The following is a 144,179-nucleotide window of genomic DNA, read 5'->3' on the forward strand; positions in this document are numbered from 1 at the left end:
TTTATTTACTTCCACAATGCATGAAGCAGTGGAGGTTATTGGGCATAATTTTATAAAACACAAAAACCTGAAACTACTGAATTCATTGATTTGCTTTAAATGGTGCTAAAGTAAAACTATTTCACTTTCAATGATAAAGTATACAAACAGCCAATGACTAAGATAGCGGCAAGTACAGCTGTACATGATGTTACTGCTAAACTAAATTACAGTGATATAGTTAAAAAGATCGCTTGTGTGAAAAGCAAAGATGAACTTAAAATGTATAGTGAATGTATTTCAAGTTTACAATCAGTAATCTTAGGATTAAGAAGAGAAAATGACAGCCTAAGGCATGCAAATATGGAGCTTAGGTCGAAAAAAAGCACGAGTGTACTGCCGAAAGTTAGTAAGTATAAGTCGATGGAATGGAAGACAGTGAACAGCAAATGCAAAGCATAAGGCGAAAAAATGTCACCTACAGTGAGTAAACCAAGTTTCGAGTGTGAATACAATTTTAATATCCTTTATTCCGAAAACTGTAGAATCTGTTACTGATGCCAACCTGCAGGGAAACAAGAAAGAAGAGAATGTAGTGTGTATAGCTGGTGCCAATGACACCGCAAGAACAGAATTGCCTAGCAAGCCTGGAAAACTTCCTAGAAGCAAGTAAATCACGAAACACCATCATTACAACGCTGCCTCACAGGTATGATCTCATGTACAATTTGTGTGTAAATTAGTTTATTCGAAAAACAAATATTAAAATGAAACAAATGTGTGCTCTTTTTGGCACATGTAAAATATTAGATATAGGAAAACTGAAAAGAAGCCTACATATCAGACATGGTATGCACCTAAATTTTGAAGGCAAAAAATTCTTGTGAGACAAAATATGGGAAATTATCAAAGAAAAAGACGATTTAAACAGAATTCTCAGTCACAAAGTAGACAATGATGTTTTTTTTTAGAGGAAAGCATAATAATTTAACCCTTGCATATCAGAATGTCCAGTACGTAACTAATAAAACAGAGCAGCTGAGTGTTTACCTAAATGAAACTAAGCCACACGTCTTCCTAGCGAGTGAATTGGGATGCAAGAAAGAGGAAGCATATGGTTACAGGCTAAAAAATTACAAACTTATAAACTTGTACTGCAGAAAGACATACAAAAGTGGTGGTGTAGGCATTTATAGTAGAAATGATGTAAAATGTGAAAAAGTTAAATGGATAGATGATCTGAGTACTGAAATGGTGTTTGAGGTTGCACCAGTAAACCTAAAGTATGGAAACAACAGCCTTATTATAGCAGCACTGAGTTTCTAAATTGCCTACAGGACTTGCTGGAGCAGACAGCAATGTATAAAAAAACACTTGCTGCTTGTTGGAGACATCAACAGACTCATTAAATAATAGTGTTAACTATTTGCGCTATATGGATGTATTACAGTGTTATAACTTTATTACAGTGTTATAACTTTAAACAAATGAACTCAGAACCTACAAGAGTCACTGCAAATACAAATACATGTATTGACCATGTTCTCACAAATGTAGGAAGAGAGAAAGTAAATGTAAACACCTTAGAAAACTACATTTCTGATCACAGAGCTCTTACTATGGAAATTGATGCAGGGAACATAGATGTAACTGAAAGTGATACAGTTATATATAAAAGAAAATTTAATTATTCTAAACTTAAGATGGCACTAGGGAATGAAAAATGGGAATATTTCTAAAAGTTATTCAGTAACACTTTAAATGAAACCTGTCCTTTAGTTAAAAAAGTAAATAAAGCTATAAACCATAAAGCCGAGAATCTCCCTTCTGAAATTATTGAACTGAGGGAGAAAATGAAAGATTGCTATATACTTTTTAGTGATACTAAACTACAATATTTCTCAACAAAATATAAACTGCTCAGAAAAATGTACAGAGTCCTTGACTAACCTAAAAGCATAGAAATATACCTTTGAAATAAGAAACTCTAGCTGTATCAGTAAAACTTCCTGGAAAATAATGCATAAAGAGAGTGGGAAACAGAATTCCTATGAACATAGCAACATTACATTAAAAGAAAATGGTGAAGAAATAAATGACCCAAAAGAAGCGTGAGAAATTTATACAAAAGTTCAATGCAGTTGGTACAAATGAAGTTCATGTCAAGCCACAGAATTTTAGTCTTGGAAAATCTAGACAGACCTTTCATATCCATGGCATTACTGAGAGGGACGTCCTAGCAATCATATCAGCACTTCGACCAAAAATGTCTTGTGGCTGGGATGACATTTCACCTAAACTGCTAAAGGAATTCAGGGATGAATAAGTGAAACCCCTGACTCACTTGATAAATACCTCCCTCAGAAATGGAAAATTCCCTGACCATTTGAAAATTACTGAAATTATACCAGTGCATAAAAAGGGATTAAAAATTGGCACTAAAAACTACAGGCCAATATCATTAACCTCAGAACTAGGCAAACTGTTAGAGAGAGTAATACTAAATCAAGTTGAATCATATTTCACCAAACACAATCTGTTAAACAACCTACAGCATGGATTTAGAAAAGGGAGATCTACTACAACAGCAGTAGCATCTTTTATACATGAAATATTAAATAAGCTGGACAAAAGTAACAAGGTAATAGGCACTTTTCTAGATATGAGTAAAGCCATTGATACTGTGAACCAGAATAATATTCTGTGTAAGCTAGATGAGTATGGGTTGAGAGGACTAGCCTTGAAACTACTTATCTCGTATTTGAAAGACAGGAAACAGTGTGTAAAGCTAACTTATCAAAATAATGAGCAGCTCCTAACAACCAAATCAAACTTCAGGACACTTCAATGTGGTGTGGCTCCTTGTATATGTAAATAACTTATTTGAAACCCAAAATTGCATGGTTGTAAACTATGCCAATGACATATCCTTCATCAGCTGTGGCAGTGATATGCAGTCTGCAGCTAACAATACCGAGATCAGTTTCAATACTCTGTCTGCATACCTTACAGCAAACAAGCTTCTTGTTAATAAAGACAAAACGGTAATAATGAAGTTCATCCACAGTTATAATGCTGCCATAACTGATACTGCACTTACATCCCCATTGGGTCTTGCATATGCAAATTCACATAAATTTTTGGGCATCGTTGTTGATGAACACTTATGTGGATAATGTAGATAATATTTGCAAGAAAAGCAGTAGAAATGTGTATCTACTGAAACGAGTCTCAGCCTTCTTGGACCATGATACTTCAAGGCAAATATATTTTGGGTTAATTCATCCACACCTTCAGTATGGTACTGAGATATGGGGTGGGGCATCAGTAGTTCATATAGATAGACATTTTAGATAACAAAAAAAGGCAGTAAGAATGGTAGCAAAGGTAAATAAGAGAGAGCCTTGTAGAGACATCTTTATAAAATATAAAATTCTTACTGTGTACTCCATGTATACAGTGCAGTCAGTCATGTTCGTGAAAAAAAATCCTGAATTTAATATGAGAAACAGTAATGTACAAAACTATGACACGGGGAAGGGAAAATTTTCGTAGAATTGTGACCAATAAAAAGGCAAAGGACCACAGCCCACACAGAATGGGAGCAATTTTCTACCATGCACTATCCTGCGAACTCAAGAAAGTAAATCTAAATATGCTAAAGAGTAGACTGAAGCAATTATTAATAGAGAAGTGTTGTTACTCTATAGAGGACTTCAAGTTGTAGTGCCATCTTGGAACACAGTGTATATAGACAATGTCTCGGATCTATCAGTGGTATAAAAGAATATAATTATACACTGTATTATGTGTACTGCACTATTATAAATATAAGCTAAATTGTGTTACACTATAAAGGAATCTACTTGTAGTGCCCTTTTCGAAAATAATGTGTACAGACATGTGTCTGATCCATATGTTGTTATGAAAGAATGTAAATATTTTACTGTATATCTGTAATGTAATCTAAATTTTCCTGGCAGTGTCCAAAAACTTTTTGTTATATGGACAGAAAATAAATAAATAGCAATGGGCTGCAGCATATCTGGGACTATAGCTAATATCTTCCTAAATTGAGCAAAAATTATTGACTCACAACATCAGGGTAGCGAAGTGGAACCAACGTTTATTGTGACTATAATCTTGGCTCTGCTGCACAAAATATACATTGTAAGAAACAATGGCTTACCACTTCACCCATTTGTATTTTGTTAAATGAGAATAATAAGTGATGCATTATTATAATACAAATTCATGACAATAATGATAATCTATAAACAAATGCTTAAAACATAATATTTTCTTAGAACGTGCACATAAAATGAACAAAATTTCTCCATGAAATGTACACAGTGGATAACACAATATAAAACACAATTCAGCAGAATTTCAAATTGTTGCGAGTGACCCTCTAAATATGCTGATTTGTATCGGGCATCTTTCAGTATGTAGCTAATCCTTGGTGAAGGGAATTGATTATGTACTAGTGATTACAGCTTGATTATATTGTTTCTCAAGTGGAGACTGACATCATATTCATTCAACAGAACTAAATCTGAAAATCTCTCAAAATCCTTCCAAAATCGAAAGCAGATGAACAGGTTCCTGGTCCTCGCATGTGATGGTTGAAAGGGTTTTTCCAAAATGACTATCCACCATTTTATAGTTTTAAAATATACTAATGGTGAGTTTGGACTAGGAATTCGAAAATCTCTTTGACTGCTACGTACCTTAAAGAAGACATGTCAAGTTGCAAGCAGGTACGAAAAAAACGACACTCACATGTAGCTTTTGGCCCTGTATTATTGTGAGATTCTTGGGGTTGTCAACGTGAAACAGCCATAGAGAGCATCATAACTGAGGACAAGGGACTTGTCCATCTGGTGATCCCAAAGGGCCTGACAGCATCTAGTGAACAAATGTCTGACCAGCTTAAAAGATATTTGAAAGATGTTTTCTTTCCCAGTGAGGCACAAAAACTTACATTATTGTTAGAGTCCTGGGGCTATCAATGTGAAAGAACCATAGAGTGCATCCATCTGGTGATCCCGAAGGGCTTGACGGCAATTGGTACAGTCGTGAGGTGTATACAACTTTTGATGTTGGAAGAACTTTCTAAGAAGATCTTCAGATCTAGTTCTGCTGACCGATTATGATGTCAATTTCCACTTAAGTCACAATATAATCTAGCTGCAGTCGCTAGTAAGTAAATAATCAATTCTCTTTGCCAAGACTTAGCAATGCACTGAAATATGCCTGATATAAATCAGGATATTTCAAGGGTCATCCACGACAATTTGAAATCCTGCTGAATTATATTTTATATTGTGTTCTCCATCATGCATAGAGAAATTGCATTCTGCATTTTATGTGCATCGTGAAGAAAACATTATATTGTAAGCATTTATTTCTAGATTATTATTACTGTCCTGATTTTGCATAATAATAATAATAATAATAATAATAATAATAATAATAATAATAATAATAATAATAATAATAATACAGTACTTATTATTTTCAGTTAACAGGATACACAAGGGTGAAATGGTAAACTAAAAGCAAAAGAAAATAATTAACTGGACTAATAACGAATGTTTCGATATTTTAATAATGTATGTTGAAAATACTCTGACAGGACACTATGTACAGCTTATTTTTCAGAGATGATATTTCAGAAATCAGCTTTATCACACATGGATGCATGTACCTTGAAAGCTTCTTTAATTTATGTTGTAACAAAAGTTTTCATTTTTCAAAATTAATTACAGGTTGTGGGATATTATGAAAAATTTCACACAATTACAAAATTCGATTACACAGTTTTCATAAATGTTAATTACATATGAACTTTTATAAGAGAAACATTTTTTATGTATCATTCTTTTAAAGACATTCCCTCCTACTCTAATATGTCACGTTAGCTTTTGAGGTGTGTTTTACCTCTTAAAAAGTGAAATTGGGCACAAACAAAACCAAATATGTATTGCATTGTTTCGCCTCATGTCCGTATCCGCTAAGTTTCATCAACATCATTTATTGATGCCTGGGAATGTTCCCTTGTCAGAAGTGTCGATCAGCATTAAAAAGACTGTACCCAGTAGCAGTCTCTGAAAAACAGACTTGGTCAAGAGAAAATCAATAAGGTTTAAATTGTTCATGGTTCTTATTCGCCCAGAACAATGTATTGCACATTCTACTATTGACTACAACCATTCTTTGATTGTACATTCCATTATATTTAGAGCCTAAGATGAACCCGATATATCATGCAATATAACTCTACTGCACACCAGGAGTTAGATACGTATAACAGCCACTTCAAGGATATGCGAACTGGGCATATTTTAATGTCTATAAAGACAATGAAAGAATGAGAAAGCAGAAATCCCAAGAAAATATTCCAGAAGTATATTGAAATTTCAGAACTGCAGTTCTTAAGGAGTGATATAAAGCTAAAGCATTATAAAAATGTAACATCATAAAATTTTGTGGTTCTGAGACTATGTTTACAAACTGTGCAAACTATGTCATAATGATAACAATGGAGACAATCTAATCAGTGAGCTAAAAATTACAATTAATTTAATCAATTGTGGATTTATACTGTCTGCATCAACACATGTTCAGCCATTCAAAGGTGCAGGGTTAGCCACAAAATTAGTTGTGGTATTAAATAATGCAGTAGAAGGAATATTATGTTAATGTACATTTCTGTATGCAGATGTAATACCTGAATACAAACAGCAGAAGCTAAGAGTCATCGACAAACACACACGACAGAGAAAATCTGCTAGTTTTTTAAATAAATGCTTTGTTGAATTAGAGTATATGCACACACATGTGCATACAACATGCCAGCTGGACACGAAAAGTCTTGCTTTCTGCCAGAACTTTCCTTGCTATTTTTATACCTGAATATGAGCACTCCATGCTTGCAACATATGGAAAATGAACTGACATAAATTATCGTGGGAAATGCTTCATAACATGAATGTAATATTGTGTAATGGTCATAGTATACTACTCTCAAAGTTCATTGAGGAATACTCTGCTAATGACTAACGGTAGCACAACTGGGAAACCATGCTGAATGTCAATATCTCTGAATTAACAAACTCTTCAAGAATCACAATATGAATTACAGTTTCCAAAATCCTGATGTTCAACATATTTTCAAATTCATGTTTATGTCAGCCTTTTAAAATTCCATTAGCTTATGTTACACATGTTAATAAGTATATAATCTTCTTCTGTCTCACATACAGGTAATTATCATTTCATTAGGTATAGTCTTGAGGCACCACAAATACTAAAATACTGACAGTAATTAACTTTGAGAAGTTTCATTTTAAAACTACAGCTGATGGAAATAAATCAAATGATGGCAAGTATCTCTGCAGCATAGTGACAATATATTGCTGGGATCTTGGAAAATTTGTATACATCTCAGACCTCGAGTAGTGCTCTTGACGCAGCCTCTTCTTTCAGTACACTCAAGAATCAGTTCTGACTGAACTCATACAATGCTTTTTTTAATGTAAAATATATTTACATCAAACTAAAGCTCTTGACTGTTAATAGTTTAATTATGTGGAATTTACGTGATACTTGAAAAATCCATGATTTTAGATGTAGCTTAATTACTTCCATCTGTAATATATGCTTGAATGGGTTTTTTCACTTACATAATCTTGTTCAAAAGTGAACCATTTTGTGACTTCTGAGGCCGCCTCTTCTTCCTGGTGACACTATACAACATAGCTTGCTTCAAGAAGAAATATCTGAAACAAATGTAAAGCAACTGGTGAACTTCCAAAAATGGAATAAAGTATTAAAAACGAAGCCAGGCAATCAATAAGATATGGAATAAATATAGACAGAAGATAGGCACACATGGAGACATCATACAGTCTCAAGAATTTGAACTTTCATTCTTTTTCCTGCAATAATGAACGTGCACACATCCAAAATTTCAGAAACTTGACAGGAAATGTGTAACTGCATACTGTCACCACACTGCTGAGACATAATACTTTTTGGGTGTTGAAGGAAGCAACTGGTACAAATAAATGATGACACTATAAACTCAGCAGTCTCTAAGTTTTCTCACACTTATGAAGAAGTTGTGGTTCAGCACACATTAACACTGTAAACGGTGCAGGGGTCACTGTCAAACAGCCCAAACACTGAACTTTTAGCTTTATTGCTTGTATTTCTTGGGTGAATAAACTGTACTGCACAGCTGTATCATTTGTCTATTCATGATGTCTCTTTTCACACATCACATTATCCCTCTCACAGCAGCTGCCATGACAAATTGAGCTGTAGGTTGAGGAACAATGCACTTGATGAACAGCTTCAGTGACAATATTCCCAAACTCTATTGACTTCATGGTGGGAGGCAGGAGGGTACAGATGGAAGAGAATTTTATCATCTTGGGTGAAGTGAATGAGATTCATATGAAAAAGGAGAGAGGAGGAAAAGTAATTTTTATTGAATGTACTTATTCACATACGTCACAAGACATATTAGCTTAACAGCTGACTATAGGATAACCATCTATGCTATCAGCACCATCAACTGTATTTCAGAGACTGCACGTTATGCACTCTCTCTTTCAGTACATCGAGATGCTCTACTTTCATATTTGTTTCCTTTGTAAGGGCTTTACCTTGACTTGGCAGTAAATAAAATTGCACAGAATAAGATTAGGAGAAACAGCTGATAAGTATCTGGAACAACTTTTTTTCCTCTATCATTATCACTTCTCTTTTCTGTCTTCTCTTCCCTGTCACCAATGAGCCTTTAAAATTTTATTTTGAATACCCCAACATTAAATTTCTGATTCAACATCCATTTGAAGCATACCTCCCCTCAATTCACAATACTAATTACGCTAATGTCATTTTCTTATGAACATTAAGTTTTTCATGAAAATATTCATTTCAGAGGGAAATACAAAAGTCAAAGAAGATTTTCTCCAAGCCACATCCACACAACATCTCTTTTCTCAAGTACAAGCAAGTATGGACAGGTGAACAGCGAAATAGGCATCAAAACTAGCCACACGCATAGAATAAACATCTTCACTATTGTCTGCACATACTGCCCAAGTGTATTTGCCATGTGCATTTGCACTTCAGTACGTGCTGTGTTTATTGTTGTAAAAAAAAAAGAGAGACAAGAAGAAGTCGTGAACATGTCATGGGGTAAAACACAGACACCAGTCTTTCTCAGTGAATTTCTTCAATTAAATCTTATTGACAGGCAAGTGACATCATCATCTTGAAGCAATGTTTAGCACACTTCCTACTTGCTTCTACAGGGAAAGGTGAACTGCAGGAAAATTGGCTACACAGCATCCAGGCAACATTTTAACACTCAGCTGATAAACTACAAGATTTCATTGAGTTACAGTGGCATAAAATCAAATCAAATTTTTTATATTACATAATGTGCCTCATACAATCAAAGACTGTGACATAGGTGTCTTGTCAATTTTAAGACAAACATAGAGACTAATCAAATAATCTAAGGTGACAACACATTGTATTACTTTACATAGTTGTCATTTTTTAAAATAAATCTACGGTTGAAATACACAGGGTGCTTTTTTACACAATGTACGAACTCTAGGGACTGATCGATGGGAGGAAACAGAACAAAAAAGGTATAATGAACTTGTGTCTGGAAGTGCAAGATTTACACACTAGAAACCATTTATTCAATCATACTTTATTACAGAGACTGCAGTCTAATATGCACTGTACTGTGCAGCCATAGTTACACTATGCATGGTTTCCTCCTAGAGGGTGGTACTGTTCCTCACACTTCATGCCCTACTGCCCTCTCCTGCCATAGTAATAGGTAATATTGTGTTTGATTCATTTCTCTTGCTGACTCGCCTTGTAGTGAATGTGATACAGCGTTGTGCACAATGGCTCCGTATTTGAATCGAGAGCTTGCCAACATGGCGTTTACCTGCGGAAAGACAAATTGCAATGGGCGGCGGGCAGCAAGGTTCTATCAGGAGACCAATCCCCGCTAACAACAACCACAGTATTCAATGTTTGCAACAGTGTTTCTCCGACTGTCTGAGATACAGTCGTTTCAAGAAGCAGGGAGTCATGGAGGATGTACCGGAATCATTTAAAAGCCAGACTTGAAGATAAATGTGATTAACACTGTGGAAGGTGACCGCCATGTCAGTACCAGGTAGTCGCCATGTCAGTACCAGGTAGTCGGCCCACCAGTACAGGGTAAGCCAGATGACCCTGTGGGACATTCTGCAGAACAATCATTACTACCCTCTCTACTTACAGCATTTGTAGCACTTACTAGTGACAGTCTTTAAACACTGGAAGCAGTTCTGTCACTGGTTTCTTCACCAAGCAACCACAATTGTGGGATTTGTGTCATCCATCCTACTCACACGAGGACACCTTCACGCAGAGTGGTATCTCCCAACTTTCATAACAACCATCTGAGGGACAGTGGGTAGAACCCCCATGATACAATGATAGTGAATCAGAAAATCATCAGCATCGGTGCAGTCGGAATGTGTGGGACAGGATAACTGGGATCAGTCGTGCTCCAACCCAATTCACCGTTAACGTCTAGACTCATCTCAATCATGTCTTCCCTTGTCGATGGATCGAACATGTGAGACAGAACACGCTATGGTGCGTACAAGCTTGCTTTGAGGCACATGGAAACCATTTTCAACACAAACTGTAATTGTGGCTGCATGGTACAGTATGTATTACATCACAGTCTCTGTAACGCTGTATGACTGAATGAATGGTCTCTAGCATGCGAACCATGCATTTCCGGGCATAAGTTCACTAGATCTTTTTGTTCTGTATCCTCTCTTTGACCAATTCCTTACATTCTGCTCATCATTCTGGTTGCCAACCTTTAAAAAACAAACAGTAAACATTGTGTTTCATCAACTCTAAATCTCAACATCTGCCCTTAAAATACGCCTGTTTTCAATAAATGTATGTCTTAAGTTTCAACTTTTTGGTGGATCTCATAGCTAACACTTACTATTTTGCAAATAAGAAGTTATGGTAATTGTTTCACAATAGCATTTCTAAATTTCTCAAAATCCGACCTTTGCAGAGCTTTGGTAAGTATGTCTACCAGTTGTTGTTCTGTACTACATATTATATCTCAAACAAGCCTTCCCCACTTCGCTTCTCTGTATTACTCATTAGTGGAGTTTCACAGTTACATGTTTTCTTCGTCTAACTAAATGTCCTTATTCGATCATTTTTATAACACTTTGATTGTCCACATGTAGAACGGTCTTCACTCCTCTTTTGATTAGCTCTTGTAGTACATTTTTGATGCATTTTATTTCCTTGGTTCTGCAATAGAAATGTATTCTGCTTCCATTGATGATGTAGTTATTATACTCCTTTTTTTAACTAACTACTGGGAACACAGTTCATGTCTCTCTGTGCACTGTTTATAGCCATCATCTCAATACAGATTTAGATTACTAGAATAATCTTCTTCTTCTTCTACTTCTACTTCTACTTCTACTTCTACTACTACTACTACTACTACTTCCTTTTTACAGGAGAGTCCATAATTCTTGGAATCTTGTAGGTATGTCAAGAGTTCTCTTGAAATTTTGGTAGTCAATTTTCTTTGGGTCTTCAGCGAGGTTGCTCTCTCAACAAACAATGAATCCTGGATCTGGTTTGCTTTTACATGACAAATACAAAAGACTTCCTATGGCTTCATGATATGGATCCTCCGGATTTTCTTTACTTTTCTTCTCCCTGAGGCGAAAGACATATTCATGGCCTTGCTGTCAGCCACAATGAAGTTTTCCAGTACAATCTTCACATACTATCCTTAATGAACAAATATCCCATTCTCTGTCCTCATTGTCTCCATACATGAACATATCTGGATTTTCTTTTCAAAATATTTCTTAAGGCTGTTCAGTATGTTTTAAGTTTCCTCGAATTCTTTTCCTATTATGATGTAATCAACATGAATAGCCATGTACATTTCTTCAGTTACATAAATCAAACAACGGAAAATCCAGGACGGAATATACGAAGGTGGTTTGGAAAGTTCTCTGTATGGAATAAAAAAAAAAAAAAAAAAAAAAAAAAAAAAAAAAAAAAAAAATACTTACATCACTGATTTTTTTTTTTCTATGTAGTCTCCTTGTAGATTAATGCACTTGGTCCAACAATGTTCCTATGCCTTGATCCCATCTCGAAAATGAGCTTCCTCCAGGCCTGCAAAATAGCTGTCTAATCCTGCTATCAATTCTTCGTTTGAGTGAATCTTCATCCACCAAGAAAAATGTTCAGTTTTGGGAAGAGATGTAAGTCTCATGGAGCCATATCAGATGAATAAGGCGGGTGTGGCAACAATTCAACCTTAGTTAATGTAATTTTGCCATGGCAACAGCACATTTAAGCAGGCGCACATGATCCAGAGTCAAGAGTCGTGACACCCATCTTCCAGATAATTTTTTCATTTTTAATTCTTCAGTTAAAATGTGGTATACCCTTCCACATGTCATGTGGCAAGCGTAAGCAATTTCACACACTTTCAATCGGCGATTCTTCATGAGCATTTTGTGCACTTTTGCAATGATTTCTGGAGTAGCGACACATCTAGGTCGACCACTGCGTGGATCATCATGTAAGCTCTCCTGACCAAATTTAAATTCATTTGTCCACTTGGCAACAGTTGAATATGAAGAAGCAGAGACCTCAGTGTATTCTGGAAAACGGCATGAATGTCCTTTGCTTTCATATCTTTCTTTCCTTAGTACTTAATTACTGAAACACCCTGAAGAAGGTCGCCTGCAATAGGGACCAAAACACTGGTAGTTTCATATATATTGACAACATTCTGTGAACTTTTCACACAATCCTCATAAAAATATTACGAGAAGGAAAGTTGCTACTCACCATACAGTGGAGATGCTGAGTCGCAAATAGGCACGACAAAAAGACACTCATAATTATAGCTTTCGGCCATTAAGAGGTGTGTGTGTGTGTGTGTGTGTGTGTGTGTGTGTGTGTGTGTGTGTTTTGACGAAGGCATTAACGGCCGAAAGCTATAATTGAGAGAGACTTTTTGTTGAGCCTATCTGTGACTCACCATCTCCACTATATCTTCAGTTACACATTTGAATATGCACCAATCTGAATAGGTTATTTTCGTATGTTTAGCATATGGTTCGGATTTTTGTTATTCTGATTTATTATAACATTTAAATAGCATTTTCAGTCAACATTCTCACAAAACTCTGTTAATTTTATTTATTTATTTATTTAAAGCTTTAAACTGATTAAATTTCAAGATTTGGTCATGTGATCAAAAACACTCCTGCTGGCTAAAGCTCTAATAACGTCACAGGCTAGGAGTAAGATGAAGATATATGTGTGTTATAAGTGTATTAGCCGAAGTTTCTAGTGTTTTTCTGTACTTTGGCTGTGAATAGTTTAGGTATTTAGCGGTGGCAAGTGCATTTATAACTTTTAAGTAACAATGGAAAGGAATTTTTGATAGCTTATAGTGGAAACTTTCTGAAGGTCGATGTTTCTATGGTCACCCAGTTTTTTTTAAACTCACAATTTCCATGTTACTTAAATAAGAAATGTGAAATTTTCATCATGGCAAATGGAACAGAAGTATTGTGACACAGCAATAAGTCACAGAATTGCCCTAAAACAGGGATTCTGCAACAGGTTTATTTGAGCGGACCAGGCTGAAAAGGTTTTCCAGGGTAACTTGTGGAAGCCTGCACAATAAAAACACAGTGGAAACTTATTCATTCTGAAGATACTTCCGATTGTTAATTGCCGTGGAAGTTGCCAGAAATACTACTGTTTTCGAGGTATCTCTTTTTGCAATTTTTAATAACACTTATGGGGAACTGTGGAGCACCATCATATTAGCCTTAAGCAACGTTACATATTGCATGCAGTTTTTCAATTTCTCCAGGTCATTAATTTAAACACCTGGAAAATTATGTCTTATAAAATATTCAGTTTGCGTGGCAGAATTTTAAATCTGTTGCTCTACTGCACACTTCACTGCTGCTGAAGCACTGTGATTTGAAAGTGCTCAAGCAATTTCCATTTCAGCATAATGCTGTGTCTTATTACATTTTCTTGTAGGTTCCTAACAGTGTTCAAATTTTCTCTTCGTCAAAATCATACAGCTTTAGAACTGGCTCAATAGAGACCGTTGGAAGTAGCAAATTGTTGTCTTCAGTGACTTATTTGGGAAGAATAATGTAGTCAGAAATTGTTAAGAGGTTTCTCAGAGTCTTCAGAATAAGAGCTACACCAGACATGAAATACGATTTCTTAACACTATCCTTGTAATTCACTCAAATTGATTAGAGGTTAAAGAAAGATAAAGTAAACTTAAGAAGGCAGCAGTATAAAAAAGGAACTTCGTCCAAATAAGGATCAAGTTTGCAAACATTGCAGTAGAAGTCCAGCATGCCACCTATTCGCTACAAGCAACAGCACGTTCATTTGGAGTGTTTACTCACATCAAGCTGATCCTCGCACAAATAAACACACATAGTGATCATCATCTCATTTGGATTTCTACAAGCGAGTTGCAACCATGCTTTATGCATATTTTTTGGAACCTGCAAAAACAACTTTTTCAGGAGCCTTTATAGATGTGTTTATATAACCTGGTACTGCACACCATTTGTAACCCATTTTCCGAAACGTAAATTGCAAAACAAGAGATCACTGTGAATGAGCTTTATGACAGTAAGAGCAGCGTCCTAGCCAGTGACATCACAGGAATCAAAAGGTGAAAACTGAGCTCAATAAGCATTTGTATATAGAAATCACAGAAAAAATTGTTTGAAATACCAGATGGTCACAAAGTGCAGGTATTCACAGACGGCCAGCGAGTCTGTAATTATCACACGGGATAAAAACTAAGTAGAGATACTAGTGTGTTAATGTAGAACCAATTTTGCTGGGAAAAAATTAGTTCCAATTTTGGCCACCAAGTGCAAATATGGCACTGTACAATGTTTGTATGATATATGGCAGCAGTCATCTGACAAGCCATAACGTGTGTGAACACTATGGCTATCGAGAAAAGATACCACTCACTGTTAGTGAGACTGTTTTATACGAATGGCAGAGTGAGTGAGTCAGAGAGTGTTGGTGACTGACTGGTGTGGGGAGACGTCCAAAGTCGTTAAATGGTTAAAAGAAAGTGATAAATTCTGAATTTGGATGGATGGATTGATGGGGTTAAAGGGACCAAACTATGAGGGCATTGGTCCCTTAATCCTTTGTGTGTCAAGCCGGGAAAAATCTCCAGAGAAGGACACAGAACACAATGTCCAATGACTCGACTGTATCCAAGAATCAAGAAAGCTAAGAGATAGAAACAAGAAAAATTGAGCAAGAGGTAGAAAAGTGGAGGTGGGAAATTTCTCCCACCCAGAAAACAAATTGAGACTTCTGGGACATGCTACACGACTGGAGACACACACACTACATTTGACAAGAGCCTCCACACCCTCCATTTCACAAGAAAACTACCAATATGGACAAAATAAAATCTCAGGAAAAAGAATATTGATGAGTCTATCAACCGATGAGTCTGTCAACAAACAACAGGTGTAAAACAATAAGAAGATTAGAAAAGGTGGGAAGGGCGCGAGCCAGGTCAGACAACTGACCAAAAGCAGCCATTGGCCTCTTGAGTTGGAGCAGGTGACGAGGCACTCCTCCAATCTCTCAAGCAGCCAATGAGGTTAATGTGCTCAACATCACAGAGAGGAGTAAAAACCACATTCACAGGTAAAACATAAAATCAAATCAGCTCTCTTTATCCAAAGGAGAAATCAAGGGAGATCCAATGACAGAGTATACACTATGGGTGCATACACAATTTCTCCCTGGGAAGAGGTGGCAGTTGGGAAAAATGCCAGTTCAGAGCTCAGACTCTGTGGCAAACTGCTATCATGATTCAAGACCTTGGCCTCTGTTGTGGGAAGTAGATCTCCTTACCAGGAAAAAGGACATGGATAGTTCAAACGCAGCAGAGCAGTGACTGCGTATTGAATAGTTGAGCAACAGTTGTCGGCATCTGATCGGTAGAGGAGGGATGCCAGCCTCCTCAAGTGGGATGTTCATAGGGTTGGTCCGACAGGCACCTGTCACAAGTCAGACCCCACACTGGTTTATCAGGTAAAGCATCCACAATATTTAAGGCTCCCATAATCAAGATGCGACAGAATCAGAGCTTTGTAGTCACAAAAGTGTAGAGTGGTCTGCACCCTAGTTGTGTTACTGAGATAATAAACATCATTACAATGTGACCAGCACTTCTGCTAAAGTTGGTGAAGATGGGGAAGTCCTGTCAACTGTGCACCGAAGACCAGTCCCAATAAACGAGGAGACTCCACCACATTGAGCACTTAGACCTTGAGGGAGAGTTCTGGCTGGGGATGAACAGTATGACAGGGACAGAAGTGCACAACACTTCTTGGCGGCAGAAAATCCGAAGCAAAGGGTGAGAGCCCAGGACTGTGCCTTTCATATGGCACCTTGCAAAAGACGTTCAGCAACACCCACTGTAAAAGAGGAGTTTGCCCCGGAAATCCCACTGACGGAGAGTACCTAGGATTTGGTGATGCCATGTGATGTCATAAGCCCTAAATCAAAGAAAACACCGGTAATATGCTGACATTCAGGAAAATCTGACTGAACAGCCGACTCCAGGCAGACTAGATTTTCAGCAGTAGAACAGAACCAAATGACCCCAAGAGTCAATGTACCAACACAGCTGTAGACTCACCATACATTCAAACAACCTACAGAGAACATTAGTGAGGCTAATTGGGTGACAGCTGTCCACATCAAGGGGTTGTTTACCCTTTCAGTACCGGGACAAACACACTTTCTTGCCACCAAGATGAGAACTCAACCTCACTCCAGATGCAGTTGGCACTGGTAAGGATGTGATGTTAGCAGGCCACTGATAAGTGTCTGCTCATTTAGCTGTGGATTCGGGATGACCATGAAGCTTTGGCGGGATGAGAGACCATGAAGCTTTGGCGGGATGAGAGTCTACAGGCTAGGGCACTGACAAATTCCCTCTCATGGAACGGGGCATTGTAAGGTTCCCGGTGACAAGTAGTAAATCGTAAATGAAGTCACTCTATTTACTGTTTGAGGACACAAAATACAGGCTGATAATTCTCAGACACAGAAGCCCGAGCGTAATAAAAAGCAAAATGAGTGTCCAGATCAGTGTAGACATCACCATTCACAGCGATACCAGATACACTCACAGTGTACTGACGTCCTCCATAGAGGCATCGTATCTCTATCTAAACCTGCAAAGGAGATGTACATGGTCCAATGGTAGCAACATACCGCACCCAGCAGTCTTGTTTCTGTCATTTTATGAGAAGTCGGACTTGGGCACACAGCCACCTAAAAGAAATGAAATGCCCTACTGACAGATGCTTCTTTGGTGTAGGAGAGTCCACCTGACGACTCTAATGGCCACACCAATTTCGGGGAGCCATTAAGGTACTGTCTTCTGACAGGGGGACCCCAAGGGAGAGGGATCACTGAGTCAGCTGCCAATAGAATAGCTGTAGTTGTGCTCTGGACAACTGATAGCAGTTGTGGAAGTATCCCAATAAGCTTTGGAGAGAGGCCATCTGGGTGGACACCCAGGCAAATGATGCCAAGGGAGGGTCAAAATGATTGGAAAATGATCAGTGTCACAGAGGTCATCATTGACTTACCAATGGTTGGATGGGAGGAGACCTGGGCTGCAAACGGAACAGTCAATGTCTGAATAAGGCCTATATGCCACACTGAAGTGTGTGGGAACAGCAGTATTTAAGAGGCAAAGATCAAGTCTGCAAGCAAGTTTTTGACAGCTTTACTGTGTGGCCAGTGGTCATAGTTCGACCCTACAAACAGCTGCAATGACTGAAACCACCCAATATTAGGAAGGATGGGGAGCTGAGAAAACAGTGGAGACAACATGTTCTGGGACATTTCATAGGTAGCGAGATACATGTTACAGATAGTAAATTCCAGACATGACTTCACACCAACAGCCACAGTCTCCAAAGTCATGCTGAGTGAACCGTGTTTGCTGTAGACAGAGTACAGAATGTATGTGCAACCACCACCCAATGCTCATTCACAATCAGTGCAATTTTTAAAATAGCCCCAATAGCTGTCAACGTGTAGGAGTTGGCATTGCTAGAAACAATTTTCCAGGAGGGCAATGCAAAAAACAGGAAACCGCACAAAATATATCTTAGCTCAAACAAGTGGCAGAAAAAACTGCTACTGTTTCACTGGAGGATCATGCTATCAGTATCCTATACAGGCATGACGGGACCAAGGAGGCAGGTCATGCCTCAGTGCCACCTGCTGGCACTGGTTGTGAAGATACACCAACGATACACATTTATTCCGAACCAGGGTTAAAAAAAGGTTCATTGATGTAAGCAGTTTTTTCTATTTAATTCCAAGAACTTTACAAACTACCCTAATAAAAGAAAGTTATATAAGGCACTGATGCAAATTTTATTACTTAGTGGATGAATTCTTGCACGATGAAGTGAAAATTTGAACTGGATAAAATGTGTTACATATCTCAACAAAATCATTTTAGTGTTACATCAGTATTTACTAGTACATAGTACACACACTGACAGAAAAAAAAAAAAAAAAAATCGCAACACCAAGCAGGAGTTGTGCGTCAAACAGAAGATGGTACGCATGTTTTTATATCTGAAAGATAAAATCTATTTTGCACCAGTCACACCATGACGATGAGGATGCAAATCAGGTTTGCTTTAAATACGTGTATGCAGCAGTTTTGAGTGTTAGTGCCTTTGAGACTGGATGTGGTGAGTTGATGTTTGTCATGAATGCCTTTAAGGCGACAAAGACGCCATTACCAACACCTCAAAGAGCCAGAAATTTTAAAAATAGCTGACAGCAGCAACCGTAAATAAATTTTCAATATATAAAGTTTACAGCCAACTAGTTGTATAATTTAAATGTTATAATCTTAACCAGGATTCGATACCACTAGGAGTGTCTCCTTCAGGACGTCATCTATAATGTATTATTGGTGAATTTCTTCTGAAGAAGATGCCCTTGGTGGCATAATACATTACCCTTAGTGATATAATACATTACTGGTGACTTCCTACTAAAGAGGATGCCCTTAGTCGTATCAAAATCTTGTTAAGGCTTTTACATTAAACTTATGCAACTGGCTGGCTGGTCACCAAGTTCGAACGAGATCATCTAACATGGTTATGAGAAGCTATATCTTCCTTCTGCAATATTGCAGAAACACTTGTGAGAAATGTAGCCATTGTAAACAATTGCTGGCAGCGGTGGTCACGAGAATGTGTGCTTGCAAGAAGATTGGAATCTGGACTGCCACGTGGCACTACCAAGAGAGGAAACCATCATGTTTCACTTATGGATCTGGTGCATCATACTGCATCTGCAGCCACAGTTTGGGCAGCAGTTGGCACCACAGTGACCACAACAAAATGTTACAAAGCAGTTACCTCAAGGACAGCTCCGAGAAGACACCCAAATCAACGTCATTTGCGACATCAGAGATGTCGAGCAAGAGCTCATTGCAGGGAAGGGTGGAGGTCTGTTGTGTTGTTTGATATAAGCTAGTTCTGCCTCAAATGCCAGTGATGACCATGTGTTGGTTAGGAGGAGGCCAGTTGAAGACCTGTTATAAACCTGTCTGTGTGATCAACACACTGGACTATACCTGGAGTTATGGTGTGGGTGCAATTTTGTATTACAGTAGGAGCACTCTTGTGGTTATTCCACACCCCCTGACTGCAAATCTGTACATCAATCTGGTGATTCAATGTGTTGTGATGCCATTCATCAACAGCACTGATAATGTTTTCCCACACACTGTTGTTGTAACCAGACATGCTTTACTGACTGTCAACATGTTGCCTCAGCCTGCTCAATTACCAGGATATGAGTCATCTTTGGACAACAACTCCAGCAGCAATCACAGATAGCATCAATCCTATCTGTATTGACTGACCTATCTGTATTGACTGACCAAGTGCAACACGCATGGAACCCCATGCCACAAACTAACATCCATAAACTGTACAACACTATGCATGCATGTTTGACTGCTTGCATTCAACTTTCTTGCAGTTACAATGGTTATTAGAGTACCAGCATTTCACATTTGCAATGGCTTATGTCACACTTACATTAACCTGTAATCTTGCAATATTAATCACTTCACTTCAGTAAGTTACCTAGACAAATGTATTCCCAAAACTTCATTACCCTACATTAATTATTTTTTGGCAAAAATCAAACCTAGGAAACTCCAGGCAGGAACATTAACAATGTAGGAAAAGGTAGATTGCTACTTACCATAAAAAAGACACACAAAGTTGCAGATAGGCACGATTAAAAGACACTCACATGAAGCTTTTGGTCACAGCTTTTGTCGGTAAGGGGGACACGACACACACACACACACACACACACACACACACACACACACACACACACACACACACACAATTCCACCCCAAGAGCTAGCTGTCATGTGTTCATGAGGTTTCCACCCCAAGAGCTAGCTGTTATGTGTTCATGAGGTGTGCTTGCTTCTGTGTGTGTGTGTGTGTGTGTGTGTGTGTGTGTGTGTGTGTGTGTGTGTGTGTGAGAGAGAGTGTCGCGTCCCAAGCGTGGGTTTTGCGAGGGATTGAGCGACACGGTTCGTAAACGGGAATTAGCCGGTTGACCTAATTGAGAGGGAGACTTTTGATCTGGCTAAGATGTTAAATTCCCTGGTGTGAGGGTACAAGGCTAGGATGTTGGTAGAAGTAAACTCGTATGGACGTTATAAAAGTTCTAATTTATTCATAAAGAATACAGATCACCCTAACTGCGTAGTGATTGTACCTACAGAATAGCCAAGCCCATTACAGAGACGGTGACTGACTTCCACCGTTCTGGCTGCCTGATAGAACTTTCCAGCACTTTGCTGCCCACACTAGCACCCTACGTCAGAGTCCCGCGGTCGCTGCCTAAACGCTCATCGGCGACTATCTCCAACTGTCTGCCTGCAGCCCGCCCTCAGCCCAAGTCGGCTGCTACTCACGCTGACTACCGTCGCTGCCTAAACCCGAGAGAGAGAGCTCCCCGGAGCGGCGTGCCTCCGAGTTTTGTTAGCTCTTCCCCTTCGACCCTGCCAGCGCTTGGCATGACGTAGCGTCGAGTGCAACTTTTCCTTATTAGGGATTGTTTTAGTATTAACTTCAGTACTTTTCTTCAGAAGCTGGGTGGAGGGGTAGAGGGGCCTCTCCCTATATGGTCACGCACTGCGTCCTGAGCCCTTCATTGGCTCCTCATGACGTAGTGCGGTCCCCACCTAGGGCCCTCTTTCTTTCTCTCTCCGCTCCCAGACTTCTCCCTCTAGCCAAGAGTGTTGATACTGCAAGTTATTGTTTATTAAGGGACCTGCCCAGAGCGCCCTGTTTATCTTAATAGCTGAGTCTGCTTCCTTGCTTATCACGCACAGCTGCCTGGCCGCTTGGACCGCCGCCTCAGCTATCTGGCTGCGTCGTTATCTTTTGTGATCCCTCTGACACGCCTGGCGTCCCCTGTTAACTCTATCTCCCCGTATGATTTCTGGTGTATCGTCTGAGAACAACTGCATTTAGACTTGGCTTTTCTGCGGTTACAACAAGAGAGAGAGAGAGAGAGAGAGAGAGAGAGAGAGAGAGAGAGAGAGAGAGAGAGAGAGAGACACTCTTTATTGACGAAGGCTGTGGCCGAAAGCCACAACAGAGTATCTTCATGAGAGAGAGAGAGAGAGAGAGAGAGAGAGAGAGAGAGAGAGAGAGAGAGAGAGAGAGAGACTCTTTATTGATGAAGGCTGTGGCCGAAAGCCACAACAGAGTATCTTCATGCGACTGTCTTTTAATCATGCCTGTCTGCAACTTGACGTGTGTTCTTTACGGTACGTAGCAATCTATCATTTCCTACAATGTTAATTATTTTTGGTGTCACAATTTTTTTCCTTTAGCAGAGATCATTGTAACTGTATTGTAAAAGTCTCACATTTCTGCTACTGGCCAATGAAACGGATTGCAAATATATGTCATAAGATGAATAAATCCCAATTCCACAATAATTTATCATTTTAGACAGCTTCCAGAAAACAGTTAAATACCCTATTAGTAGTTCTGTTTTTAGAAAAACCATCACAGTTTTATTTCATCTCAATGGGGCTTGTTTAAGTCCATACAGAGCTCTCTTCAAAACAAATTTTTCCACCTTTTTTTTGTATCCTTTGGTAATCTCCATGAAAATCTCTTCATCCAATATCCCATGAAGAAGGGCTGTTTTAGTATCAAAACATTGCCATATGGAAATTTTTCTCTACTGCCAAAGCAAACAGTCTTAGTGAAGAGGTATCTAAAACTGGGCTGAATAATTTCTTGACACCCGCACTCTTTTCTTCTTGACTACCTGGCAGCCAGTGTGGCCTTGTATCAACAATTATCCTTGACTTTAAAGATCCATTTGTTTGTCAAGAATTCTTTTCCTATTGCTATTTTGCATTCTTCTTCTGTTGCTTTTATCGGATTTTCTTTACCTGGACCAGCAATATATTCTCCATATGAAAGTAATGCTGTTTCATAATCTTCTATTTTAAATGTTTCTTCAAACTGGTTCTGTGCCTAAAATTGTAGTTTCCTCCTTCTTCATTGCAACCTCACCCTTCTTAATTTGCTTCCCCTCCTCTTTTTTTTCTGAGTATCGTTTACTTGATTGTTAGTGTCATTTGATACTTCACCAATAACAAGATTTTTCTATACAAATTCTTTTGTCACTGTTCAAGTTCTGCTTCTCCTGACAATGATATTTCTTCTTTCTGCATCAAACAGTCTGTAGATATTTGGAGCATAAACAACAAAAACTGTACACATTACTTCTTTCATCTAGTTTCTTCAAGTGACCTATATTTTTTTGTACAAGCTCTTGATTCAAAAGTTTGAAGTCTTGATGGACGTGATCTCCAAAACCACTTTTTCGCAGACACAGCATATTCACTGGTAGTCGGGCTCCTATTAATGAAATACGCAAGTGTGAGTATTGTGTCTCTCCATAACTGTTTCTTCAGTTTGCTATTGAAAAATCATAGCTCCTGCCTGAGATCCAGTCTTTCCACTTTTTCATTGACTTGAGGACTATAAGGACTAATATAATCTGACACAATTCCTTCACACCAATTCTTAAACTCTCAACACGTATACTCACTACCTTCATCACATCTTGTTCTTGACACTTTCACCTGAACTGAGTTTCATTTTCTTAACACACGTTCTTGTGGACATTGCAGCCTCTGACATCTAATGTATTCAACAGGTTACACAAAATTCAGCGAATCAAATAATACTCTAATGTAGTATGTGTATACATTCAATGTTAGGGCACTGTCCCTCCACAGTTAGTACGTATTATTTCAGGTGGTCTTCTTGCCTTTTCTCTCACATCAGAAAATTGCTTCCATATTACCTTACCTTTTGCACAAGCTTCACATAATTTTCTGATGAGCAAAAACTGTCAGTAATTCCATCAAACATTCTCTTGATCTTCTTCTTCTTCTTCTTGTCAATAGTGACTGCATTCCTGGTTTAACACCCACCTCAGAAATTCAATTCTTGGGTCTTCTTCTTCTTCCTTTTTTTATACGAGTATTTGATCTTTAGCAGTAAGCATGCACTTTTAATATTTCCAAAAACTCTGCGCATAAAAATGGAAATTTTCAGAGCTCATTCCTTGGGATCTACTGGTGGTGATTCGAAGGTAGGGTTACATTTCTGGAAAGCCCTGTGATGTTATTGTCAACAGGACATTTTATGATCAATCAATCATCGGCTGCAATCAGGAGTGGCACGTCTGCAAATTTTTTATAATGATAAACCTATTTGTGTTCGTATGCGACATTTGTGTAACTTGTCAAAATACGATATCCTGTCTATTTTGATTCATGGTCATGGAATTGAGGTGCAATTTGAATTTTTTGGTGATATGACTGTGTATCACATTGTACAGTGAGTGTACCTCATGAATCCAGTAGTGTTCAACAGCAGTAAGGCCACTGACTTAAGGGATGTTGGTATAAATGGAGATGGCATCAATTTCACCAATCCTTAAACTTCAGCAATATAGTCCTGCAAAGCCACACCAATCAGGCCCAAACCTCCCTGCAATAACTCCTCACCATTCACAAAATTCTCCTGCTAAGCCATCTCAAATTCCTCTATTCCCATATCATACATTGAAACTCTTTCTCTCCAGGAACTAGAGCAACATACACAAAGCCACCTCAAAAATCTCCCACCTTGGACTAACACTATCCACCACTGCTACGACAACCTCCAAACCTCCCCCATATCCCCTCATAGCTAACAAACCCTGTCTCACAGATTTTCTACATTTACCATGTCCTCAAAGAGTTCCTGCCACCACTGTACAGAATCCAGAACCTAAACAGACCCAAAACACATTAATGAACCTTTCCTCCAAAAGCCATAGCCTTGCAGAGGTCAAAAGCCATAGCCTTGCAGAGGTATCAGTCCTTTCCAAAGGCCTCACATTTTGCCCCACTCCCAAATTCAATTATGCCAGAATTCCATCACACTTAATTTGTTAAAGACCTTCTCTCCTCCTGGCCCCTACAGTGGAAATACTTATTCGCTACCAATCCTACCGATCAGACACAACCAACAACCAATGTTGAACCCTGCCTGACTCAGTTCACTCCTCCATCCAGCCATGATCCACCCCCACTGCCTCCAAATCACCCCTGTTAACTTTCCAGAGTTTCTTAACCTTGAACTTTGCCTCACCATCATTCCCAAAATCTCTCAACATGCACCACCACCTAAAAACGGATTCCGACCTTATAACACTACCTGCCACCACTGTTGTTTTCAACCGGAAAGAGTACCTGGCATAAGCACTTGTCCAGCTGTCAGATACATCCACCTACAAACCTTGCACAGTGACCCCATTCCAGAAATCCAACAGGATCTCTGATCCCTCCTTAAATCCTTAGGACCTCCGCAGAACCTCTTCCCGGAGTCCACCTCTCTCCTCACCCCTACCACTCCCCACACTCCTACCTTCTACATGCTTCCTAAAGTCCATAAACACAACCACTCGGGACGCCCCATTGTGGCTGGTTACTGTGCCCCCACTGTAAGAATCTCTGCTCTCGTAGACCAACACCTTCAACCTATTACCCAGAACCTATCCTCCTACATAAAAGATACCAACCATTTCCTCGACCGACTCTCCACACAGTTCCTGTCCCTTTACCACACGGTGCCCTGCTCGTCACTATTGATGCCACCTCCCTGTACACTAACATTCCTAATACCCATGGCCTTACTGCTATCTAACACGACATTTCCCAATGCCCAACAGGTTCCAAATTTTACAACCTTTCTCCTAGTCCCCATTACCAACTACATCCTCACCCACAATTGTTTCTCCTTTGAAGGCATTACCTCGAACAAATCTGGGGTACGACTAACGACACCCACATGGCACCATTCTATGTCAATCTTTTCATGGGCCATCTAGAGGATCCTTTCTAAACACCCAGAATCCCAAACCCCTCACCTGGTTCAGATTCACTAATGCAACTTCATGATCTGGATCAAAGGTGAGGAGACCCTATCAACATTCCTCCAAAACCTCAACAGGTTCTCCCCCATTCACTTCACCTGGTTCTACTCAATCCAACAAGCCACCTTCCTCAATGTTGACCACCACTTCGAAGATGGCTACAACAGTACCTCCATCCATATCAAACCTACAAACCATCAGCAATATCTCCACTTCAACAGCTGCCACACATTCCATTCCACGAAATCTCTCCCACACAGCCTAGCCACCCACGGCTGTTACATCTGTAGTAACGAGCGGTCCCTCTCGAAATATACCTCCCCCCCCCCCCCCCCCCCCTCCGGTTAGGTTAGTGCTGTTTAACATCCCATCGACAACGAGGTCATTAGAGACGCAGCGCAAGCTCGGGTTAGGGAAGGATGGGGAAGGAAATCGGCCGTGCCCTTTCAAAGGAACCATCCCGGCATTTGCCTGAAAAGATCGAAATATACCAAGAGCCTCACAGAGACCTTCACAGACTGTAATTATCCGCCTAACCTTATACTAAAACCGATCTCCCATGCCTTATCTTTCCAGTCACCCACCAACTCCCAAAGCCCCACCATCCAGCCTCAGAGGAGCATTACCTTTGTGACTCAGTAGCCCCTAGGAGTGGAGCAACTGAATTACATTCTCTGCCAGGATTCCTACTACCTCTTGTCGTGCCCTGAAACGAGAAATGTCCCACCCACTATCCTTCTCACCTTTCCACAATGTTATTCCGCTGCCCATCGAACCTACACAATATCCTCACCCATCCCTACACAAGCCCTGCTCCCAATCCCTTGCCTCATGGCTCATATCCCTGTAATGGAATCAGTACAAGACCTGTACCATACATTCTCCCACCACCACCACCACCACCACCACCACCACCACCACCACCACCAAAGACAGCTCAATCACAAGATTCACCTATCCCATCAAAGGCAGCGCTATCTGTGAAACCAATAACACTATCTATATGCTAAGCTGCAAACATTGTACTGCATTCTACTTGGGCAAGACTATCAACAAGCTGTCTGTCCGCATGAATGGCCACTGACAAACTGTGGCCAAGAAACAGATGGACCACCTCATTGCTGAACACACCACCCTACATGACGTTCTTTGTTCCAATGACTGTTTCACAGCCTGTGCCATCTGGATCCATCCAGCCAGCACCAGCTTTTCTCAACAGTGCAGGTGGGAATTCTCCCTGCAATGTATCCTACGTTCCTGTAACCTTCCTGGTCTCAACCACAGCTAGTCTTGTCCTTACCTATGTAGCCCCCACCTCGTTCCCATTCCAGCACTGTATGGCCCCTTTCCACAGTCTTATACTTCTCTCCTTTTCCACTGCCTTCCATCTGACCTCCCAACTGCACCTAGCTGCACTAGCCTCTCTTCACTTCGTCCCTGTACACTCCTACAAGCAGTACTTTACCACCCACCACCCCTACCATGCTACCACCCCCCTTGCCCCAGCCTTCTCGTTACCCCCACAACCTGGTTGCTTCTCCCATCATTGTGTGTGTGTGTGTGTGTGTGTGTGTGTGTGTGTGTATTTCCATTCACTTTCTGACAGTCTTTTTGTTGTGCCTATCTGCGACTAGCATCTCCGGTATAACAGAGTAGCAACTATCATTTTCATAATATTGTTAGATTCCATAGGCTATTTGCCTATGCCCATCCACATGTTTGTTACACTATCTTGTAAAAATTTGAAGTAAATTGGTCACAAACCTTTTGAAATTTTCGATAACAACGTTTCCTTTTTATATATTACATATGTATTTATATGTCGTCTTCTTCTTCTTCAGTCTGAGGATTGGTTTGATGCAGCTCTCCATGATATAACACAGCTCTTGAAGCTACTCTCTATCCTGTGTGAGCCTCAACATCTCTGAATAACTACTGTAACCTTCATCCTACTGAATCTGCTTTGCTTATAGTATTGATCTCTTGGTCTCCCTCTATGATATTTATCCACCGCCCTTCCCTCCAATACCAAGCTGGTGATCCCTTGATGACTCCGAATGTACCCTATCTACTGGTCCCTTGTTTTGATCAAGTTGTGCCATATACTTCTTGTCTCCCCAATTCTATCAGTACTTACGCATTAGTAACGCGACTGACCCATCTCATCTTCAGCATTCTTCTATAGCACCACATTTCAAAAGCTTCTATTCTCTTTTTATCTGAACTGGTTATCATCCATGTTTCACTTCTGTACGTGGCTACACTCCAGGCAAATGCTTTCAGAGAAGACTTGATAAAGCTTAAATTTATATTTGATGTTAAAAAATTTATCTTCTTCTGAAATGCTTTTCCTGTCAGTGCCAGTCTACATTTTACATCCTCTCCACGTCGGCCATCATCAGTTATTTTGGTGCCCCAATAGCAAAACTCATTTACTACTTTAAGTGTCTCGTTTCCTAACCTGATTCGCTCAGCATCACTTGATGTAATTCGACTACATTCCATTACCCCTGTTTTGCTTTTGTTGAAGTTCATCTTCTTTCCTCCTTTCAAGCCACTGTCTATTCCATTCACCTGCTCTCTGAAGTCCTTTGCTGTCTCTAACAGAATTAGATCATCGGCAAACCTCTAAGTTTTTATTTCTTCTCCGTGAACTTCAATTCCTACTCAAATTTTTCTTTGGTTTCCTTTCCTGCTTGTTCAATATTAAATAACACTGAAGATAGGTTACAGCCCTGTATCACTCCCTTTTCAACCACTGCCTGCCTTTCATCCCCCCAATACGTATAACTGCTGTCTGGTTTCTGTACAAATTGTAAATAGTTTTTCACTCCCTGCTACCTTCTGATGTAGAAAGAGAGCACAGTCAACACTCCAAAGAGCATTAAATGTATTCGAAATTGCAAATGTGGAAAACCATCAGCTGCAAAAATGAATGGCAATAATGAAAATTTGTGCAGGACAAGGACTCGAACCTGGATTTCCCATTCACCACAAGCAGTCTCCTTATCATTAAGTTATCTGTGCACTGCTCACGGCCTGACCGAAACTTCCATATGTCTGTCAATCCTGTGTCCACAAACTGTATACTTTTGTATCCATTAGGTATGTTCTTGTACAGGCAAAACATTTTATTTGAAAGTTGCTTGCCCGGTGTCAGCATGTGAGTACAATATTGCAGTACCTGTGTTATTTCGAATTATGAAGCAATGTTCCTTTGGACATGCTAACATGTACAAAGGAATAGGCACTGCAGCAACCACCGCCGTTATGAAACACATTAAATGTATTCACAACCATGAGTATGGACAATCATCAATTGTATAATGGAATGACGACAATGAAAATTTGTGCCAAACCGGGAATAACACAGGCACTGCAGTATAGTCTTTATCTGCTGACAATGGGCAACTGACTTTCAAGTTAAATGTCTTGTCTGTACCTCTACGGGAATATACATAATCAATGTATGAGTACAGAATGTGGACACATGGTTAACGACAGATGGAAGTTTAGGTCTGGCCGTGAGTTGTGCACGGATAGCCAAATGGTAAGAGGACTGCTCACAATAAGCAGCTGGATTCAAGTTCTGGTCCAGCACAAATTTTGTCGTCATTCTATTCTACAGCTGATCACCATTCCCATTTGTTATTTAATGGGAAAATTGCTTCGTTATTCAGAATTACACAGGCACTGCACTGTCAAAAGTTTTCTTTAAGTCTAGAAATGCTATAAATGTCACTTTGCCCATCTTCTAAGATAAACCGTAGGATCAGTATTTCCTCATGTATCCGTACATTTCTCAAGAATCCGAACTGATCTTCACTGAGGTCTGCTTCTACCAGTATTTCTATTCTTCTGTAAAGAATTCGTGTTAGTATCTTGCAACCATGAGTAAACTTATAGTTTGAAAATTTTCACACCTGTCAGCAACTACTCTCTTTGAAATTGGAATCATTAAACCCTTCTTGTAGTCTGAGGGTATTTCACCTATCTCATATATCTAGCACACCGGATGGAAGAGTTTTGACATGGCTGGCTCTCCCAAGGCTACCAGTAAGTCTGACAGAATGTTGCCTTCTCCCGGGTCCTTGTTCCGACTCGGGTTCTGCCAAATTCTTCTCACAGTATCTTATCTCCTATCTTATATTCATCTACATTCACTTCCCTTTCTAAAATATTGCTTTCAAGTTCATCTCCCATGTACAGATCCTCTATACATTCCTTCCATCTTTCAGCTTTCCCTTCTTAACTTGGGACTGCTTTACCATCTGAGCTCTTGATATTCACACAACTGCATCTGTTTTCCCCAGAGGCCTCTTTAATTTTCCTGTCAGCGACTTCTATCTTTCTATCTTTCCCCTAGTGAAATATGCTTCTAAATCCTTTCATCTGGTCTCTATCCATCCCTGTTTCACAATTTTACACTTTCAGTCAGTCTCATTTTTTAAATCTTTGTGTTCCCTTTTGCCTGCTTTCTTTGCTGAACTTTAAAATTTTCTCCTTTCATCAATTAGATTCAATATCTCTTGTGTTATCCTGTGTTTTTACCTGTTTGATTCTCTGCTACCTTCACTATTTCATCTCTTAAAGCTACCCAGTTGTCTTCTACTGGATTGCTTTCAGCTGTTCTCGTCAACCATTGCCTAATGCTCCACCTGAAGCTCTCAACTTCTGGTTCTTTAACTTATCCAAGTCCCATCTCCTTAATTTCCAACATTTTTCCAATTTCTCCAGCTTTAATGTACAGTACATAACTGTGAAATTATGGTCAGAGCCCACATCTACCACTGGATGTGTCTTGTAATTTAAAATCTGGTTCTGAAGTTTCTGTCTGTCCATTATATAATCAGTCTGAAACCTTCCAGTGTGTCCAAGTCTCGTCCACATCTGCAACCTTCTTGTGTTAACCACCTTCTTCGTGTTAACGTTGAGTAAATTACGGTCTGTGCAAAATTCTACCAGGGGGCTTACTCTCTCATTCCTTCCCCCCCCCCCCCCCCCAGTTCATATTCATCTTCTATTTTTCCTCTTATTATTGAATTCCAGTCCCTCACCAAAATTAAATTTTTATCTCTTAACTATTTGAATAATTTCTTTTATCTCATAACGTATTTCTTCAATCTCTTCTCTGCAGAGCTAACAGACATGTGAACTTGTACCACTGTGGTAGGTGTACACTTTGTGACTATCTTGGTTGCCATAATGTGTTCACTGTGCTGTCCATAGTAGCTCACCTGCATTCATATTTTCTTATTCTTTATTAAACCCACTCCTGCATAACCCTTCTTTGACTTTGTATGTGTAACCTGTATTCAGACAATGTAAAATCCAGGCTGGATTGTAACAATATACTGAAGAGTATAGTTAGTACTCACCACACAGCTGAGATGCTAAGTCACAGAAAGACATAACAAAAAGATAGTCACACAATTAGCTTTCGGCCAACAAGGCCTTTGTCAAAACTGGGCAACACACACACACACACACACACACACACACACACACACACACACACACACAAATATAACTCTCACACAGATGATCACAGTCTCTGGCAGCTGGAGCCAGAGTGAGATCAGCAGGGCATTATGGGAGAGGTAACTGGGTGGGGGTAAGGAGGAGGTTGCGGCAAGGAGGAGGAGCGATAACATGGTAGGTGTGGGGGACGGCAAAGTGCTGCTGGGGATGTGCATATACAAGGTGGAGAATGAGGCAGCTAGGTGCAGTTGGGAGATTAGATGAAAGAGAGGGGAGGGGGATAGCAGAGAAGGAGAGAAGAAAAAGGATGGGTGCACTGTTGGAATAGAGGGCTCCGTAGTGCTGGAATGGGAACAGGGAATGGCCTGGATGGACAGGGACAATGACTAAAAAATGTCGACAATAGGAGGGTTACAGGAAAGTAGGGTGTATTGCAGAAAGAGTTCCAACTTACACAATTCAGTAAACCTCCCTGGTATTGCGGGAGGGGGGGGGGGGGGGCGGAAGAACCAAATAGCACAGACTGAAGCCCTCACGAAAATGAAGGATGTTATGCTGGGTGGCGTGCTCGACAACAGGGTGATCCAGTTGTTTCTTGATCACAAATTCCTGGTTGTCATGCCAACATAGAATTCAGCACAGTGGCTGGAGCTTAGCTTGTAGATCACATGACTGGTTTCACAGGTAGCCCTGCCTTTGATGGGATAGGTGATGTTTGTGATTGGACTGCAGTAGGTGGTAGTGGGAGGATGTATGGAACAGGTCTTGCATCTAGGACAGTTACAGGGATATGAGCCATGAGGCAAGGGGTTGGGAACAATGCTTGTGTATGGAGGGACTAGGCTACTGTGTAGCTTCGGTGTATTGGAATACCACCTTGGGAGAAATAGAAAGGATAGTGCGCAGGTCATTTCTCATTTCAGGGCATGACAAACGGTAGTCGAAAAAAAAAAAAAAAAAAAATGGTTCAAATGGCTCTGAGCACTATGGGACTTAACATCTATGGTCATCAGTCCCCTAGAACTTAGACCTACTTAAACCTAACTAACCTTAAGGACATCACACAACACCCAGTCATCACGAGGCGGTAGTCGAAACCCTGGCATAAATTGTTAATTCAGTTTCTACAGTCCTGCGTACTGAGTCACGAGGTGGGGCTTTGAGAGGTGTTGGGTGACTGGAAAGTTAAGGCGTGGGAGATTTGTTTTTGTACAAGGTTGGGTGGGTAACTACAAACTATAAAGACCTCAGTGAGACCCTCAGCATATTTCGAGAGACCGCTCGTCACTACAGATGCTATGACCATGGGTGGCTAGGCTGTATGGAAGGGATTTGCCAATTAAGCTATAAATGTAACTTTGACATAATTTTATAAACAACATGCAGTGCATCAAGTCACTAATAAGTATCTCAACTATGAACAAATGATTTATAATAGCTTACAACAATTATTCATTCACAACTGGAAATATTATGTACCAAAATTTCCATCAAATGTTAATATACAACAGTAATTTTACAGTTAGAAAATAAAAAATAACCCACTGAAGATAGTACAAAAAGTGATGAAACACGTCTGGGTGGAACAAAACAGAAAAAAGGTGTCTTGCATAAGGCACAATTCCTAGCCCAATAATATTTTCTCTTCATAATCTTACAGAATTTTCTGAGATATTTTGGTTATTGTTTGAATGTTATGTCCATGATGCTTCATAAACCTGTAGCACCAACAAACTCCACTCTTAAAATCCATCAAGTTTCAATGTGGCGCAAACTTGCCATTTTAATTGTGTCCTTGAATCCATTTCAATCTGTCATCTTCTAGTTTTGGCTATTTTACATTCAGTCCTCTATTTGCATATTTATGTAGTCCTCATGTTTTTTGTTCTTCTTTACTAGCCCACCAATTGCAAAATGTTGTTTTTTTCTGTTGGTGTAGGGTCGATATGCCATTCAGCTGCTCTGTTTCCACATTGTTCTGCATACACTGTTACTTTCATTTTACAGGCCGCATCATGTGAATACCTTTTTTGTTTCCATTAACAAACTAGCTACTAATAAAAATACTGCACTGTTACCAAAAATACACATCACTTTCAATTCAAGTTCACTGGCATCACAGACTGCAATGACGTATCATAGGCTAGACAGTGTTATGGATCTGTGATGTCGGGGTGGGAGGAAGACAGTGTTAGCAAGCTTTTGAATCCCCGTAACTTACTTTCGCCACATCGGTGCACTGCTGCTACGAGTCAAATCCAGTGTTGACAGATAGAGACAGGTTTCCAGTGACATCGAATACATGGTCATTTTTAAGACTGGTGGGAATGTTAAATCAAACAATGGACTTTTTTATATTCATTTCAAGTATAAGACATACTAGAATTTTAGAGGCAATTTTTCGAAGGAAAAAAGTGTGTCTTATAGTCCGTAAAATACAGTATATGCCAACATACACGACCTGATTTTTCTTATCTTCGCAGATCCTTACATGAAATGTGCATCGTGTGCAATAGCATCATTCTGCAGTCAGCTTCAAATACCTGTTCTCTAAATTTTCTCAATAGTTTTCCTCGAAAAGAACATCGCCTTTCCTCCAGAGACTCCCATTCGAGTTCCCACAGCATCCCCGTAATACTTCCACATTGTTCGAAACCACCGATTACAAATCTAGCAGCCCGTCTCTGAATTGATTCGAGGGTCTTCCTTTAATCAACCTTGTGCAGATCCCAAATGCTCTAGCAGTACTAAACTATGGGTTGCATCGGTTCCTATATGGGGTCTCCTTTGCAGATGACCCATATTTCTCTAAAATTATCCCAAGAAAATGAAGTAATCCATTCACTTTGCCTACAACAGCCCTCACATACTGTTCCACTAGATATCACAATGCCATGTTACACCTAGATATTTAATCAATGTTATTCTGTTAAGCACTACTTAACTAATGCTGAACTCTAACATTATGGGTTTGCTTTTCCTACTACTTTGCTTTGACTTACTCCCCCAATTCAAAGCTAGTTGCTACTCACCACACAAATTAGAAATGTTGTCAAGTCATCTAGTATCCTCCTAAAGTCACTTAACAATGACACCTTATCACACACCGCAGTATCATCAAACAGCCACAGATTGCTGCTCACCCTGTCTGCCAGATCATTTAGGTACACAGAAAATAGCAGTAATACTATCACACTTTCCTGGAGCATTGCACACGATACCCTTGCTTCTGATGAACACTCAATGTCAAAGACAACATAATGGCTTCTGTTACTGTCTTTGAGTCACTCACATATCTGGGAATCTATGTCATCTGCTCGTACTTTTGTAAATTGTTTGCAGAGGTTGGCAGTAACATATTTTACTGTCCTGCCAATCTGCAACCATATACACACCATCTGGTGTATGCGCGAATAGTGCCACCACCGAGCCAGCCCAGGAAGATATTGCATTGACACCAGCTAGTCTAATTGTGGAATTGAATTGGTGTCAAATGCTTTTTAGAAGTCTATGAAATCTGCCTGTTGCCCATCATCCACAGTTCACAGGATATCAGAGACTGACGATTATGATAGTGCTACCATCCAGGATGAAAACATAAGATATCCTGGAAATGCTGAGGCATTAGCTTCTTTTCAAAATAACATCTGTAGTTGTGTACATTATTCACACTACATCAGGTATCCTTTGTCCCGAGGTTGGCAGTAACATATTTTACTGTCCTGCCAATCTGCAACCATATACACACCATCTGGTGTATGCGCGAACAGTGCCACCACCGAGCCAGCCCAGGAAGATATCGCATTGACACCAGCTAGACTAATTGTGGAACTGAATTGGAGCGTTTGCAGCATTACTACATTCCCACTCTGTTATTGTGATTGTTTATGTTCAAGATACTTGAGTAACAGTCTAGTCTGGAATATTATTTGGACTTGCAGAAGAAAGTTAAGTAGATGATGTTACATAAATACTATGTGTGCTTCTATTTATTTTTCTCTCTACCTCAGCAGCTACCTATTCTTCCATACCCAACAAAATTTACTTACATAGGAATGAGAGCATCTTCTAGGCATGGCCACAAAAGTGTGTGCCAAAAGGCAGAGTATTGGGACCTGCCCCCTCCCTTTTTTTCCAGGCTCCTGTGCTGTGTCTTTTTGTACATTTACAAGAAATTGCTTTCAGTAACAAGTCTGGAGCTCCATTTTTCGAAACTGTTATGAGGATCACCTTTCCTTTTGTTAGTGTCCAGCTCCAAACTGATGGAATGTTTTTGTAAATAGTGCTGACTTTCTTCTTCCTTTGCCCAAAGGGGGACTGAAATAGTGCTGCATAAAGGGAGTTGCCAGGGAAAGCCTAACCGATCACATTATCATTGATAACAAAGAAGTTAATGGCTGCTTTGGTCTATCAAACAGACTAAATTGGTCAAGCTATTGATTTTTTTTTGTGATTCCGCATTCTGTTACTTTTTTTCATTCAGAGTAATTTTAATTTTTTAGCTACACACTTGGCTGGTAAGAAATGAGGTTGTATTAGGAGCTGTGTTCATGGAGTTGTTAAGCTTTGACAATTAGAAGCACACCTTTTCAAAAAGTTTTATGATTAAAATTATAATGCTAACACCTGAACTTCTTACAGTTTCTTTGGCAATATGAGAATTCTGCCATTCGTTTCATGTTCTGTAGCTTGGTAAGCTATGTTGCGAACATACACTTTTCCAGTATATGGGAAAAATTCATAGAATAAACCGAAAAAAGTACCAAAACTTCATTGTTTTTCTGTTCCCTCCAAGTTAGCTCAGGGTTGTCGAGATCGAAAACTTGGATTCTACACAACGGACCACTTACATAAATTGTACTGAAAGTTCATAAAATTCAGAACCTTTGAAAGTTCAATGTACCTGCCGGCTGAACTAGCTGTGGGAACGTTCACTGTTATGTGGTAGACTATTTACCAGATTGTTGCATTTCGGGTCTGAAGAATGCTTGCAAGCAGGCACTCGAGGACTTCCATGTAGAATACCCTTGTCCCAGCATACCCAGGGGGGATGAATTCCGTCAGTGGGTCCCTGATTATCAGAAAGTTCCTTGAGCTTTGTCTTTCTCTTTGATTCCAATACATTGGCTTCTGTCAGGTGCCCCTCTTTAAGTTACTACCATCCTACCAATAGGCTCTTTATCAATAGCCCATATTCAAAATACCATGTTTCAACCCCCCCCCCCCCCCCAAGTGATGTTAAAAAATTGTACCCACATCTAAGCTGCCTCAACAAAGTTCTGGGATGCATTGCATGTGCAGCTCCCTTTGCAGACATTGAGTGCAGGAAAAAATTTTGTTTCACACATCTTAAGCAAGCGTAAATTGTAATAGGTGGTACCGGAGTTAAGTGCAATGCTTTGATCCTAGTTGATCATGTAGTGTGAAGCAGGTCCTGAACACCACTCACATTTCAATCAGTTCAGCTGGTTGCACATCCATCAGCAAGAGACTCGTCTTATGGGAGGGAGTCACAACCATTCTTACAACACAAAAGGCATCCAACACCTTGCTTTGACTCAATCATCTCTTTATAGTTGTGTTTCAGTACCAATTTAACAATTTCTACAGCATAATTGAGTTTAGGCATGTTGCTCCATATTGAAAACAATGCAAAATAATAAACACGTTCCATCATAGCAGTAGTGTACTCACAACAGACACATGCCAGTAGTGGAAGGAAAACACCATACAGCAAACCTCAATATACATAGTTCCATATTCGTTCAAGTAATAGCTCCACATATTTCTAGCCGAAACATTCAGTCCCTGAACTGACTACAAGCCCACCCCGATTTAGGTTCTCCATGATTTCCTGAAACTGCTCCAGGATGCTTCTTTTAAAAAGAACATGGCTGATTACCTTCCCTTCCTTGGCCATTCAGAGTGTACTTCTGTCTTTAAATGATTGATCCAATTTACATAGCTGTGAGTGAGAAACTGATTTTGATCAGGGAGCAACTATTTTTAACTGAAAGTACATTTCACATGCCATATGCCTCAACAGAATTACAGTACCACTATTTGTAAATTGAAACAATAAGCTAATTACTTCAATGGTTTTAGCCATTTTTATTTAATGACACTCAATATGCTTCCTTCATTATGCCAGTAAACACTTTTTTTATATGCATGTCTTATTTAACAGAGGCCCTCTTACGACCATGAGAACATTGAAATAAGTTGTTCCATATAAATATTCTATTAACTGTGAAAGAGAATTATATATATATATAATCTCTGGGGTAGGGGCCATGCACGCTTACTTAAATGCTGACATTACTTCTCCACCCAAATTACTTTGATACCCAAATTGTCCACATAAATTACTTCGTTACCCAGATTCAAACATCTGCCATACTCTCACAGCAGCTTCTTTATCCCTTCATCAAATAACAGTGCCACCTACCACTTCAGTCATTTATTGACAGCATCCTTGGGCTCGTCACTGGTTGTGATGAGGCCGGTATTACACTGTCAAATATCTTTGTCCAATATCTTTGTCAAAGATATTTGATGGTGTAATAGGGAACTTTTTCAAATGTCGTCCAATATTTGATCAAATCTAGGGCCTCACGGTAGATTTGATCGAAGAAGTCGCTTGTCTTCTGTTCACTGCAATGTGACATGTTACCACATGGAGCGCTAACATCGCTGCATTCTGTCGTCTGCAGTGTTTTTATAAACATTGCGGGTAAATACAATTGGTGTGTGCCGACAACTACAAAATTAATAGAGATGTATGAAGCTGATGAAGTGCCTTACAACGTGAGGCATGCTGAATACATAAATACATTACGAAGATTGGAGACCTGACCTAACCTAGTCTAGCCTAACCTAACACAACCCTCTCCTGTAGCAAGGAATCAAGAGTGTTACAGTGAGCCTGTCTTCTGCAGATGTAGCAGTTCTTAAGTGAATATTGTGCTTTGTGATACGAGGATACACTTCATTGAGCACATACAGGAATGTATGCTTATCCATTCTTCAGTAATTGATGTACGACTTGACGTCCTTCACTATAAGCTCAAGTAACAAGTTTTCTTGAATGCTTTTATCGTGTCATCGTAAAACCCACGGCTTCAGCCAGCTGTTTCCTTTTTTTTTTCTCTTCTGCATATGCACACAGTGCATTTGTGGTACATGCAACTGCTGTGGTTTATAACAAGTTGTTGTTGTCAGCCATCTTGAACTTTGGCGAAAAATATGACGACAGTGTAATACCCCTTCTAGCGCTATGTCAAAGATCTTTGTCAAATATATTTGACAGAATATTTGATCACATCTTTGATCAAATCTTTGACAAAGAAATTTGATAGTGTAATACCAGTCTAAGTTCCAGCCAGGCTTTTATACTGGGCAAGAGGTGAAAGCTGCTTATGCCAAGCACCAACTACAGGGAGGACGTTTAAACTTTCCCAGCCCAGCCAAAATGTCTGAGTTTATCTTCACTGGGTTCGATGTGCAAGATGTGTACTGCTGTAAAGAAGAATGGTTCCTTCAGAAATCATTTAGCACTGTTTGTTTTACATCGACCTTCGGAGTTTTGTTAGAGTATCACAATGAACCTGTGATGGCACATCATACTCACAAAATCAGCTGTCACAGAAAGAATAAATATGTGTCTACCATTTGGACTGTGTGTGTGAGGGGGAAAGCAGGGGGGGAGGGGGGGGCTGGCAGTGGTTATGGTTCCTCCAGCACAAATATTAGCAGGAATGAAAGCAGATCAAATGGCATAAAATACAGAAGAGAGAAACACACGCACTCACTCCCAACCTCCCTCAGTCATGCAAACAATCGTACTAGCTCCCATGCTTTAGAATAAACTTAAAATGGGGCAGTTGTTCTGAGACTGGAATTTCAAACACAATCAACGTAAGACGGAAGCTAAAATAATTACACATGGAAATGTTACTGGTAGCTCACATACTAAAAGTGTAGATGAGCCGGCCACCCTGACAAATAAGAGAGAAAATCTGTCAGCAAACGAGCTGCTGCCATTTGTCCTAAAAATAAAACACAGTAAAATGTGACACACTGTCATCTGCATGCCATAGTCACTTGGAGGCCCTTCACACCAGAGCAAGTAGCTATGCATCACAGGGCTGTAGCCTATCCAAAGATGAGTGAGAAGGATTTCATCATGTCAGCTTGGCTGTAAGGAATGCCAAGGCCGAGTTGCAGACTTTACCAGACAGTGCTTATTGTCTGTCAGTTCAGCCACTCTTCTTCCCATCAATGCATGACACTGTACTTCAAAAGCAAAATGATAACACGCAGAGCAACTGCACACAGTTATCCAAATGTCAAGATACACCTTATTAGCTGCTACATCTGACACTTTGTTTCCCTTGATACCCCGTGCCCTGGTACGCAGAAGAAAGACACCTCCTTCCCCAGCTTTGTAGGTGGAGGAGGACATCCTGGATATCCTCCACTATGGTACCTGCTGGGTAACACACAATCAACATAAGACGGAAGCTAAAATAATTACACATGGAAATGTTACTGGTAGCTCACATACTAAAAGTGTAGATGAGCCGGCCACCCTGACAAATAAGAGAGAAAATCTGTCAGCAAACGAGCTGCTGCCATTTGTCCTAAAAATAAAACACAGTAAAATGTGACACACTGTCAGCTGCATGCCATAGTCACTTGGAGGCCCTTCACACCAGAGCAAGTAGCTATGCATCACAGGGCTGTAGCCTATCCAAAGATGAGTGAGAAGGATTTCATCATGTCAGCTTGGCTGTAAGGAATGCCATGGCCGAGTTGCAGACTTTACCAGACACTGCTTATTGTCTGTCAGTTCAGCCACTCTTCTTCCCATCAATGCATGACACTGTACTTCAAAAGCAAAATGATAACACGCAGAGCAACTGCACACAGTTATCCAAATGTCAAGATACACCTTATTAGCTGCTACATCTGACACTTTGTTTCCCTTGATACCCCGTGCCCTGGTACGCAGAAGAAAGACACCTCCTTCCCCAGCTTTGTAGGTGGAGGAGGACATCCTGGATATCCTCCACTATGGTACCTGCTGGGTAAAAGTGTTGTAGAGAGTAAAAAGACACTCGGGGAATATGACCAGATGAGGAATATAGTAGTCACAACACATCTTGTCTACTCAAGTGCCAGTAAGATCATGTATAATCCTGCATCGAAGAGAGTGAAGTCTTGGGACAATCACATCTTGGGGACACAATCAGTGAAAACAGAAGAGCAGCCAAGAGTCCCCCCCATGTTCACACCCATCCATGAATACATCTATGCAGATGTGTTGTTCTTTTAAAATGTCAAAATAATGTATTAAAAACAGAAGCAGAAGTTCAGCCTCTATTGTACTACATTCAATCTAAAATGAAGGGGTCATTTCAGTAGCAAGGATGGCAGTCAGTTAAAACCCTGGATTTAGATTTGTATTTGCCCCACATCAAGTGACTCCACAACATGCTTCACACAGATCCCAAGTGGCCTTGTTGGAGTTGGAAAACTGATGAAAAGGTGTTCCACAGCTGAACAAGCAACAGTACGGTTGTTGTTGTGGTCTTCAGTCCTGAGACTGGTTGGATGCAGCTCTCCATGCTACCCTATCCTGCGCAAGCTGCTTCAACTCCCAGAACTTACTGCAACCTACATCCTTCTGAATCTGCTTAGTGTATTCATCTCTGTGTCCCTCTACGATTTTTACCCTCCGCGCTGCCCTCCAATACTAAATTTGTGATCCCTTGATGCCTCAAAACATGTCCTACCAACCGGTCCCTTCTTTTCGTCAAGTTGTGCCACAAACTCCTCTTCTCCCCAATTCTATTCAATACCTCCTCATTAGTTATGTGATCTACCCATCTAATCTTCAGCATTCTTCAGTAGCACCACATTTCAAAAGCTTCTATTCGCTTCTTGTCCAAACTAGTTATCGCCCATGTTTCACTTCCATACATGGCTACACTCCATACAAATACTTTCAGAAACGACTTCCTGACACTTAAATCTATACTCGATGTTAACAAATTTCTCTTCTTCAGAAACGCTTTCCTTGCCATTGCCAGTCTACATTTTATATCCTCCATACTTCAACCATCATCAGTTATTTTACTCCCTAAATAGCAAAACTCCTTTACTACTTTAAGCGTCTCATTTCCTAATCTAATTCCCTCAGCATCGCCCGATTTAATTCGACTACATTCCATTATCCTCGTTTCGCTTTTTTTTATGTTCATCTTATATCCTCCTTTCAAGACACTGTCCATTCCATTCAACTGCTCCTTTGCTGTCTCTGACAGAATTATAATGTCATCGGCGAACCTCAAAGTTTTTATTTCTTCTCCATGGATTTTAATACCTACTCCGAATTTTTCTTTTGTTTCCTTTACTGCTTGCTCAATATACAGATTGAATAACATCGGGGAGAAGCTACAACCCTGTCTTACTCCCTTCCCAACCACTGCTTCCCTTTCATGCCCCTCGACTCTTATAACTGCAATCTGGTTTCTGTACAAATTGTAAATAGCCTTTCGCTCCCTGTATTTTACCCCTGCCACCTTCAGAATTCCAGTTAACATTGTCAAGAGCTTTCTCTAAGTCTACAGATGCTAGAAACGTAGGTTTGCCTTTTCTTAATCTTTCTTCTAAGATAAGTCGTAAGCTCAGTATTGCTTCACGTGTTCCAATATTTCTACGGAATCCAAACTGATCTTCCCCGAAGTCCGCTTCTACTAGTTTTTCCATTCGTCTGTAAAGAATTCGCGTTAGTATTTTGCAGCTGTAACTTATTAAACTGATAGTTCAGTAATTTTCACATCTGTCAACACCTGCTTCCTTTGGGATTGGAATTATTATATTCTTTTTGAAGTCTGAGGGTATTTCGCCTGTCTCATACATCTTGCTCACCAAATGGTAGAGTTTTGTCATGACTGGCTCTCCCAAGGCTGTCAATAGTTCTAAAGGAATGCTGTCTACTCCCGGGACCTTGTTTCAACTCAGGTCTTTTAGTACTCTGTCAAACTCTTCACGCAATATCGTATCTCCCATTTCGTCTTCATCTACATCCTCTTCAATTTCCATAATATTGTCCTCAAGTACATCACCCTTGTATAGACCCTCTATATACTCCTTCCACCTTTCTGCCTTCCCTTCTTTGCTTAGAACTGGGTTTCCATCTGAGCTCTTGATATTCATACAAGTGGTTCTCTTCTCTCCAGAGGTCTCTTTAATTTTCCTGTAGGCAGTATCTATCTTACCCCTCGTGAGATAAGCCTCTACATCCTTACATTTGTCTTCTAGCCATCCCTGCTTAGCCATTTTACACTTTCTGTCGATCTCATTTTTGAGACGTTTGTATTCCTTTTTGCCTACTCCATTTACTGCAGTTTTATATTTTCTTCTTTCATCAATTAAATTCAATATTTCTTCTGTTACCCAAGGATTTCTATTAGCCCTCGTTTTTTTACCTACTTGAGCGTCTGCTGCCTTCATTACTTCATCCCTCAGGGCTACCCATTCTTCTTCTACTGTATTTCTTTCCCCCATTCCTGTCAATTGTTCCCTTATGCTCTCCCTGAAACACTCTACAACCTCTGGTTTAGTCAGTTTATCCAGGTCCCATCTCCTTAAATTCCCACCTTTCTGCAGTTTCTTCAGTTTTAATCTACAGTTCATAACCAATAGATTGTGGTCAGAGTCCCCATCTGCCTCTGGAAATGTCTTACAATTTAAAATCTGGTTCCTAAATCTCTGTCCTACTATTAAATGAGAGTGTTATCAGTGGAGTTTTTCCATTATCCCTGTAGAAATGGAGCACAGGCAGATCCCACTACATGTCTGACATGCACAATTTATGTCTGTAAGTGTCTACGTAACAAAATTACATCATCGTATAAGTTTTGAATTTTTAATAAGAAGGCCTTAATAGCAACTAATTCCAAAGGACGTTCATATAAGAAATTCAGTACATATCACACAAAATAAGTGGTGTTGTTTACAATACGGCTGCTGCAATACAGAGGCCCTGATTATTATCACTTTTGTTCTTTCTAATACCAGAGGTTGTCCTAGTTCAGATACATTTTACCACCACCTTTCTAACATGCTTAGTCTTATTTTTTGTTGTGTTAGAATTATGTAGGTGGACCAGAAAATTTTACAACAGTTTCATTAAAATCCTATAGTGACCTGTTTCTCGTGTTGAAACCATACAGGCACCTGATTAGTAGCTGACACTTGAGTGTCATTTTTAACTCAAATTATCTCACAGTAGAGATCTCCAACAGAGTTCTGGTTTTGAATATGAAAATATGATGTATTCTTAAGATTTCATTTGTATAATGTAGTCACGTAACTCCAATAACAAAAAAGTTTGCCGCATGTCATAAACTCGGCAACATCATGAGAAAATGCACATTCGTAAATTGTCCTTATACAGTCTTGATAATTTGTTCTCGCTGATAAAACTAAAATCAAAATGTAGTGTAATTCTTCCAAAACACACTGATGCAATTTCCATATTTATAAAGTGAATAGTTTACCTGTTTGCACAAGTTGAATGAAATGTTAAGATTGTGCATGTGTTCCATGCGGGACATGGCACCTCTGTTCCGCACTTCCACTTGCTCCATCCAAAGTGTCAATCCTAAAGTAATTTTGGACAGACTACTTAAGTTTCAACCAACAGTGCCCATTTTGCATTTTTTTGTTACTGAGTTTAAAGTGCCAGCAATGGCTTCTAAACCCTTTTGAATGTATAAAGATGTAACTTTCTCAAAGCTGCCCTCTTTCAACCATTAAAAAAGCGTTACGTCTAGCAGCATGTGTTCCATTAGTAGAAATGTAAGAACCTGAATTAATTCCTATACCAAGAGGACTGACAATATAAGCCCATTTGTTAAATTGGTTGTGTATGGCCTCCACCTGTACATCTACTACAATGGCAGTTGATACAAATAAGTAAGAGCATTACGTCTCCACACGACAAACATTTAAGGATACAAGGGTCCACCTAGACAGAGCCCCACATGCCTAGGTAAGCTTTTACAAGTGAGATGCAGCTGGTTGCCCAGAGGTTGCCTGCTACGACTGTTCCGTCACAACAGCCATGTGTCTTACTGCCATGCAGCATTCCTTGAGATTGAGGATTTTTATGTAAGTGTTTATCATCCTTGCGAGCCAGGCGGTGAAGCAAAGATCCCCATTTCCTGTGATGCCATGATGCACAATGTTCCATCGTTGCGCAACATTATGGTTACAGAAGCATGCCCACAGCTTACACTTACACAGAACTAGTGGCACTCACCAGCCCCAACTCAGGAAACCTGGATTTGCCAAGCACATACCCAGCAAACGAGTACTGAGCTCCCTAAGAAGCTCACCATTTAGCACCACCCGTAGGGGCACATATGACTTACCGAATACCACAGAAGCAGCGAGCATAAAACACTATGCACGTATCACTTCGTCAACATCTTGCAGAAGTTCATAAGTGACATCTGAATGTCATTTTCATCACACACATATATATATGCAACCTGCCTTGAATTTTCTGCATCACTCCCTCACAACAGCATCACTCTTAACCCAATCCCCATACGCATGACACAATCACCACTGAATCTCAGCAGCATCCACTCCTGCTTGCAGGAAGCAAATGACAGAAGGTACCTCACAGATGGTGGGAGATGCAATAAAACTGTCCATTTAAATCATTTGCTGCTCACATACCGAAAAACACAACAGAGTTTTCTGATGCAACATGATGTTCATAGTCTTTTCCCAACTACACAAGCACTATGAAGCTACAAGCATTTATTTACTTTTAATAACCAATCTCAGGTTAATTTATGAATAGCATCAAAATTAAATTAATAGAAATATTCTAATCTTACACACTAAAATGTTTCTTTTCTCAAGAGAAATCATATTCAGCAACAAACTGCTTAAATTTCCAGAAACTGAAGTTACTACATATTAAATAAAATTAAACTCACATTAGAGAGAAACAGAACTTCCAATGTTGCTGATCCATCACACAGCTTTATGGTTAGATACCAACCATCAAATTTTGTCTTGGGAAAGTATGTCCTCTTCACAGGGGACACAGCAGCTGTAGTTAGTTTTGCGACTTTTCTTTGTCGTATATAAAAAAATGGTTTCCTGTCAATCACCAGACTCTTTCCTCAATATTACTAACAGAAGAGATGGATGGATGGATGGATGGATGGATGGATGGCTGTGGTCTTCAAATGCAGGTTCAACAAACGTGTCAAAAAGTTTCCTAAACACACATGACCCTGTCGCAGTGAAATCTGAGCTGTTCTAGCCTCTTCCTCGCTATGTTTCTCAACAGCAGCATGAAAATCCACTTTGGATAATTCAGAATGTTGTCTGTTTGTTGAAGTACAGCCCCTACTAAAAAAGGAACTAACTTTTGCTCGATTCTCATCTTTCAAGTTCCCTGTAGTTGCAAGCAGCATCTGGAACTTGCCTGTGCTTTCCTTTTGCAGTTTATAGGAATTATTCACCATCATGGCATATATCACTCAGACCAGGCTGGATGAAGAAACTCAGTGACATCCGAATAATCTAAATGAGATATAACCTCAGGTTCTCTTCTTGGGCTTGCACCTCTACACAAATTTGTGGTAGTCGTAACGACTTCTACAATTTCTAGCCTTCGGTTTCGGCCTGTAGTCAATTCAAGACCAGTACCCGAGACATTAGGGAAAAGTCAATCTCTGAGCAGCACTGTTTCTACAGCAATGCCATCATTCGCTCGATTCTTGCTCTTAGAAATACTGCTTTGACTATGTGGAACAGTAGGTTTACTGGATGTAGCAAACAATGCCTGCTGTTCTACTGTTTCTATATCATCTTCCATGTCCATCATCTCCACTTCTCTCTGGTACACATCTTCAAATGTGTGTATTTCCTCTCATAGCCTGTCGTTAACATTTCTAGCATTTTCTGAGTATTGTTCCAACCTTTGCTGTTGTCCTTCCAGCTGACTCAATTGTGAACCTACTTCCTGCACAAAAATGTTGTCGCTGTCATCATCTTCAACAAGGAAAGCTGCCTCATTTCTTTGCTTAAGATTTGCTGGCTGGTCCTGAAAGAAGAAATTTATTTATAACCACCAATACATAAAGAATGAAAAAAATTTCTACCTATAAAGTAGCAGCAAATCAGTCAACCAAGAGTTAATTAGGAAAAAATACCAAAGACTCTAGGTCACAGGAGACACAGCACAACAAGACGAGGGAATCAACTAAAAAGTTCTACCAAAAGAAACAATATAATAACTAGAGAACTTAAAAATAATAAAGGACAGTTAACGAGTCAGAAATAAACTAAGAACAGGTCAGAAACATACAAAACAGAGAAGACAAATTAATTAATTAATTAATTTATTTGGTACGAGGTGCTACCAGTGTTCATGATAACTCTGAGCCAGCACAATATGCCTCTCCCGTTGGGCCAGTGGTCAATTTTTCTGCCCAGTCCAGACAAGTACAGAGGGTGGGTATTCTAGTCATTGGAAACAACAATGTTAGGTGAGTGATGGAGCCCCTCAGGGAGGGAGATCAGGCAAGGCGGGAAAGAATTCCAGTGCGCATTCAGTATGTTTGCCGGGAGGCTCTGAGCACCATGGGACTTAACTGCTGTGGTCATCAGTCGTTTGCCAGGAGATATCATCCATGATGCGGAGGAAGCCTTACCGGCAGCTATCGAATGCACTGGGTGCAACCGACTGCATGTAGTGGCATATGTCGGCATGAATGATGCCCGCCACTTGGGGTCTGAAGCCATCCTCAGCTCCCTTCAGCAGCTGGCTGATCTGGCGAAGGCAACTAGCAACGCACGCAGGGTGCAGGCTAAGCTGTCTATTTGTAGCATCGTACCCAGGGTTGATCACGGTCCTCTAGTTTGGAGAAGAGTGGATGGTCTAAACCAGAGGTTCAGACAGCTCTGCGATGGTAACGGATGTGAATTTCTCTCTCTCTGCTATTGAGTGCAGAATTGTAGAGGTACCCTTAATAGTTCAGGCAAGCACTACACGCAGTAAGCAACTGCTAGGGTATCGGAGTACACGTGAAGTGCAACTGGGGCTTTTTCAGGTTAGAGAACACCTCCCTTGGAAGCAAAGAAGATTTGCCTGTTAAATCAGCCACATGGATCTCGGTGAATCTTGGTCCTCACAGATCAGAGATAGAAAAGATTAATATGATTTTAGTATACTGCAAGAGCATCCAAGGAAAGATCCCAGAATTAGTATTGTTTACTGAAGGTTATAATGCACAGATAGTATTGGGAACACAAAGATGGTTGAAACCATACGTCAATGACAACGAAATCGTAAGTTCAGACTGGAATGTTTATCGTAAGGATAGGTTAGTTGCCAGTGTGGCAGCATGTTTATTGCAGTAAAAAAAATGGATAAAATCTAGTGAGGTTATCATGGATTCCGAATTGAATTAATCTGAGTGAAATTGAGCAGCAAAGAATGATCAAATATGGTGATCAGATGCTTTTATAGACCACCTGAGTTAGGCTCTGTAGTTGTAGAGTGCTTCAGACAGAAAATCATTAGTAATCTTCCTGATCATGCCGTTGTAATAGGGGGTGACTTCAACTTTCCAGGTATAGATTGGGACTGTTATGCCATCAAAACTGGTACCTAATTGATGAAAAAAGACTAAGAGGTGCAGGAAGAAGAGACAAAAGCCTACAATGTGCAGGAAGGAGAGACAAAAGCCTACAACATGCAGCAAAAGGGAAGAAAAGACCAGTGAAAAGGAAAATAACACTGTAAAAAGAAGAGGATGCTGATAATCCATCATACAGGCCACGAATCTACTAAAAAACTTTGGAAGCTATTTCCCGTAACTTTAAAATTTTTATCTTTGAGGAACATTTTCTCAGAAACTGCTAACAGTATATCAATGAAATTTGTACACAATATTACTTATTTCTTTTCCTTCATTTTTATAACAAATTGTAAAAAAATATTGTATAATTCAAGAGTTATAGGAGAAAAAGTGCAAAATTTTAGAGAAAAAATATGCATCTGTTTAAAAAAAATTGTAAAACAAAAACCAATAAATATTTCTTAACATGGCATTATAACTTTGTAGAAATGGTTCAAATGGCTCTGAGTACTATGGGACTCAACTGCTGTGGTCATCAGTCCCCTAGAACTTAGAACTACTTAAACCTAACTAACCTAAGGACATCACACACATCCATGCCCGAGGCAGGATTCGAACCTGCGACCGTAGCAGTCGCACGGTTCCGGACTGCGCGCCTAGAACCGCGAGACCACCGCGGCCGGCTATAACTTTGTAGAGAAATATTCACTGAACATGTAGTCCAAATTTCAGAGCAATATGTTTAATGGTTTTAGAAAAAATTGTTCCTTCTATTTGCTAAAATTAACATGGAGGAGATGGATCATTTCGGCTCCCCTTAATACAATTATACAGATAAAATTAACATTACAGAATAGTAATAACATAGTACAACAACTTAAATAATATAAGTATCAATTTTTCTTATTTACTAGCTAACATTTATCTATTATTGTAATATACTGTCTAACATTAACATAGTATCGTATCTTTCATCTAGTTACTGAATAACAAGATATATCATTTTATTTAAGAAGTGCATGAAAGTGTGTATGGGAACTTTTAGTTATTTCTGGAAAAGAATTCATCTAAGGAGAACAGTGGATGGACAAGCAGGTATTTCTTTAACATGCATCTGAATAGCATTTCCTTTTCTCTTGTACATATACATAATAGGCAGTGCATTAAAAGTCTTAACAGCAGCTTACTTTACTTCCCTCTGTACAAGTGACAATTTTTTTAGTTCAAAATGGAGATCATCATTATCTCTAGTGTTATAGGTCTTGTATCGACAATTTGTTATTACACATGCAAAGGAAGTCGGCATGGCACACAAGAGTGGTCATTTTCCGTCTGTTTTAGATGCAAGGTAAAGCAGCATGTACATTGTTGTGGAAGGCAGGCTGACTAACAACCGAATGAAGCCCGCACTCCATAATTGAGTGTCTGGTGTCACATTTTGTGAAGAGAATACAGTAAAATTTACAATATTATTTCAGAGGTACAGGGTGGCGCACGAAAAATCGGCCACGAGTACTAGACTGCTCATTGTCACCCACCAATCATCATCTATTGTTTTGAAGTTGTTGTCTGTATTTGTTTATTTGTTGTTTCTTTACTGTCTAATTATTACATGTTTATCTATTCTGCTCATAGAGGTCAACAAACCGTGCTTAAATGGTGACCAGTCTGTACTCGGGGCCAGTTTTTCATGTGCCACCTTATATTATTTCACTGCAATCAACCACATAACGCTACAGTTGGCTAAACGAAAGGTTTTGTAGAATAATGAAAATTACTTCTACAAGTGTGTGACAATTCTGTAATGAATAAAAACTCTGTACTCCAGAGGGGAGGCAAGTGCCCCCTCTTGGTGCCTTCGATCTTCAGTCACCTACGCTACTGATTTTCAATTTTTCGTAAGAACCATATACCATTCACAATGAATGGTGAACAATTAAAATGAATGGTTCCCAAAAAGAGCGATTACTAGTGAACTAGTTCCCAAGGATGAATGAGTTTGGCCATCTCTGTTCTAAAGCCCCAATCACGGAGGGGAGTAAAACTTGATGACGCCAAGCAGTGACATACAGGTTATGCAGGTCAGAAAACACTGACAGGGAGCCTATGCTTAGGAAAAGCCTGTCATATTGCTGTTTCCAGATGGTTGGTTGTGGATCATCCTTCCCAGAAACCGTAATGATAGAGGGACATAAGGCCCCGAGATCGAAGAACCCATCACAATCTTCGGGCAACCATCCTTTCAAGCAGCTTACAGAGTACACTGGTTGGGCTAACTACCTGGTAACTATCAGGAGACATGGGTTCTTGCCTGGATTAAGGATTGGGGCAACTATTTTTTCTTGTCATTGCAAGGGGAAGACACCTTGGAGCCAAAGATGGTTGAAGATCCTGAGGAAATGTTATCATTGAGGAACATTCAGGTGTCGAGTCATCCGATTGTGAACTGAATCAGAGCCTGGGGTGAGGCAAGAGCTTGAAGTAGTTCCCAGTCGGTTAAGGGTTCATTATAAGATTCAGCTCGGTAGGGAGTGAAACATAAGGGGATGTATTCAACTTGTCACTTCCACAATAGAACAGTGGCCAGACAGGAAGAGAACAACTATGCTGTCACAAAACGGTTGCCAGATGTTCTGCAAGAACCAATAAATTGGTTTAAAGACAGCCCTGCAGCAAAAGACCTCAAAAAGCTGTTCAATGCTGGCAGCCTTTAAGACCATGGAGCTTGAGCCACACCTGAGATGAAAGCCATATCTGTTCCCAGGGAGGAGAGGCAGAGCTTACAGCATTTCTTCTTACAGTATTTGACTCCCTAGCATTAGGTTGCTTGAAAGTGATAAGGTTGGTTTGCGAAGGATGTGGTATGAATTTTTGCATATCTCATCGCCTATCTGAATAGCTACTGCAATGTCTTTGGTCCAACATGGAACCAGCCAACAAATGGGGGACCTGCAGAAAGAGGAATAGGAGTTCTAGTGGCATGGATGATTGCACCTGAGACGCTTTGCACATTATCAAAACAATATGACAGAAACGCAGCAAATGTAACACTAGAGGCATATGATGGTCAGTTGGATCTGTGAAGCGCTCAACATGGTAATCTACCCGTCTGGGGGAGGTAAGGAAACAACAGGGTCACTGGAAAGTGGTCTTCGTCACAAAGGTCATGACCAATGTAGTGAAGCCACAAGATTAGGCGAAGAGATCATTAGACCAATAGCTGAAAAGATGTCAGGGGTAATATTGAAGTAGGTAGGAGAACCATCTCTGAGGAGGCAAAGAGTATGGTCTGTGAGCAGCTGGTCAATTGTAAAGCCCCTACCATACATAGTCATACTCCCCCCACAGGGAGTGGTGTTCACTGAAGTCTCGTACCAGGAGGAAAGGCAGGAAGGAAAGTTGTTGGATTAATGCGATCAATTCAACATAAGTAAGCGGCATACCTGGAGATAGGTAAATGTGCAAACGGTAACCACCGACGTCATTTGCAACTTGCACCGCTACTGCCTCCAACGAGGTACAAAGTGGATGCCATTCACTGACAACATCTGTTTGAACCAAAGTACAGATACCCCTCAGAATCAGCACAGTCCAACAAAATGTGTGATAACTACAGAGCATGGAAGAATGGTCACCAGTGAAGTAAGTTTCTTGGATAGCAAATGGCAAAAGAAAAGCAAGTAAGATGCTGTAGTCCCAACAGGTGACAGCAGTAGCCATTACAATTCCACTGAATGATCCCATGACTTAAGGCCCGGTTAGGAGTGCTGGTCATGCTGAAGGGCCACTGTCTGTCTCTAGTGTGGATGAAACAAGATTCACAAACATTGGCTCAGAATCAGACTGAGTGGGAGATCTGGCACATCCAGGAGCACCAGAAGAACCTTGTCCCGATTTTTCTCCTCCTCCTCCTCCTCCTCCTACTTTGTAACCTTTGGTGAACAAGGTTAGTTCAAGGGGCTATCCACACTGAGTGCGGGGACAGATGAAAAGTGGATGGCCCTGGGACCCACAGGCCATGGCTTCTTCAGCCACTGTTCGATGTTGGGCCTCGAATCAGAGAGTTGCCAGGGAGAGGGATCCAAGAGGAAGCCCTTTCACCATTAGACCAAAAAAGGAGAATGCTTCTCTCATATCCACATGATGTAGGTGTTTAAATTTGTTCTGTGCCTTAGCATACAAAAGACAGTCTATAGATTTCTATTCCTGGAGCTTCTGTTCCTTCTTGAATACTGGGCGAACTGGGGAACACTGAGGGTGATGTTCCATGCAGCTGACACACAAAGGTGAATGTCCACAAGGACTGCCTTCTCGGAATGATCATCCACAGTTGCTACATTTTGTGTCCACTGTGCAGCGAGATGACATGTGCCCTAAGCGTAAACATCTGAAGCATCTTATCTCAGATGCTTTGGAGCATTTGGTTTCACATCACACCTGTACACCACGTTAACTTTCTCCCAGAGGCCATTCCATTCACAGGCTAAGATAAAGACACTTGTATCTGTATGATTATCCTTGGGACCTTTTCGTGCATGTCTGAAAAAATGTAAGCATGACCACTGAACATCAGAAAGGAGCTCCTCATCTGTTTGGAGTGGAAGACCTCTGTGGAAGATGATTTCTTGGTCTACATTCAAAAGCTGTGTGTGGGGCAATGGTCACAGGTATGCCACGTAGACCAGCACATGCCTGACGAGTTTTAGACTGGACAGCAGAGACAAACTTAATTAATAATGAACCATTTCACATTTTCCCTAGAGACTCAACTGCCTCCAATTTGTCTTCAGTGTTTTCGACAAAAAATATTGGGTTTACTGCACCAGCAGAAGGCAGTTGAATTCACTTCATGTACGAATCATCCACCTTGGGTACCATCCACTTTGAACAGGGGCTCTACCCACAGGCATCACAATTCACAGCAATGGTTACCTGTCCAATAAACCGTTGCCCAGAGTCTCTGCATCCCAGCCATGACAGACACATACTCCTTGGCTTGCATGTGTTTCCAGTTCAGGCACTGATAGTGTAATCACTGCTAAGTCAAAGGTTACCACCAAGCAGGTACTTGATGACCCTCCGTGGTGGACAAACACATACTCACAAAAAAGGTGTGAGCCCCCACAGGACCGGGGGGGGGGGGGGGGGGGGGGGGATGGCAAATATAACTATAATAATGTATTTTTATAAAAATATTATTTATACAATTCCTGTGCAAGTCCACAAGATCAAAAGTTATGTGCCTTCAGTGAAGTTGTTGTTTGACCCATGTAGACCAGCATGGCTAAGTTCTACATGGAGCCAACTTCCCCTTTCTTTATTTATAATGTACAAAATTCTTTATAAATATTGTATGAGAAATTGAAATTACCAGTTGTAACTACGTATCGACCACATACAGCAGCACTACAGCATCTGCGCCATCGAGTGTTAATAAGTTCCCTATGTGGCACTACCTGCCAGCCACATCATTCGGCTGTAAGCAGCACACATTAGGCCATAAAGTTATTTGCTGTGTGGACTAGTAAACTTTACGTTTCCTTCGGCGTTAAATGACATCCTTGCCAAAGAAGAAATTAAAAAGTATTAAATCATATGTATTTTGTTTTATGTTTTCGACATTCAATAATGTTTTAGCATATGTCCTCTTTCGAGACACTTGTGTAATCTTGAAAGATTGTAGGGGGGGGGGGGGGGAGGGGGGGAATGCCACCAAGTCATCTGAAGATGGGCAAAGCTCGAAAAGTGTAATAATAGATGGGTCCAGAAATATCATGTGAGTATTATTTTGTGAGTAAACAGGTTTTTGGAAACCACTGTCATCATTGAGATTGATGTTAGATACAGTGACAATTACTAAACTGTGGTGGCAAGAAGAAAATGACTTCTGGTCAGGTTTGCACATAATTATCGAAACAAAATCAAATAAGTGTGATGAAATAGTAGATCTTATAATGCATATGAAAACTGCAGTGTAGGTGAAATACAACTAACATAGTGAACACATTATTGTAATCAAGATGGCCACAAAGACATCAGCCACCACAGCAGTATAATTAACAATATAGGAAAAGACAGTTTGCTACTTACCATAAATATGACACAGTGAGTTGCAGACAGGCACAATTAGAGGCTACAGAGATTGTAAAACAACCTAGAAATTTGAAAAGGAAGGTGGAGGACGTAAAATTGAATATCTGGATTCCAGTGCTGAAAAAGATGTGTACCAGTCTTCCACCATGGGGTGGTAGCAACAGCAAACAATGGTAGTTGACAATGGCCAGTCACTCTCGGGTATTCAAAAAATGTGACGTCATGCCATTGCAAAGAAGCAGAAATTTTGCTGCTGTCAACAGCAAGCCAGGTGGTGCACTGGACACTCAAAGAAGCTATGATCCCCATGAAAATGTTCCACACAGATGGAGACAGCATATTAACCCGGAATGTTTTATTAACTGAAAAAAGAAATTTTTTAAAAAATGTCTAGGACGGTGTAACAGGAATATGGAGGGGATAGATGGCTACTCACCAAATAGAGGAGGTGTTGAGTAACAGACAGGTACAATGAAAGGGAACACTAAAAATAATTTCAGCTTTCAGAGAAAATACTTCAGAAAAAAAATTCTCACCCAACAACAACTCACACATATGTAGATACTGTAATGAGTACTGACTGTGTCTGATGGGTGCAATAGTCTAGTTGGAGTGGGTAAGGATGCAGTAAGGCATGGGGAAGGAGAGAGACAGCAGCTGGGTAAGGATGGAGGAAGGTGCTAGCACTGCTCATGGGAGTATGCAGGGACATCGTGGGTGTAGGAGTGGGCTGCTAGCTGCTAAGTGCAGAGTCAAGAGGCTGTACTGGGAGAAGAGAATCAGAGAAGAGAAAAGGACTTGTAGGTGCACAGGAGGTATGAATGTCTGTGTGTACTGGAGTGGGAGTAAGGAAGCGAATATGTAAGAGGAGGACAGGGACTAGCAAATGTTGAGGCAAGGAGGGTTACAGGAACAAAGGATATGTTGTAGAGAGAGTGCCCAACTGGATAATTTAAGAAAACTGGTGCTGGTAGGAAGAATCCAAATGGCACAGGCTGTGAACCAGATGGCACAGGCTGTGAAGCAGTCATTAAAGTGGAAAACATCATGCTGAGCACCACATTCAGCAACTCGGTGGTCCAGCTGTCTTGGTCACAGTTGGCACTGGCCATTCACGTGGACAGACAGAGTGTTAGTTGTCAAGCCCCTGCAGAAAGCAGTACAGTGGTTGTAATTTAGTTTGTAAACTGCGTAGCTACTTTCCTAGGTAGCCTTGTCTTTGATGGGAAAGGAGACGCCCGTGACAGGAATGAGTAATAATAGTGATAGAATGTATTGGACAGGTTTTGCACCCAGGTCTATTGCATGGATATGAGCCATGAGGCAACAGATGGGAGCAGCTGTGGAATAGGGGTGGACAAGGATACTGCTTCAGTTCAGTGGGCAGTGGAATACTACTGTGGAAGGGATGAGACAATAGTGGGTATGACATTCCTTATTTCAGGGCACAATGAGAGTTAGTTGAAACCATGGCAGAGAAAGTGATTCAGCTGTTCCCTTCCTAGATGGTACATAGGCATGAGTGGAGTGCTGTTTTGTGGAGAGACAAGGTGTATTTGGGAGGTGGTAGGTGACTGGAAAGAAAAGGCACAGGAGACCTGTTTCTGAACAGGGCTGGGAGGGTAATTTCATTCTGGGAAGGTCTCAGTGCATCCCTCAGCATATTTGAAGAGGGACTGCTTGACACCACAGTTACAATGACCACTGGTGCTAGGGTGTAGGGAAAGGACTTCCTAGTGTGGATTGGATGGCAGCTGTCCAAATGGAGGCATTGTTGGTGACTGGTAGGTTTGATGTGGACGAAGTACTGATGTTGCCATCCTCGAGGTGGAGGTCAAAATTGAGGAAGATGGCTTGCGCGGAATTAGCTGAGCGATCTAAGGCGCTGCAGTCATGGACTGTGCGGCTGGTCCCGGCGGAGGTTCTAGTCCTCCCTCGGACATGGGTGAGTGTGTGTGTGTCCTTAGGATAATTTAGGTTAAGTAGTGTGCAAGCTTAGGGACTGATGACCTTAGCAGTTTAGTACCATAAGATTTCACACACACATTTTGAAGATGGCTCGTTGGGCTGAAGATGACCAAGTGAAGCGAATGGGGGGGGGGGGGGGGGGGGAAGTTGGAGTTCTGGAGGGATTTGAGAGTCTGAATGGTTAGGAAGGATTCCTCTTGATTGCCCAAGAATAGGTTCGCATAGAATGTAGATAGGTTGTTGTTATTGGGATGTTTAAGGGGGACTAAACAGCTAAGGTCATCAGTCCCCCATTCCAAAAAAACCGGCGAAACAAAATTTACGGAACAGGTAAATCCCCAAGGGGGGAGGAGACGCCCCTCCCCCCAGTCACTGAAAGAACACCAATGTGGCAGCGAACATTAGAGACAAGAAGAGTACAGACAAACACTGGACAGAAAGAAACGGAAGAAAATAAGAGGGTCGGAGACTGGTTGACTGACCATGGGAACAAAATTGGGAAAGAGTCAACCACCCGAATACACACATTAAAATCTGCGACCAATGGGACACTCGAGGACAAGATACACAGAAAGGGAAAGGGACAGGTCCCCCCTAAATGGAACCATAAAAAGGACTACCACGGATAAAATTTAAAACGTCGTCAGCCATGGAGGCATCGTCGCATAAAACCAAAGGCAACGTGCCCGGGAGATTAAAAGTCTGCCGGAGGGTGCGCAGGCGGGGACACTCCAACAAAATATGGGCGACCGTCAACCGGGACCCACACTGACACAGGGGGGGATCCTCCTGACGCAAAAGATGTCCGTGCGTCAGGTAGGTATGGCCGATGCGAAGCCGACACAGGATGACAGAGTCCCTGCGAGAAGCCCGCAGGGAGGACTGCCACACATCGGTCGTCTCCTTAACAGCCCGCAGTTTATTCGGAGAAGTCAGGCTACGCCACTCGTCACGCCACATCTGAAGCACCTTACGGCGCAACGCCAGCTGCAAATCACGAGCCGGGAGGCCGATCGCCAAAGTGGGGGTGTCGACCGCCCCTTTGGCCAGCCTGTCGACACGTTCATTCCCCGGGATGCCAACGTGACCTGGCGTCCAAACAAAGACCACCGAACGACCAGAGCGGGTAATGGCAAAAACAGACTCCTGAATAAAGGATACCAGAGGAGAAGAGGTATAGCAGCGGTCGATAGCCTGGAGGCTGCTCAGGGAGTCACTGCAGATGACGATGGACGTACCTGAGCAGGAACGCATATGCTCAAGAGCGCGCAATATGGCCACCAGCTCTGCAGTAAAAATACTGCAGCCAGCCGGCAAGGAACGCTGTTCAACATGGGCAGCGTGAGCAAAAGCGTAGGCAGGACGACCATCCACCAGGGAACCATCAGTGTAGACAGGCTCACAGCCTGAAAATGAGGCGACGAGCGCAAGAAAACGGTGACGGAGGGCCACATGCGGAACCGAGTCCTTGGGTTCCCGTGCCAAGTCCAGGCGGACGGACGGACGGGTCACACACCAGGGAGGCGTGGGTGCACAGGCCCGGAAGGGCGGCAGAAGAGGGAATGACCCCAGTTCAGACAGCAGGGACTGGATGCGGACAGCAATGGAAAGCCCAGACCTAGGTCGCCGGTCGGGCAGAGGGAGAACCCTGGCAGGGAAAAGCAGGCGATGATTGGGATGGCCCGGTGAGCAATGCACGTGGACAGCATAGTCGGCGAGCAGTCTGTGGCGGCGAATCCGCAGCGGGGGAACCCCGACCTCCACCAGCAGACTATCCACGGGGCTCGTACGGAAAGCGCCAGTTGCAAGCCGAACCCCACAGTGGTGTATGGGGTCCAACAACGTCAACACTGAGGGCGATGCAGACCCATAGGCCAGGCTCCCATAATCAAGCCTGGACTGCACAAGGGCTCTGTACAATCGCAACAGCGTGCTGCGATCTGCACCCCAAGACGCATGGCTCAGGCAGCGGAGGGCGTTGAGGTGCCGCCAGCACTTTTGCTTCAGCTGAGTAATATGAGGAACCCACGTGAGCCGGGCATCAAAGACGAGTCCTAAGAAGCGGCTATTGTCCACCACTTCAAGTAGGTGACCGTCGAGGTAAAGTTCCGGATGAGGGTGGACCGTCCGACGCCTGCAGAAGTGCATAACTCGAGTCTTGGCCGCAGAGAACTGAAATCCATGAGTCAGAGCCCATGATGCCGCCTTGCGAACGGCTGCTTGCAGCCTGCGTTCGGCGACCCCCGTAGTCGTTGAGCTAAATGAGATGCAGAAGTCGTCGGCATACAAAGAAGGAGACACCGACGACCCCACGGCTGCAGCCAGACCATTAATGGCCACTAGAAATAAGGAAACGCTCAACACCGAGCCCTGCGGGACCCCATTTTCCTGTATATAAGATGAACTAGAGGTGGCACCGACTTGCACCTGGAAAGAGCGGTGCCATAAAAAGTTTTGAAGAAAAGCTGGGAGCTGACCACGAAGATCCCACTCGCGCAACGTAGCAAGGATGTGATGCCTCCATGTTGTGTCATATGCCTTCCGCAGATCAAAAAATACAGCAACGAGATGCTGACGGCGGGAAAAGGCCGTACGGATAGCAGATTCCAGCCGCACCAAATTGTCCGCAGCAGACCGGCCCTGACAGAAGCCACCCTGGGATGGAGCGAGGAGACCGCGCGACTCAAGGACCCAACACAAACGCCGCCCCACCATACGTTCGAGCAATTTGCACAAAACGTTGGTTAGTGTAATGGGACGATAGCCGTCCACCGGCAGAGGGTCCGCACCGGGCTTCAAGATGGGAACGATAACACCCTCTCGCCATTGCGACGGGAACACGCCCTCGCTCCAAATGCGGTTAAAGATGGTGAGGATGTGTCTCTGGCAGTCCCTGGAGAGATGCTTCAGCATCTGCGCGTGGATGCAGTCCGGTCCTGGCGCTGTATCAGGGCAATTGGCGAGGGCAGCGAGGAATTCCCTCTCGCTGAAAGGAGCATTGTATTTTTCAGAACGACGTGTGTGGAACGATAACGGCGTCCGCTCGGTGTGCTCCTTTAGAGAGCGAAAGGCAGGAGGGTAAGTTGCAGTCGCAGAGCTCGTAGCAAAGTGCGTGGCAAGGTGGTCAGCAATGGTGGCAGCGTCCGTGCAGACAGCGCCGTCCAGGGAGATTCCAGGGACACCCATAGGGGTCTGGTATCCATAAATCCGCCGGATGCGGAACCACACGAGCGACGGGGAGACACGGGAGCCCAAGGATGAAATGTACCTCTCCCAGCATTCCTGCTTACACCGTGCAATAAGACGACGGGCCAAGGCACGGAGCTTCTTAAAGGCGATGAGGGTCTCCAGAGACGGGTGCCGCTTATGACGCTGGAGAGCCCGCCTACGGTCACGAATAGCCTCAGCAATCTCCGGCGACCACCAGGGGACAGACTTCCTCCGAAGGAGTCCAGAAGAGCGAGGGATGGCAGTCTCGGCCGCAGAAATAATTGACGAGGTCAAGACACGGACCACCTCATCAATGTCACCCTGTGGGAGAGAAGCAATGGTGGCAGCGGAAGTAAAAGCCGGCCAGTCAGCCCTGTTGAGAGCCCAGCGGGGCAGGCGCCCAGAAGAATGACACTGGGGCAGTGACAAATAGATGGGAAAATGGTCACTACCACACAGATCAGGATACACTCTCCAGTGAAGGGATGGGACAAGTCCGGGGCTGCAAAGAGAGAGATCGATGGCCGAGAACGAGCCATGGGCCACACTGAAATGCGTGGGAGCACCGGTGTTCAAGAGGCTAAGGTCGAGCTGAGCCAACACATGCTCCACAGCGCGACCGCGGTCATCGGAGACAGTCCCACCCCATAGAGGGTTGTGGGCATTGAAATCGCCCAGAAGCAGCAATGGCGGCGGGAGTTGAGCCAGCAGCGCAGCCAAGACATGTCGGGGGAGTTGCCCATACGGAGGAACGTAAACAGAGCAAACAGTAATAGCCGGCGAGAGCTCAATCGTGACAGCGACTGCCTCTAAAGGCGTCAGAAGGGGTACTGGTGAGCTACAGACAGAGTGGTGAACAAAGAGGCAAACTCCACCTGAAGCTCGTTGACAGTCAGCGCGGTTCTTATAGTATCCCCGATAACCGCGAAGGGCAGGGGTCCGCATTGCTGGAAACCAAGTTTCCTGAAGAGCAATGCACAGAACAGGGGAAACACTCAGAAGCATCCGGAGCTCAGGCAGGTGGCGGAAATAACCGCCGCAATTCCACTGGAGAATGGAAGCAGGAAGGGACTGGGAGGGCGTGAAGGCGACTAAGAGGCAGACGGCGCCGCAGAGTCAACGGCCGCCACTGAGCGAGAGTCAGCTGTGTCCATAGGAGAGGTCCCCGAGGGTTCCGTGAGGGCGAGATCCGCGGCAGAGGCGACGATCTCCACCGCATCCCCAGAGCCAGAGCTATTGACAGCAGGCGGTACTGAAACTGCCGGAGCGTCCTTCTTCTTGGACACGTTCCGGTCCTTCTTCTCGCGTCTGTCCTTTGGCTTAGAGGGCTGGGAGAGTTTCTCTGAAGGAGCGTCGGAGGCTGACGACGACGCAGAAGCCCTACGACCAGCAGGTGGATGAACCTTCAGCCACTGGCTGACATCCGGCGGGGTAACAGAAGAAACGAAAGAAGGGAGGGCCCCGAGGGACCCCTTCCGCGAGAGAGGAGCCGGCAGAGACGACGCCGGCGGAGACGACGCCGGCAGAGAAGGGGGAGGGGGAGGGATCGAGCCCCCTGGTTTTGGAGCAGATGTCACTCCTGAAGCATGTGCGGGGGGCGTGACAGAAGGGGGTTTGCCCCAACTGCGAAGGAGGCAACAGAGGAAGGCTTGCCCCCAGACACGAGGGAGGCAGACAGAGATGGACGGCCCCGAGGGCCAACTGAAGGCGGCACAGAGGAGGCGACAACTGCCGCCCGCGAGGGTGACGATAACGTAGCTGCAGCATAAGAAGTTTGAAGAGGGACAGGATGCAACCTTTCAAATTTCAGTTTTGCCTCGCGATAAGTAAGCCGGTCCAGGGTCTTAAATTCCATAATCTTCCGCTCCTTATGAAGAACGGGGCAGTCCGGCGAGCATGGAGAGTGGTGTTCCCCACAGTTGACACAGACAGGCGGAGGCGCACATGGAGAATCGGGATGAGAGGGGCGTCCGCAATCTCGACATGTGGCGCTGGATGGGCAACGGGAGGACATATGCCCAAATTTCCAGCACTGGAAGCACCGCATCGGGGGAGGGACGTATGGCTTGACGTCACAACGGTAAACCATTACCTTGACCTTCTCAGGCAATACAGCACCCTCGAAGGCCAAGATAAAGGCACCGGTGGCCACCCTGTTGGTCTTGGGTCCTCTGTGCACACGACGGACAAAATGCGCACCACGTCGTTCCAAGTCAGCTCTCAGCTCGTCATCGGACTGTAACAAGAGGTCGCGATGGTAAATAATCCCCTGGACCATATTTAAGCTACTGTGGGGAGTGACGGTAACAGGGACGTCTCCCAGCTTATCACACAAGAGCAACGCCCGTGACTGGGCTGGGGACATTTTAGACAAACCCGCCACTTCCCCAAACTTATCCTCCAGGTGTTCCACAAAAAACATAGGCTTTGTCGAAAGAAAGGAGTCACCATCAGTCCTGCTGCAGACAAGGTATTGTGGTACATAAGGCTCCTGCTTGGCACTAGATCTGCATCCCTCCCATGGCGCAGCCAACGAGGGGAACGACTGAGGATCATATTGTGCAGCATCGAATTCAATTTTGCCTCGCTTAGAGACGCTGGTGGCAGTGCGACCACCAGCTTGGTGAGATTTATTGCGCTTCATTGCGCCACATCCGCCTAGATGCCACCTACTCCGAACGAGGGCTCTCCCCAAGGGCGCCACCCAGCCAAAGCAACGGGTACCTGGCCGATATCCCATTGCCCAGAGTCCCCGTGCCCCAGACAAGATGGGCACATACTCCTTGGCATGCATGGGGAGGAAACAGCTCTGGCATCTGTAGTGCGATCCCTGCGTGGTCAGGGGGCTACCACCAAGAGGGTACATGACGACCCCACCACAACGGACTGGCTACCGTGCTGGATTTTAGGTGTTGAAAGGGTCCACAGTTGCCGTGGGCGCTAAGAAGGGGATTGCGCACAAGACGAGGAGGCAACCCAGAAGACATGGGGTGTAAATCCCTCCACACGACAATAGATAGCATGCAAGATGGAGGTGCACGATGGACCAATAGAAAAACACCACGTAAGGCGTCCTTCCCCAAATGGCACGCACTAACAACGGAAATTTTGAAAATGGCAGGTCAAACCCAAGTGGGGACCATCACATAAGGCCAAAACTTTGAAGACTCCTTTTAGTCGCCTCTTACGACAGGCAGGAATACCGCGGGCCTATTCGTACCCCCGAACCCGCAGGGGGGTAGAATGTAGATGCCCATTGTTGTACCATGGATTTGTTTGAGTGTGTGTGTGCGAGAGAGAGAGAGAGAGAGAGAGAGAGAGAGAGAGAGAGAGAGACTCCTGAAGGAGGACTTTGTCTGAAAGATGCAAGTATTTCTAATGTTCTATTTCATTGTGCCTGCCTGTGAAAATGCCTCTTCGACGTGGTGAGTACCAGTCTATTCTTTCCACTTTAAAGAAATTATTCGCATTCCTAAAGGTGCATCCGCACTATGCCTTTTTTGTGTTCAACTTTGCGCGTGCACATTGATTTCCAACAGTGCAACTACATTTGCACATTTGTGCATGCATAATTTCCCGGAAATGGGGGCCAAGTATAAAGTGTATTACCACTTGCCTTCAGTGGGAATCTCTGCACTTTTTAACAGATAACAGGTAGTTGGGGCCCATATGTTTGACTGAGTGGTGTGTTGAGATTATGCAGTAGAGCGATTTATGTACAACAATGTCTGTTGACTCCAATGGAAGCATGCTTAAGTTTATAGATGATAACAGACAAAGAAAAAAGTCGCGTGAAGATAATTTGAATGAAAATTCGACATGAGTTGCCCTGAGTGTGACATAGTAGGTAAAAAGTCTCTGATCATATTTCTGTAAAGAACAAGATAGTATAAGTTTCAAAATCGGATAAGTCGAAAAAATTTATGAAAACTGTACTTACATGAAAACTGTGGACAAATATTCATGCTATGGTGACTTAAGCACAACAACTAAGGAGCCTGACATCTGAACAAAAGAAGTGATGAGGTATGCAAAGATCATCAACGAACTTCTACTAAAAACGGAAATGAAGCACATAGATGATGAAAAAAGATTTGAAACTGAAAAACACAACCTCTGTTCTAGTGGATTCTGGCGTCTATGAAACTCCTAGATTTGTCGAGTCTAAGAATGTCAATCTAAATCATATTTCATAATGAAATACATATGAGACATTGATAGTAAATTAACTTTTACATAATGACTAAGAAGTTCTCTAAATTATTTCTCAGTTTCAGGAATAATCACTTTTCACTTTTACTTTTAATTATATATTTATTCAGGTTCCACTGAGCCAACGTGTAATAGAATTGCATGGGTATGGAACAAGTTATAATTATACATGACAACCGTACTTACAGGTGCTAATAGACGCAAACTGTAATATTGTACAGGAACAAAATATGCTAATAATTACATGCTTAGGCATTTCCTACAGCGGAAGGACGTATAAAACAATCCTACAGTGAAAAGACATAAAACTATCAAATAATAAATTACAATTATTTCACATTACAAGTTACAAATTTGATATAATTGAAATGCTTTGTTTTAAAATGAGGAATAAATAATTCCAAGAAGTATATAGTAACTACCTAACAAAATTTTACTGCCAGCCTTATCTCTGCAGTTTCTCAAGAAGAAAATGTAAAATCTCATTGTGACCTCCTCCTGAAATTTGCAGACAAAACGTTGCCATCACTTTGTATTTCTAGTACCACTGTTGTTTATATACTTCTTTACCACTTTCTTTTTTTGTCACCTTTTCATCACAATAAAACATATAACACAATCTCTCAAGCAAAGAAGGGAATTTATAGACGACTGCTTGTACAATAAGGCAACGTGTGGACACAAGAACCCTCATGCATACAAGCGTCCTTTCCACAAATTTTTGTGCTCGCCCTTTTATTCCTCTGCATCTGCGATTGCACGTGAAGAAAGAGTCATCGCGTGGACATACCTCACAGGAGATGAAAATGAAACTGTGATGGGGAACTGCATCTCACTAGTAAGAAAGGTAAGTGAAGATGCATAGTAGGACATGAAAGGGGAAAAGCAATGAAAAAGGAAGCCACATGATAGAATTTTGCAATGAGCAAACTTTCAGCACTTGGGGTAAGAAAGATTGCCGCATTACACAGAAAGGCCTGGACACAACAGTAGGTTTCAGATAGATTATGAATTAGTATGACAGAGATTTAGAAACCAGTCTTTAAACTACAAAACATCTGAATTCTGAGCATAATCTACTGGTTATGAACTGCAGATTAAAACTGGAGAAATTGTTTGAAGACAGGAAATCAAGGATAAAGAAACTGGGATGTGCTGAAAGAACCAGTGCTTTCTGATTATATCAAAGGGAGCACTAGAGAACTATTGACTGAAAAATGCAAAAGGAACTTGATACAAGATCTACACCTACTTACAAACTCCACAAGAAACAGTATGGAGTGTGGCAGAGGGCACCCTGCACCATTACTAGTCATTTTCTTTCCTGTACCACTCACAAATAAAGCTAGGAGATACGACTATCAACGTGCCTCCATACAAGCCCTAATTTCTCTCTGTCATCTTTGGGGTCCTTACATGACATGTACATTGTCGACAATAGAATCATTCTGCAGTCAGCCTCAAATGCCGACGCTCTACATTTCCTCAACACTGTTCCTTGAAAAGAGCATCACCTTTCTTCCAGTAATTCCCATCTGAGGTCCTGAAGCACCTCCATAATAACTGTGGGTTGTTCAAACCTACTGGTACAAAATCCAACAGCCCACTACTGAATTGCTCTGATATCTTCCTTTAATCCAACCTGCTGTGGATCCCAAAGACTCAAACAGTACTCAACCATGGGTCTACTAGTGTCCTACATACGGTCTCCTTTACAGACGAACTACACTTTTCTAAAATTCTCCCAATAAACAAAAGTTGACCATTCACCCTCCTAACTACAATTCATACACACTCATTCCATTTCCTGCTGCCATGCAACACTACACCTAGATATTTAATTGACACGACTGTGTCAAGTAGCACACCACTAATGCTATACTGAAACATTATGGATCCATTTTTCCTACTCATCTGCATTAACATACATTTTTCTACATTTAGAGCTAGCTGCTGTTCATTACACCAACTACAAACTTTGAATCGTCTTGTATCCTCCTACAGTCACTCAACGATACCTCCCCATACACCACAGCATCATCTACATCTATACTCTGCACACCACCGTCTGGTGCATGGGAGAGGGTAAGCCCCACTGTAGCAATTATTAGGATTTCTTCCCGTTCCATTCACATTTGAAGCGTGGGGAAAATGACTGTCAGAATGCCTCTGTGCTTGCAGCAATTATTCCAATCCGCACTATCCCTACGTGAGTGATACATACTGGTTTGTTGTATATTCCTAGAGTCTACAGTCAGTTCTTGAAACTTTGTTAACCAACTTTCTTCGGATAGTTAGTCCACCTCCGTAGCGCAGTGGTAGCGTTACCGCCTACCACACAAGGGGGTCCAGGTTCGATTCCCGGCAGGGAGCTGGGTGTTGTGTGTCCTTCATCGTCATCAACACGCAAGTCGCTGGAGTGGCGTCAACTAAAAAGACTTGCAATACGGCGGCCGAACCCCAAAGGGAATATCCCGGCCAATAAATGCCATACGATCATTTCATTTCGGATAGTTTACTTCTATCATCAAGAGGCTTTCAGTTCAGCTCATCCATTATCTCTGTGACATGTATTAAGCAAACATATGACCATTTGTGCTGCCCTTCTCTGTATATGTTCAAAATCCCCTCTCAGTCCTATCTAATATGGGTCCTGCACACTTGAGCAATATTCTAGGACAGGTCGAACGAGTGATTTGTAAGCAATCTCTTTTATGGATTGATTGCACTTTCTCAGTATTCTAGCAATAAACAAGTCAACCATCTGCTTTATCCAAGACCGCACGTACCGTATGTGATCATTCCATTTCATACCCCTACAATGTGTTACATCCAGATATTTGTATGAGTTGGCCGATTCCAACAGATACACACTGATATGATAGTCATATAATACTACTTTTTTTCATTTTGTGAAGAGCAAAACTTTACACTTCTGCACATTTAAAGCAAGTTTTCAATCTCTGCACCATGTTGAAATCTTATCTAGATCTGACTGAATATTTATGCAGCTTCTCTGGGATAGTACTGCATTATAGATAACTACATCATCTGCAAAAAACCTTATTTTTTTACTATCAATATTGTCTACAACGTCATTGACATACAACATAAACAGCAAGGGTCCCAACGCACTTCCCTGGAACACACCTGAAATAACATCTACATATGACGACACCTTCCTCCCCCCCCCCCCCCCCCCCAAGCATGCTGTGTCTTCCCTTGTAAAAAGTCCTCAATCCAGTCACAAATTTCACTTGATATCCTTATGATCTTACTTTTGACAATAAGCTTAGGTGTGGTACTGAGTCAAATGCTTTTCAAAAACCAAGAAACACTACATCTACCTGACTGCATTGATCCAAAGCTTTCATATATCTTGTGAAGAAAGTGCTAGTTGGTTTTCCACTTCATCTGTACATTTGAAATCCATGCTGGTTGGCACTGAGGAGGTAATTCTGTTCAAGATACCTAATTATGTTCATGCTCACAATATGTTCTAAGATTCTACAACAAATTGATGTCAAGGATATTAGACGGTAGTAGTGTGGATCACTTCTACTACCCTTTTTGTAGACAGGTGAGCCCTGTGCCTTGTTCCAAGAACTGGGAACGATAGATTGTAGTTACAGGAATGGCTAGCTCAGCTGCAAATTCAGTATAGAATCTGACAGAGATTCCATCAGGGCCTGGAGCTTTGTTCAATTTTAATGATTTCAGCTGTTTCTCAACACCACTGAAACTAATACTTATTTCATTCATCTTTTCAATGGTGTGAGGATTAAATTGGGGCAAATCTCCTTAGTTTCCCTTTGTAAAGGAACATTTAAAAATGGAGGTCAACATTTCAGCTCTTATTTTGCTACCCTCAATTTTAGTTCATGTCTCATTCGCTAGGGACTGGACACTAACTTTGGTGCTACCAACAGCTTTACATGTGACCAGAACTTCTTTGGGTTCTGTGAAAGACATCTTGACAACAGTCTGTTACAGTAGTCATTGAAGGCAGCATGCACTGCTCTCTTGACAGCTAAACATATTTCATTCAGTACCTCTCTATCTACAGCCCTAAAGCTTTGTTTTACACCTATTATGCAGTAATCTTCACTTCTTTAGAGTTTCCTTACAGTGCCTATGCTATGGAGGTTCGCTCCCATTTTGAACTGTTTTACTGGGTGCTTATCTATCCAGCACATGGTCAACTATTCTTTTAAATTTGAGCCAGTTCCTCTACATGGCCATGCCCTGTGCTGAAAGTTTCAAGTACCTCATTGATGTATTACACTACTGACCTATCTAGTTTACTCAACATTATCTTTCTGCTTGTTTTAGTTGTTTTTTGTACTTTGGTAATCATTGTTGCCACAACTATGTCATGGTCACTGATAATTTCGATGTGGACTTCTTCAGACCTAATATATTTCCATCGTGAGTGGCTTTTTTATCTGTTCTAGGTAGTTCTCAGAGAAGGAATTTAGTAGTTTCGCAGTAGGCCTATGTTTTATTATGCCCACCACTAACAAATCTGTAATTTGTCCAATTAATTGATGGATGGTTACAGTATGATTGGGGAACTTACATACAAGTGAGTTGACGTTTCCTCTAATGTTTTCAGTTACATCGAGATGAGTCTGGTGGCTGATAGAAGGGTCTAACTATCATTTTATGCCCACCCCTGCTACTGAGTGTTGCCCAAACAATTGCACATGCAGCTTCGATTTCCATCTCAGCGGCTTTGAGTTTCTTGTCTACTGCGACAAATACACCATCTCCATTTTCCCATTTGCCTATCCTTTCGATAAACACTTATATTTTGACCCAATTTGTTCCCAAAAATCTCGCTGCCATCAATTTCAGATTCATCCAGCTTTCTGTACCTAGTATTATGTAAGCTTCACTGCATCAAGCTCTGGCACTTTGTTGAAAATGCTTTGGCAGTTAACCATTAGGATTTTATTACTCTCACCTGTTGGAGGCTTTTATTTCAACCTTAAACTGATACTCCTGGGTTTCCTACAGCTATCTTTATCTGGATTGGATGGAATATCTCCTAATCTAAAAAATCCATGGTATCAGCAACTTTAGTAGCAGCCTCTGACGTGTACTGCTCACCTGATCTTTTTAGGGGGACCCTACAGTTCTCAATCCTATGGTGTTAGTCCACGAAGTCACAGACTAGCTTGTCAAAGAACTTTCAAAGTCTCTGGTTCCCTCCTTCCACTCAATTCAGAACCAAAGGGCCACAATCAGTTCTTAGGGCAATGCTGCAAATTGTGAGCTCCATTGAAACTAAATGTGCAAGGCTGATCATCTTTATCCTCCCTGACAATCACTGAATTACCCAAGAATGACCTCTGAACCCAGATGACAAGCATCATTTGTTCCAATGTGCACCACAATCTGCAGTTGGTTGCACCCTGTTTCCTCAATGGCTCCCAGAATAGCCTCTTCAACATACTGAAAGGCCCCCTGACATATACACCGAGTGCTCCTGGTGTACTTTTCTGTCCCTTGCAGCCATTTCCCTAAGGTGTACAAGCATTTACCATACATCTGAACTGCCAACGGTTAACAGACCCCTACCCGATTGTGTTTGCTTCTTCCTGACACTGGACAACACAGGTTTCCCGAAAATAAGTGACGCGAGACCCACTGCCTCAGTTTCAGTGAAAGACAGCACCTCAAACTTGTTGGTTAGGCGAATCGATAAAACACTCAGAGCCAGTACAACACCCGGAATCCTCCCTGGTCCCAGTCCACCTCGTACAGGTCGCCTAAATCTATCATTGACACATTATTCGCAGTCTAGTGGACAGGTAATAACAAATCCTGTACCTTCTGCAGAGGAAACAGAATTCAAAGGACAGGACAGTACCGGAGGCACCTCTGGTACAGTTATCACAGATACACGACTCTCTGGAGCCCTCCCAGCACACCGATTCACAGCAGCTACCAATCTTTTGACAGTAGTCACAGCTATTGTCAGCTCCTTACAAACATCAACTAACTCATTCCTCGTTTGAGAACAGCATTCACAGTGGAACTGCATTCATCAGCAAACAGTCGTAGACTGCTGCCATCAGATCATTTATACACATAGAAACTAATAGTGATCGTACCATACTTCCCGGGGGCACGCGTGACAATACCCTCGGCTCTGATGAACACTCCCCATCAAGGACAATGCACTGGGTTCTGTTACTTCAGAAGTCTTCAAGCCACTCACATATCTGGAAACCTATTCCATGTGTTTGTACCTTCATTAACAGTTGGCAGTGAGGCACCATGCCAAATGCTTTACGAAACACTTCGAATAATGAATGAGTAAATGATACAGTGGATTCCACTAATAAAAGAAGGACATCTAAAAACACAGCAAGTGAAGCAAGCAGGTGCAAAGAGGGAGAAAACAGGAATAGCCAGAGGAGAAAAGCAAAGTTGTAGAAATATGTGCAATTATGGAAAAGATAAATGCTGGTTACAGAAAAATTAAAGAAACCTTTGACAGGAAAAAAAGGTTTTCTATAACAATTAAGGGTTCAGATGGCAGGCCAGTGTTAAGCAAAGATGGGAAAACTGAAAGAGATAAGAAATATGCAGAAATGTTATATAATGGAAACAAACTTCATCTTAAAAGACAATATCAGGGTCGACAGAAGCGTCCGATCCCACGCGTCGGGTTTGACCCGTGACGTAAGGGTGTTGTTGCGTGTGACGTCATGACAGCACGGAGTTTGGTTTGTGAGTGTGGCGTGTTTGTAGATGTTGTCGTGCTCTCTGGTGGTATGTTCAGGGTTTTCGTTTGTGTGGTGTAATGGGCTCAGTTTGCTTTCGTTCATTATCCAGAATTGTTCGAGTATCAGCTGTGTTTGTAGTGGAATTCGTTTCAGTGAGTTAATGATTTTGTGTGAAGGTTAATTTAGTGTTGTTCGCTGTACATCATGTGGTAATTTTAGTAAAATTATTCGGTGGTTGTTTTTGTTCAGGAATGGATATGACGGACAAAATTAACAGTGCGCAGGTCAAGGGAAGTGTTCGATCCCAATGTGTGGCTGTGTATGTTGATATTGGTATCGGGAGATGTTTTTCAGCTATATAGGCGAAGGGAAGTGTCCGATTCCAGATGATATTGTGTTTAGTGGTATTTGGGGAGTTTTGTGAGGTTGGTTTTTTCCGTCGTTTTGTGTGGGGATGGGTGTCTAAATTTGTTTATATTTAGTTTGTACCCACCCAAAACCACCCCATTTCCCGCGCTTGTCCCGTTAGTGCCATTGGGCTTTTTGTGGAAAGTGTGTGTGTTTGTTTTTCGAAGTAGTTTCGTCCTCGTAATGTGTACGTACCGACTTTATATGCGCCATATTAGACTCGTGGCTTATGGTCGTTTCCGCCATATTTGTGACGTCATGGGTCAAAGCAGAGGGGCAGGATCGGACGCCTCCATATTTCCCAATATCATAGAAAGCAACCACAAAGCAGATGAAGATGTGATGACAAATGTGATACTTCCAGGGCAATTTGAGAGAGCACTGAAAGACCAAAAACGAAACAAAGCCTCTAGAGTAGATGACATCTCCAAAGAATTACTCAGATCCTTGGGAGAACATATCAAGTAACAACACTATTCCATGCATTATACAAGACACATGTGACAGGTGAAATACCCTGAGGTTTCAAGAGAAGAATGTAATAATCCCAACTTCACAAACGAAAGATGAACACATTCATGTTGATTGGAACCAATTCCATGAAATTACGAAGGTCATGAGGATAAAACACAAGAACCGAACAATTATTTACAACTTGTACAAATACCATGAATGAAACTTGTCAGTGTGTTATCTCCATTCCGAATAGAGGCCACCAACACAATAAACTAAATTCAACAGGTGGTGCTTTTTGCATAGAGCCATCAAAGTCACTTGCCTGCTGACACTGCAGAACGTGTGCTAAAGTAATTTCTGAAACTGTAAATCAACAATAACGGTATTGCCCACCTCAGACTGGCATACGCTTCTGAAGTTACGACAGCGGGGTTACCTGTAGATTTACCTTTGGCGTCGAAAAATTACGCATATGTTTATAACAATATATTGAATATAGAGAAATAATATTATGGTCTGCAGAGTCCAAAATATTAACTCCTTTGTGAGGAGTTGTAGACGGCATGCTACCCATATCTACGTTTAAAAACAGTACCAATTATGACAATTTATCATTCAGAATGCATATTAAGCCTCGAGAAGTTCACCGCCTGGGCATTCTTTAAACTGAAACACTCCTAGATTTTAGGTACCAGTAACTAACATACAAATAAATACCAATGAGTTACATTACTCCTACAGGACATGACACTGACAATCATTAATTCGTGTATTACACAATTAATATTGTTACAAAAGATTCATCAGCGGTGATAAAAACAACTTTATGAGTTTCTTACCAATAACGTCCAAACGCTTGCCATAGCAATGTTATGTCATCTTACACATTGACGGTTTACTGAAAGCCTAAGGATGAATATCGGGTTCTTACATGTAAGACTAAAGCATACATAAGGCGCTGTTACACGACATGTACAAAGAAACGAGCGATTAAATTTCCTAGTAAAAAAAAGGGGGGTTTGAATTTACATTTTCTTACACAATAAACATAGATATGTAAAATTTTATAGGCTAACTAATAAAGTTTCAGTTTCAATATCGAAAACTTTGTTTTACTATTGTTAATATTATTATTTACCCTTGATCCTTCACACGCTGCTCTCTTAAGGTACGTAACGCAGATTCCCATCCATTCTCTCAAAACACGAAATTACTTATTGCCAAGCAGGAACACGTCTTTCATGGTTCATTATCCATCATAGTGGAAAAACAGGCACAATCCAATCTGTAAAACTCGACATTACAAGGACAACAAACAACTACTTTGGTCACTACCATCTGCCTCATTGGTATTTACCGCCAAGTCAAAGGTTTTAACCAAGCGAGTCAACAACAGACGTACATGAATATCTGTGGAGTCAACAGCATCAGCATTAGCCTGGTTCACACAGGCAACAAAACTATCGCCACTGCTAATGGCGAACTGCAGTTGCTTTGTAGTAGCATGTGTGCACTCCTAGTTTTCAGTGGCGCCATATAAGAAGCGCAACTTTTGTCACGCCACAAAAAGTTGAAGTTGGTTTTACTATGTTGCGCCATTCTGCCTTCTCAACAATAGCGGCTGGATTCAAACCTTCCTAGTGCGTATTTGTTCGCAGATAGTGCTTTTGTTTGTGCGTTTGCTATTAATATGTCGAAAAAGTGGTCAACAGCGACAATGAGATTCTTGGAGGTGTACCAAGAACGAGAATGACTTTGGAACCACAAAAGCGAATCATACAAACACAGAAATTTGAGACACGCTGCATTAATTGAAATAGTAAACAGTATGCGTGAATATGTACCTGGAATTGATGTGGCTACAACAAAATTAAAAATTCGAAATGCTTACATGAATGAACATAAAAAGTACTGAAATCACTTAAGAGTGGTTTGAAGCTGCAGACCGGTTGTAAAAAAGATTTCAGCTACACATGATATGTAAGACAAAATACAGAAATAGTATATACCGCTACTTAACGAGTGCAGAAAATTTCAATTCGGTGAAAAATCAATTTACTTTCACTGTTGAGAACAGCAAAAGGGGCTATGTTTTATCACTTACCTTCAAATGAGACTTAAGGGCATCGTAAATAGCATCCAGCACTTTGCACAACAATACTGAAATAATATTTTTCGGGACACGGTAGGTGTACTGGAGAGATGACATGGAATCACCACTTGCTAAATATCGGAGAGTTACTTGAAGTTTCGCACGAGCAGGGATTGCATCTCTCATGTGTGTATCCGATCTTGAGCTTGATACACAGCTCAACAAGTACTCGAAATTCGTCTTCGACATCCGAAAATGGTTTACGAAAGAATTTTCATCTTCGAATGTTAATTCTTTTATGAGTGTATTTGTTGCTCCCATATAATTTCTGCTCGTTATCCACTTACGGATCCATCTGCGTTTCCGTTTCTTTGTTGTTAACTCTTCGCTCAATGCCATAATTTGCGCTACAACATTAACGCAGGCCTGAACCATTTCAACTAAGACAGGCGACGCCATTTTGCAAACTGCGCAATTACGAAGAATGTGTGTAGTCCTGTGTGCACGGTAGCTCACACCGCCACTCCAGAATGACTTGATTTGTGTCGATACTTTCGTTGCGAGTGTGAACTTGGCTATAGAGTAGGAAAATCTAAGGAGTTAGTCTACCATTTTATTAGGTTTTCGTGTGTATACAATTTCACCAGGACTAAAACAAGTTCTATCTAAATTATTTAACATTAGACAAATTCACATTTATGATTTTGCCCTCAACATACAGTGCCTTCCGACCACGTGATTTAGAGTGGGATTCTTAAGCCGGGTTCATATATGCAACTACAGTGACGCCAAAGTTAATAGCATACTGATGTAGCAGCGCAGTTGCCAGCTTTCAGTGTCGCCACTGAAGTGTCACAACTTACTTCCTGCCACAAAAAGTTCAGCTTGGCCACACTTCGTGACGCCACTTGCCTTCCACGACTGCTCCCTGGTGCCTTTATTTCGAGATACGAGCATACCATAGCAGTTATAGCTTAGTAATTGCAATTAGATTTCAATGTTTTTTGATTTTATTACTGAAAAAAGTCAAAACAGTGGTCGAGAAGTACACTTTCCCAGTTTCTGGAACCAAAAGAACAACAACTAATATTACTGTTTGTGAGACGGAGTACTATATAAATTGTGGGTTATCTGTGAGAAATAGCACCCGATTCTTATGTGATAATTATTAAATTAAAAATTAGTTATTCGGCTGCTACATCAACAAATACGATAAAATTCTAAAAGTCTTTGAGGAGTAGCAGACCTGCAGAAAAATTTACATAGTTTGACATAGCAGACAGCATTTTCATCTTCGAGTGTCATTCTTTTTTTATAAATGTGTTCGTGGCCTCTGATTTACCACTGTGCGGCATTTGTTTTCGGTTCCAACATTTGGGATTCCACCTTTCTTACATTTAACGCTTTTCACATCTCTAATGCCATGACCTGCATATAACACTACAGTCCGAGACTTACTGGTTTCTGGGCTGGGGATACTTAATAGACAGCTGCCTAGCGAGCCAATAAGTGTTACCGCATTCCGTACTGTGTAAACTACCATCATATTTGAGTGTTCTATTGTGTATTACGCACGCGAAACTACAATTGACTGATTTCTATGCTGTTCTCGTAACGGCTGAAACACCTAGAAAACTCCAAGTGTCAACAGATAGGCAACTGACTTTATTTTTAAAGTGTACTGTTTCTACAAATGTGAGGTAGGTTCAGTGAAGTTGGTCTGCAACATTGCCAAGGTGCAGGAACATAACGTAGATGCCGTCTGTGCGCTTTCAGCCGAATTGACAACGCAGTATTCCTTGTGAGCTGCATGCCCAAAGGTCATTAACGCTGTCGCCGACTATAATATCTGCCAATATGATATCAGTTGATGCAATACTGAAAACTGTGCAGCTATGTAGAATTTGTGGCGTGCTGTGTGACCAGTGTCTAAAAATTCCACTATAGAGTGCCACAAGCTGTGGCATAAAGTTACGTAAGTGTCCAAGCATGCGACTAAACTGACGTCAGACCTATTAACTCACTGTAGTTGGCTGTGCGAACACCCAGTTTTCATTTGTGTCACTCAAGTGACAACACATTCACCACAAAGTGCAACTTAGTGCCAGGAGCCCACATGTAAAAACAAGTAAGACAACAGTAAGAGGCATGATGACCAATTGATAGTGGTGTCATTTGCTATTGTTGCCACATGTTCTTGTAAAAATTGTACACTAATTCCAGACCTATACTCTGAGACCCACTTTGAAGTGCATCGAAGGGTGTACATACCATTGTACCAGTTTTTAGGATTTCTTCCCATTCCATTCACGTATGGAGCATCAAAAGAATTATAATTTAAATGCCTCTGACCTTGTCATCATTATGCCTTTGTGAGAAATACGTAATAGGTTGTAGCTGTCGTTTCAAACCTGGTCTTGAAACTTTATAAGTAGGCTTTCTCAGGATAGTTTACATATGTCTTCAAGAGTCTGCCTTCTTCAGCATCTCTGTACACTCTTCCATGGTTCAAAGAAACCTGTGAATATTTGTGCTGCCCTTCTCTGTATACGTCCAATGTCCCCTTTTAATCCTATTTGATACAGATCCTACACACCTGAGCAGTATTCTAGAACAGGTCATATGTGTGATATGTAAGCAATCTCCTTTGCAGACTGATCGCATTTCACAAGCATTCTTCCTGTAAAGCAAAGTCTACTGCCTGCTTTACCCATGACTTGTAACGTTACATACATTAGGTGAGTTGATGAACTGCCTAGAATTGGTATGAGGTGAGATGAATTTGCTTGAGAAGCTGCTTAGCCCCAGGACTTAGGGTGCATTGTGGCTGGGTGGGCCGCAGCAGCCACTGCAGTCGAGCCAGGTGCAAGGGTATCAGCAAAGGACTGGATGTGAGTAAATCCCAGTACAGGGAATTCTGATGAGGAATGGGCACTTAAGAGAATAGACATTGCTCCAAGAAATGGCAGTATGTGAGATAATCTCAAATACAGCTCAGTTACAGTTCTTTGAACTTTGCCAATAAATGATGTTTACATATTAAAGCAAACCAGAATGCATCTGTAATCGAAGAAAAAAAAAAGTGCATCCTATGACACAACAATAATTTCAATAGCTTCAGAATTACAGAAGTTAATATTTCATAGTAAATAAATATTTTTACACTTGACCTCTGAATCAACTACTTTTAAACGCTTCATGAGAGTTCAAAATCATCTCTGCAAGCTACATACCTCTATCTATTTTACTTATTGATTTATTCCAGTTTTTATACCTTTTCATTATACAAATGTTTACCAGAACATTGTATCCTCCACAATTACATAGCAAATGAATACAGCTCAAATACCTCACATTTTGTCACACTTGTGTTTTTATTTAATGAATGGTTTAACATTTTGCCAGTAACTTTATTTCAATATTAATTACAATTGATAATTAAACATCATGGTAATTGAAAAGTGGTCAGTTGCATGTATTAGCTGACACCATGTATGTAAAAAAGTGCCAAAAGACACTTCTGACAAGCAGGCCTAAATAACTGTGTACACCATATTTAATGACAATGTTTGGTCATTTATCATGAATGTACTTCCATGAGAATACTGGATTATTTATGTACGGACAAACCTTTATTTATATATATTGTGAATGTCTGAGTGTGACTGAATGTTTAAAAAAATTTCTTTATTTAAGCTGTTGTAATATATTATTTTAGTCTGATAAATGGTCAAACTGAGTTAAATCATGTCTGTAGAACTTAAGAACGATGTATTTTTGGGGGGAATGGCCTTCAACCAATGGAAAAGTAGGCAGTAGCTGAATACTACTGGAGTCAAGTGGAGACTTAGACATTATCAGGCGAAGAGGTCAAGGGATTCTGGGCACTTTAACGCGAGTTCTGGAAAGCAGAAGATCTGTATGAGGTAGTATGTGGTGTTCGATCTCGAAGTGTTTGATTCTGTGTGATCAACGGCACTACTATAATTTATACTTCTGAAGGGACTTCATATTTCGATAGATTTGAATGTGCTCTAGAGGACGACTCTAACTTTCTCCATGTGTATTATGGAACTGAGGATAGACAGAGCATGAGCTTCTACTCACCTTAACATCTCTGTTAATTTGTAAATAGCGTGTGAACTGTTTTTAGCAAGTGAATATTTAGTGCATAGTGACTAGGAAATGAACTTAGTTTTTACATATCTTTGATAATAGCTTGTGGATTTTGGTACCGTTCTCGAGATGCTCTCAACATAAAATTATTGCATTTTATAACAGTATTTTCTGTCTGTATTTTAATTGAACATTGAAGGACCACTTCCTGTATGTCTGAGATGTCCTTTGTTGAATAAACATTAGTCGACATAGTTATCTGTCGTCTACATCAATTACAGACACTAGAATAGAGCCATTGACATTAAACTATTCATTTAACATCTATTTCGTGTTTTTTGTGCATTTTATTAGCTCACGATTCTAGCCATTGGATAGGCTATTTGACTGCAGGATCACAGCTACAGGTTATTATATGCAGCGAATTAGCTGCAGCACATCAAAGCAAATGTGTGCAGCTTGACCCTATGACTACATCGAGATATTCCTTTTAAACAGTGCACTGCATAGCCCAAGCACCTAAAATATGACAAACCACAGGTAAAGACATGACTGGCTTGTTCGTATAGGATGCTGTTTACAAGAGCAACAACACTGACAGTTAGGTACTATTGCAGACTGAGCCTAAATGATCATTCCATTTCATATGAGTTGACTGATTCCAAGTGTGACTCACTGACACTACAGTCATAGGATACTACGCTTTTTTCGTTTTGTGAAGTGCAAAAGTTTACATTTCTGAAAATTTGAAGTAGACAGTATAGTGACTGGTTTGTTCGTATGGGATGCTGTTTGCAAGAACAACTACACTAGCAATAACCTTTAGGTACTGTTGCAGACTGAGCCTAAGTGATCATTCCATTTCATATGAGTTGGCTGCTTAAAACTCTGACTCATTGATACTACATTCATAGGATACTAGGTTTTCTCCATTTCAAGAAGTGTGCAGTTATACATTTCTGAACATTTAAAGCAGACAGTATTGTTAGACATAAATAAGAGCTCTAGAACAAAGAGCATATATATTTTTTAAATTCTTTGGTTTAAAAGCAAGATTTTAATTTTCTTGTTTCCCATTTAAAAATTTCTCGATATATAACCAAGGTTTTAATTTCGGTGTTTCCTCCATCCAAAATTTTAAAGATTTGTAAATGAAGTTCTCATTTAAATAAAAAATAAAATTTTTTCGATGATCCTAAAATCCATGCAAATTCAATGACATGAATCGAACAAGCTTTATTTTGTCTTTTGTTCAGTAAATAAATTTCAGATCAACATTTTTTTCTAATTTATCATCACCATATAAAAAGACTTTAGTGTAACTATCTAGAAGAGTAATTTGTAATTTGTTTTCAAAATGTAATAACATTTCTTCCATATTTAGTTTTTGAACTATTGTAATTTTTTAAATTAAAAATTTAAATATTTGATATTGAGAATTTTAAACATTTTAAAATTTAGGGTTTCAATAATTAAAACAGCTGACCAAACCTTTTGAAGTTTGGAAAAAGAAAATTTTCAAATTTTTTATTCATTTATACAACTAAAAGTTCTCAGTTAAAATTCTTTGTTATGTATCATAAGTTAAATTCTTTTTACCAAACATAATTATATAAGCAATTGTGTCATTTGCTATCTTTTCATTATAAAATACACATGATTTCATCACTGTTTTCTGTGTAGTTAAAACATTCATGGAGTGAGCATTGGCATGATTAAAAACGTCGTAGCCACTATTATTCCAGTTATCACAGACATCTTCAACCTGTCTCTTGTCAGTAGTATATATCCTACTGAGTGGAAGCAAAGTTTAATCCAGCCTATACCCAAGACTGACAACCCTAAGTCGCCAGGTGACTACAGGCCGATCAGCATACTACCTGCAATATCTAAAGCCCTAGAATACATTGTCCATGAACAGCTGACGGATTACCTCAAAACTCATAACATCCATGACGAATATCAGTCAGGCTTTCGAAGGCACCATAGTACAGCAACTGCATTAATCAAAGTAACTGATGACATTAAACATGCTATGGACAGACGTGAAGCTACTATCCTAACACTGCTTGACTTTAGCAAGGCTTTTGACACAGTTGACTTCGATATATTACTAATTAAAATGAAACAGCTGAATTTCTCAATCAGCGCAATACACTGGTTCGACAGCTACCTCAAAAACAGAAGTCAACAAGTCGTTTGTGGGTCGGAAAAGTCATCATGGAAAAGCGTGCACTCTGGAGTTCCCCAAGGCTCCGTCCTTGGTCCACTACTCTTCTCACTGTATATTAATGATATTTCTTCAGTGATTCACTCCTGCAGATACCATCTATATGCTGACGACATCCAACTGTACATAAGTGCAAGCCCCGAAAACATTGCTGGCGCAGTAGCGAGTATGAACGCAGATCTTTGCTCTGTTTCTCGATGGGCACAGAACCTAGGTCTGAAACTAAACCCCAAGAAATCCCAGGTGACACTTATATCTCATCCAAAGTTAATCAGCCGGTACTTTCGCGAAACGGTCCCTAAAATACTCCTCAATGGTACCCAACTACCATACCAAAAAACAGTAAAAGACCTTGGAATAATCTTGGATGAACACCTAAACTGGGAAGAACAAACAGTCACAGCTTGCCGGAAATCGCTCTCCTCCCTACATGCAATTAAAAAATTTAGAAAAATATTTCCAACCCATGTTAAACAAAAATTAGTCCAAACACTAGTCTTGCCTAATCTTTACTACTGCGATGTAGTTCAACACGGCACAAATAGTGAAAATTCTAGATGCCTCGAGCTAGTGATGAATGCTTGCGTCAGATACGTGTGCAATATTCGGTTGTATGATCATATCAGTCCTTCATACTCCCAGCTAGGTTGGATACGCCCACATAAGGCACGCGATCTCCACACGATGTGCTTACTTCATCGATTTCTTAGCCACTGGTGCCCCCAATACTTATCTTCTCACATTAAACATCTATCATCATTCCACAATCGCAATACCAGATCGGATACGTCTATCATCTTGGCTGTACCTTTACATAACACAAAATATTTCTCCGTGTCATTCTCCATCTCAGCCATACGACTATGGAACGCACTCCCCTGTGATCTGCGTCTTATCCAGAACTACTCAACATTCAAGAGGGAACTCAAAACTTACATATTAGGGACGGTATAGCCACCATTGTTGTGCCCCTAACATCTCTTTCTTTCTTCTCTCCATCACAGCTTCGAATTTTACCATTCTTTTTCTCTTCCTCTAACCTATCTACCTCTTATATATCTCTTTCACCCCATTCTATCGTCTTATGTCTCTGCTCGATGAGAATAACTCACAAGCTGCAAGAATATAACGAGAAAATTCCCAACTAACTGACATTCACAAAAGAAATGTATGTTTACTTTCATATACTTAGTCACTATTATTATTATTATTATTATAATTATTATTACTATTATCATTATTATTATCATTATTATTGTTGATTGTTATAATTATTTTTATTGTTATAACTATCATTGTACTACTGTTATAATCTCAAATTTTTTTCGTTTGACATCAATACTGCATAATACGTTAAATGTTCTTAATGTTATTTAGAAACTGTAACTCGTTCAATCTGAGTATGCCTGGTTAGGTGTAAGAGAGGGCCTGAAGGCCCTAATCTTGCCAGGTAAAATAAATGCATAAATAAATAAATAAATAAATATAGCCATATTTATGACAGAGATAATGCAAATTTGAATAAAACTGAATGGATTTATACATACATCGTTATTTATTTGTGTTATTCTTTTAAAATCTCTAAAGCATTGTAAATGTTTAAAAAGTTTTTTGGTGGATCAAGATTCTATAATTCTTGAGAAAAATTTCATTTCTGCCAATTTTATATGAATATTTTGTAATTTAACACGATTGAATAAAGAAAAATCATAGTTTGGAAAACAACTAAAATAAAGTAAGGCATATCAAATTTAGCAGAATTATGATAATTAGTAATGTGGAGTTAAAAATTTCTTTTCCCATTTAATCCAGCAAATTGAATTGTCTGTAGTTCAAAGATAGAAATTGGAATGTTTGGATTTTTCAGTCTTTCTTATTCTAGTTCAAGGGAATATTGTAGTTCATATTTAACAACAGTGACACGAGTTTCCATACTTTTTGCAACAATTTTATCTTCTTTTGGAAGTGTACTATTATCATTATTACTAGTCCATCGAAAACTAGAATCAGCTAGATCTTTCCTTGAACTCCAAGTAAAAATTACTGTTAAACCTCTTTCCCAAATTGTTTGTGTAAAATTCTTAAGAAATACACCAAATAATGCAAATGGATAAAGTACTGCATTTTGTTTCTTTTTAATTTTGCCATTATTAAGAATATGTCCTTCCATAGTTAATTCACTTGATAGAGATGAAGTTAATTGAATAACAGTTGATGAATAAATAAATGGATGTTTTATTCTACATAATATATTGTTTCCTTTTTTAATTGTAATCACACTGAACAAATTTAACACATATTTATCAGTTAGTTTAATATTCTATTTACCATCATATGGTGAAAACTTCATTCCATTTGTGTGGTTAACTTCAAATATCATACAAAGTTTTGAATTACTAGGATAAATTCAACCATCACCAATATTAATATTAATTTCTGTCTCCTTGTTAGGAAGATTTAAATTATTCTTGTTTTTTCATTAACAGGAAATGAGCAACTTTGATGACACTCAATTTTGTTCATGATTTATTAAGTAAAAAAATTTATTAATTCATTTAAAAAATACTATTACATGAACACCATTGAAGACAATCAAATTGTCATTTTCATCAGCTATAATAATTATTAAATTTTGAATGGTATCAAAAATTTGAATACTTATCGATAACTTGGTTCATAAATGATTGGTCCTCCAAATTCAGTATTTGGTTTAATTGAAGAAATAATATTAGTTTCTCTATGAAAATGATCAGCTAGATTAAAAATAATATTTATTAATTATAATGGAAAATTTTTAGTAACTGCTTTTTTATTAGCTTTGTACTTTGATTATTAAATCCTGAAATTTGACCAATACAATCTTCTTTATCCACCAATAATTTAGTGCAACATTCAATAACAACTCTAATTTAGAAATGTATCTTTTTTAGCGTGTATATTAGATTTTCCGATAGAAAATTTTTTCGAAATTTTTCAAACTGTATTGTCTAATAGGAATTTATATCGATTCCTCGTTAGTGTATAAGATATTACTTTTCATTGTAATATTTGAAGTTCAAGAAGTTGAATAAAAGCCAACTAGCAAAACATTTTTATAAGTACACTTTATAGAAACAGTTAATCCCTTTTCAGAACAGATGAATTATGGATCAATTGAAATAATTTACTCACGTATATTAAAAAAATTATGTAAACAATAAAAGACAGAGAACCAAAAATAAGAAATCCTGAAAAAATGAAAAATAAACATGGTAAAGTTTAACAAAATTCTATTCATTCTTCAGTAATAATATGAAATGGTTGTGGAAAAACAACATTAATGGCTGATAATTACATTCTACCTTCTGAATGGTTAAACTGAAAAAAAATCATTTGTATGTTTATTCTAAAAGTTTAGATCAAGCAAAATATCAACAATTTATAAAAAGATGTGAAAAAATTGAGGGCAGCATTAATGAAAAAAATGCTGCTTTTATTGAAAATAATGGTGAAATTATTCCATCAGATGAATGTGAAGATAATTCAGTTGTAGTTTTTCATGACTTCATTCTTGAAAATCAAGATATAGTTAGAGAATATGTTACTAGAGGTAGACATAAAGGAATAGATTGTTTTTAAGTAACTCATACTTTTTCAAAAATACCAAAACAATTAAGTAGAGATTATTTTAATTTTCTAAAATTTTCAGACAATATGATGCAAATTTAAATCATATTTATCATGCATTTGTTGGTGGAGATTCAGATGTCTGCAGTTGATCACACTGGTACTAGCAACTCTTTCCACTGACTTCTTTTTCCTGATTCTGGGTTTCCACTCCTACTGACAGTACTCCTTAGATTAAATTTTTTCTTTGGCTCTATACCATAACAAGCTGCCCTCGCTAGGTCAGCATTTATTCCTCATCCTAATTGAAATACTCCTTTTTAACTAGTTTGAATAATTCTTTGACACTTTCTTATATGACAACATTAATAAAATAATAAAAGGTGCACATGACAGAAATTACATGAGAGATACAGTACAGTTACAGAATTAATTATGCAAAAAATTTATTAGGGACTGTGTAGTTATGTTTCAACCTGACTGTATACTTATGCAGCCTCTTTCAAGCACTAGTTCATTATAGAGATTAGATTAGAAGATTAGAGATATTTTTTGGTACAATGATCCACAGTGAGGAGATTCTCTGGGATATGGAAAATCTCAGAATATAAGAATACACAATAAATATTTACAAACTAGGAATAGATATGCTAATGTACCTCCACCAATCCCAAATAAAACTGCCATTGCAGATGTGGAATTGGTTAGAAGCTAAATGGCTTAAGTATATTCACATTTAAAAGGATATAAAATTTGTCCCAAATATTAAATGTTCAGTGCACTTTGGTGCATATTATGATTCTTAGGCTATTGTAAGAATGCTTCATCAAATAATAAAAAAACGTTTTACAATACTTATTAACAATGATCACATTACTGCATCAAATTTGAACAGAAGTCAGATTGTATGCAACATTCACATTATGTGATATTATTAATAACATACAAGTATCAATTGGTTCCACTAAGAAATCCCTTAAAAGGAGTAGAAGGTGTTAGCCACTAATAAGTCGGCCAGACTCTTCTCAAACTGAACTTTATTCTGAGTTAAGGTTTTTACGACTGCTAGTGTGTTATTGAAAATGCTGAACAGTGGACAGCTTTCTGAATCAAAGTATGTGACTTTAAATCTTTCTGAAAGCTATTCTCATTTATAGTATTGATCCATGATCTGTGCTGTTGGTTTGAAAAAAAGATATATTTTTAATGACAAATTTCATTCACGAATAAAATATTGGGAAGCAGTAGGTAGTATTCCAACATCCTTAAACAGCCCTCTGAAGGACATTCTTGACTTAGCATAACAAGTATTTCGTGTTGCACATATCTGGGCTCTGGAAACTTTAACTTGACTTGATGAGTTACCCCAGAAAACAACATTATCGAATGAAAATAAGCATAGTGCACTATCTTTTTATTTTTATGTCACATTCACATTGGAAATAGAGATAGATAACTGCATCATCTGCAAAACGTCTGTTGTTAATATTAATATTGAAACTTCCTGGCAGATTAAAACTGTGTCCCCAACCGAGACTCGAACTCGGGACCTTTGCCTTTCGCGGGCAAGTGCTCTACCAACTGAGCTACCGAAGCACGACTCACGCCCGGTACTCACAGCTTTACTTCTGCCAGTATCCGTCTCCTACCTTCCAAACTTTACAGAAGCTCTCCTGCGAAACATGCAGAACTAGCACTCCTGAAAGAAAGGATATTGTGGAGATATGGCTTAGCCACAGCTTGGGGGATGTTTCCAGAATGAGATTTTCACTCTGCAGCGGAGTGTGCGCTGATATGAAACTTCCTGGCAGATTAAAACTGTGTGCCCGACCGAGACTCGAACTCGGGACCTTTGCCTTTCGCGGGCAAGTGCTCTACCAACTGAGCTACCAAAGCACGACTCACGTCCGGTACTCACAGCTTTACTTCTGCTGCAGAGTGAAAATCTTATTCTGGAATATTAATATTGTCTGCAAAGTTATTAATATACAACTTGAACAGCAATGGTCCCAATCCCTTTCCCTGGGCACACCTGAAAGATTTTTATACATCTTGCAGACATATACCTTCTACACCTAAAATGGCAAATTACCTTCCAGTGTGTGTCTTCCCTTTCAAAGTGAAACTGGGCACAAACAAACAAAGAAATATGTATTGCACTACTCTGCCCCCTATACACACCAGCCATATTTCATCGAGATCGTTTACTGAAACTTTGGAATGTCCCTTTTTTAGTCATTACCCTATCACAACTCAGGAAAAAGGTCGTAACCCATCAAATAAATAACACGATACTGTGGTAAAAACAAACTATATTGTTAAGCCCCGATGTTCAATTAGTTTGGTTTATAGTAGTAACAAGACATATGGATAGGTACAACTCACATGAATGAGGATTCTCAAATCCTATAGAGTAGCTGCCAATACCGACTGACAAGAAAACTTTTAACTTACTAGCGACTGCTGCCTGAGAACACAATAATACCACTGCTGTGCAGGACTTCGAAAGAACACACGAGGATAGGTCTGAATCTGCCTGGCAACCATGCAACATAATCTCCAAGATGATAAAAACTTATATCCACAGTCATGACCAAAACGTTGCTGGCGACTATATAGCACAACATTGACAAAGTTCACAAAACGATAATAAACATTGTCCTACTTTTCATCAGTAAGATGAGATATGATTTAACAATCTGATATAAACTTTGTTAATCTAAGTTACCAACTTCTAAAGGTGTAAATATTGTCACTGTTGCAAAGATAATTTCAAATTGCCATTTTGAAGTCGTTTCTTATACAACTGTCCACATTCTGACTTTGCCAGAATAAGATGAACACTGAAAAAGCTTTTTGCCCCATTGAGATTGGAGTGTCGTCTTGTACAGATCTGTCTTCAGTCAACACTCACGATTTATTGTCCTGAACAAGAGCTTGTGACCACTATTTATCACTTTTTAACCACTTGTGAAATCTGATGCCATTTTCGGTAATATATACAATTTTGATATGATCATGCTACCCAACTAGTTCCTATAATAACAGAGGTCAGGTAAAAATGCAGTTTGAACCAATCAGTAATAACGGTTTGCTTGCTACATAGCTACTTGTGACCACAACACAACCTAATGCCTGGTGCAGTAGCCTAATAATAGAACATCCATCAATAGTCATTTTGCAACACCTATTTTTGACCTGTTTTTGTATCTGTATCGATATATCTATGTGATTTTGTAGTGCTCCTTATGTAGAATGTTGTATCTGTCATGAAAGTTCTCTGCCTACATATACATGTTACAGTTATGTGAAAGTTTTGAAAGATGTTGTTTAATATGTGCTTGTGAATTTAAATAACTACTAAAATGATTGTTATAAAATTCACTGCAAATGACTTGGTCCATAGTTAGGGAACATAGGGTTGAATGTAAAAGATGTGGGGAAGCCCCACAACTGTGGAAGTATCCTGGTCTGACAGAGTGGAAAAGGTTCAGTTGGCACACAAGTGGCAACTCGTCCTTTGGGACAGGTAAGGAGTCTGGGCTGATCAGTGCTGTGGTTAACATCTCGCTAGCAGTAGCGGATCGTTGTGGCTCATATTCATGGAGTTTTGAGGCCAGAAGGGCTTAAGAGCAGTTTTTATGAGCCTCAGATGCTGTATTCGGTGATACTATTATCGTATAATTCTGACGCCAAGAATTTCAGTAATAGGATGTGGCCAACAGTACTGCCTTGATTACATCGCCACCAGGTTAACAGCCACTGCTAATTACACCACCACTAGCATTGGACTTCCACTAAATTGTTTATACTTGGCACTCTGTAAATTTATCAGGTATTTGGGAAGTTTGGTTGATTTTAATAATAATCACTGTGTTGCTAAAACCCCTTATTTTGCACCCATGACTAACTCAAATCACAAACCTGGACAGGAATCCTATCTTAGAGAATTTAATTCCAAGTGTGCTTATTTATTATGGAACGACTTATTCAGCAGCTATAAAAATAGTCGTAATTGCTTTCTGATTTGTGGAGGTATAGTGTTTAAAGTCCAGTTTCATAATTTGAGAAATACTCCATTTCCAGAGCAATTTTAAATCAATCTCCAGTTATTTTCTTAAATAATGTGCCTCACCTGAAAAGCTGCCTAAAATAGTATATTTAATCATAAATGAAAAAGATATTAATTGTTGCATTTATGCACATTGATCAAAATTACAAAGTTTTATCAGTGAGAAAGTGGTTGAACTTGAATTTAATGTTGTGTTGGCATTTGCAAAGCCAATTATATTTTGAGCAGTTGACAAGACTGCTTATCAAAGCACATTTGTTATTTAAAGAGCTACAGTTTGTTGTGCTTTGCATAATTATAAAAAACCAAAGCAAAGGCACCTTCAGAGTCAGTGTACATAGATTGGAATTCTGTTGAATTGCTTCAAAAGCTTAGGAAAGAAATACTTACTATGTTGACTATTCTAATGAAAGTTGAGTAATGTACATGCATAGAAACCCTGTACTGAGCTATGAAGTTATATAGTATTATCATTAACAGACCCTCTGATTTAAATTAGAATCATTTCATGCTCTTCCCTGTTCAGTAGTGCTACTAGCTTCACATTTGTTGTTAATTGGTTCCATAAACTGTTGCATCTTTGTCATTTAAGGTGTGTGTTGTTGAGAGGGATATGTTCCTGTTTGCTATCTCATTGGCTATTAGTTTGTCTGATTTTCCAGTTAGTAGTACATTTATCAGCAAGGTTAGTTTACTGTGTTGTAGTGTGAACAGTATAAATAAATGGTTTAGTGTGTGTGTCTAGGAAGGCTAGGTTAGCCTTCTGCCCTATTATATTACTTTGATTTATTTATTCATCCTATAAACCTTTCCAGATTGTGGGATACAGGAGATACAGAACAGACAAAGAAACAACACACACACACACACACACACACACACACACACACACACACACACACACACACACACACACACACACACACATATATATATATATATATATATATATCAAAGAATACAGTAATTTTTCAGCTGGTACATGAATTATAGCTTTATCCACAGAGGTTCCTGCAGTAGTTGCACTATCTTGTTTCAAGTCTTTTGTACTTTTACAAAAGAGTAAGAATGATGGCCTATCTTTTACTTTATATGGAAGACTATTGTAAGTTTGTATAGTGCTGTTTACTGTGGAGATTTTATAGGCTGATGTCCTTATTGACTGGACATGAAACTTTTCCTTTTGTCTTGTGCCATGTTAATGGGTATGAAAATTTTCATTTACATTCTTTAAATTCTTTTCAATGTATATACAGATTTCTAGTATATACATACAAGGAAGAGCGAGATGGCTTTTGAAAGAGGGGTTTCCAAGAATCTGTTTGTCAAGCATGTTGCATTGCTGTTACAGTTCTTTTTTAAGTGAAGAAGATGACTGAACTAGGTGGTGTTTTACCCCAGAATATAATTACATACAGTAGGATGCTGGGGAATTGGGCAAAGTAGGCAGTTCAGACAGTGCTATAACTTGTTTTGACAGAGATTAAATGCAGACTTTAACATATTTTATTTAGTGTTCCATTAACTTCTTTTATATGTGGGTGCCATTTGAAGTTATTTTGAAGCCCTAAGCCTAAAAACTTTTTTTTCCAGAGAAATGAAATTTTGTTGGAGTTTATTGTCACACTACCGTAGCATGCATCACCTTTTAAATATAAATTTAGGAATGTTGGTTTTTGGTGTTTATCATAACTTTATTCCTGTCAAACCATCTATTTATGTGTTCTGTAGTCTTATTAATAGCTGTCTGGAGCTGGCTTGGGGTATTTCCTGCAATTAGGAAGCTTGTGTCATCTACAAAAAAAAGTGTTTGCTTATGACTCAATTTTCAGGTCTAGCGCTTTTATACACAGGAGAAACAGGATTGGCCCAAGAATGGATCCCCGAGGGACTCCTTTATTTAGAACTTCTGCATCTGAGAAGCATGTCCTGGTGTTGTCTTTTAGTTCATGTTTTGGTTGTATTTTTTGTTTCCTGTACATCAAGTACGAAGTGAATCATTTTAGTGTAGTGCCTCTACTGCCATATACTTGGAGCTTCTCCAACAGTATGTTGCGGTCCAGTATGTCAACGGCTTTACTTAAGTCTAAAAAAATGCCAGTGGCTCTTTGTTTTTTGTCTATTGCTGGCAGAGCATTTTCTATAAAATCATAGATTGCACTGGTTGTTGATTTGTTTTTCCTGAATCCATGATGAGAATCAGCGAGAATTTTGTTTTTCTCTACGAATTTCATTAATCTATTTTAGATTACTTTTTCTATGATTATACTAAAGCCTGATAATAATGAAACCTGTCTAAAGTCTTACATATTTCTTTTGTCTCCTTTCTAATGGATAGGGACCACTGGCAATTTTTAAACTACCTGGAAATGTGCCTGTCAGAAAACATGAATTTTCTGTATCTGCAAGAGGAAGTGAAATGTTTTTAATACACTGCTTTATGATCTAAACTTGGTAGAAGAATGCCTAATTAGGCGGGCGACCGATATTAATATGTAATGTTACAACTTGCTTTTGCGCTTGGAGAATGTCTGTTCCTGACCCATGTGTTTACTGTTGGCTATACTTTGCTGGAGTGATTCAGAAACGAATCCCAGTTTGATTGTTCTGTTTCCATTACATTATCTCATGCTCATATTTCTCAAAAAGTCCTCACAGAGGTACAACATAAGCATCTATTGCTGTTTAAGGCGATCAGTGTTACTGTTGCAATGTTGTACTCAATGTGTTAAATTAAACAAAGCACATATTAAGGACATGTTTCACTGGCATTTCTACCCTTACGCTACTGTCTTGATTACTTAACTCTTGCTTTAGGAAATGAGTGTGGTCAGTGAGATGGCGGACTGTTTTAAAACTGCAGGAGTTTTGAAAATAAAAATGTAGAACACAGTTTTTACCACATAATGTCTCTTTATGTGAAATTCTATTTCTTATTGTTAAGTCTCAAGCTTTTTCCAAAACCTAATGACTTCATATTCTGTCTTATTTCTAGATATGGTGGTCAACTGTGGTCCTGAAAAGGACCAAGATGATGTTTCTGGTGTGAAATGCTTCTCCAGTCTGGTACAGGTCATCTCATGCCAGACAAGTAGACATTGCTATCAACGAAACCTGCAGGTTGATCACAAGTAGCTTAAGACCTACCCCAACTGATAAGCTCTACTGCCTGGCTGGAATAGCGCCACCATGGATATGCAGAACAGTGGCTGCCAACAAGGAGAGACTGAAAATGGAACAGGACAGTGCCCATCCACTGCATGGACATAATCCACCACAGCAACAGCTGAGATCGTGAAAGAGCTTCCTGAGAACATCCGAGAAGCTCACCATTTCACCAGAGAAGGCAAGACTGTAGTTATGGAAGAAGTGAACGCCTCACCTGCAGAAGCCAGAAGCTGAAGAACTACCACCTGGACACAACGGGAGCTGGCTGGTGTGGAAATCTTTAAACAGATTACGATCAGGAGTTGGACGATCCAGAGACAACCTGAGGAGACGGGGCTTCATAACAGGAGATATGTCCTGTGATTGTGGACAAGAACAAACCCAAAGCCACATGCTCCAGTGCCTTTTGTGCCCTACATCCTGCACGAAGATTGGTCTCCTGCAAGCCACGCCAAGCGCCTTGGAGGTTGCAAAGCACTGGGCACATGTAATATAAATACAGTTTGTGTATATATATGTACATATTTATTGATGTGTATGGGTACAGTAAATTTGTATGTTTCTGATTCGAGAATAATAATTGCTAGATTACCATTTATTGCAGACTTTCGGCTGTATCAGCTTACTTGAATTATGTTGCTATAACAAAAAAATATCACACTAATAATCAGCAGAAAAATTAACTACTAGACACAACCCACAACTAAACACAAAGACAGTTCACAACTTCCTAATACTACAACCTTCTTTATGCCTGCTACTCTATTTCCTTCTCTTCAACTGAAATCCCACTTTCTAATACTCGCACTTATAATTGCAACACAACATGTCACTTGTTGTCATGGTTGTGGCGATGTTTGTTGTACTTAAGGACAATTGTACACGGACTCTTTGCTCTCCATCGATATTGATTCCATTGGTAGTGAAATGTGCTGAAAGATGTGGAACCATTGAGGAGTTTTCTCCTGGACGCAGTGGAGCAATGGCATCTGCTCCTTCCTTGTTGCAGACAATGTCTGGGACTTTCCATAAGCTTTGTCTCTTCTAAACATTTATGGTGGTGTGTGTTTGTTCTACATAGTGTCTCCCTACCACTTTCGCGCAACGACGCTCTGAGCGTGTTTTTAGGGAATTGACTAGTTTGAAACTGGGACCTGTTGCTGGTAAGGAGACGCCAGACCACACATGACATGTAGAATTCAGAAGAGTTCAGTGAGACTAGCGATGATATAACCAAATACTTAATGATCTCAGCGCCAGCTCCACTGCACCCCCTGTAAAAGAATCTTAATACTAACTAAATTTAGCGGAAGGGGTTCAAGGCTTCCCTTTTTTTAGTTAGCTGGTAAAATAACATCGAAAAAGCAGTTACGTTTACCATTGGAAATTTTATTCTACTCACAAAACATCGTTTATAAATTACACTGTTGATAAAAGGAGATGTTTTAATACAGGATGGTAAAAACCAACTGCATTCAACAAAAATGTGAACGAATATTCCCTAAATGGGTTTCCAAGTTCTACAATGGATCGAAGGATGACCTATGCCATATCACATCTATAATCTAGATTTAAATTAAGTTTGACAAAAGAGAAAAACTATCAAAATGATCTACAGTGACCCTCAATTATCTTTAATAACTTATCTAACTTGTCGTAAATTACAGTGGCTGATGTGGCTTATCAATAACTATATAACAGAAAAATCATCGCGTTTCAGATTTTTACTTCAAGTGGCAAATGTGAACACCATGAGCTTAAATTGACGATCGACACTAGTATTACGCAAAAAGGGGGTGTAACAGATGAGACTTCTACAGTTCTGAGTGAAGCTTTATGCGCTGTTATTCGGCATCGCGTGCGTTCATTACCTTGTCGGTGTTTGTCAGGGGGTGCGGCCAGCGCAGCTCCGCTCACCTCGCCGTCTCGGAAGCAACTCTCCCCTAACTTCTCCTTACTACAATTTACCGAAGTTGGCTTAAAAAAAACTATCTGGCTGTGTTTTCATCTGACCAATCAGGGTCTCAATGTTAACTTTAAGCTCCGCCTACAAAAATTCTGTCTATCCAATGAGAAACGTTATACTTTTCGTGGTGGGGCAATGTTTTTAAATTTTGCAACATAACAGAGACGCGAAAAAGTGTCACGCTAAAACCTGCAGCTGGTGTGGTCCTTTTAGCGTTATCGTAAGATCTATACTGTTTTTCTGGAGGGCTCTATCTTTTAACATGGGCTGGGAGTGGTCCTAATGTAACAGACACACGAAAAAGTCTCACGCTGAAACTTGCGGGTGGTAGTGGCCCTTTTTGTGTTATCGTAAGATCTATACTGTTTTCTGGAGGGCTCTAGCTTTTAACATGGGCTGGGGGGGGGGGGTGGTCCTTGATGTAACAGAGACGCGAAAAAGTCTCACGCTAAAACGTGCGGGTGGTAGTCTTAGAGGTACGCTAGCGACGTGGGTGTCCAGTCCGTCCCTTATCGTACTGCCTTCTAGCTTAACACGGTTCTGCTCTCGGCTTCTGTTGTTTCTCCCCTCGGAACTGCGTCAGTCTCACGGTGGGAAGGTACGACATGCATTTAGGCATTGTTGTGTTAGTCTGTGGTATTCCGTTTGCTCACTCGTTACTCGTATTACTTTGGTTAATTTAATGTCACGATTTATTCGGAGCTATGTGACACACTACTAGATACTACTAGATTTGCTTATTATGTCAGGGTTTTCATGGAAGGTCTTGGATTTGCCTGACACCTTACACTCTTTCTCAGCTAGGTTCACGAACCACACAACTTGGCCATGCAATGGTGTCTCAGTGTCATCAACTGCCGATGCGAGCGGCAATGGTTTGTTTTAGCCTATACCCAGTGTATTTTCTCTTCCTGCTTTGCCTTGATATCATCTTTATCCTATTCCCTCATATCATGAAAACAACAAAAGCCTTTCTTGTCTCTATCCAAACCTAAAACAAAAACGGCGATAAATACAAACCTTATCAACTTAGGCGTTCAAATCTTTGAAGTGAAATATTTTGAATTCAGGAATATCTCTTACTTCATCTTCCTTTAGTCCTTCAATGTATGCTCATCAAAAATTTACTATTCCATTTTGACACTCTTTAATACTCAGTCGCTTTACTTTGACAATAACGCCAAAATACGATTACCTGCAACAGTAGCATTCAATGTTGCTCAGTCCATTTTCTTAAACATCTAAGACCAAACGCTACTACACATATGTTTCTAGTGCCCATAGCTGTTTCGTCCCTTTTATTAGGTTCCATGTTGATATTTATCATTTATAAAGCTGCTTGTGTCTCAAAATATCTTACATTCAATGTATTACCTCTTTGTCTTGCCTTATTTTATTTTCAACTGAAACTTTACTACAACTTTCCAACAAGTACATTCCTAGCATATGCACACCAATTCTCTCTTGCCATACTTGGATCTGTCAGTTCTCTCTCTAATTTAGCCTTGGGTTGTCTTATCCACTTATCTACCAAAACTTTATATGCCCATAAATTCGTACCAACAACAATATTTAAACCTCAGAATTATCTTGTCCCTCTTTGTACCTGCAATATCAAAACTGCCCAGTGACCAAAGAGTGAAAATAATAGAACACAGAGGCAAGTAGAATAAGAGGAAAAAACTGTTCTACACTTCTCGAGTGCACAACTGCAGAGTTTCCTGAAGACAAACAAACCCATATTCCTTTTTTGCATTTACTGGATATACCTCTGTAAGTGTAACACATTTTTAATCCAAATACTACTTCGGATTTAAGATACGCTAATCGATAGGCATTGTCGTTCAGGGAACTCTCTACCAGGAAGAGACCATGGTAAACTACCAAAAACTTTTGATATCCTTGGAATCCTTGCATGATCAAATCGCCAGGTTCAAAAGTGGTAGGCTCTGCCTTGTTATCATGCCTTTTCTTTCTTTCTTTTTCTTTCTTCACAATTCACACCCTGGCCAGTTTCTCTGTCTCATGCCATGTTTGTACTTGGCGCACAGGGAAAGCAAATTCTACACCAATGATATTCATGTGCTGTCTACCAAACTTTAATTCAAATGGTACAAAACCAGTAGCCTCATGCTAAAAGTTGTTAATGGTGTCTTCAAACAACAGAATGAAGTTTTCCCAGGATATATGTGTTTTGACAATGACAAAAGGTAGAGCACATCCTTCAACACTCACTTGCTGCCGTTGCCTTGTGGAAAATATGGTGAAAGTTTGATGTGTCTGATGTTATTTCTGTTCAGCATTTCTTCAAATCCGGGCACTGTAACTTGTGACCCATTATCGAACAGTAAAGACAGAAGTTTGCCCATTTGCACAAACTAGTCCTTCTCCATTTTCTCCACCAACACCGTAGCATTTGCTCAGTAGATTGGATAGAATTACATGTGTTTTGAAAAAGCATCTATCATGCCAAAAACATATGACACTGACAACTATACAAAAAATAAACACACACACACAGTGCGTCCAATTGTATATATTGTGTGGAGCCTTGAATTGGTATATTAGCTGCCCTTAGTTTCTAGCACTGATCACATGCTGCAATACTCTCTTATACATGTCCTCTAAGTTTCTAAAAATAACCAGTCTTACAAATCAGCAACACATTTGCATACACCTCTAAATAACCGAACTGATGAGCGTTTCCATACATTGGTTAGAAAGCACAGTTTCGAATTCTCCCAGTGTGCTTTTGTTCAGTGGAAAAGTATACCTTAATGGATTTTGTAACAAACCTTCACCTTAGAGTGTTTGCAAGAACTTAACATTTGCTTGACCTACAGGGTGACAAATATTGAACTAATGAAATAAAATCGTCATAACTTCTGAATGGTGTGCGTTAGGATGTTCAAACTGCACGGTTGGATGCAGGCATGATGGGGATTAGTATGTTTTGGTCTGGTGACGAAGCCCATTATCATTTGGATGAGTTTGTCAATAAGAAAATTTGCGCTTTTGGCGGACTGAGAATCCGCATTTCGCGATCGAGAGTCTCTTCGCCCTCAACAGGTGACTGTGTGGTGTGCAATGTCCAGTCACAGAATAATCGTTGTGATATTCCTTCATGGCACAGTGCCTACCAAACGGCACATGAAGGTGTTGGAAAATGATTCCATCCTCATTATCCAAGGTGACCCTGATTTCGACAGATGTGGTTCATCCAGGACGGAGCTCGACTCAAAAGAGGCAGAAGAGTGTTTGATGTCCTGGAGGAGAGCTTTGGCCACTGTATACTGGCTGTGGGGTAACCAAAGGCCACTGGCATGGGCTTCGATTGTCCGCCATATTCTCCGGATCTGAACACAGGTGACTCGTTTTTGTGGGGCTATATTAAAGACAAGGTGTACAGCGATAACCCCAAAACCATTGCTGAACTGAAAACAGCGATTCAGGAGGTCATTGATCAAGGGTCATTCGTCTGCGCCACATCATCACAAATAATGGCAGGCGTATCAAACATGTCATAACCTAAATCCGAAATCTTTAGTGAAATTTACATGTTGATTAAAGCAGGTGCGTGCTGTATATTGTAATTAATTCATGTTTTTTAGCACCCTGTTCATCCCAGTACTGCTCTGTAGACATTTCACTGCATATTCATTGAAATGAATCTTCTTATTTTGTACTTTCCATGAAAAAGAAGCGTATACCCTCTGCAACTGGGTCACATTCGTTTTGCGGGTACTCAGCAGACTGCATGTACATTATCTCTATTCCTTTTACTTATCTGATCTCCATATCAACCTATTGTAGACTCACAGCCCATGGTTCAAATCGATTATGTCAAAGCAGGCAGTTCTTCAGAAGAGTAGGCAATTAATGGCCTTTTGACACCACTGTTTGATATTGTGATTTAATCGCAGAGGTGCTGAAAAATTGTTCCAGTGACACACCAGAGAAATATCTGGTAAACTTTTTATCTTTGAGAGACATAGGAACAATTTCGCCCATCGTTTTTTATTTCTTGTATGAACGACTACTTTTTGTTCTGATGGGCTGGTGGGATGTCGTACTGTCTAGTTACTAGTGTGTGTGTGTGTGGTAAATGAATGAGTTAAAAGACGCAAGATGTGTTTTATATTATTTTCATCGCACAACAAGCCTTATTCCCATGCCTATGGAGTATTTATGTTAAGCAGAGAAGGCGAGTTTTAGATGGAACCGAAGATCTTCAAAACGGCGCTGCTCAACAATAGAGGTACGTGATTGTGCTCTCTACTTTCCTTTCGTGGCCGCTAAAATTACTTCCGATTCGTTTTGCCGAGACATTCAGAACCTGCAATCTTCTTTTTCTTATAAAAATACTAGTCCGATGCAAAAGAAATACTCTTAGATTTAAATAATTGCCATTCTTTTACCCAGGCCACGGGGAATGATGGAACGTACGTGCCTCTACTCTGAATGTACGTTCGCATTCTCCGAGTGTGTTAGGACGAAATTATTTCACAATGAAAATTTCTCATCAGACCGCAACCACTCGCACGCGAATGTACGTACCCTCTGAATGTATCTAGTCAGTCACGCCCGTTGTTCAAAAGCTTTACTTTTAATATTCAGTGGATTACATCTCCGAAATTAATTTTTGTTTATGCTGCAAATCGTACTTCACGCGAAGTATTTATTACGTAAGTTTCAGGCTCAATTTAATAAAAAAAAAGATTCCGAATAATAGAAATAAAGAATAACAATCAAACAAATCAAATCTAAATAAACAGAAAGAGGGAACGTTACATCTGATACGTATACCCTTCGACATTCAGGAGACCATATATCATGGCTAATGCTTCATGTTCGATCATGTAGTAGTTTCTTTCGGCCACTACCAACATTCGACTCACAAATGAATTATTACAATTTGTATTCTTACTTTCATTACCTCTCAACATGAAGATCTTCACACTGATGTCATTTTTTACATTTCTTTCAAGACATGAAAGTAGGTTTGGTAACATCAGGATGATACAAAAACTTACTATTTATCAATTCCAATGCAAGGTCTTGGAATGTCACTTCATGTTCTGCTGTCCATGCCGTAACTAAACCCACATTCCATGTGCGACCGATTTGTCTAAAATTTTTAAACTATACGAATTATATGTAGTAAAACTTTGTAATGTTTTCATAGCGAGGAAACTATTTCTTTTAAACTCCGAAACTAGTAATTTCTTTTAGAGCCATTGCAATGCCCTGTGTATCGTCACAAACAAAAATCTTGCTCTCCAAATTCTCTCTCTGCCCAGAAAACGAAAGCCTTTTTGTCTGTCCAGTTAAGCAGTGGATTTAATCTGTACCATATATCTGTCACTATTTTTTATGGAACTGACCATGTGTGACATAAAGAAATCTTGTTAATCCTAGCGAACTATTTTTCTCTTGGATCTCTCTCCAAAGCGCAATGAGGGTAAGGGGGCTCGACTTGCAAAAATTTCGGCACATAACACAGGATATTACACTGAATAAACACTTCACTGCCTACTTTGTAGTTTTATCCTCACCACAGCTATGACGGGATTTAGACTGGTACAATCTTATTACCAAATGACAGTCCTCTGAAAAAGACACTAATTCTATGAAGATATTTGGTCGCCATTTCTGAAGGAGCAATTTAACTTCATTCATTCGAAAGTTATTTAACTATAAGTGAAATGTATTTATGTTACTACAATTAATTTTCAATGATTTACTTGGAATCGAGATGGATGCAAGCTGTGAGATTCTGACATAGCTCAATGTCTGTGATATTTAAATTTTACAATTACATTATAATAAAAATTGAATCACTGAAAATCAAGTGATAGTAATCTAAAAATGTAAAGAATTACGTGAATTTGCAATGCAACCAGTCAGTTTTATATACAGTCACATAAAGTTAAGGCTGTATTTTCCAGCAATACACTTGTGACAATCTTCCTTTGCTGTAACTTTGAAAATATTTTATACAGTCTTTCGACCATTACTTAAACACAGTGTTCAGGAAATTGGAATTCAGTTTGTGACTTTAATGCACTAAATTTAACAGATCATTTGGATAACTGAATCTATTCAACAGGGAGATATTAAGTTTATAACTGTAATATTCATGATACTTCTATTCACTTAGATTTAATAAAAAGTCTTGCCTTGTTTATCATTGCTGCTATGGAGCTTTAGTTGTAGATAGCAGAATGATAACTGGACAGGCTCTCCCTTTGTCCAGTAAGAGTTTATTAATTTATTATAACCACAGTGCCTGCGGTAGCCATTTTCTTGATGTTATGTTGAATCCAAATCTCATCACAGATTAATGTTGGATATTCTTGTTTTCTGAAAAACCACTATTTCTTGACACAACTTAAGGACAAAATGCTGCTTCCACACGAACTTTCAGTCAATTATGCAGTTTTAGCTCTAAAAAATGTTAACATCACCAGACATGACACAGCTATGTATGCATCTCAGGTTGTCCTGCCTGTGACTGCTGTCTTTTTATATTGTTCCATCATATCTGTTCTACTTTGTGCCAAGGTCATCCACAAACACTGAAAACCCAAAGTGTCTCCTGAATTATTTCCTTTGGCAACAGTATTATACATTTCAATTAACCTATGAACATTACAGCCGTGATAGTTATAAAAACTTTCTATTATTACACTTGTGTTAAACAACACATATTATTCTTTTACTTTTAACAGATTTTCAAAGATATTTAACACATAAAACCTGGATACTTTTATGCATCGATTTTTAGAGTTACAGCTTAACTGCAAAATTTTAATAATTTTGGTCAAATTTATGCTATTAAGTTATAAATGCCACACATTTAATTTAATTATCCTTTAAGGGTCACTTCAAAGAAATATTTCTTTAGACGAAATAACTCTCCTTGAATTATTAGTTTACTTTCAGTAGTACTCCTGTTATAACAGGATAACATACATAGATAAAAAATTACAAATAACGTGTTTAGATAAAATTACAGTATATATGTTTAAGATTACACAGGGTAACATTTTGTACATCATAGTCATTTATATTTCACTTAACGAAGTGGCAATCATAACTTTCAATTTGGTAATTTGTAGACTAAATTACTATGTTTTCATCCTGTTTACTTATTTCTGAACACAAATCATTCACAATAAACAGATGACTATATTGACAAATTTTCTAGAATAAAAGAGTGCTGTGCACCCTAGAATGTACCTTGCTCGCCCTCTATTTTGTGCCTTCACTTACAATGAATTTAGTGAGATTTTCTCACTGTCTTCAACACCCACTTTCTCACTTTTTGTGAGACCTTAATCACAAGTCACCTTCCTGTCCTTTTTTTCATTTTCAATTTCCTTTTTTCTAAGAGCACTGTCCCTTTTGTTACATTTTTGTGTGAAACTTGAAAAACCATATTTATACTTTTCAATTTACTAATGACATATACATACAAGTTATTACTTTCAAGAAACTTAACTAATAAAATTATTGTCCTAAATGCATTCTCCGAAAATTATTTCGAGCAGTTAGTCCACGAACCCACGCGAATTGTAAATGGTTGCGAAAACACACTTGACCTCTTGGCCACAAACAATCCAGAGCTGATAGAGAGCATCATGACTGATACAGGGATTAGTGATCACAAGGTCATTGTAGCTAGGCTCAATACCATTTCTTCCAAACCCATCAGAAACAAACGCAAAATAATTTTATTTAAAAAAGCGGATAAAGTGCACTAGTAGCCTTCCTAAAAGACAATTTCCATTCCTTCCGAACTGACTATGCGAATGTAGACGAGATGTGGCTCAAATTCAAAGATATAGTAGCAGCAGCAATTGAGAGATTCATACCTCATAAATTGGTAAGAGATGGAACGGATCCCCCGTGGTACACAAAAAAGGTCCGAACGCTGTTGCAGAGGCAACGGAAAAAGCATGCGAAGTTCAGAAGAACGCGAAATCCCGAAGATGGGCTAAAATTTACAGACGCGCGAAATTTGGCACGTACTTCGATGCGAGATGCCTTTAATAGGTTCCACAACGAAACATTGTCTCGAAATTTGGTAGAAAATCCGAAGAAATTCTGGTCGTATGTAAAATACACAAGCGGCAAGACGCAGTCAATACCTTTGCTGCGCAGTGCCGATGGTACTGTTATCGACGACTGTGCCGCTAAAGCGGAGTTATTGAACGCAGTTTTCCGAAATTCCTTCACCAGGGAAGACGAATGGAATATTCCAGAATTTGAAACACGAACATCTGCTAGCATGAGTTTCTTAGAAGTAGATACCTTAGGGGTTGCGAAGCAACTCAAATCGCTTAATACGGGCAAGTCTTCAGGTCCAGATTGTATACCGATTAGGTTCCTTTCAGATTACGCTGATACTATAGCTCCCTACTTAGCACTCATATACAACCGCTCGCTCACCGATAGATCTGTACCTACAGATTGGAAAATTGCGCAGGTCGCACCAGTGTTTAAGAAGGGTAGTAGGAGTAATCCATTTAACTACAGACCTATATCATTGACGTCGGTTTGCAGTAGGGTTTTGGAGCATATACTGTATTCAAACATTATGAACCACCTCGAAGGGAACGATCTATTGACACGTAATGAGCATGGCTTCAGAAAACATCGCTCTTGTGCAACGCAGCTAGCTCTTTATTCGCACGAAGTAATGGCCGCTATCGACAGGGGATCTCAAGTTGATTCCGTATTTCTAGATTTCCGGAAAGCTTTTGACACCGTTCCTCACAAGCGACTTCTAATCAAGCTGCGGAGCTATGGGGTATCGTCTCAGTTGTGCGACTGGATTCGTGATTTCCTGTCAGGAAGGTCGCAGTTCGTAGTAATAGACGCCAAATCATCGAGTAAAACTGAAGTGATATCAGGTGTTCCCCAGGGAAGCGTCCTGGGACCTCTACTGTTCCTGATCTATATAAATGACCTGGGTGACAATCTGAGCAGTTCTCTTAGACTGTTCGCAGATGATGCTGCAATTTACCGTCTAGTAAGGTCATCCGAAGACCAGTATCAGCTGCAAAGCGATTTAGAAAAGATTGCTGTATGGTGTGTCAGGTGGCAGTTGACGCTAAATAACGAAAAGTGTGAGATGATCCACATGAGTTCCAAAAGAAATCCGTTGGAATTCGATTACTCGATAAATAGTACAATTCTCAAGGCTGTCAATTCAACTAAGTACCTGGGTGTTAAAATTACGAACAACTTCAGTTGGAAGGACCACATAGATAATATTGTCGGGAAGGCGAGCCAAAGGTTGCGTTTCATTGGCAGGACACTTAGCAGATGCAACAAGTCCACTAAAGAGACAGCTTACACTACACTCGTTCGTCCTCTGTTAGAATATTGCTGCGCGGTGTGGGATCCTTACCAGGTGGGATTGACGGAGGACATCGAAAGGGTGCAAAAAAGGGCAGCTCGTTTTGTATTATCGCGTTATAGGGGAGAGAGTGTGGCAGATATGGTAAGCGAGTTGGGATGGAAGTCATTACAGCATAGACGTTTTTCGTCGCGGCGAGACCTTCTTACGAAATTTCAGTCACCAACTTTCTCTTCCGAATGCGAAAATATTTTGTTGAGCCCAACCTACATAGGTAGGAATGATCATCAAAATAAAATAAGAGAAATCAGAGCTCGAACAGAAAGGTTTAGGTGTTCGTTTTTCCTGCTCGCTGTTCGGGAGTAGAATAGTAGAGAGATAGTATGATTGTGGTTCGATGAACCCTCTGCCAAGCACTTAAATGTGAATTGCAGAGTAGTCATGTAGATGTAGCACATTTGAAATGCACAAGTATTTCAAACCACCTTTTATGTCGGTAAATTATTACAAGCTCTAGGTTTGTATTTTCTGAAATCTTTTGTAGTTCTTACAGCAAGACTATTCTTTGATATTGGAAATTCCAAAAAGTAAGTCTTAAGTGACAAATATTTATAATTTTGTAAGGTCCATTGTAAATTAATTTTAAATTGCAAATTGCATGATTAATTTCACTTGACATCTTGTGAGCCTTCAGATGAACGAAATCACTTTGTAGGGAAACAGCCTACTCACGCCGTATAAAATTCACATCAGTCTTTCCATTGTGTGCCAGCCAGTCCGCTGTAACTAGCTCTAACGGCATAATTGTTGCGCAATACTTTAAAACTCAAGTAAATAACCTGAAAAGTTTCTAGCATGTCAGGAGTAATACTAAATCAATATGTGTTGATTATCTGTTAAATAACTTTAACCATTTTCGAAATTTGGAATTTTTCTGTAAAAATCATTGGCACAACAGAAAAGAACTAGAAATTTAAAAATTTATATTTAGATTCCTTTTGCATAATAATTTAGTAGAAACAGTATTCAGGATCTTATAAATTATAATTTTACTTGAAATTCATGATTTTCTGTTTTTGTCTTAGAAATTAAGGAAGCAAGATAGATTAAGTAGGCGAATAAATAAAGCTAGGATGTTTAAATTTAAGTAGAAGGGAGATCCATTATAATCATAAAGATGTGAGACGTTTCAACTGAATAACTATAAAACTATAGCGATAGCGTATCTCCAAAGGGCAAGTTCAGAGCTCGTCTACTGCATGTAGTGTAATTAAATTAATTCTCTCTCCCAAACTATTCGACTGAGCCACATCAGACTTTTATCATGATTACTTACCTGTGTGCAGATTGCACATTTAAATTGAGAGCTTCATCGGCCATCAGCAAAGGAAGCAATGATTTATTCAATAACTTAGAGTGGTGCATTACTAACCCAGCGGCTAGTCGGGAGAGCGGATTTAATCAGGCGTTCCCTTAGCCGTCCGCACCGCGGCTTTATATATAAGAACGCTGCGCGAGAAAGAAAGGCCCCAGTTCTCTCCAGACACTGATTAGCGCACCATCTGTGCCGGGAGTCGCGTCGAATCGGTATCTTTGCTATAAACAGCCTTGGATGCCGTAATAAGTTACTCGGGTTACGCATAACCATGAAATCATTTTCGAGTTAAGTGTTAATTCTGGGATGACTTTAATAATCTATCTGCAGTTTTCGTAGGTCGTATTTTCACATGCCGCCGCGGGACAGACAGTCTACCATTATTTAGCGCGGCGTTTGCTGAACATTATCATCAAATTATGGCGAGCATTCATTCAAACATTTAATTTGAACAGTTATAATTGCATCAGCGCATTAGACTCTGAACTGCTCTGGTAGTTGGACTGTGTGGATTCTTTTTGGTCTGTGACTTTCAGAATATAGTGAACATTTTAGAGAAAATGGTTTTTGATTATGAATCTCAGACAATCTCCTAATTCCTCAGAGCTATAAGCTGTAGCTATAAGTGTAGTTCTCAGATGAAGTGGACACTAGGAATTCTTATTACAGGCTTCACGTTTTTCTAATCACTTTCTGGTTGCCAATATTGTAGTTAGAGAGCCAGTGTTGAGAACAGCAAACAACAGCATTAAATAAATCATAGGAACATTCCACATTGAATAACAATAATTCCACCCGCTGCCCCACATATGGTGCATGTGCTGGGAGAGACTTTCCTCCATTTAATATTTTACAAACATTTCCACCCGCAGCCCCACAACTGGTTTGAAAAGTGGAAATTTCCGATTTTGTTATGCTGACAAATTCTACCTTCAGCTGATTTTGCATCTTGTTTGGAAGTAGTACTTCTTTCTCATCTAGGTAATTTCCTTCTGTAGAGGAAAATCTATTAAGTTTTCCATTTGCTTTTATGATTTATCCCTTTTCAATATTTCTTCAGAGGTAAAACTCATATTTTCGTTACTTAACACATTTGTTTGTTCAAACACTGTCACATACTGTCAATAACTGTGATTTCCATGGCAGTAAGTCTGACACAACCGCATAATATCTCGCATATATCCTCCTGCCAGATTACGTGATGGGTGGTGGGGTGATATATGCACAATGTGTACATGATTGTCTGCTATACTACCTTTCCATAACTTGGAGCAGAATTGAGAGCAAATATCACATAATACTTTCTTTAGTTTAACTATGTTCACAAAATAGTTCAGCATCATTTTTTATATAATGCTCAGGCAGTCACTTCCTCACCAGAAACAGCTTTAATAATTTTGAAAAAAGCTTGACAACTAGTACAGTTACCTGTGGTTCTTGCTAAGGGTCCAAAAATATCTAAGGTGACTGTATCCAACACATTGTCAGGTTTAATAATCTACATAAGACCTCCATTTATGGCATTTGTCAATTTGGCATATATCAGTGGATTCAATCCTCTGCACAACCTTCCTTATTGAATTATTGAAGGTGATAGACTTTACTAATTTCTCTGTGCACTTTTTTGGTCCACAATGGCCATATACCACATGAAAATTTATTCATAATTTCATTCACAAATGTTGGTGGCCAACATACGCTCAGTATTCCCACATTATTTTCTGTGTGTAACTGGAACATCCCCTTGTATATTTTGTCAGAAGCTCTAATATTGATGACAGTGGAATGCTCAAATTTGACTTTCGTTGATTCTAAATCCTTGTCTGCATTCTAATATTGTCACAAATTCTTGCAAATATCTTTTTTATTACATCTTTTCCTTCTGTAGGTTTAAAATAATGAAGCTTGAATGTACTACAATTTTTTCCAATTCTATTTGGGATTTCAGCATTTTGGGATAATATCGATAACGCATCAGAAACACAGTTTTCAGTACCTTTAAACTGACAGGTATATTTTACTTAATAAATATTCAAACATGCACTGAGAATATACTTGAACTGTTTATTACTTGGTATTACAGAAAAAGAAGCACAGCTGCTATATGCAAATTGTAAACAACAAAAACAGTCCAAGGAACAGAATAAACATAAAAAAAAGTTATAACTTCAAGGAATAGGCAACAACATTATTCAGCGTTCGAAGCGGCTGATTCAGAGTTGGCGGTTTACGCCATTCATTTGTTGCCATGCAGTCACTGTATCTATGGACGTCGCGAATCGAACTAAAGTGTACGGACACAGCAGTCGACGTGAGTAGAGGTCGCTACAGCAGCCCCCTTGGTGAAGGCGAGTCCTGGTGCGTCTTCTCTGAACCTGGCCAGTTTCTGCATCGACCTGTTGTGGTGGTGGCGCTGTAAGTCGAGTGTTGCATCTGTCACTTGTTGAGCCCTTGACCATAAGGTAGGTGATGCTTCCTTGAAAATGTAAGCCGGCTTCACTCTGCCATTTACTATGATGACCATCATGTGTGTGCCTCTGTGCAGGACGCGATGGGGCCCAGTACACGGTAGCTGCAGTGGTGGCTTGACGCAGTCTGTATATAACGTAATGTGCGAACAGCTTTCGATGTTGTTTAGCACAAAAGTTGTTGGACAACCATGCCTGGACGCATTTTGGGTTTGATTTGGCTTACATGTTCCCGTAACCTGTGAAGGAACTCTGGTGGTCGTCTGTTTCTCACAGTAGGTCTGTGTCGAAAAACTCCCCTGGTAGGCGCAGAGTCTCACCATAAACCATTTCAGCTGCTGAGGACTCTACATTTGGTTTGTATGTGGCATCTAGACCCAGCAGGACTATGGGTAGTGCAGACGTCCAAGATGTCCCATGGCACATTAGTGCAGCCTCCAGCATTCGATGCCAACATCAAACATGCCACTGCTGGCCGGATGATAACTGGTAGTTTTGTGATGTACGTAGCCACAGAACTTCACCAACTGTGTCAAGAAATCTGACTCGAACTGACGGCCTCTGTCAGTGGTGATATGGAGTGGACAGCCAAATCTCACCAGACAGGTTGATGTGAAAGCAGTGGATAGTGTTTCCCCAGAGATGTTGTCTGTAGGTACAGCTTCAGGCCATTGCGTATATCTGTCAGTAACTGTGAAAATTTACTGCTGACCATCCAATGGAGGAAGTGGTCCTACCACATCAACATGAACATGGGCAAAGCATGGGGAAGTGTCCAGCAACTCTTCTATTGGGGGATGAATGTGGCGGGCGATTTTGCAAAGTTGACAACGTTGGCAAGTTCTCGTCCGTTCGTGGCAGTCTCTTTCTATCAATGGCTGCACAAACCTTTGAGACACTAGCTTGAATGTTGACTGGCCTCCTGGGTGGCAACGATTATGTAAGCACTCGAACACTGGCCTACGAAATGCAATGGGAACAAAAGGGCGTGATCTGCTGTGTGACACTTCGCAGTACAATTTCATGTTCTCGCCAGGAATGTCGACTTGCTGTAACTTGCGTGCTGCAGTGTCGTGCAACATGGTGTGTAGCTCAGGATCTTCCTGTTGTGCCCTGGCAAGCGCCATCATGTCCACAGGCTGTGAGACACTGGCCACTCTAGAGTGGCAGTCTGCAACCACATTAGTGATGCCTGAAATATGGCAGATGTCCGTACAAAACTGGCTCATAAATTCCAATTGGCTGCAGTTCCAGGGAGAGCAAGTGTTGCTGTTTTTCTTGAAGGCATATGTTAAAGACTTGTAGTCGGTGTACATCACAAACTCTCGTGCCTCAACCTGTTGTGTATTAGGCGGGAATTAGCTACATCCGGTAGGAGCTGATATGGAGCTAATAAATCTAAAATGCTGCAACTCTACAAATAAGCTCAGTCTTTAATCTTTCGTATGCATACTCGGTCGGTGGTGCTGTGACTATATCTTGAACTTCGGAAGTGTAGCGTTGGTCGAGTTGACTCACTATTAATGCAAACTTAGTCACATCCGCTGTAATTCCGACATCGCAAAAGCTGGCCTCAACCTGAGCGAACTGTAGAAGTGGATTATATGGCCAAAACGGTGGGAGGCGAACATACAGTGTCGATACTGCAGGCGATTCCATTATGTTATCAATTTTGTCGCGGGACCGATGTTCACGTCGGGGTCACCAGTGACGGGTATATTTTCGTCATGTAGAGCTACCCATACTTAATAAGTATTCAAACACGCACTGAGAATATACCTGAACGGTATATTACGTGGTACTACAGAAAAAAAGCACAGTTGCTATATGTAACTTTTAAACAACAAAAACAGTCCAAGGAACAGAAGAAACATAAAAACAAGAGTTATAACTCCAAGGAGTAGGCAACAACATTATTCAGCTCTCCAAGTGGCGGATTGAAACATGGTGATTTACGCCATTCATTTGTTGCCGTGCAATCACTGAATTTGCGACACAACTCTGTTTATGGATGGCGCGAACGGAACTAACGTGTGCGGACACAGCAGTCGACGTGAGCAGCGGTCGCTACAAATCTATCAAATATCTATGTCACACTGTCGAAGTAACAGCGTTCATCTAATGAACCTATTATGTGAGAGCCGACTATCTTTTAGAAAAGTCAGTGCCCGATATTATGTGTTTCTCATGGTTTTATTTCCCCAAAAGTAATTATTGAACTTTTGGAACCCCCAGGCAAGAATTAACGACTCCTTCTCAGATGCTGTGTAATTTCTCTCAAATTTACTTGGGATGTGGCAGAACAAAGCAACTGTTTCTAGTACTGCTTCACTATCTACTTCTTTCTTTTAAAAGATCAACACTCCCAACCCATAATCCGAACGATCTGTTGCCACACGTAATGGTTCACTTAAATTTGAGTGACATAAGTGAATTTCCCTAGCCAAACTATCTTTTAATTTATTTATGGCTATCTCACACTCCTTTTTCCAATTGTATGTACTGTACTTTTTAAGAAACTGGTTTAAATTAGGATCATTAAATGCTTGGATATCTTCACATTTGCAGCAGACTCAACACACACCTAGAAATGCTTGTAACTGCTTACTTGACTTTGATAGCACAGTCTCTTATAGCCTTCACCTTTTCCAGATCTTTTTCAATACCATTTAATGTAATAGAGTGCCCAGGAACTTTATTCTTTTCTTCATGAAATCACATTTCTTCAATTTCAATCTCATTCTCTCTTGTATCAAAGCTTTTCCAATAGTATTAAACGTTCCTACCAGGTTTTTGTGACAATCATTAGATCATCAATATTCGCAGATAACTTTAGTTTATTACCCAGTATTCCATCCACTGCTGTAATAAACAATGACACTGAAGTGATCAACCTAAATGGTACAACTCTATACTGATAGCATTTGCCTGTGAAAAGAAACACAGTATAATCCCACAATTATTTATCCAGAGCCATCTGCCAATACTCATCAGTCAAATCTAGACTGGTCATATTTGCACGTCATAGTTTGTCAAGATGTTCAGGTCGATTCATCCATCGGTTTACTATTTTGTTTAGTGTTCTAGCATCGATAACTATCCACACATTACCATCTATTTTAATTACAAGTACTAATGGGTCATTAACCTGACAATTTCCATGTTGAATTACTCCACAATTCTATTTTCTTTTGACCTGCAGCATTCGTAGATATAAGGGCGCCACTGAAAAGTGGTTCATGTTCTATCACATTTGAATGATGTTCATAGCCTACTACACTTCCTAGTGCATTGGAAAATCCGTTTTCATTTTCCTGAAGTCCTGTTCTTTGTTGTTATTCTTGACCATACCTTGAACATGACACTTTTCAACTGTGTTTCCTAACCCATCATTCACTTCTTACTGGTTTACTTGCAATCAAGCTAATTGACATATCTCTAATGTACTTGCACCTTCATAAGGAATTTGCAAAGATTTCCCTTCTGCCTGGCAAGTAATTATTTCCTCTTCAAAAACAATTAAGACCCACTGTTTAACTAACTGATCAATATCCAGAATTATTTCCATACCCAAATCATTTAAACTAAGAATATGTGTGTACAGAACTGGCAGAAGTAAAGCTGTGAGGACCGGGGGCATGAGTCGTGCTTCAGTAGCTCAGATTGTAGAGCACTTGCCTGTGAAAGGCAAAGGTCCCGAGTTCGAGTCTCAGTCGGGCACACAGTTTTAATCTGCCAGGAAGTTTCATATCAGTGCACACTCCGCTGCAGAGTGAAAATCTCATTCTGTCTATTTTGAAATCATACAATATTTGATATTTTATCAGTCCGCTCACTTTTGGAGTGCCTCCTATCTCTTTTACTCCCTGCACCAGCATGTATTCCATATCTGGTTGCCCTTTGATTATTGCAAAGAACGCACTGGAAATGGCACCGATCTGTGCTCCTGTATCTAACGAAACACACAAATGATGACTATAAATTTCTATTGGTATTATTGTTTGGGTTCTTGTGCCCTTTTGTCTGTTATCCTCACAGTCTTCCATCTCACTGTTTATCTGGAGGCTTTTTCTCCTCTTCTCTTCTATGTCTTTAGTTACTTCTTCCGCCTGTTGCATGTCTTCTTCGCCTTCTTAACTTTCGTCAATTAGTATTAATTCTGTGTCATGCAGTGCTCTGGTAATGTCATACTCAACTTCTTTCATTAATGCTACATTTTTGATATTGGCTTTACACCGATTATTACTGTTTTAAGTATTTATTAGTTCGAGATGAACGATAATCTCGTCATTGATACTACAATTAGATGCATCGTTCACAGGATGTAACTCTTTTTTATTTTCTTTAGCTCGACATGCTGCTAGAAATTCCGCAGTTAATGATAAATCTCTTTGTCACATAATTCCTTTTCTAGCATAATGTGGATTCTGGTACTCAGATAATTAAAGGATCAGATGCAAAATTGCTATTCATTAACAAGATATATAATTGTGACAATGGTCAAGACTCTAAGGCGAGACATTAAAACAAAAATAAAGCAAGCCATAACTGTCACATACTGTGGTATACTGGCAGTTCACTACCAAAATTGTATACATTTGCATGCAACACGATTCCACTCCATAATAACACTGTTTATCAGTTATGATAGTTGGTTTTCTCGACACTTGGACATCATCTTAGCCTATACTCTTTCCACTCTGGCCATGCATCTCGAGGTCACGTCGCTTTATCCCCACCCCACCCAACTTCCTTGCAAGCACAATGCACAGTTAACAGATATTACGATTTAAACAATTACCAGCAATAATAAGCATTGTCTGTTTTTAGAATTAATTTATTACATGTTAATGAACTTTGTTTTGCACACTAATTATGTTTTGCACATTGCAATATGTTCATACACGACTCTAGAGATGGTTACACTAAAATAATTATATCAGTGTAAAGGAAAAGAAAATGAAAAGTTTAAATTTAGCCCACCAAACAGAAATTATAGCGTCCAAATATCACATTCCCTACATTTGTCATCACTGGTACTGTCGTCACTATCGTTACCTAGTTTTATTACAATGTTTTGAGTGCATTCATTATGACATCCTTTATTCACGAAGTAGTATTTCTGCAGTTGTTCCTTGTGGGCATCACATTCCTGCCGATCTTCTATTGTCACATCTTTAATGGCGTTCTCCACTAATTTTCTCAGCTCTGTAATTTTAAATGTAGACTTCTTATCTGCTACCTCTCGCTTTATCAGAGGCCATATCAGTTCAATGGAATTAGAAACGACAGTGATACGGTGGAAGCCATATTACTTCATGTCCCATTTCTACTCACAGATCATCAAACCTATATCCCCTATAATGCCTGCTGTGTTGCCTAAGAGTACAAAGTAATTTGGCTGTTGTGTGTAAGACCATGAGGCATGATTCTGCTTTGCAGTCATTCTAAGATGTTAGCTTCTTTGAATTTGTGCTGGGAATTTCTTCGCTAAGCATGCAATGATAGCTTGCATTGTCCATGACTTCCAGGCTTCGAATAACATCAGCAAACCATTCCCTAAACACTACATTATTCATCTGTTGATGATAACTGGCACCACTTTTAGACTGAAATACCAGTTTTACCCCCTGTATGAAACTATTCAGCCGATCTGGCATGGCACAGTATCACATGTGATCCTTTGCCTAAAAGAACCTTCAGACCACCATTTCTTTCAGAATCCTTCCAGATAAAACGTTTAGAGTGTTTTGATTGGCCCAAGTTTTGTCGATATAAATAATAGAGCATGGATGATCTTAATTCCTTATCTCATGCATTCTTCTTAAAAATGAGGCTACTGCAGCTAAAATATCTTTTCTCTGCATCAAACGTCTCTGCACGTCGTTAGATTATCGATATCTAGAGCCAAATTTTCTCTAAATTTTATGCAAAAAAGTGATACGCCCTGCATAGTCTATTTTAGCTTTTAAAACAGTTTTAAGTTTTTTAAGTATTTGGGATTCACCGTTATCATTAACTTCCTGAACTTAGCGACAGATTACGTCTTTCTGGAAATCATATAATCCCATGGCAGCTTTTAGTTTGTAATGTTTCTTTCTTGGAGAGGAAAAGCCTGGGCCTAGGGCATCTTCATTCTCGATTACACTTTTATTTGTTTGCTCACATATAGTCACAGATACAGAAGGAGAAATGAACCAGAGACAGTCAACAGTTACAAAAACTATTGCACTATATTCATAACAGTTATTAAAAAGGCCAGAAGCATGTGAATATTGTCTGAGATTACCACCTCTGTTAAAATTAAAAGAATTCAGAATACTGTCAAAAGGAAAACAGGAAGACTACATTTCTATCAAACTCAATGAAAAGTTTGTTAAAAAAAGGTCAGAAGTAGAATATATTTTTAATGATCATTTTTTAAGTGTTGTAGAGAAAATAGAATCCAGCTAACCAATAGAAAATGCAAGGCAGTATGGAAGAGGCAATACCTATGCAATTTGATGAAACTGAAATTCAACCCACCTCTCATACTGAAACTAGGAAAATAATAAATTCACTTAAAGTAAAAGCTCATGTGGGATTGATGGAATTTCCAACAGCGTACTAAAAGCTTGTTCTCAACAGATTAGTAGGATTCTCAGCCACTTATTTAATAGCTAACTAAACAGGGAATTTTTCCAGACTGGTTGCGATATGCTACTGTTAAACCATTGTATAACAAAGACGATAGGTCTGAGGCTAACAACTGCTGCCCAATCCAACTTCTGACAGCCTTACCCAAAATTTTTGAAAAAGTAATGTATTCGAGAGTAGCATCACATATTTGTAAAAACGAAGTACTAACAATATCTCAGTTTGGTTTTCAGAAAGACTTTTCAACATAAAATACTACATATGCTTTCACTGATGAAATATTAAATGCTCTTAACAACTGAACATCACCCACTGGGATGTTTTGTGATCTCTCAAATGCTTTTCACTGTGTGAATCATTAAATTTTTCTAGATAAGCCTAAGTATTGTCTTGTGAGTAGGACAGTGCACAAATGGCATAATTCATATTTAACTACAAGAATGTACAAGGATGAAATTAACAGTGCAGACAGTCTGCAAAAGTTGGAGTCCTCTGACCAGGGAAGCATCAAGAATGGTTTCCCACACAGTTCAGTCTTGGGTCCCCTGCTGTTTTTAATGTATATTAAGGGTTTGCCATTCTATTTTCATAAAGATTCAAAGCTAATTTTTTGCTGATGATGCAATGATAGTAATGAAGCCCAAAAAATAAGTAATCAGCTGAGGAAATTGAAAACAACATCTTTCAGAAAATTCTCTGCAAATGGACTTTCACTAAATTTTGAGAAAACACGCTACATACAATTCTGTACAGTAAATGACATAACACTGTTGATAAACATAGACTTTGAACAGAGCTCTGTTGCTAAGGCAGACTATTCAAAATTTCTGCGGGTGTGCAGTGATGATAAATTGAATTGGAAGAAGCACATTGGTGATCTGCTGAAAAGGTTAGGCTCAGCTACTTATGTTATCAGTGTTATTACAAATTTTGGTGATAAACATATCAGTAAATTAGTCTATTATGATTATTTTCATTCATTGCTTTCATATGGCATCATATTTTGGGGTAATTCATCAATAAGGGAATAGGTATTCATTGCACGAAAGTGTGTGATCTGAATAATAGCTGGAGCCCACCCAAGATCACCTTGGAAATATTTATTTAAGGAACTAGAGATATTCACAATACCTTCACAATACATATATTCACTTACGAAATTTGTTATTAATTATCCAACCCAGTTCACTAAAATTAGCAAAGCGCATACATACAACACTAGAAGCAAAGATAATTTTCACTATTCTGTGACACAGGAAGGGGTAAATTTAGCTGCCACATAATATTTGGTCATTTGTCAAAAAGCATTAAAAGTCTGACAGACAGCCAACCCAAATTTTAAAAAAATTAAAAGAATATCTGAATTACTCCGCCTTCTACACAATAAATGAAATTTTTGATAGGAAATAGTAACTGCGTAAAAAAAAGAGTTTAGTGAAAACCTATGTTAAACTGACATGTTCTACATCAGTATGAAATGTTGTAGTCATGATCTATGAAACAAGCATAAACGTAATATAATGTCACAGATTCATTGCACTGTTTTTGCCAAGGCCTGACATGCTTGTGCATTTTTTTTGCTTATCTCTGAAAAAAATCACAAAACTTTTCTTGGCAGTTCTCCAGCACTTCGCAATAATTATGCATTTTTACCCAACATCCTTCAACTGTCGCCCAATACAACTCAGATTCAGCATTATGCACAATTTAAACGTAAACATATATACTAACTTCTGCACTTTTCTTGTGTAACTCGAGAAGGGATGGATATTGCACTGGGAAAGAGAGGAAATGCTACCAGAAGGGAAAATGTGATAGAAGTGGTCTTGTGATGTGTTATGTTGGGGATGGATGGCCCCGGGCCACCTGGCCACAGTGAAAAGCTTATAGCTTAGTGGCACTGTCCATTATCTCAGAGATTTGACCTCTCACACCTTGTTAACCATGTTACTGTCAACTAGAAATGTATGTCAACTGTTAATTCCCATCACCATGCTCGTATGTCTAAGAAACTAACTCTAAAACAAACTATAAGCTATCTTAATTTGCCTGCACTCTGTTAACCTTGTTTTCCTTTTGTTGATGACCATAATACAATTTCTCTTAATAGTACTATCTTTCACGACAGGTGTTCGTCGAAGTCTGTTACCTTTTCTAACACATCAATGCCAAACCTTTAGAGTTTTTCGTTTCTTCTCTTGGAACTTTGATTTCTTTTCCAAATTTCTCCTTTGTTTTCTTTACTCTTTGCTTTATGCGCAGTAATATTATGGATAAACTAGAACTCTGCATCAGTTCTTTCTCTTTTTTGCCTCTCATTCATGTCCTACGTCTCTTACAACTGTCATTTGGTTTCTCTAAATGTTGTAGATGATTTTTCGCTCCTTGCACTTTATTACTGATAGTTTCAGCATTTAAAGAAACTATTTTGAATTGTAACAGTGATCTAGGGCTGGTCTTCCAGGAAAGATACTGAACCATATGATGACACGGAATCATAAGTTCTAACTGTGGCAAAAAATAATGTTATTTCAGAAAATATTACAGGGAATAGTATGCCCCACAAAGTTTAAAAAGATTTATTTTGGTAATGCTCCTCTAGATAATGCACACGTTACTGAAGCATGGTTTGAGAAAAATCAAGGACGATTTTCTGAGCTGGCCTACTCCAAAACGGAAAAGATTGTTGAACTCTTTGCAACATTGTGTGCAAGATCAGTCTCCCCAAAAACCTGACAACAATAACAGCTGTAGCTACATTCTTCAGATGGTACTGGCAGCTGAAGAAGCTTGCACAGGATAGAGTAGCATGGAGAGCTGCATCAAACCAGTCTCAAGACTGAAGACCACAACAACAACAACAACAACTGGATAAACTTTATGATGCAAACAAAAAGTTATTGGCATTTTTTTTAGACCTATACAAGGCCTTTGACTCGGTAAGACGTTTCATTCTTCTGCATAAATTTGAAACTTATGGAGTCTGATGCATAGCATTAGATAAAGATTCTACCCTGGCATGGCATGGCATTAGATAAGATTCTACCCTGCTGACAGGGGACTATGTGTTAAGTTGTATCATACAATTGGGGGACATACACAGATAGTAAAATCATCAAGTAGAACTCTTAACTATGGAGTCTCTCAGTGCAGCATTATTGGGCCTTTTTTGTTTATTGCGTACACCACATAATTCCACAAAATTCAGACCCAGTAACAGAATATCTCACCAAAAACAAATTGGCACTAAATAAGGACAAGACAATCCTGATAGAGATTCTGCTAAATTATAAATCAAGACAAGTGGAAAATGAATGAGGGTTATCAGTTGAGACAATTAATAAACATAAATTCCTGGATATTATAATAGATGAACATCTTACATGGAAGGAGCACATCACCTATATGCGTAAAAAAAATTCTGTAACACCTACCTGCTAAAATGGCTTTCTAGCATAAAAGCACAACCTGTCTTAAGACAAATCTATTTTTGAATTATAAACTCTTACTTACAATATGGTACCACGATTTGGTGTGGTTCACTAGTAGTATACATGGAGACAGCTTTCAGAGCCCACAAAGACCAATTAGAATAATAGCTAATATTAGTAAACATCAGCCTGTAGAGAATAGTTCATTATATATAAGATACAAACAGTGTATTAATTGTATCTTCTCAGAACTATACTGTTTTTGAAAGAAAATATGAAGCATAGCACAATCAATAACGAAATCCATTTTTATTATAAAAGAAAATGAGAGGATTACCACAAAAAAATTTAACAATAAAAGAGCATGATGGTATAGTTCATTTTCTGTTGGAAGACATTTTTACAACAGACTGCCAAATAATATAAAAGTGGTAAATGAAAACATATTTAAGATAAAATGAAAGCAATTGTTAATTGATGTTTCCACTCTATCAAGGATTTTTAATGTTGTTGTGTGTAATTTATATTCATTTCTCAATTCTGCTCACTCATTTATAAACAGACTATGTCCACGTGTATAATAATTATTATGGACAAATAACCCTTTATTTATTATAGTTTTTTAATTAGTTATTGAACCAACCAATAAACAAATGGATGAAACATTTTTATTGTTCCAGTATATGATAGTGATATTATTTATTGTGATGAGGTACATGTTCCCCAAACACATTCACTTAAATCATCTATCTACACTGCCCACATCCATAGCATTATACCAAGGAGGAATAGGATTATGGATCAAGTGCATTAATCATATACCACTGGATTATCTGGAAAGGAAATGAAGGCGGGTTTTACAACTACTGCTTAAAGAAACTTTGAAGACTTCGCCCAAAGAAGAATGCCAAAAGAACAGTGGGCAACAGGTTTTTCAACAGTTGATACATCGGAAAGTAACAAAAACTGTACAAATTATTGACATAGCAGTATGGAGTCAGCAAACACACACAAGTTCCTATTCATCAAACAATCACAATGAAAATTCTCATGTAGCTCATGGTTTTTTAAACACAGATTCACACAGCTGAAATCACAAAAGATGTATCTGACAGGGAATACTCGAATCAGTGGTTTAAAAGAAAAGTGGTAGTAATTCGTTATTTACACCATACCACCAGATAAAAAGTAGTCTTAAAATGCCTACTTGTTCTTTTTTGAGTAAATTCAAGTGCACTTTTAAATTTCCAGAGAAGTACACTTTCCATCCGTCCTCAGTAGTTTGAAAGTAGCTTAAAGTACATGTCTCACATGCGTGACATTTGCATTTCATTTCTGTTGCTGAATGCACTTTACTCCTATTATTCTGTTCTAAGGCAAATGAATGACAGACAAAAATGGTAAAATGAAACAAGAAATGACAGGACACATCTGCAACTCCATTTCTTGTAGGTTGGGCTCTGACTAATTTACATGATTTTTTTTTGCGTTATAGACTATATTATATGCCTAGTGAAACCCAGGGAGATGGCACACCTATCAGTTACATACTTCTTCATACTTATTTCAGGAACACCATACGACTCTTGTAGATTCGATTTGTTTGCTGTTACCTATTGGCTACTACAGTTGCCTCTAACTTCATCTTGTGCATCTCGTCCTGCTATTCAGTCCCAGATAATAAGCTCCTTCTTTGTGCTCGGATCACCTTCCCTGAAGATTTGTGAACTAGTTGGAAAAGGAGCTCATTCCTCTCCTCAAACAATGTAAAGCATTCATAACCAGAGTTACATCATTTCAAAAATATATTGTCAGTTTAACCATTAATACAATATACTTTACAATGAGCTACATGCTCCTCCTCTCTTGAGTCCAATACATCACATTTTAAGTATCATTCATTGCTAGTACAGGCTCTCTGGTTATTCCTTGGAGGGCCATTATAACTGCTTCTATCAGTAGCTGCACGGAATAACACGCCCACCACAGCACGTACGACACCTGTTCACAATGCATGACCATGGATGGTGTAACTTGCACTGTGCCAAAATTGCTACCTACGAATGTCCACGTAACTAACCCTGTTTAAGGCACAACCTCGTCGGTGTACAAGAGAAAAGTGATAAAAAAAGTTAAATAAGAGAATAAGCAACTAATCTTCCTAAATACTAGTGGAGAAACCAACAGAAATGTATTTGATTTATCAGAAGTACACAGGAATGGATAAATATTGAATTAATATAGACATCCACAACACATAATAGAGATGTTATCAGAAATTGCAGTTATTCCTCCCAACACTATTACAGACCTCCAGATGGAATCGATATCCACTCTTTTATAATTAACTTTCTCTCTGTCATGAACATAATGTACGATGAGTACCAATTAACCTATTGCTTTGGACAGAACTTCGTAAATGTAGTACTCGATAATTGTGCTAGGAAATACTTCCAAACACTTTTAAGATGTATTTATCGTACTACTAGAAGTAAATGAATACAAATATGAATTATCTTGAATCGAGGACCTCCTTTCATCTCCCAGTATTAAAACCAAAAATAAGCATTGTCCAAGACACGTAATTCAGCCAGTTAAGCAAATCTCTGATACGCTCACAATAGAGACCCTAGCACCAATTTGTGCTACCTTTCTCATCGAAATAAACAATTTTCACAAATCATAGATTACTTATAACTCCAAAATTACCACGAAATTGTTAATATAGGATATTAACATATTAAAAAGAAAACACATCTTAACATTAGTATTGAGATAAAGTATATACCACCCCACTCTGCATTGTTGCCAGATGCATCCAAGACAGTGGCGATAACGTCATCCAAGATGGCGGCGTGTAGACTTGGTAACAGTGCATGACATCATTCAAGATGTCGGACATGACGTCATTCAAAATGGTGACTTTTGGCAGGAAGTTTGAATTTTGGTGGGAAGAAGGTCAATTGGACTACCTCCACCAACTTAAGTCACCCGACTGCCACTTCCTCCTATGAACTGGTGCTAAGATTGAGTTTTAGGGGTAAACAAAAGTCAATTCGCGTATCTGTACTAAGCCAAGAAAAAGGCGCAAAAGAAAGGACACTTGTACTAACCTCAGTCACCTGACCACCACCTCCTCCTAAGAATTCGAGGGAAAAGGACTTGGACATAAGTCTTTACTTAAACCATTAGAGGCAGCACCACCATCCAGTGTGTCCACCATGAGGTGCGGAATCCAACTGACTTAGTAAACATCGTCACCACCAGAGGGCGCTTTCATCTGTGATGTGATCCAAGATGGTGGCAAACGTTGCGTTCACCACGATGTCTGTTCCTAGTATCCAGTACTGGAATCAAAGTGCGCTACTGTGACATCAAATGATGACGCAAGTACCGTTATCCAAGATGGCGGCATACAATGCGTTCATAAAGAGCTCCAGATTTCAACTGACTTAGTACACAGTACTGGCATCAGATGGCCCTCTCATCTGTGACAAAATCCAAGATGGCGGCATACAGTGTGTTCACCAAGAGCTCCAGACTCCAACTGACTTAGTACACAGTACCAGCACCAGAGGGCACTGTCGTCGGTGAAGTCATCTGATGACACGACTACCGTTATTCAAAATGGCTGCGTACATTGTGTTCACCATGGGGCCTAGTACATATTGAAATCACCAGAGAGCACTATTGTGGTCTCGGAATGAATTTTCGAGAAAGCCACACCCACCTTCACTGGGAAGGAGATAGTTAAAGTCTCCACCACAATCCTCAACCAGCCGCCACGTCCTCTTACCAGCCTATGTTGTCAGGATAAATTGCACTAACATGTACTAACGTGCACAGTTCATGACATAATCCAAGATGCTGAGCTGTTCTAGGCACTTCAGTCCGGAACTGCGCTGCTGCTACAGTCGCAGGTTCAAATGCGACCTCGAGCATGGATGTATGTGGTGTCCTTAGGTTAGTTAGGTTTAAGTAATTCTAAGTCTAGGGGACTGATGACCTCAGGTTTTAAGTCCCATAGTGCTTAGAGCCATTTGAACCATAATCCAAGATGGTTGTACGAAATCGCGGGAAAACGACTCTGCCTGTGATGGACATTAGTTTTTATTTTGCAACCAATGTCTCCACTATGAGATCTAGACTCCAACTGACCTAGTACCCATTACTCCCACCAGAGGGAACTGTCATACCTCCTGTGACCTAATCCCAGATGGTGGTCTGTAGGGGGAAAATGGCGCGAAAATGACTCAGGCTACTCTGGGCTGCTGGGGAGAGTAAGCAAGGAATACACTCTATTTATTTTGAACATTTTATTTAGGGATTGAGTATATTTATCACACTGACACAAGACACTCGCCCTGGTGTGCTTGGGATCACAGTACACAGTCTGCAGACACGCAGACAGTGGTCACAGTACACGGTCTGCAGACACGCAAACAATTCCTAATTTTCCGAAATAATTTCAGTACAGACATACAGACTCCTCCTAAATAATGCAGTACACAGATGTGCAGACACTAAATCAACTTGTAAACTGTTCAAATAACGCACAGCGCAGCTTACAGACCTGCTCGCAAAATAATACGAGAAAGACATGTACAAGCACTACCCCTGACCCCTTGAACAGGAGGTTAGCGGCAACCTCTGCCAAGTGAAGTGGCAGTCAGCTATCAAACTACACACAGGTGCGCTCAGCATGAGGTGGCGACATCCCTTCCGTACTTCACACCAGAGAATTTCCTATCGCAATACATGTTCAACTAGATACCAGTGCTGACGTGACTAGGCAGGGACGAGCGAGTTGTCACACTCGCGAGCCGCCGCCGGACACAGGTGAAAGTTGCATCTATTTTCGAGTATACAGCGACCATTATATTGACGTCACAGAACTCCAAGGCGCAGCCCCCATATGCGAGATATCTCCGGACAACACTTGTCTTTACCGTTGATGACAGAGTAGCACAGGGCGCATTGCTCCTAGCACGACATGACACACCTCTTTAACCCTGCTTAACAGCCCAGCGTGACTGACACCTCACTGCGAAATGTCTGCATTGCGACTCGCCACCTAAAACCTTCTCAATCTTATACTCATGTCTCATGACTATATAAAAAACAAGAACTCAGTCGACCTTGCGGAAATTGTATAGTGTCCCAGAAATAGTTAATGCTCGCTTTCTTCGTGTCTCAGCTAGTATGAACGAAAATTCTTGCCCTAACAGAGTCTGTTTATGAAAATAACGCCGAATGCACTCTCCCCAGCGCTCCTAACGTGGTACCCACTGCATCACTTGTTTCCCTTCCTGCTCTCAACATGCGCAAATGTTCTCACCGCTATGTAAATGCTCCTATATCCCAGCACAATGCATGTGAATGAATCAAGCATTATGATTGACTCTTATCGAATTTACCTGCTGAATTACTGATGCCACCGGTATCGAAGCACCATCCACCTTTTCTTTCTGGGACTTTCAGTGGTTAAATTATTTTGCACAGATAGCTAAATTGCATTGACAGTTAAACCCATAAAGATGTCTATATATCATCAAATACATACGAGACTCACAAGGATATTGGAAACCAAGAAGAAATTTACCAGAGTAACTACAATTAAATATTACGATTGCTGCTACAGTATGACACCGATCGATATACAGGTAATGTCTCCTCTTGATGGCTGTGCTTCTGGAACCAATTTCAGTATCTATAGCACATATAATTTTCCACGTAAAAAATCTCTCGTGGTTATTGATGTGCTGGATCTATACGTACCTCATGATAGAACACACAGTCATCTTCTCTAGTCATGGCACAACATAAATCACAATAACTTTACAATGCAGTATATACACATTTTACAAAATATAAGCTACAGTAAGTTTACAATCCTACTCCCATGAACCATGGACCTTGCCGTTGGTGGGGAGGGTTGTGTGCCTCAACAATAAAGACAGCCGTAGCGTAGATGCAACCACAATGGAGGGGTATCTGTTGAGAGGCCAGACAAACGTGTGGTTCCTGAAGAGGGGCAGCAGCCTTTTCAGTAGTTGCAAGGGCAACAGTCTGGATGGTTGACTAACCTGGCCTTGTAACAATAACCAAAACGGCCTTGCTGTGGTGGTACTGCGAACAGCTGAAAGCAAGGGGAAACTACAGCTGTAATTTTTCCTGAGGGCATGCAGCTTTACTGTATGGTTAAATGATGATGGCATCCTCTTGGGTAAAATATTTCAGAGGTAAAATAGTCCCCCATTCGGATCTCCGGGCGGGGACTACTCGAGAGGACGTCGTTATCATGAGAATGAAAACTGGTATTCTACAGATCGGAGTGTGGAATGTCAGATCCCTTAATCGGGCAGGTAGGTTAGAAAATTTAAAAAGGGAAATGGATAGGTTAAAGTTAGATATAGTGGGAATTAGTGAAGTTCGGTGGCAGGAGGAACAAGACTTCTGGTCAGCTGAATATAGGGTTATAAATACAAAGTCAAATAGGGGTAATGCAGGAGTAGATTTAATACTGAATAAAAAAAATAGGAGTGCGGGTAAACTACTACCAACAGCACAGTGAACGCATTATTGTGGCCAAGATAGACACGAACCCCATGCTTACTACAGTAGTACAAGTTTATATGCCAGCTAGCTCTGCAGATGATGAAGAAATTGATGAAATGTATGATGACATAAAAGAAATTATTCAGGTAGTGAAGGGAGACGAAAATTGAATAGTCATGGGGTGGCTGGAATTCGAGTGTAGGAAAAGGGAGAGAAAGAAACATAGTGGGTGAATATGGATTGGGGGAGAGAAATGAAAGCGTAAGCCGTCTGGTAGAATTTTGCACAGAGCATAACTTCATCATAGCTAACACTTGGCTCAAGAATCATAAAAGAAGGTTGTATACATGGAAGAATCCTAGAGATACTAGAAGGTATCAGATAGATTATATAATGGTAAGACAGAGATTTAGGAACCAGGTTTTATATTGTAAGACATTTCCAGGGGCAGATGTGGACTCTGACCACAATCTATTGGTTATGAACTGTAGATTAAAACTGAAGAAACTGCAAAAAGGTGGGAATTTAGGGAAATGGGACCTGGATAATCTGACTAACCAGAGGTTGCACAGAGTTTCAGGGAGAGCATAAGGGAACAATTGACAGGAGTGGGGGAAAGAAATATAGTAAAAGAAGAATGGATAGCTCTGAGGGATGAACTAGTGAAGGTAGCAGAGGATCAAGTAGGTATAAGGACGAGGGCTAGTAGAAATCCTTGGGTAACAGAAGAAATATTGAATTTAATTGATGAAAGGAGAAAATATAAAAATGCAGTACCTCAAGAAGGCAAAAGGGAATACAAACGTCTCAAAAATGAGATTGACAGAAAGTGCAAAATGGCTAAGCAGGGATGGCTAGAGGACAATTGTAAGGATGTAGAGGCTTATCTCACTAGGGGTAAGATAGATACTGCCTACAGGAAAATTAAAGAGACCTTTGGAGAAAAGAGAACATCAAGAGCTCAGATGGAAACCAGTTCTAAGCAAAGAAGGGAAAGCAGAAAGGTGGAAGAAGAATATAGAGGGCCTATGCAAGGGTGATGTACTAGAGGACAATATTATGGAAATGGAAGAGGATGTAGATGAAGATGAAATGGGACATATAATACTGCGTGAAGAGTTTGACAGAGCATTGAAAGACCTGAGTCGAAACAAGGCTTCGGGAGTAGACAACATTCCATTAGAACTACTGACAGCCTTGGGAGAGCCAGTCATGACAAAACTCTACCAGCTAGTGAGCAACATGTATGAGACAGGCGAAATACCCTCAGACTTCAAAAAGAATATAATAATTCCAATCCCAAAGAAAGCAGGTGCTGACAGATGTGAAAATCACCGAACTATCAGTTTAATAAGTCACAGCTGCAAAATACTAACGCGAATTCTTTACAGACAAATGGAAAAACTGGTAGATGCGGACCTCGGGGAGGATCAGTTTGGATTCCGCAGAAATGTTGGAACACGTGAGGCAATACTGACCTTACGACTTATCTTAGAAGGAAGATTAAGAAAAGGCAAACCTACGTTTCTAGCATTTGTAGACTTAGAGAAAGCTTTTGACAATGTTGACTGGAATACTCTCTTTCAAATTCTAAAGGTGACAGGGCTCAAATACAGGGAGCGAAAGGCTATTTATAATTTGTACAGAAACCAGATGGCAGTTATTAGAGTCGAGGGGCATGAAAGGGAAGCAGTTGTTGGGAGGGGAGTAAGACAGGGTTGTAGCCTCTCTCCGATGTTATTCAATCTGTATATTGAGCAAGCAGTAAAGCAAACAAAAGAAAAATTCGGAGTAGGTATTAAAATCCAGGGAGAAGAAAAAAAAAACTTCGAGGTTCGCCGATGACATTGTAATTCTGTCAGAGACAACAAAGGACTTGGAAGAGCAGTTGAACGGAATGGACAGTGTCTTGAAAGGAGGGTATAAGATGAACATCAACAAAAACTAAATGCGGATAATGGAATGTAGTCAAATTATGTCAGGTGATGCTGAGGGAATTAGATTTGGAAATGAGACACTTAAAGTAGTGAAGGAGTTTTGCTATTTGGGGAGCAAAATAATTGATGATGGTCGAAGTAGAGAGGATATAAAATGTAGACTGGCAATGGCAAGGAAAGCATTTTTGAAGAAGAGAAATTTGTTAACATCGAGTATAGATTTAAGTGCAGGAAGTCATTTCTCAAAGTATTTGTATGGAGTGTAGCCATGTATAGAAGTGAAACATGGAAGATAAATAGTTTGGACAAGAAGACAATAGAAGCATTCGAAATGTGGTGCTACAGAAGAATGCTGAAGATTAGATGGGCAGATCACGTAACTAATGAGGAGATATTGAATAGAGTTGGGGAGGTGAGAAATTTGTGGCACAACTTGACTAGAAGAAGGGATCAGTTGGTAGGGCATGTTCTGAGGTATCACGGGATCACCACTTTAGTATTGGAGGGCAGCGTGGAGGGTAAAAATCGTAGAGGGAGACCAAGAGATGAATACACCAAGTAGATTCAGAAGGATGTTGGTTGCAGTAGGTACTGGGAGATGAAGAAGCCTGCACAGGATAGAGTGGCATGGAGAGCTGCATCAAACCAGTCTCAGGACTGAAGACCACAACAACAACAACAACAACAACAACAACAGATGATATGCCGATTTAGGTCATAAGAATATGTAAACTAGCTTCTAGGAACTCTAGTGCTACGCTATCCGCTTGAGATGATTTCCATCATTTGCAATCGAGTCTTTCCATTCAAGGACATACCTACATTGGATGCTATTGACAATTCCTTTCATCATTACAACGACCACTCAATCATATTTCTGGCACTCTCATATTTCACAACGAGTCTTCTTCCTCGAACCTGTCTCCTACAGTAAGATTAAAACTCTAAGTAGGCTGTTTCGGTTTTTTTTATTGGTAACGCCACATAGCGCTCTATATGAAAATCACTGACTGTGCTGTGTGCAGTCTGAGGCTGGTCGGCATTGTTGCAATAGTCGCTATTGTACTGTTGGGCAGCTGGCTGTTAACAGTGCATAGAGTTGCGCAGTTGGAAGTGAGCCTTCAGCAGTGGTGGATGTGGGGAAGTGAGATGGCGGATTTTTGAAGCGGATGATCTGGACTTGTGTGCATCAGAAATGGATGTCATGAACTGCTATATATATTATTACTTTTGAACACTATTATGGTAAATACATTGTCTGTTCTCTATAAAAAGCTTTCATTTGCTAACTATGCATATCAGTAGTTAGTGCTTTCAGTAGTTTGAATGTTTTATTTAGCTGGCAGTAGTGGCGCTTGGTATATTGCAGTAATTCGAGTAACGAAGATTTTTGGGAAGTAAGTGGTTTGTGAAAGGTATAGGTTAATGTTAGTCAAGGCCATTCTTTTGTAGGGATTATTGAAAGTCAGATTGCGTTGCGCTAAAAAATATTGTGTGTCAGTTTAAGCACAGTCATTTATTAATTTTTCTAAGGGGACGTTTCACAACCTGGTTTTAGCCAGTCCCTACACATCCTGCGCCCATTTCTACAGCTTCATGCATCTGATCGTTCCATTTCAAGTCGGAATTGAGCAGAAATTGGAAAAAACCATACACACCACCTTCAGCAACACATGTAGAAACAGAAGGACCTGAGTTACTACAACAGGAGCGTGGTTTGATCATTCGATGGAAATGCGCGCATTGTTGTATGTCTCCAAACTAGATACAGACACTACTGCCCGAAGCAGATCCGCGTCCATTCAAATCAGTCAGCTAAACAAGCTATCATCGTTATTCTCTACCTCCAAACAGAGAAAAATTAAAAACTATAAAGTTCGACTAACTTCAGGTGATATAGAAGTCACCTTGGCGCCATTGCTCGCGCGATGACGCATAGCTGTGGTGTGGCCCAGCACGGAGAAAGGGATTTCACTATACTCCCCAGAATAGCGCAGCGTGCAGCCATCCAAGCATTCCTAACGGTATACCTCGTCCCTCACTGAATTTACACCTCAAACTGCTGCTGCTACTGCTGCTGCTACTGCTGCTGCCTGTATGGAACGATCCTACTTAATATACAGTCACCACAGAGGACACTAAAGTCTGATCATCTATACTCCAGGCGAATGATCGTATCCCAGAGACTATACTAAGTCACAAAAGACGCTCCCTCTGGTCCTGTTTAGTTGTTTTAAACACTGTTTTCTAACACGCTTTTGTACAATGACAAACATTTCCTTTTTTCTGCCGCGATTTCGAGACCTGTGCCAGGTTCAAAGCGGATATTAAGAAGTTCTGATCCATGACCTTTCCAGGGAAAATTGACGTTGCACATTGTAAATTATAGTCCTACGGCGGATGGCACAACAAGAAGCTACACCGCTATGCAGAGGTCCTCTCTTGCAGAGTCTGCCACTTGAGTTTGCTAAACATCTCCGTATCGCTATCACGCTTACCAAATAACCCTGTGACGAAACGCGCCGCTCTTCTTTGGATCTTCTCTATCTCCTCTGTCAACCCGACCTGGTACGGATCCCACACTGATGAGCAATACTCAAGTATAGGTCGAACGATTGTTTTGTAAGCCACCTCCTTTGTTGATGGACTACATTTTCTAAGGACTCTTCCAATGAATCTCAACCGGGCACCGGCCTTACCAACAATTAATTTTATATGATCATTCCACATCAAATCGTTCCGCACGCATGCTCCCAGATATTTTACAGAAGTAACTGCTACCAGTGTTTGTTCCGCTATCATATAATCATACAATAAAGGATCCTTCTTTCTATGTATTCGCAATACATTACATTTGTCTATGTTAAGGGTCAGTTGCCACTTCCTGCACCAAATGCCTATCCTCTGCAGATCTTCCTGTATTTCACTGCAATTTTCTAGTGCTGCAACTTCTCAGTACACTACAGCATCATCCGTAAAAAGCCTCATGGAACTTCCGACACTATCTACTAGGTCATTTGTATATACTGTGAAATTCAGCATTCTTCTGTAGCACCACATTTCGAAAGCTTCTATTCCCTTTTTGTCTAAACTATTTATCGTCCATGTTTCACTTCTATACATGGCTACACTAAATTTCTCTTCTTCAGAAGCGCTTTCCTTGCTACAGCCGGTCTACTGTTTATATCTTCTTCACTTCTATCATCAGTTATTTTGCTCCTCAAATAGCAAAACTCATGCACTACTTTAAATGTCACGTTTGCTAATCTAATTCCCTAGGCATCACCTGATTCAATTCAGCTACATTCCATTATCCTCGTTTTGCTTTTGTTGATGTTCATCTTATATCCTTCTTTCAAGACACTATCATTCAGTTCAATTGCTCTTCCAGGTCCTTTGCTGACTCTGACACAATTACAATGTCATCGGCAAACTTAAAAAAAGTTTTTATTTCCTCTCCATAGGTTTTATTTCCTGCTCTAAATTTTTCTTTGGTTTCCTTTGCTGCTAGCTCAATGTACAGACTGAATAACATTGGGGTTAGGCTATAATCCTGTCTCACTTCCTTCCCAACCACTGCTTCCCTTTCATGCCCCTCGACCCTTATAACTGCTACCTGGTTTCTGTACGAACTGTAAATAGCCTTTCGCTCACTTTATTTGACCCCTGCCACCTTCAGAATTTGAAAGAGGGTATTCCATTCAGCATTGTCAAAAATTCTCTGTAAGTCTACAAATGCTAGAAACATAGGTTTGCTTTTCCTTTATCTTCTAAGATAAATCATAGGTTCAGTAGTGCCTCATGTGTTCCAACATTTCTACAGAATCCAAACTGATCTTCCTCGAGGTCGTCTTCTATCAGTTTTTTCATTCATCTGTGAAGAATTTGTGTTAGTATTTTGCAGCTGTGACTTGTGAAACTGATCGTTTTGTAATTTTCATACCTGTTAACACCTGCTTTCTTTGGGTTTTGAATTATTATATTCTTGTTTAAGTTAGAGGATATTTAGCCTGCCTCATACAACTCGCTCACCAGATGGTAGAGTTTTGTCATGGCTAGCTCTACCAACGCTATCAGTAGTTCTAATGGAATGTTATCTACTCCTGGGTCCTTGTTCCGACTTAGGTCTTTCAGTGCTCTGTCAAACTCTTCATGCAGTACCATATCTCCCATTTCATCTTCATCAACATCCTCTTCCATTTCCACAATATTGCCCTCAAGTACATTGCCCTTGTATAGGCCCTGTAAATACTCCTGCCACCTTTCTGCCTTCGCTTGGAACTGGTTTTCCATTTGAACTCTTGATATTCATACAAGTGGTTTTCTTTTCTCCAAAAGTCTCTCTAATTCTCCTGTAGCCAATATCTATCTTAGCCCTAGTGGCACATGCCTCTACATCCTTACATTTGTCCTGTAGCCATCCCTGCTTAGCCATTTTGCACTTCCTGTCGATCTCATTTTTGAGACGCTTGTATTCCTTTTTGCCTGCTTTATTTACTGCATTTTTAAATTTTCTCCTTCCATCAATTAAATTCAATATATCTTTTGTTACCCAATCATTTCTACTAGCCCCTGTCTCTTCACCTACTTGATCCTCTGCTGCCTTCACCATTTCATCTCTCAAAGCTACCCATTCTTCTTCTACTGTATTTCTTTCTCCCATTCTTGTCAGTTGTTCCTAATGCTCTCTCCGAAACACTCTACAACCTCTGGTTCTTTCAGTTTATCCAAGACCCATATCCTTAAATTCCTACCTTTTTGCATCTTCTTCTGTTTTAATCTGCAGTTCATGACCAATAAATTGTGGTCAGAGTCCACATCTGCCCCTGGAAATGTTGTACAGTTGAAAACGTGGTTCAGAATTCTCTGTCTTAGCATTATATATTCCATATGAAACCTTCCAGTATCTCCAGTCTTCTTCCATGTATACAAATTTCTTTCATGATTCTTGAACCAAGTGATAGCCATGATCAAGTTATGCTCTGTGCAAAATTCTAACAGGCAGCTCCCTCTTTCATTGCTTACCTCCATTCCATATTCACCTGCTACGTTTATTTCTCTTCCTTTTCCTGCTATCGAATTCCAATCACCCATGACTATTAAATTTTCATCTGCCTTCACTATCGGAATAATTTCTTTTATCTCATTACACATTTCATCAATCTCTTCGTCATCTGCAGAGCTAGTTGGCATAAAACTTGTATTACTTTGGTAGCCGTGGGTTTTGTGTCAATATTGGCTACAATGATGCATTCACTATGTTGTTCATAGTAGGTTACCCACACGACTATGTTTTTATTCATTATTAAACCTACTCCTGCATTACCCCTATTTTATTTTGTATCTATAACCATGTATTCACCTGACCAGAAGTCATGTTCCTCCTGCCACCGAACTTCACTAATTCCCACTATATCTAACTTTAACCTATCCATCTCTCTTTTTAAATTTTCTAACCTACCTGTCCCATTAAGGGATCTGACATCCCATGCTCCAATCCGCAGTTTTGTTTCTCCTGATGACAACATCCTCCTGAGCAGTCCCTGCCCAGAGATCCGAATGAGGTACTGTTTTGCTTCAGGCAGATTTTACCCATGAGGACACTATCATCATTTACCCATACAGCAAAGCTGGATGCCTCCAAGAAACATTATGGCTGTAATTTCCCCTTGTTTTCAGCCGATTGCAGTACCAGCACAGAAAGGCCGTTTTGATTAATCTTAGAATGCCAGATCAGTCAATCATCTAGACTGTTGCCCCTGCAACTACTGAAACCCTGGAGCTCCTCTTGACACACCCCACGTTTGTCTGGCCTCTCAGCAGATACCCTTCCATTGTGGCTGCACCTACAGTACAGCTATCTGTATCGCTGAGGCACGCAAGTCTCCCCACCAATGGCTAGACCATGGTTCATGGGGGTAGGGGGGGGGGGAGGTGCGGGGGTGGGACACTCGGAATTAAATTTGGAATATATTCCACTCGTAGTACCAGAAATAAGTTACTGCAACCGTTCAACCGTTACCTCTCTGAACTCTTCAACCAAGGACAACGTAAATTACATTCTCAGTAAAATTCGCGGAACTGCTCACACCAAAGAAGTAACAGATACACTTCCCATCAACTTGTCTCCGACTTTCAATGGTGACTGACTCTACTCCCAAAGAAAAGCCATAAGTGAGCTATTAGTTTAGACAAATGTAGGGTGCTATCATTATTTTTAACAATTACAAATGAACGTTTCGTGTCTGTAGATTGTTCTTATAGAGACCAGTTCGCCCAGGATGATCTTTGGCGTGTCCAATAGGTGCTACAGCCGACGACGCAAGGATGATCTTTACCGCCTCTTTTCAAATGCTTGTGGGGTTCGACGTTGTACTGGCTTTCTACAACATAGGTGTTGACAAGGACATTAGTTACAAAAATATGACATATTGTACAAAAAGCTCTTCGACTTAACTAACTTCCTGGCTGTGATCAGTAGCTTGAAATGGCAAAAGAGATCGTGATGGCACTAAAAGCAATCAAATTTATTTGACATATCACAAACTTCTGGGTATATTCTTGGCTCTACGTGAACAGAAGCCTAGCTACAATGGTTTTCTCCACTCTAGGTCAATTAACTTCAAATAATAGTTTATCCCTCTTCCATTTCTCGAACAGCATAAGAGTGTAGCCTGGCATTTCCTAACAAAATGTCGTGGTCCACTACATACTCCTCATCCATAATTGAAGATATCATGTGTACTACAATACCCTCACATGATTTCTACATTTACTGTAAAGAAATTTTCTGTTATCTAAGGTTTCTCGTTTCTAGATTTCTAAAAAATACATATTTTAGACTTCTAACTTATTTCTAGCATGCAGGAATGTTCTTCTGCCTTAACACTTGTTTAGAGATTATCTCGTAATAACCTTCAATAAGAGTAAAACCTCAGAATATGACAGTATCTCGCTAATGAACATCAGAACAGGTAAGCCACATAAATTTATTCATATTTTTATTGTTCATTCTTTTAGACTGGAAGAAACTTCTCCTTATTTCAGGCATAAGCCCTTTCATTTCCCTTCAACATATTTTTTCTTCATCTTTCCAGGGACCAGTACTGTTTCCCTTATTTCCCCAAATACAATGCGATGTACCCCTCTACCACCCTCACTCATCAACAAAAATATGGTTGGGGCATCCCTCCTATGGGGCCATCCGGATCTGGTATAGGTTCCCATCTATCGGGGTAACCTACCCAACACAACTCCATACCCTACCATAACAAGGTACATCACATCCCTTCATTACTCTAATAATGAGTACTCAAGCACTGTTTCCCTGCGAGACTCACTATTGTTCAACCTTCTTTCAAATATATTACTCCCAGACATTTTCGACTTCCTGATCACATTGTGGTCTACTTTCTTCAGACCTCCTCCATGTATTTAACGTCTATTTCAATCCATTTCCATTAATCCCTATTTTATCTTGTGCGACTGTGATCACTGTACCTCTTTAGTGTTAACTTGTCATCTGTTCTCTTATAAGAAAAGAAGATTACAGTAATGTATTCTTCCCTCCAAAAAACATGACTAAGCTAACATATTTTCTGATCTTCCTGCTTGCCCACATAAGCGTGTGTATGTATGTATATGCTCATTAACTTTTGGGGTCTCAGTACTGTGTCATTTGTTGTCTTTTGTGAATCATAAAGAAACTTCTTGGTTATTACTTTTATCTTGACTGATCCGTATCTACATACTGTAATCAAATAATACTTAAAATTATTTGTAATGAAGTCATATTAATGTATATCAGCTGCTTATACTCTGGCCTGAAATCGTTTAATCATTTGCTTTTTCTTTACAACTTTCTAGCTTTACTAAGAACAACGCTTTAGGATGTGTGATATCATTTACTCGATATGGCCCCATGAATTTAGAAAAAAACTTACTTCTCTCTCTTAATATTAGAATTTAAATGATGATCACATATGAGAACCAAATCACCAGTTTTGAATACCATTACCTGGGCAATATTTTTCTGCCGCCACAGATGTTGTTGTGTATTATGTTGTAGGCTGTCTCTTGTCTTCCCTGTACTTAATACAGGTGATAATCCCATCGTCATGTGCGGTAATTCATCTATCAGTACCTGAAAGTCAGGAATTAACTGTGCCCAAGATGGATGTTTTGTGAAACAATATTTCCTACAAAAAATGCAAAATCTCCTTCATTATTCGTCATGGGAATTACTCTGCAGGTGTTATTAAGAAATAGCTATATGTTTTACTTGTTCCCAGGCTAAAAATTCTTTAAATGGCTGACTGATAAATTGCATACTACTACCAGTCAGTAATCTGCATGTTTTTCTCACATCTCTGAAATATTCTTCCAAATAGCGAATTACTGTTTTAGCTTCTTCATTTGTGTGGTCATAGGGTCTGTAGTTGCTTTAAAATTCTTGAGGGTATTTTTGTTCTGTCGTTGCAACTTCAGAAATTTGTGATTTTTTTTCACCAGACGCGTTTCGCTTTGTTGAGGTGAAGCATCATCAGTGGTCTGTAGTTGAGTTATTTACATTTTGATTTGCTTTTAGATCAAATAACAGTTCGTTAAGAATAGGTTGATTTGTACTTATGGTGATTTTTCGGTTGATTCCTCGCTTATACCGGGAATTGCCGTCTGCTAGTACATCGTAGTTTTTCTGTGTTAGACACTGGTAATTTTCGTCTAATTTTTAGTTGTGCTGCAGCACTATGCATTTCTTATGTTTTCACGACACACTTTCATGCACACCACTGTATTCTGTTTGTTTTTGTACTTCAAGTATGTGTTGTTTGCGTTCTGTAGTGCTGCCATCACACTTTTCCACTACTTTGTCTTTAACCTACAACTTTTTATTTTATTTTTTATTTAGATTACTGTATGTGTGTAATTCTATTTAATTATGTTTCTGTTTAGTTATGTACTGTGTAAGAGTAGAGAAGGAATAGCGATGGTGTGATTTTTTTTAGGGAAGGTGCGAACCATAGTGGGTGGACATAAGTATATAGCAGTGTGATGGAGTGTGAGTTACAGAAGGCGAGAAGGAAGAAGTGAAATGAAACTGTGAGTTTGGGAGTTAGTTGTGGAAGGGGGGTTGTGGGAGAGTAGGAGGGGGTGAAGGATGGAAAAGGCTTATTTCTTTTTCATGTAATTTCATCAATTATTCTATATAGAGTCTGGTTTTAAATGTTTATCTGGTCACTGAGCAACTGTATATTTTGTGTTAATGCTTTTTGTATGAGGAAATTTTCTTGGAAAGGGAGAAGGTGTCTGTCTTACTGATTCTTACAATATTCATATCGTTTTCAATATTGCTTCATCTATGGTGTTCTTCTTTTGGATGATCCACAAATGTTTGTACTGTAGTTAAATGCCCTGATGTGTTCTTTATATCTTGTGTCGCTTTGTTTTAGCATTTGCATGTTTGATAGAGTAGAGCTTAACATATTTGGACCAGCATTCTACTAGCACCAATATGTGGGTTTCTCCACCCCTACCTGCTGCATGTTGACCAAAGAAATCTGGTGCAGGAAGGTCATACAGTTACTTATGTGTTATAGAATATAGCTCATATACTACAGCTCTATTGTCTTCTTTCAGCATAATTCACAGGTTCTTATTATTGTTAATACTTTTCTATGAAGTTCTTAAAATAACATAATTTTATTAATACACTGTATGTATTTCTGTAGTCCAAAGTTTCCATAACCCTTGTGAATAAATGTAATAAGTTCTGATTCTACTGTGACAGGTATACATAGTTTCCATTGGAACTTGATTCTCTGCATTTTCCAGAGTAACACATCTTTATGAATCACCCATTCTGATGTTTTATTGACTATGGTTAAACCCTGTTTAATCAACAACCACTTACTTTAAAATATGGATCATCAGCAATATTCTTTGTTATGCTTAAGCTTAAATTCTGTACTTCATTGTTAGTATAGCATTTATAATAGAAGTAACTCCACGACCTGTCTTCATCATATTGTTCATTCCAATGGAAAATGTGGGAGGTCATCACAAACCACATTTTGTGATCCCCTTATAAAATTAATTTCGATCTGGCACTCTTATAAGAGTAACACCGACCATATCAGTCAGTTATGTAATAAACGACTTTCCATGAGAAATGTTACAGTTTGATGATCAGTGTACACCACTATTTTGAATCCCCGTATCAAAGTTTGAAACTTTTGTATGCTTCAGACTATTGGTAACAACTCTTTGTTGGTGTATAAGTAAATTCATGTTTGATCAAAGCTCCACTGGTAAACGCTAGTTCATTATGTTCTTCTGTAATGTGATCCCATTCATGTTGAAACACTCTCCATATTCTGAAGCATGAGTACTAAATTTAAATGGTTTACTCATACATGGATGTTTCAAAATAGTTGCATCCACTAATGCTAATTTAAAGCTGTTAAAAGCTTCTGATTCCTCGTCTTCCCAGCCTCTTTTCAATCTTGGCTTATGAAGTTTTAACAAATGTGAATCATTCGTAGATTGACCATGAATATCACAGCAGTAAAACCCCACTAATCCAAAGTATGATTTTAATTGGACAATACTTAATTGCACAAATGTGCTCTGGATTAGCTTTTATTCCATTTATCCCTAACAGATGTCCTAAAAATTATAATTCTTTCCAGGCAAAATGTGACTTACATAACTTACTGATAATGCCTTTTGTGTAAAACCTGCCGAAATTTCTTGTACATAGAGTACAATGTTACTTGCAAGTTTTGGATACCAACAGTGTGTCGTCCACACAGATGGTTCGATTCGATCTGGTAAGAGTTCCTTTCCTAAAGCAACATCAAAACCTCTAACGAATACTGGTACTATGTATGCTCAGCCTAGAGGCAAAACCTTAAATTAGAAGGGCTTACCTTCATACAAAAAAGCTTTAAACCTTCTTGAAGCTTCATCAAGTTTCATCTGCCAATATACTGCAATTTTCTCCACTGAACTAATTGTTCGAATTTTATTACAATTTCATCAAAACTAATCAATCGGTCTGTTTCCATTTCTATATGTTTGTTTAGTGTTACAACATAGAGCACTAAATGAACTACTCCTGTAGCTGTAGATATCATAAAAGTGGATTATTGTAAACACTACAGCTATGTTCTACATCATGATTTTCAATCATTTTATCTGTCTCTTCTTGTAATTGCTGGGAATAGTTCAGGGGCACTGGGTATGGTGTGGAAAAATAGGCACCTTGTCCTTTACCTTAAAACTACATATATAATTTCCCAGGAGTCTTGGTTTGTCTCAAAATAATTTTTCATACTGTGTCAATATCTTATACAATTTTTTCTGAGAATTAACAGACAAATCTGACTCATATGCTTTCATTTTAATCTGTGCCTGCAAAACCTCTTGGGAACTAGTTGGATTCTCTAAATATCATTTTGAATGTGGCGACTAAACGTAGTTCAGAACTCTTCCTATCCACCAAGTTCCGGTTCTTACATAGTATTATATAGTTATGGTTACTATACTTACACTTTAACTTTGTCTTAGCAAATATTATACTATACATTAAAGGAGAATCAATACTAAGTAACAATTATATGTTCAAATTTGGGACCGCTAAGATGGTTTCCATGAACGTAAATTTGCTTTCATTCAAAGATAATCATCAGCTTTGCTTTTACTCTGGTAATGCTGACAAATACAGTCACTGGAAGTATAGGATGCTCTGTTCTGTGTTTTCATGTCTCTATCAAATTCTGACCCAAGTGAAATTTCGCTGCCTGTGTCTATGCAGACGTATATTTTATGTTTATTTATGTCTCCTGTTACTATATGTTTACTACACTGAATAGCCAAAGAAAATTGTACACCTGTCTAATACCGTGTAGGTCCTCCACAAGCATGCAAAAGTGATGCAAAACGGTGTGGCATGAACTCAACTATGTTTGAAGTAGTGGTAGAGGGAACTGACACCATGAACCCTGCAGGACTGTCCATAAATCTGTAAGAGTACCAAGGGATCTACTTTTGATACAGAAGTTAATGAGAGGTGTGAAATGAAAGGGGCTGGCAATTCAGACTGATAGCTTATTGCAAATAAATGTAGGTGAGGAGTGTGACTTTGATGAGGAAGATAATTGTGTTGTTAATGTTGTTGTTGATGAAGTAATTTTGGAAGAATATTATGATAACTATGATGATGATTAGTATCAGGTATTTGTGGAGTTTAATGAAGTTTCAGAGTCATTTGTGAATGAAGAAAGGTAAGTAATGTATGTGATGATGTGACAGTCATGGAATACCAGTCCAGTCAAAGCAGTTATTCACTATTATTGTCATGCAGAGTTAATGATCCAAACAGTAAAGGTGAGTTATCTGTAAGCTTAGAGAATAAAAGTGAAAACTTTTTGAAATTTGTTTGTGACCGAATTGATAACATAGATAAATGTGCATTCTGGAATAAGTTACCTAGGGTTAGTCAAAATTTGTATCCAAATTGGTGGAATGAAGTGAAACAAGATCTAAGTAAGAAATATAATTTTGACAGTATTATATTTTGTATTTCTTCTGTAATGATCTTCAATCTTTGCTTGATAACATGAGTAACCAAAGTAACACTATGATACCAGTAAAATTGAAAAAACCTTGTAAGAATAGTAGTGAAATCACAATCAAGATCTTTTACATGAAGTGTCTAATAACAGAATTGATGATTCAGATTTTGGATGTCCTTACATCATTGTAACACTATAAATGCAGTATGCATGGCACCTGATACCTATATATAACTTTTTCCAATTGTATGTAAATATTTGTACTTTAAATGCTTTCTTTTAATAAGTAATGACATGCTTCACTGTTTGTGTATATTTAGGTAGAAGTCTGTTGACATTTCATTGTATTTATCTATGTTTTACTGTGAAACTCTGAGAAAAAGCTAAAGGAATTATTATTTGCACCAACTAGCAACGATAATAGCAGTGCTTGCGCATTGTAAAATCTTTGGGTAGGGAGTTGTTGCGCGGAGAGAGGAGAGGAGGGTTCCAGCGCTTGTAGTGTGCGGAAGTGTGGTGTTAATGCTCTCGCACTAGAGAGTATCATTTTCGGTGGGATCATTTACACGCGCCGGCCAGGTGTCTTGAGCAGGAGTACAGACAGTGGATGGGTGGAAGAGGCTGTCTTAATTAGGATTGACCATTCCTATAATTAGCCATGGCTCCACAATATGCTACCGTCTTCAGTAACAGTAGCAGTTCCAGCAACACGGTTTCGTCGTCGGCTCCTAGTTTCGTCGTATGCACAGCACTTAAGTAAGACTGTTCATTGGTAGAAAGTATTAACGGCTAACCCAGCAGGACAACTGAATGTGCTCAGGGCGATTGTGTCCTCATTGCCCCAGACATTGTTACAAAGCAGGATCCTTGTTCCTTTCTTTCCTAATATGCTGAGTGTCATAAGAAACAAATTGAATAGTTACAGCCAGTTTATTAATGAATAATTTCTCTTTTAAGAATTTTAGCATCAGGCTACTTTCAATTAACTATTGTACAAGAGAGGTTTAAGTATATGACTAAAATAAAGCAATTTCATTTCTCAAGTTTGAAAATCAATCACTGGAAAAAATCCAAATCTAAAGAAATGCGCAAATTAAGAGTGCAGAAGTTTTATTTATTTTACATATAGCTTGGAGCATGTGGCTGTTTGGTTTGCTATGTATTCTAGTATTTAATTCTGTTCAAGTCAGTAAAAAAGGCTCAGTTGTTCAGACAATAATATGACATCCAATTTGCAAAATAAGTAATGGCAAAGTAAAAAGTGCTTGCTTTTTTCTTTTTCCTTTGATGACGTTATGCTGAGGTCACTGAAAGTCATTGTTCACGTAACGAAGTTCAGTACTAACATACAGTTTAATTGGATAGTTTCAAATCATAACTCGAATGCCTTTTTCAAAATTTTATGCCAAACATAATGTAAGAGTTATCATTATATATTCACTTAAAATTAGTGTAAAAAAAGTGGCAACCTTTAGTGGGCTGGCAACTGTTAATTACTTCCTTTTTGTTCATTAATGTAACTTTTGGATTCATGATCAGTGGTACCCCTTTCTGTCCAGTGTTGTTCATGAGTAAATGCACAAAATAACTTTCATTTTCCAAATTATAGCCCTGTTTGGTTTAATTACTTTTATTTTTAGTAGACTTTCCATCAGAAGGGTCAGTTGTACACTTTCCTCCCACTTATCGGTATCACTTCTTTGGGAAAGATAGCCTTATACAATTAGAAAAAATCCACAGTCCACGGTCATATTTCATATTGCGAGCAGGATAGGCCGATTAGTACGAGGGACGTTACACTATGAACATGGATGCTTAGTGATCTCTAGTCTGGAAGAAAATATAATTCTCAGTATAGATCGGATAGTGAGAGTTGAGGCTTGTTTTGGATGGAATGGTAAAGAATTATTTATTTTGGAACCTAAAACTAATACTTACATGAAAACTAATTTCTGTCTTTTAAACTGTCACAAAAGTTGTAACTATTTGCAAAACATTGTTAACCAAGGTGGGTACAAGGTGTTTGGTGATGATATAGATTTTGATGAGATTGAGGATCAAGACTTTGAAAGTAATGCAGACTCTAAAGTAAGGGAAGCTACAACTCTTAATGACCTACAAAAGGAACAAATTAGGAATATGTTATTTGAGTTTAGAAATGTATTTAGTGAAAAACCAGGGAAAGTGAAAGGGTATCAGTGCATACTTTACCTTAGAGATCATCAACCTTTCTTTCTTAAGCCATATAATATATCATGTTCAAGAAGGAAAGACGCAGAGAAAGAAATTCAGAAAATGGAAACATGGGGTGTAATTGAGAGAAGTAGTTCTTACAATAATCCTTTATTTGTGGTAAGTAAGGGCAATGGTGGAGTGTGAATTATTTTGGACTCCAGACATCTTAATAAATTTCTTATCATAGAGACTAATCATCCTGAGAACATGGACAACCTGTTTCACAAAATTGATCATATAAAACATATGAATAGTTTGGACTTGACCTCTGGATTTCAACAGATCCCACTTTAAATTAATGATACAAAGTATACAGCATTTATGTATGATGTATCTGTAGCTGAATTCATAAGAGCTCTGGATTCTTTCTTACGAACTGAAGGAGTTCAAAGTTAAGTGTGTATGTTGACGACATTCTGGTCACAGAAAAAACTTGAGAACGACATGTGGATCTGTTAAGAGATGTGTTTTCAAAATCAGAATCAGGAAGCATGACTCTGAAAACAGGCAAGTGTAAACTTGGTGTGCAAGGGATTAAACTTTTAGGACATGTTATATCTGAAAAGGGAATTGCACCTGATGAAGAGAAACTTCATACTGCTCCTCACAACAAAAAACAGCTTAAATCATTTTTTTGGATTTAATACTCCATGCTTGTGTAAACTTTTGAAGAAGAATACCGTTTGGTATTGGAATCAGGAGTGTCAGGATGCTTTTGATGAGATCAAATGACAATTGTGTCAATGTCAAATATTGTTCGGATCGGATTTGTCTCTTTTTGTATTATGAAGACAGTAATGATGTTGGATTGGGTGCTCGTTTATTGCGGGAGTTTGAAGTTGGCGGTGTTATTGAACATAGATTCTTGAATTTGCTAGTAGAATATTGCAGAAATATGAAAAGACATGTACTGCACCTGAGAAAGAACTTTTGGCTGTTCATTGGGGATGAAACAAATTTAAATCTTATTTACTAAGTCACAAAATCATCATCTATACTGATCACAAAGCATTATGTACCTTCAGGTGTGTTAGCTGTACAATAACAGAATTACTTGTTGGGCCTTATTTTTGCAGCAGTGCAATTATGAAATCAGATACATTAAGCACACAGGTAATGTAGTTGCTGATGCGTTGTCTAGGCTACCTTTCAAAAATGAATCATCTAACAGCTTTGGAGGAGGAGAGAAAGAGTTTAAAATTATGTACTTGAAAGGTATGAAAGAGGAAAAGTGATCTTGAAAAGCTGCAAAGACATTCGCAGGTAGCAAAATCATGATGAAAACTGGAAATTGGTTAAGAGCATACTGGTTAAGAAAGGAAGATAAAAGACAGAACAGTATTATAAGGTACACAAGGGTATTTTATTCAGGAGACATAAGACTGACTCAGAGGATTGGAAACTATGTTGGCTGGAACAGTGTATTGATACTTTAATTACTTATACACATGTGAGTTTTGCTCATTGTGCATCAACCGCATGCACACAAAACGTTCACAAAACTTCTATTTTTATAACACAGGAAGGAGAGTCAAGAAGAAGATTGCCAGCTGTGACAGACATCAAAGAGTGACTGTAAGTAACAAACAAGTAGAGGCTAAATGCAAAACATGCTGCCTAATAGTAACCTTGATCTTGTATCTATGGATGTTTACAGACATTCACCTAAGTCTAAGAATGGGTTTTCTTGTGTTTTTGTTGTGGTTGATGTATTTTCGAAGTTCATAAAGTTGTTTCCTCTTAAGAAAGCTACCAGAAAGCAAACCGCCTCTCAGTCTGAAAACACATATTTGCATCAGGTGGGTATTCCTAAAACAATTTTATCTGATAATGGTTCTCAGATTACATCACAATCTTGGAAAGATTTTGTTGCTCACACAAAAATATGGCACATCCTAACCTCAGTGTACCATCCTTCGAGTAACCCTGCAGAAAGATATACGAGAGAAACTGGAAGGCTGTTCAGAACATATCGCAGGAAGAATCATACCAGTTGGATAGATAATGTCAGTGATTTTGAGGAAATTATTAACAGCTTACAAAATTCTTCAACAGGTTTTTCACCATCTGAAATCATGTTTAATCACAGACAACTAACCTTATTTCTGAAAATGTTGAGTTTCCACCATGTAAAATTCTGTCACCACAAGAGATGCAGATGATGGGGGAAAACAGGGGTACTGGAGAAAGCAGTGACATGATGGTAAAGCTAAATTTTCTAAGTTTGCAGTAGGAGATTTGTGTTGGTGAAAGCCAAAGGTAAATCTAAAGTGCTGATGTCTAAGAAAGAAATTTTTCGATATTTATATTGGACCATTCGAAATTCATGAAAATCCACATCCCATTGCATACAGACTTTTGTATCCAAAATCTAAGAAGTTGTCTGGATCACCCAACATCTCTGAACTGAAAGCATATAGACGTGATCCATAAGTATCTAATGTTTGTTTCTTTGTTTTTTTTTTTCATTGCGATAAATGTAGTATGTAAGATAGAGTTTTATCTTATCCATTGACTGAGTTTAAATATACCTGTAGATTCATAAGACTATGTAACAGTGTTTTGTTTTCTGGAATTAGTATGTAAGATGATGTGATTTTTTAAGTTCTGTCTTATCTGCTGACTGAGTTAAAATTTATGATACACTATATAAATATGTTGTGTAACAGATACGTGCTTTAGAATTTGATACGTACAGTCATTGAGACTAAATGAGTAGATCCTTTTGCAATTTTGAAATGGGACTTGTTCATGATTTGTACTGAAAAGATTAGCAATAGTATCTGAGCATATCTGTGTGCATTACCTTCTTAGTCCATTGTTTTCACCTGACATAAATCCCACATAATTGCGTTTGAAAAGTTACTAAGGAGAACATATTTCGTGTGATGTGAAGGATGTACTGGACAGCATATTTAGTACACAAAACAATGTTCCAGGATTTGATGTGAATGCTAGACAGAACACTACATATCCATTGGAGTGTGTGATGAGAACTCTAGGGAGAAAACTGAAAGACGTAAGCGGATCCACTCCCCACACTGCTGTATGGCTGCACCATGCTGAACCAGTCAACATGCAAGAGATCGTGGGTGCTGGGTAACATATTAGGACAACTGCTGACTAGATCTGTGTTGTAACTGATATTTGTGAATTTTTAGTCAAGACTGCTAAGGACAATGTCATTCATTGTAAATCCATATAGGGGGATTGGCTTCCCAAAACATTATGTAACTTTAAATCAGTATGTACCTTTTTATCAATTGTAAATGACTCTTCTAGGTCTTTGTGTATGTGGGTTGGACAACTGGCAAACAGTATGGAAGACATTTAATGGTATGAACAATACAAGAAGATGTAAACATGTCCGCTTTCATACTCTGATTTTAGTTCTGAAGTTACTGGTTTGTGTCATCATTCAAAGCTATTTATGGCTGTGTACCGTTCTTATCGTGAATATTGCAATATTATATCTGATTGGATCTTGAGTTGTGAGCAGACTCATGCTTAACTCTGTTTTGTCTATCCCTGGTGACTGCAAGTGTGTGTGTCTGTCTGAAAATTTTCTCTTCCTTTTTAACGATTTGATTGTATAATCTTAAATTAAAATTCATAAATTCTAGTTATTTACATTGACTCTGTAATTACACTCCTGGAAATTGAAATAAAAACAACGTGAATTCATTGTCCCAGGAAGGGGAAACTTTATTGACACATTCCTGGGGTCAGATACATCACATGATCACACTGACAGAACCACAGGCACATAGACACAGGCAACAGAGCATGCACAATGTCGGCACTAGTACAGTGTATATCCACCTTTTGCAGCAATGCGGGCTGCTATTCTCCCATGGAGACGATCGTAGAGAAGCTGGATGTAGTCCTGTGGAACGGCTTGCCATGCCATTTCCACCTGGCGCCTCAGTTAGACCAGTGTTCGTGCTGGACGTGCAGACCGCGTGAGACGACGCTTCATCCAGTCCCAAACATGCTCAATGGGGGACAGATCCGGAGATCTTGCTGGCCAGGGTAGTTGACTTACACCTTCTAGAGCACGTTGGGTGGCACGGGATAATGCGGATGTGCATTGTCCTGTTGGAACAGCAAGTTCCCTTGCCGGTCTAGGAATGGTAGAACGATGGGTTCGATGACGGTTTGGATGTACCGTGCACTATTCAGTGTCCCCTCGATGATCACCAGAGGTGTACGGCCAGTGTAGGAGATCGCTCCCCACACCATGATGCCGGGTGTTGGCCCTGTGTGCCTCGGTCGTATGCAGTCCTGATTGTGGCGCTCACCTGCACGGCGCCAAACACGCATACGACCATCATTGCACCAAAGCAGAAGCGACTCTCATCGCTGAAGACGACACGTCTCCATTCGTCCCTCCATTCACGCCTGTCGCGACACCACTGGAGGCGGGCTGCACGATGTTGGGGTGTGAGCGGAAGACGGCCTAACGGTGTGCGGGACCGTAGCCCAGCTTCAGGAGACGGTTGCGAATGGTCCTCGCCGATACCCCAGGAGCAACAGTGTCCCTAATTTGCTGATAAGTGGCGGTGCGGTCCCCTACGGCACTGTGTAGGATCCTACGGTCTTGGCGTGCATCTGTGCGTCGCTGCGGTCCGGTCCCAGGTCGACGGGCACTTGCACCTTCCGTCGACCACTGGCGACAACATCGATGTACTGTGGAGACCTCACGCCCCACGTGTTGAGCAATTCGGCGGTACGTCCACCCGGCCTCCCGCATGCCCACTATACGCCCTCGCTCAAAGTCCGTCAACTGCACATACGGTTCACGTCCACGCTGTCGCGGCATGCTACCAGTGTTAAAGACTGCGATGGAGCTCCGTATGCCACGGCAAACTGGCTGACACTGACGGCGGCGGTGCACAAATGCTGCGCAGCTAGCGCCATTCGACGGCCAACACCGCGGTTTCTGGTGTGTCCGCTGTGCCGTGCGTGTGATCATTGCTTGTACAGCCGTCTCGCAGTATCCGGAGCAAGTATGGTGGGTCTGACACACCGGTGTCAATGTGTTCTTTTTTCCATTTCCAGGAGTGTATTTTTATAGTTCAATGGTGTAATGATGTAGTTTTGACCTAGTATCATTTGTCTTGCGACAGTACGTTCAACATATCTGAAAATGTAAATACGAAAACCTGATATATGTATAGATTATGATTTTTGTAGTAGATATTTTCTAATGTTGCCTGTAATATGTATCAGATACTTCTATACACCTATAAGCTATTCTGAGCATCATTTTGTTCACTGTTTGGCAACCCTTATAGTCTTGTCACAAAATGTTGAATTAAAAACCCTGTTTACAAGTTTTGTGAGGGGGATATTGTAATGGGTCACCCTCCTCTAACGTTACCTTTCTT

General features: G+C 39.7%; 1 long non-coding RNA gene and 1 other non-coding gene across 2 annotated transcripts; both read right to left on the reverse strand.

Moving 5' to 3' along the window:
• Positions 1–3,856: 3,856 nt before the first annotated feature.
• Positions 3,857–72,336, reverse strand: LOC126335016 (uncharacterized). The gene is made up of 3 exons (XR_007564800.1): positions 72,096–72,336; positions 45,216–46,333; positions 3,857–7,763 (listed from the first exon to the last, which is right to left on the reverse strand). It is a non-coding gene; the product is annotated as an uncharacterized LOC126335016 (long non-coding RNA).
• Positions 72,337–84,522: 12,186 nt separating this feature from the next.
• Positions 84,523–84,597, reverse strand: Trnas-cga (transfer RNA serine (anticodon CGA)). Its single transcript has one exon. It is a non-coding gene; the product is annotated as a tRNA-Ser (tRNA).
• Between the last annotated feature and the right edge of the window lie 59,582 nt (positions 84,598–144,179).

This window comes from Schistocerca gregaria, chromosome 2 (genome assembly GCF_023897955.1).
Source record: "Schistocerca gregaria isolate iqSchGreg1 chromosome 2, iqSchGreg1.2, whole genome shotgun sequence".
Classification (NCBI taxonomy): domain Eukaryota; kingdom Metazoa; phylum Arthropoda; class Insecta; order Orthoptera; family Acrididae; genus Schistocerca; species Schistocerca gregaria.